This window comes from Hirundo rustica, chromosome Z, assembly GCF_015227805.2.
Source record: "Hirundo rustica isolate bHirRus1 chromosome Z, bHirRus1.pri.v3, whole genome shotgun sequence".
Classification (NCBI taxonomy): Eukaryota; Metazoa; Chordata; class Aves; order Passeriformes; family Hirundinidae; genus Hirundo; species Hirundo rustica.
Window position 1 is genome coordinate 44,372,497 of NC_053488.1, and position 144,179 is coordinate 44,516,675.

The 144,179-nt window shown below is 39.7% G+C and overlaps 2 protein-coding genes across 7 annotated transcripts; both read right to left on the bottom strand.

The window, feature by feature from the left end:
• Positions 1-3,424: 3,424 nt before the first annotated feature.
• On the bottom strand, positions 3,425-99,150 carry CDC42SE2 (CDC42 small effector 2). 5 transcript variants are annotated; one of them, XM_040091080.2, is made up of 8 exons: positions 99,011-99,150; positions 98,069-98,134; positions 83,727-83,791; positions 60,467-60,603; positions 48,588-48,911; positions 10,349-10,450; positions 5,764-5,882; positions 3,425-5,342 (listed from the first exon to the last, which is right to left on the bottom strand). In XM_040091080.2, exons 5-7 carry the CDS (start codon positions 48,639-48,641, stop codon positions 5,784-5,786), a joined length of 255 nt encoding a protein of 84 aa, XP_039947014.1. In that variant the 5' UTR covers positions 48,642-48,911; positions 60,467-60,603; positions 83,727-83,791; positions 98,069-98,134; positions 99,011-99,150; the 3' UTR covers positions 3,425-5,342; positions 5,764-5,783. The 5 variants fall into 5 exon arrangements, with proteins under 5 accessions (XP_039947014.1, XP_039947012.1, XP_039947013.1 ...); XM_040091078.2 differs by lacking the exon at positions 60,467-60,603; XM_040091079.2 differs by lacking the exons at positions 60,467-60,603; positions 99,011-99,150 and adding an exon at positions 98,664-98,754.
• A 35,213-nt stretch (positions 99,151-134,363) lies between these two features.
• Positions 134,364-142,922, bottom strand: LYRM7 (LYR motif containing 7). 2 transcript variants are annotated; one of them, XM_040090950.2, is made up of 5 exons: positions 142,865-142,922; positions 140,820-140,892; positions 139,954-140,024; positions 137,350-137,431; positions 134,364-134,896 (listed from the first exon to the last, which is right to left on the bottom strand). In XM_040090950.2, the coding sequence occupies exons 1-5, from the start codon at positions 142,880-142,882 to the stop codon at positions 134,820-134,822; spliced, it is 321 nt and encodes a 106-aa protein (XP_039946884.1). In that variant the 5' UTR covers positions 142,883-142,922; the 3' UTR covers positions 134,364-134,819. The 2 variants fall into 2 exon arrangements, with proteins under 2 accessions (XP_039946884.1, XP_058280166.1); XM_058424183.1 differs by lacking the exon at positions 142,865-142,922 and adding an exon at positions 142,040-142,729.
• Positions 142,923-144,179: the final 1,257 nt, after the last annotated feature.

Sequence of the window (144,179 nt, forward strand, 5' to 3'; positions counted from 1 at the left end):
GACTTCTGAGTAGGTTTTTAAAGAGATGTGAAGCTGCATGGCCATCCATTCACCGTCCCATGTATGTTCACAGTAAGAAAAATACTTTTAATACAGACTTTGAAAACTGTCAAAACGATTCCATTTCCCACCTCTGTTGCCCATGCAGCCCTGTTGCTCTGGGCTGCTCCTGTTGCCCGTTATGACAGATCCTGATTATGCCAGCTGGAAACCAAACATCCATTGCAAGTTATAGAAAGAGTAATCATCTTGGAACCTACTACCTAACAGTGAAAAATGAACAACCTTGTTGCACTGGGCTCATTTTTGCAGCTGAAGGAGCCAATAGCTCCTTCTTGAAAAGAATACCATGGGTCATCTATCAAAGTTTACCCTTCTCCCCCACTTATCTTTCTTTTCACTTACCCATCATTTATTATCTGCCCTCCCCTATGTCCTCTATCCCTCCAAAGCCAGTACTGCTTACTGAAATGGGATTTTTTTTTATTCCTTACTTCCACCTTTGGAATTGTTTTTCTCCATTATAAATGTGAAATGAAATGCTGCACAATGCATTACTCTACTGCTTTGTGCATATACCACACATGAGGTTATTTTTACTGTTCCAGAAGGTGGAATTTTGATAAGTGAAAGAATCTGTGGAGTGCCAAAATGTCCATTAGTATCAGCCAATTTGAAGCAGTACTCTTTTCCAAGGTGTATGGTTCTTTGAAAGTTTTATTGACAGTGTAAAGATTTCCTAAGGAAAACAGTTGCAGAATAGCTATTTCCCTAGAGCTCTCACATTTCAAGAAAGCTGAGGACTTCAAAATCAATTTCAAGTAGTACTCATCTTTCTCCTTGAGGTGATATTTTTAGAACTGGCCTTGCACAATGACAGCCAAACTCCCTGATGAGGGATCAAGATGAGTGACAATCAGGTGCAAAGGATAAACCCAGGCTCCTCTGTGGTGCATGAGGACTCCTCACACCACTACTCCATCAACAGGAGTCATTCACCTGGAGCTTCCCACCAGGAAAGGCACAAATTTGATATATGTTGATTTTGCCTGGCAGATTATTTCAAATCAGCTAAGACCTACAAAGACTGATGTAATAGCGAGAGATTTAAAAAACTGAAAGCCAACAACCCATTCCTGGAACTGAAGGCATAGTATGGGTGAAATAAGGCATATTCCTGGGCAACAGGGATATGCCCAGGGCTCTGACATGCAGAGCACTGGTAGAAGACTAGTACTCCTGGAATGCTGTGATCTATATATAAGGCTTTCTTACTCTTTAGCACTTGGGGGAAATGTGACAAGTATCGATAGTGGGTGTCACTATTCCCAGCTGAAACAGCTCTGACCCTGAATCACTTGCAGGACTAAAAAAGCTTACTATGATCCTTACAAATACCAACACCTTCTTGACCTGTTGGAAATCAGAGTAAGCTACTTTCATTATTACCTACCAGACCTCCAGCCCTGCGCTTTATGCCAGTCAAGGCAAGTTATTTAGCAAGCGAAGTCCGAAAGTGATGTTCACTTTACTTGAAAGAAATGATAAAGCAAAGGTAAAACTCTACTTTTATTTTCTGCTGATAGGCTCTATTACTATCTTGTATATAAAAACACATCATCAAATTTTTTGAAAAACGCCCCCAACAAACCATATTTTTTTCTCTAGATAATGAATACTATAAGCTCTCACAAATGCTTAAATAGCTGCAAAAGAATGCACCTTTTGCATGAAAATTTAGTTATTAATAAATGGGGTTATATCATTCTGCATCATATTTAAGGAAGCAAGTTTGGTGTTCAGCAATTTACTGCCAGCTCAACCAGCACTTAAAGTTTTCCACGCTTAATAGATAACTTGCTTGAAATCTGAACTTCTCATTTCTCTTGGCTTGTATGAAGGTAGAAAGTTATTTCTTATGCATTGCTGATAGATGGAATTACCACTGGTAACAGAAATTAATCACACTGCATGAGGATAGCTGACTCTTGGTGATGATGTGGTTATTCTTTTGGTAACACGTTCAACATTCTCCGTGTCCCCAAACCAAACTATCCTTTGTCCAGAACAGTCTGGATAAAGCTGGTGAGCACAGTACATGGAAAAAGAGCTTCCAAAATCTGGAATTAGTCTTTTCAGTAGATGTATCCACAGCTGCAAAGGCGGAATGTTCTGTTTTGGGTTGGTTTTCATTTTAATTTTGTTTGGTTTTTTTGTTTGTTTGTTGCTTTGTTTGAGATGTTTGGTTGTTGGTGTTTTTTTTGTTTTTGGTTTTTTTTTTGTGGTTTTTTTTTTTCCTCCTTGTTTGTTTGCTGTTGTTTTTTGTGTTTGTTGTTTTGGGTGGGATTTTTTAAATTCATTAAAAGTTTGATGTTTTTCCATAGCCAGGTAAAGCTATCAGTGTTCCCTGTCACAGATTATCTCTGATCCCATGACACTCACTCCCATGCTTACTCTGAATAAGCACTAAGAAACTGATCCAGGTTGAAACTAACCAACTTGGTCATACGACCCTGACCTTTACTATAGGTCAGTATCCAACAGTTAGCTGCTGAATCAATGTCAGGGCTAGCATGAACTGTCAGGGTAAGTAGATGGGGCCAGTCCAAATCAGTTTCACTGATATGCCTCTGAAGTAATCCTACTAATCACCGGCAGAACCAGCACAGAATTTTTAGTATGCTTTAATGTCAGTCACTGAATATACACTTATAGTGGAACATCTGGTCTTGAAGATACACCTTTCTAGACAGTTTTAACTGTCTATAACCTCAGCATTAAAAAACCCCCAAACCCTTTATTTGACTGGTATCTCCTGGATTTATCTCCATCTTTATTTTCCTTTAGAAACTTATTTCCCTCTAGCTGCCCTTTTTTTCCTCAACTGGCAATTTAATGGACTTGGCAGGACTAAAGAATTTATTATCAGTCTTTAGAAGAATTTGGCATGAAATTTAAAATAGTAAGTTAGTGCTTAAGGAATAAACTTTGAGAGTGTAAAATATAAAAATTAATTGACCCAAATAGAGAGTAGGCAATATTATGCGTTGCAGGTGCTTTTAATGCAGATGAGCATATTACGGTGACAAGTCTTTTTCTGATCACCATACTAATCTGCAGTACAATCAGTAAAGTAACATACATATGAGTTGCAGTCAAAAGGACAGATTTCCAAAGTGTTTTTAAGGCACTCTCCCTTCCTTGCAGAAGCCCCTGGGATATGTGTTAAATCAATGCAACAATAATACTGATAAAATGACGGCTTAATCCATTCGGCAACAAAAGGGTCAAGTGATATGAAAAAAACTCAAGCCTGCAAAATTATTTATTGATACTGATAGGTTACTCTTTTCATCACAAATCTGTCTTTAAGATGCAAGCGTTTTTCTAAGGCAAATACAACTTATGGAAAGGAAAAAGGGTAGGCCACAAACTGAAAGAAAACATTTATTGAATCAAAGTCAATACTTTCCTTTTAATATCTACAAGCCAACAGTGAACTGACTTTATTCAAGAATGAACACAATGTACAAAAAAAGTATGTCTGTTATAAAAATATGTCAATTTTTTTCCTGGCTATTGAGCTGAAAACATTTTGGCAAGTGCAAGATAGGTTTGGCAAGCAAATTTAAGCTTCTATTACCAAAACCAAAGATCAAATAATTTTGTAATAGTTTTGTAGTATATTTAAGAGTTATTGTTAAAATGGCATTGAAATGCTAACCCCTAAAAAAAAATACATGTATTACTGCACCGCCATGTGTTTATGCATCCAGACAACTGAACATCTCATCAGGAATCAGTATCTTTATCACTGAATACTAACCAACCTAATTTGAACTATTCAACCAGATAAGTGACATCTACCACTGAAATACAACCTAAGGAAGGCAAACCACCTCCATGGCTGTGTATTTTATGTGTTGTTTACAAACAGAGAGAGAAGATTAGGTAGGTTCCTACATATTTAAATCAAGCTGTTGCAATGTGAAATAGGGAAAGGAAAGAAATAGAATAAAGAATCATTTACAACAGTCTACATGCATATTTGCATATAAAAATGGATTTGATTAGGCTCGGTTATGCCTTATTTGTTTGGATGGTTTGGGTTTTTTTCCCCAGATAAAAATTTAATGTAACCAGGCCGCACATAATTGACTTCTCTAAAACCACCAGTAAGAAAAAAGGGACCATTTATAGAGATCATCTGAAAACAGTGCAATATTAAAATGCAGTTTCACAGCATGTGAAAGAAACATGCTTTGGAACCTGAGCAAAAGGCATTTTACTGACTTAGTAAAAAGTCACCCTGTATGTCGTTTTCATTGGCACCGGTTCTGCCAGATTAATATGTCGCTCTTAGCAACTTCTATGGCCCCCAAATATTTAGTACAGAGAAAACTGCCAACTACTTAGAAAGGTTTACTAAACTTTTCAGCCAATATTGCAGACAGTCTGACATGCTGCTACTGGAAATGACTGTACAGGTGTAAATTAAGAAAAATTGTAGAAAGAAAAAGAAGCAGCCTAACACGTTGCTCTTCTGTTCAAATAGGCTAAAGCGATTCCACAACACTTAGATACGGTACTACACTGATTTCAGTCTCAAGATCAGCTCTCAGAATAAATATACTGAACATTTACAACAAATGCTTCATGAATACAAGCTCTCTCTTTATTATTTCAAGACCAACTGGATAAAAACCAAAATAAAGACATAACTCTGAAGCAGCTAAGTTACAAGTCCTTTTTCAGAAACAGGCCTTGGTGCCACAGCAAAATTTTTCACATCTGCAGTAAGCAATTCTATTTTTTCTTTTAGCACCAAGCAGGCCACCATAAAAAGCAACCTCACAAAGCATGCGGTCATCTACTCTGTTGATTTTGTATGAAATAATTTTTTGTGCTTACAGGTCTCAGACCTTTCAAAAATTGGGTGAACATTAGGCGACTGAAGACATTAGTGGAAACTCATTCATTTCTAAACTACTTGAGAAAAGATTAAAAGACTAAAAAGCAACAGAATGTTGTGCATTAGTATTTTTGAGGAATGAGGAAAGCTAAGGTTGGTGCTTTAATTTGCCTTAAAACAACTAAAAAGAAACAACCAATCCTAAACTCTACGGCCATGATACCGGCAGAGGCCAATGCATGCATGCCACTGAAAGGCACAGTTGGACCAATCTGATAAATGGCATCATCAGTGCAGAACAGCAACTTTTCACCAGACTAATCGTAAAGGATGAACAATGAGCCATCACTTCTCTTGTCATGAGCACAGAAAGCAGTCACCAAGGCAAAAGGGAGGACACAGGAAAGAAGATACAGGAACTCACATAAACCTAAAAGACAGGAAACAAGCATTAAACCAAGTTTTGAGCATTCTGAGTGACCATTTTCCAGCTGTACTACTGCTATACACTGGCTTTAACACCATAAATCTTAGGAACCACTGCAAAAATGGTACCATAATCATGTCACAAACTTTTTATGAGATTTGTTTTGCAACTTCACCTGTGAAGACTGGCCTACAACATCACCTTTGGTCAAAACATGCTTAAGGTCAGACTAATTCAGTCAGAACAATCTGTTGTCCATTCTATGAAAAAATTGCATTCTTATAGCTATATTTTTACTCAGAAATGGATTTTACAATTTGTCATCATAAACACAAAGGATTTTATAGGGAGATAATTATGAAGCCGTATGATTTTTTTTTCATACTGCTCTAATAGTGCCTAAAACAGAGAACGAAATACTTACAGGAAAGGTTATCCCCAAAGTTATCCTGCCTTTGTATCTACGAGCTGCATTTGCACATTTGCAGATATGCCACCTCCATAACCGCCCTTGGATTGCATCTGATTCTGAATTGAGCTGACCTGGGGACAGAAGGGAAAAGAGAGGTAGAGGAAAGAAGAAAAGACAGTGACATGTAGCATCTTTTTGCTTCTAATTTTATTTTTTCTCTAGATTTAGTTTCCAAATGTTCCCTCATTATCAGTATAGCTACATTACTTTTGCACATGGACATGTGCGTCCAAGACTTGCTGAAATTTTAACTTCAGCATGCAGCTCAGCAGAAGAGATGAAAGAAATGGTGCTGACGCAAGTTTTTCCTTTCTCCCAAAGAAAACTGGCTGATTCATGGTTTCACTGACCCACTTGATTAATCAAAAAATAAAAGAAAAATTTCTTACTGACATCAGCTCCCTCTGACAAACTAAAATCTATCTTGTTACATGGAAGAAGTTCTCCAGCAAGTGTGATGAACCCAAAGTTCATCATTAAATTAACATTGTTATGTTAAAAGTTTAATAGCCAACTTGTAAATATCTGTATGGCTAATTCAGATCATTAAATTTTCATTTCATTTCAGATAATTTGATCTTCTAAATCAAAAAGGACCTTTTGGTTTCTGGAACATTTTTGATTTATCTACTTTTGTGATGACGTACAATGCTTCCCTTAACTGATACTGTTCCTTTAAATGCAAGGCATTTATTTCTTAAATCACAGTCAACGTCAACTTCCCTAAACATCATTAATTTGAAGGTATTTTTAGCCTGATGCTTATAAGTTCACAGGGACACACCCTTCGTGACCCCTGTTTCATGCCTCATGTTTCAAGACATCACCCTACTGTGATTTTCACTGCCTCTAGCATTGAACAGAAAAGGAACCCATCGTTTTTTCCTGCTTGTGTTGCATGAGTCAAAATAATCATGTCCAAGTACCCGCAGGAAGACAACTTGACTCTTAAAGGTTTGGCCGTTTTTTCTCTGCATCCCAGAGCATATGTAACAACTACACAAAGAGTGAAAAATAACATTCACTCAAGGCTATGCCTGCAGGGCACCACTTGCCATTATTTCATCTATGCTTCTCCTTTACAGAGATCTAAAAACATCACCGAAAAGCTGTATTAAAACAGCACAAAAGAAATATTTCCAAGCAGCTTGCATGATATTCCCTGTCTACAAATACAAAGGAAATAATTTATTTTTTCCACAGCAAGCAAAACACAAGCACATGTCCAGACTGCATGAGCAAACTCATTCTTCAATGCAGTTTTTCAAACCTATGCAACAAAAGAGCCTGTTTTTTTTTTTTTTTATCTCCAACAATACAACATATTGCAAGGCTATGCAAAAGATTTAAGCCATGCAAAGTAACACCATTTCATACGTTGGCCTTTTGCTAAAATAAGTGATACAGCCACAGCAAAGCGGTATTATCATCTTATTTTTCTTCTGGGAAAAGTGTTCAGAGCCAATTTTCTAGTGCATCTGACATCAAAGACTACATTCAGTAAAAAGAGTGTTCCAAAGTGCATTGGGATGCATTTATGAACTTTCACATTTTACCAAACTGCTCATCTTCTTCACCAAACATCTTTTGCTGCTAGTGCGAAAAAAACGAAAGCTTGAATTTAGTTTTTTTCCCTCAGAAAATAATTAATCTACATGTAAATGTATTCACAAGAGTGAATATAGGATGCTGTTAATTTTAACTGAATGAATTCTGACTCCAGCAAAAAAGAACTACAAAAATCTCCAGGCCACATCACCTTTCAACCTAACAATTTGCTTAAAAGACTCAAAAATTTTGGAGAGCAGCAAATCAACACAAATTTCAAGGCTAAAGTGTGAGATTTTATGAGTACTTCTAAAAGTTAAGACTGATTTCTCTGGTTCACGGGTCACATAGGTTACTGGATAAGGAAGTATCAGTCTTAAATGGAGACTGCTGCCCTTAAAACAGAGAATGCAACAAATGAAACTAGTCTGCATTAACAGTTCGGTAGCTATTTTGTAAATGAAAACTTTTGTAGCAAATAAACAATGCTTAAATTGCTGAGCAAAAAAGCAATTGCTGAGCAAACATTTGTGGGCTTATAAGGTGGCATTCTTTCTGAAGCACCCTTCTTTTGAGGCTCTTTAAGCAACAAGAACAAGCACTGTGAAATGCAATTTTTGTTTTCTTTTCTTTCCCAAAGATGCCATTGCCTTTCTTTGATGATATATAAGAGCAAGGCTCTTCTTTCTTAAGTCTAATTTAGATGGGACTTAAGGATTTTAAAGATTTTGGAAAGAGAATTGTTCCTATTAAGGATCATGCAAACTACTGTGCTTATATATCTCATTAGATTTCCTTTTCTTTCCCTCCCTTTCAGAATTAGGAAACAGCACCAACAGACCTTGAGAACGACAATAATAGAAAACTATATGAAATACATGAAATCAAAGACTGAACTGAAGAACATGAGGCAGCAGAAGAAAGAAATTTCACCATGGACTACGAAAGCAAAATAGGGAAAAAAGGGATGGGAATGAACAAGAAACAGTGCACAGAGGGCTCCTGCTGTTTAAATACACCTCTGACAAAGGAGCAAGGCACTCTACAGAGAAGGCAAACAAAAAACCAAAATATTTCAGAAATATTCTGAATAGTCAGAATACAGTTCAGTCAGAATCATAAAGATGTATAACAAAGAATAATGCTGATGAAAAAAGACACAGGGCAGACAGAAAGTGAATAAAGAACCAAATTTAAACGGGAAAATGGTAATTAAATTGCAGGTATTCTCCTAAGCAATTTAGAAAAAGGCGGCACAAAGGGCTTCCTGAAGGAATATAATGTCCATACTATAAAGGAAAATATGCAGGAGAAGAACATGTGAAAATTAACACTGTAATCTTGGAATTTACACTGTGAAGAATGAATGTGGAGACCACCACAGAAGAGGCAGAAAATACGCAGTGTGAGAAAGCAGAGATTTGGCTTCTGAAGAAGGGGAAGTGGGTATGATTATTTTTTACACACAGATATTTTCCATCTAGGGTCAGAAGAATCTCTCTGGTCACTGATGCAGCATACTATCCAAATTAAAAAAAGAAGAAAAAAAAAAAGCTACTTAGAAGCATTCAAAATGAAAAAGTTTATGTGGAGAGACAATAATGATTACCTTCTGCCTGGAGATAAAATGGGTATTTTGCAAGACATGGGTGAGAGCAAACAGGCAGAAAGTGAGAAAAATAAAGCTTCAGGCCATCTACACAAACCTCAAATAAGGCACCTCAGCTGTGAATGAGGAAGATTTCCTCAGGAGAAACAACAAATATTGAAAAAACAAAAGCCATGCTTAGAAAAAGTAGTCAAACAAGCTGCTCACATTATTATCAGTTTATTACTTCAATTTATACAGGCTTTAAATATTAATGTAATATATGGCATTAAATAAGGAAGTGGCTTCAACTAAATTTTATCAAGTGGAATCTGTGTTTGGCCATTTAACTTGCTTACAGAGGTTTTACTAGAAATCATTTCCAGTCCATTGTGTTGTTTCCAGGAAAATAAAGTGCATTTTTTGATGTTGAATTTTCTAGCTTTGGCCTTCCTCATTACATGCTGAGTTACAAAAATTTTTGTCTGGTCTCAATAAGACTAACTTAAACTAGTTGAAAATACAACTGCCCTCCCTTGCCTACATTAAAACTGTCTTTTTTAGCTCTGCTTTCTATTCTGACACCTCTGACAGGGATTTTTCCTCTATACCAACAAGTGTTTGTCATCTCCAAGTATGTTTTCCTTTAAAGGTGATTAATAAAGTCAAGAAGTATTTTTCATCTACTTACCACAATTTTCTATACTTTATATTATTGACCCAAGAATGTTATTTCACAGAAATTTGAAACTATACAAGTTACATCTATTTACATAAGCTCATTTTCATTATCCAACTTAGCTTCCGTTTTCTCACTTTCAGAGTGCTAAAAATATTTATTGTGCCTATCTTCTACAGGAAGCCACAAAATCTTACTTGTGACACCTGCTTGTTCTGGAAATAATTCACACTGCAAACAGGGCTACAGAATATAGAAGAAGTTCAGCAAGAACGCCCAAACATAAATTTGTGTGCACCATAAACTGAGATAAGAGTTTTACATGAACTATATTTAAAACAGCTTGAGGTATTTAGAGACCTAGTCAACTCTTAGACACTTGGATTTTTCTTTTTTATATAATACCTGAGTATATTTTCAAGTATACATTTATTTTGGTTCATATATATAATCAGAGTGAATTTTTGCTTTAGAAAGTATTCTGTATCATTTATATAGCATCTAAAATGCATTATCAATAAACACAGTAATTTTAAAAATCATATTCAATGTTCTTGAATGCAAGTTTTAGGACTTGGAATTAAAATGCTATCATGACATATTTCAGTTTCATACAGACTTTTTCTTATAGTAGAAAGACTCAATGCTTCAGCTACAACATAAAAATACAGTGTTTCTGGATTCTTTCTAATATGAAATGCTGTTCATCCACTCATGCTTACTGAATTCATTCCACTGAATAGGTCTCCAGATCCTACATGAGCTGTGTGAACGAAGTTTGTTGGCTCCCCAATCATGCTTCGATCAATCCGCCGTCGTCTTTTCTGAAAGGAATGTAAAGAAAAATCTGAGATTCACTGCAAAGGCAAAATCAGTATGTGTCATAATTGTAGAAGTTAACCGACTATAGGAAGGATATTGCATACGCTCTAAGATATTTCAAGAGAGTCAGGAAACAGAGACCAAATTCTGAGGTTAGCCAAAACACTAGTATTACTGTCCTTTTTACTTGGAGGATGTGTACTAGACAAGCATGGATACCACTCCTAATATTTAGGCCAACAAAACATTGGTAAATAACCTTACTAAATTCCACATTTATTAAACACTATTTGCAATGTTTCACACACTGACTTCTGCCTAAATTCAAATCATCAGATCAAATTTGAGTAATTCAAAACAAGAATTAAAGCATGTTAGAACAGTCTGTGAAGCCACTAACTTACAGAATTTCTTAACTGCATGCCCTGATGTCACTATTTGTAATATACTTCATGGCAATGTCCAGAACAGTGCCTTGAGTTTGATCAGGGTTAGTCACAGGCATATTTTTACTGAACTCTGAACCCATACACTCAAGAGAACTTCCAGCCTGCATTATTCTCAATTGTGAGCTGAAAGAGTGCAGTGCAGTAGTAAGGCAAAAAGCCAGCTCACAGACTCTTCTAATTCCTAAACTGTGTGACAGAAGGCAAGAATTGCTTAACCTCTGCTTCTCAATTTTCAGAGTCACAGCTTTATTTTTTAGTAATCTAATAACACGCAAATAAAAAAATTAGAGGCAGTGAAGAATTTTCCTAATTAAAGCTGCTTTGTTTGCCTGCCTCCAGCTAAGCATTGCATCTAAAGGAGAAAAATAAGAAAACCATATCCTCATTCCTTAGGCCAGAGCCAGGAGCTTACACAGAGCAATTCATGCAATGTGTAGTCACCATATGCCCATACTCTGAAAAATGCCTGCATCTGGGGGAAAAAAAAAAAAAAAAAAAAGCGGGGGCGGAGGGGGGAAGGGCATGAAAAACAGTTCTAATATCTCAGTTTAAGGTGTATTGTACAAAGTAGAGTTTAACAGCTAAAAATTACTTGAGCTCAAATGAAACCTTACCATTACTTTAAAGTTCACTCAATCTTGTTTTTAATGATCTCTAACTGGCTATGAGATTGTAAGACCACACAGACTCAAGGCACAAAGGTACATGTCTTGACTGGACTAGCTACTATTTCAATAGCTATAGATGAAACTTTTATTAATCAGAGCCCATAGCTATGGGAATACATCATATGGTTTAGCCAAAACACATTTAATCCTGTCCTGCACCTTTCCCCTTAAAAAAACCAAACAGATTTCAGTAGGTTTCAGTACCTTCTTGCTTGCTGTGAATAGCTGGGATGAGAAGGAACACATAAAATTCTGTAAAAACAGCTTAATACAATGATCTGATCTATGCTAAAAACTACTACTGAATTCTCTAATTCCAAAGAATTTTACAAAATCAATCAATTGATCAAATGAAGTATTCCACCTGTAAAAACAGTTGTATTTACACATCCCGTACTGTAATATGCTACGATGTTGACACAGAAAGAAGATCTAGACAGATGCATAAAAATACACTGCTCTAATTAAAATGCTTAAAATTGTTTTATGTCTGCAGCAGTTCCCCCTCTCCCTCTTTTAAAATATAGCGGCCATATTTATGTAGCTAAACAATACACATGTAATTTCTTCATTTTAAAAGAGTTTTGATGCAGAGAAGATGTAGACACACCCAAACATTTTGGATTTTTCTTACCTTGTTTATGAGTTTTTAGATCAATTTAACGTTTTTTTTTTTGTGCTAAATAACTTGTTGCTAAGATCACTGGAATGCAAATAACAAAGTTCTGGACCTTGTGAATGACTGTAAATGATTCTTCACTAATCATCAGCCAGTCAATCAGTAACCACCAGTTAAACTACAATGCCATCAAACCATGTTTCTTATGTTAAGTGAGTTCCTTATCAGAGGCCATCAGCCTGTTAGCCCCTGACATATGTCCACCGACGTGAGCTCCATGAAGCTATGGAACAGTATTTAAATGCAGTGCCACAAAATCGTTCACTGTGAAAGCAAATAAAAAAAGTATTTTCTTTTTTTTTTTCCCCTGCAGGAGTACCCAGCTTGCATTTACATTACTGTTTTAGCTTGGATACTGAGAATGCTTTTGAAGCAATTTCACCAGTTCTCATTTATCATGATTCAATTTTATTTTCAGACTAGCCTTGGAGTACACAAATTAGGTTTTTTTTAGAAGAAGCTGAACTGGAAGACTAACTGATGCTTTCCCATTGCTAACAGACATTGAGGCCAATAAACCAGCTGAGCCAGGCTGGAGCAGATCACAAGACATCTGTGATATATGTCCTAAAGTTAATTCGTGTTAAATGTTATAATATGTAATTCATTCTCTGTAAACTGCAAGTTTTATTTCTAATCGAGTATACAACGGGTTAACTGGGACTGGAACAGCACGGAGAAGGGCAAAATTGCACGGGAGGGACATGAGAAAACTATGCCAAGAATTACACGAAAAGGGACACGAGGAATTCTGCCGGGAATCGTTAGAGAACACAAAAGGACGGAAAAGGGAGATGGAGAACCTGGAGGACCGAATGATTACATCAGATCGATATCTTATCCGTCCCTGCCCGACATTAACATCTCTACACTGTCCCCAGATGCAGCAATCAAGACATTGTTCTCCAGTGCAAATCCATTCAACTCACCAGAACCCAAACATGAATATCTAATGAAGCTGCCTCCGAAGAGGGAGCCTTAGGATCTCGATTTTCTCTCCGCGAACCAGTGTATAAAAATCAACAGCCCCAGACCAAAATGTGACATACTGGGGGGTGACATACTGACATACTGACAGAGGGTGTTACCGTGTTCACCCAGTGCCGAAACCCCGGGGTTCGACGCTGTCCTTTTAATTGTGGGTATTGGAGACTGTTATTTTGTCTCAAAATAAAATTCTAAATTTTGATTTATTGAATTTGGTCTATCGTATTTATTACAACATCTAATGCACATCATGACTCCCCAACGGCAACTATTCTGCTGTCCTATGAAGCTGAACCCACTAGAATGTGCTGTTCCTGTAGACATGGTCTCAGCCACTGGTAAAATGACCAGTTAGAATGTATAAAGAGACATGGGGAGCATTGTAAAAAATTGCCTCTTTACATGGAATGTAACATAAGAGAAAGCAGTAGGGGAACATGCCTGGAAAGGTTACAAAGCTTTTACAAAAGATACCATAAATATTAGCTTTGCTAGGATTTTGTTTAGAAGTTGTATTTTCTGAAGTCTTGTATCTGTAAGAATATACACAAAACAATGTTTTATACACAGTAAGAATTAACACAAGATTGATTTTTTTCAGTAAATCGAATTTGAATGAAGCTGAAAAACAGTACATTCCCCTCCCACTTAGGAAGAAATTAAATGCAATTATGCTCATTTCCCTCTGCCATTTATGGCTTTCCATGCTCTCTCCTTGTGCAGCTCACAAGCGTTCTTGCATGACTGACTTGTGGTGAATGACTGATTCTGTGTTCTGGGAGTTAAAAGTATTGTGCTTGGGAAATGGCCCCTATCCTCTCTAGGGCCACAGAAGCTGTGGCCGATCAGCTGAGTTAATCACCATGACTTCCAGGAGGGGAAGACTATATAATATACTTTGTGTTAAAAGGAAATAAAAAATGCTGACAGGGCTCAGCAAAATTTAATCCCACTAGACTTCACCCATACCTCAAACGGCTTGATATCATACCATAATTACCCTTAGAATACATTTGCACACCACTAATCTAGTAATAAGTAGTAATGTGAGTAAAGGTCATCCATAAAACAAATTAACGTTTATGATGCTAGTGCAAAGAACTACACACATATACACCCCCGAGCAACATCTAAAGCTTTCTTTTCAAAGATGTTTCTGACAAAACAAATAAATGCCCCAACCATGTCAGTCTAAATACGAGTCCTGTGTCCTCTGTTTGAGTACCTTGTGGATTTTATTCCTAGCAGGAGGGAAACAGAAGTAGGTTTATATTGTGATTAGATAACTTGACTGTTATCTTTCTTGGCAGTTTAGGTCAAGTTACTAAAACATTCAGTAACAATAGACAAAAAAAGTTTAAAATCTAATAAAGTATTTTTTCCTCTTTGCCTTGTGCCAAAACACTTCCCCTTTTACTAGGAGGGCAAGGGGTGACATGGAGCACAATTATGAGATGAGAGGAAAAGACCTGTAAAATGATCCTGGAAGTGAAATATAAAGTGCCATCATTTAATGGCTTCCTTCAGTTTGTTCCCTTGACAAAAAGCTGAAGAATTTAGATTGTGAAGTACATAACAGGCAATCTTTACACCATGAAAAGAAAAACTGATCTTGAAACTGAAGCAGAAGAAGGCTTGTGTGTTAAATGTCTTGAGAGGAAGTAGTCTGAAGACCCACCCAAGAAGCCTTGCTTTGAATGTGCACTAGATGCAGTCTAGTGGAGACTGGATCACATTTCAGTTACCATAGAAATGAAGTAAAAATTGATCTTTTTCTATTCTTAACCTGCAAGTGGCGCTTTGCACCCACACGGTAGTATTTCCTTTGAAATACCAGATCAGAAATCAGAAAGCCTCCAACAGTTGCATCACGCAAAATATTTTAACCCTGCAAGTTTCTTGAAACTTTAACAATTTAAAATTTTTGCCTGAAAAGTTAAACTAATTATACCATATATTTAACCCGCCCTTCAGCAAAGCCACAAACATTTCACTGAAATGCTGTTTTCCATAGTTCCAAAGACTACTTGTTGCAAGAAATTTAAAACTGTAATTCGTTTCTTTAAACACACAGTTGCCACTGATGGGTCTGATGGTTTACTGAATGGTAAAATTTCCTTTTCATTTCCCTGTATTTTTGGCTTTCAGGGAAGAAGTGATCTCTTTTCACTATCCAGAGATTTTGTCCAGAGGTCAGGCTCAAGGTCTTTCATAAGTTATGGCAACACTTCTGAATTAGGCAAGATCTCTTCCTGTATGAAAAAGACAAGTTATGGATTCTTTTCTCCTTTCCACAGTACCCCTCTCTGCTCTTCATGAGAGGTCCTTGCTCAAAAAAAAAAAAACACAAATGAGACATGGAGAGTAACACCAAGGTCTCAAATATATTAAAAAAATTAAGTGATATCACTTAGACCTTGGGAGGCTGACAATTACTTTTCTGCTAAAAGTTAAAGTTGCAAACGAAGTCAACCTTTGTATGAAGTCCCATACAAAGATACACCAAAGGCAAGTGCCAGCCTGCATTTTCTGGGTATCAAAAGCAAAAGGATCCATTAAGCTCCAGAAGAGCATGTTCTGCAAATTCTGCACCAGATATTTTGAGATGGCCACTACAAACTTATTAGAAATCCAAGCCTAAGTGAAACGTGACACACAGCATTGCAAAGGACCCTAAACCACAAAAGTCTGCATGGATTTTACCTGCAGCAGGCCACCCTCAAATGAAAGTGGTATTGCAGGTGCAGATGAGGAATGTGCACTAAAGCATAGAGCAATACATGGTGGAAACTGAAGAAATTCAGGTGGGATGATATATTATTTCCATATTATGAATTCAAAATCTCTGAAAACAATGCTTCTTTATTAAAATTCACACATATGGCACCCTTCTCCTACTGCTTACCCATTTAATTTATCCCACTTTACAAAACAAGTAAAAGTGACAACTCTTTTTCCACACAGAAATGTTCTTTATCCATCTGTACGATGTCCTGGCTTTTTATATCCCTGGATCTCAGTAAAGTAACCTGTAAGAAAACAGGCAACAGAATATCTACTGTCCTCAATGTCTACACAAACAACAGATCAGCGGCAGGGACAGGCTGCATCTTTGCACCTTACACTCAGAATAACAAAATTTGGTACTTAATTCACAAGTAGTAAACTCTGGTTTTAATAATTCTTCTCTAACACAGACACAGTTATGCTTTGATTGAGGAGAACTTTTTCTTTATTAATACTTGTTAATATCATCAAGTTATCACAAGGGAAGGATAACTTTCCTACTGCCAACTTTTTAGCATTTACCCAAATGTCATGAGTGTAATTTTTAATAACTGTTTTATACACATAGTTTTATCTTATTTCATATGCAGTAAAAATACATTGCACATACCGTATTTATGTATTACTTAAGTCATATTAATATATCATGCATCTAAAGATCTCTTTTCTGTCATTCCATATTTACCTGTCTCTCAAAAGCGTAGGGCATAGTACAATACATTAGAAACGAAATAACATGCTGATCTGATGTATCTAGTCTGATCTTCTGCAATGAGTTTCCAACCGGATCCAAATCACTACGAAGTGTTCCATATATAAAATGCTAAGTGATGCACCTTTCTTTTTTTTTGACCAAGATTGTTTTGTCTTTCATTTTAACTATCTGTAGAAAAGGAACTTTCATTCCATTTGTCACCATTTCTCCTTATTCTTTATGACACAACTATTTTTCATGACATATTATTTTGGCTTGATACATAATGAGGGAAAAAACCCCCAGAAAACTATGTACCATGCTTTAGCATATCAACTGATAGAGAGTAAAAGTATCAGCTTCCAAGATTAATTTCCCAGTCTTGTATCAATTTCTTCTCTAACTTCAGACTATTAAAAAAATAAAAGGAGTTCAGACTGTGTAGATCAAGGTATTAATAACACTCCACATTTGAGTGGGTTATGGCAGGAACATCTGTGGCTTCAGTGGGCCCCATTCACCTGCCAGGCTTGCCTTCATGGAGTCAGCAATGCCTACTGTTGGCTGGCAGGCTCAGCAACCTTGCCAAGCCAAAAAAATAGTTCCACCCTTTCCTTAAATTAATACTGTCATAAAACAGGCTTCTCTCTCTCGGCAAATGCTATCTAAAGAATATTTAATTCCTCTCCAAAGCCTTATACAAGACTTAATAAATTTACTTGCTAACTCCCTAAACGGAAACTCTCCCTGGTGAGCAGAGAACTGAATGATCCATCTATGCACTATAAAGAGTTGGTTTGCAGAAATGGGTTTGAGTGGTCAGAGAATAATCACTTAACATTTATTGCCTCCAAAAAGTTTTCTTTTTTAAAAGCAAAAAGATGACCGTGCATTCATGAAAACTAGAAAGTTACACAGCTTAAAATACTTGTCTCTACAACACAAGAGTCAATTCTGACTGCTTGTTCAGTCATTTACAATGGCATCAAATACAACAGGAAACAATTCACTCTCTGATACTTCCTCAGAAGCCTGACTTTTAAGTATCAGTATGATATTTAGAACATAATGAAATATAACTTTTAGACACATCATTTAACCCCCTTTAACACTAGGAGATCTAGTGCTAATACATCTTTCCATACTAAACCAATCCAAATCCCAAACTCTACTAAAGCAAAATAAATCCCAGTAGAGCCACCACAACTGCTGTTCTATGCTATTCTATGAAAGACAGGGCAAATGCAAAGAAGGAATATGCTCCTAGTTTTACTCTGTACCTACCTGATATATTTGTTTTCACTGTATTTTGTTTTCACTCTATATGGGTGCACTATTGAGACACTGATAATAAGGACTTTTTTTTGTTAAATTAAATAGGCACTGTCAGACTGTAGAGTCTCACATCTATTGTGTTTGATGTTCAGAAATAAACCTCAAACAACAAGCATTTTTTTGAGAACTTCTGTTACCACTTATTCTAGTGCTAATTCCAGGATTAACCAATGCAAAAAGCAAACTCCTAATTTGCAAATTCACTTTGGGTTCTTCTTACCAATCAAGACAGGTGTTTCCTATTTTTTCCCTGAGGACAAAGTGACATTTCAATGATAGAACTGCTGAAACAGAGTCATTTGCTAGCTTTGTAGTCAAAAACTCAGCTGAAACTTCAAAAACCGTGCAGGCCAAACATTATATAAATAAATAAATTCCAAGACAAAAACCTAAGGTAAGGATTTAATCAAAGTCAAGACGGTGAACCATTTCAGGATGGAAGATTTGGATAGGTCGAGGAGAAACTGGAATCCTTCAATTTATTTTCATTCTTTGACCTTTCATACCTTTTATATGTGTTCTAAAAAAATACCAGCAGCAAGATTCCCTCTGCTGTGGCACCCATCTGATTCTCCAGATAACAATACACATGAAGGGCTAGGTACTTACTCAGAATAGGAAGTATCAGATCACCCTGCAGAGGTAGTTTTCTGTCCTCCTATACACATGCTGTTCTACTTCCAAAACAGTCTCTTGCACAGAACATGTGAATGTGTCTCATGACAAGCTGTGGTCCAAGTGATGTGTCTGTCTTCCCAATACTGACCCATCAAAATTGCCTAAAAACTTTTAGTGTCTTGCATCAAATTCTACATAAGGCAGCTGTAGGGGCAAGGATAACCCTTGTAATTGCTTTTGTGCATTGCGTGTTTAAGATACATTTCTTCACACTTCTCACTCTAATTAGGAACCTATAGATTCATGTTAAAAACAACAAAAAGCATGCAAAGCTGAAAACCTAACCCATCTCTAACAACTAGATCATTCAGTAGCAAACTAACACTATGAAACCAATGGCCGGATATACAGGATCACCATAAAATCAGTGTGATTTTTTAAGAAGGTAGGTTGCAAAATCCCTACACATTTCTGTGAGGGGTTAAGTTTTCCTATAGAATTTCCCCGCCCCATAAGTTCCTAAGAGACTAAATACTGATGCTTAAAGGGTACTTAACCCACACAAAAGAAGTAGATCACTTAGTTTTGGGGGGAGGGAAAGGCTCGGGGGCTCCAGGAGCTGAGGGTGCCTTTTTCTGCTCCCGGTTTAGGAGTGGACGGTCAGGCGACTGCTGGCTGCATGAGGAGTCCACTGTTAACAGACGGTGCGGTCCTGGGAATTCTATCATCTGCTGGAGCGCCCAGGAATTCGGAGTTTTTCGCCTGCCCTGCTGGAGCTGGGTCAGCCCCAGTCCAGCCATCGTGGCCTCTTCAGCACTGCTCACTTTGCCTGCTGGGACACCCCCTTGCCTGCTGGGGACAACCCACTGTTTCCAGTCATCAGCCCCGGAGTTTTCCACCTTTTCGGCTTGTGCTCTCGGGGTCCCAAGAGATCAGACTGCCCGGGACTTGTGAGACAAAGCCCCTCAAGGTTCCTGGTTCTGTTTATTATTAATGCTGTAGTTGTTGTTTGTTTGCCTTGTTATATTTACTAGTAAAGGGCTGTTATTCCTTTCCCCATAGCTCTGACTGAAAGGCCTTTTTAATCTTCTAAATTATAACAACTTGGAGGGAAGGGATGGGAATTCCCCATTCCTAGTGAGGCCCGCCTCTCCCTAGCAGATACCTGTCTTTTCAAACCAAGACAATTTCCCTGAATATTGTGGTATTCTCATTTTTTTTTTCCCCTGCTGTTTTAAATCCGAGAGATTACACTTCAGAGTCCATCATTTATACAATCTCCAAGTACTATATGAAAATTCATGAAAGAGACACCATACAGAGTAATATTAAAATTCCAGTCAGCATGAGCATATATTTAACATTTCAGTGTTTTATGCAGTTTTTGAACCATAAAGTGACAACAATCATTTGAACTGTAGCAGCCCTGTAGTAGACTGTAGCAGACAGTAGTATACTGTCTGAATAAGCAAGAATAGACCAATGAGTTTCTAATGCCTCATGTCAAAACATCTCCCACACAGAAGAAACACAGAGATGCACAACTAAGGTAATGTGCAAGTTAAATTGAAATGCTAGACACTGCATCCAAACCACTGCATTTCAGTGACAGATTTATTCTAAAGCAGTAAGATCCAATATCTAAGCCCAGAATAATGATGTTCTGACCAATGCTGTGATCTCCATCAACTAACAAAGCTGCTGCCCACACTAGAACACATTTTCCCCAAGTCTACTACTTCAGCAGTTTTTATCAGATTGTTTAAAGACTCCTGACAGATTAAGGGTCTTGCAAACTATGGCTTCATCAGAACAGAAGCAGGAGAAAACTGGCACAGGCTTTCATGCCAGCTCTCAAACAACAGAGGTAAGTAGCAGGTCTCCAGCACACTCAGGTTTCATTAAGTTTCCAAAAGCTCAGGATGCCTCATGATTTCTCTACCTAAAGAAGTTAAGAAATTGAAACTAAGGACTGAAAAGAGTGAAGTTTTTTAATAATGTGAGCTGTTACAACTAGCATTTAATAAGCCGATTATCAAGTTTACACTGCATTTAGCTTTTACGGCAACATCATTGGCATGTACTGACTGACTCAAGTAGAAAAAAAAAGATGATATCTGATTGGCCAAGCTCCTCAGCAAAACAATTAACAGTTCCATTCATATACAGATAAAAGCAAAATTGAGGGAAAAATAAACCAATCTAAAATGTCGGCAAAGCTGACATCATCAAATCTTCTAGACTGATTTTAAGTTTCAACTTCTCATCAAATTAATCTATTTTATAACTTTATACATCAAACTGGATTGTATATTATGTCAAACAGCTCCTTTTTTTTTTAGGAAATTCGCCTTCTTCCGTCTTTTGAAGTATAAGCTTTTTGATTTTTTTACACAATATTCCATTATATTATGATCATGTTAGTCATCATATAACAAAACTGGCAATTGTAGCCTATGCTTTCTAAATAAACAGGAAAAAATTGTCAGATGAGGTCAAATGACTCTGAAAGACAATAGGTCTTTCAAGAAATGTGTTTAGCTCACACATGAAAGGAGACTTGTTCTATTCCAGATGCTGAAACCACCTTTAAATTACATAGTAAACCCAAATATATTCCTTGGCATTAGCTAGAAAGCACTGTCCTTTTCAAAATAGACATTAGTAAAATTTCAAGATTACATTTGCAACTTTCAACTTGACTGTCACTTTATCCACAAATTTATTTATCCTTTTAGTAATTTTATTTTTATTACTTTGGGTGGTTTAATGTCTCTTTAACATAATTTTATAAAAAGGTATTAACCCCCCCCCAGTAATCTGAATGAACCATACTGGTTTTCTACTACAGTAACGATACTGCTAACTGTGAAGTCTGACTGTAGATAACCAGGTAATTAATTAAATGACAGTAGAGCATGATGAAAACAACAAATCATAGACTCAAGAGAATGATCTGGATTGGAAAAGACCTTAAAAACCATCCTCTGCCTCCCAAAGTTCCAACTCCCCTCCCAACACCTTCTACCAGACTAAAAGTCCAAGGGCTCCGAGCCCCTGCCAAGGATGTGGGAGCAATAACTTCCCTGTGCAACTTGTTTGTGTGCCTCACTATCCCCAAAAGTAAATAATTTCTTCCTAATATCCAATCTAATTCTACCTTCTCAGTTAAAAGCTATTCCCCCTTGTTCTACCACTTTTTGCCCCTGCAAAAAGTCCCTTTCCAGCCTTTTTAGGCACCCTTTGTCTGTGATACCAGCTTAAGTTTCTCAGCAAAAATCAGAATATTAACATATTAAGTCTATCCTTGCAGCTGCCCAGCTGAGTAACTTCCAATAGTTTAGCTCTTGCTTGGATCAAGTGCTTATTATCAGCCTGCACAGATGAAAATAAAGTTAATCACTGAAACTTCTGAGTCAATCCAGATCTAGGATAAGGGACAGAAACTGCTGTACAGGACATAAGGAGAGAGACTGAAATAGTGGGTTTGTTCAACCGTAAGAAAAGAGACATCTCCTTGTGGCCTTAACAGTCTTCTACTACCTATACAGGAGAGAAGAGAAGACAGCCCTGAAGGTGCACAGTGGCAGGCTGAGAAGCTACAGCCCGAAGTTACAATACAGAAAACACCAATTAAACATATAAATACAATAAACAGTTATGTAGGTGGTCAAACACTGGGCCAAAACCCCAGTGAATTTGAATGCCCATCCTTTGAGATGCCCAGAACACAACTGGTCCTGACCCTGCAAAACTCTAGCTGGTTCTGCTTTGAGCAGCCACATTGCACCAGATGGCATCCAGAGGTGTCTTGTCATCTAGACTACTTTACAAGCCTGTAGCTTCAGATAGTGATGAAGAGCAGGCTGCAACTCACTTTCCTGTATATTCTCCCCCGTAACCAAAAATGATAATGTAAAACAGAGGTTAAACAAATGATATAAGGACTAAACACCGTACAAACTTTCTGGAAACTTCTAATAGCTTCTTACAAAAATCAAACCCTAAAGTTTTGGTAAGAACATGTCATGAACAGTATCATGTTGAGCATTCTTTCCGTTCACTTACTGATCCTTCCCAACAAGAAGACAGGAAATACTTGAAGGATCATCTGGCATGATGAGATCTCTAGTTCGCTAGAGGACATTGGCAGCCCCTCCTGCTCAGCCAAATGAATGAATCTTTACCTCCAGATACAACACAAACAAAAGCTCTGGATGTGCTTAAGAACACCGAGTATTGAAACAGTTATGTTAAAAAATTATCTTCCATGCTGTAATAAGACTGCCTAGAGCTAGCTGACTAATATAAAGAGGTTTGTTTTGTCCCAGTGTGCAGGCCTCTGAACATCCATCTTGATGAAGACACACGTTTCACAAGGTACATTATATGCAAGCCTTCTGTACTCCTTTGTACACTCTGCATAATCTTATACATGAGAATGATGTGCACATACCAAATTCCAGCACAGAAAAGTAAAAGAACAAAAAATTACCTGAAATATTACCTCCAAACAGGTAAGAGCCACTGTCAGACTCAGGATCCTCATACTCACCATTCAAAATCAATCCCATAGTAAGTCTGACACTTTCTCTGGACCAGCTAAAGCGTACAATGCACTGAAGATAATAACCCTAAAGGCACTGTTCTCACAAGCATGCACATTGGGATTCACCTTTAACTATGACAATAAATCAGTGCCCATGTGATATTTTCAGAAAATTTCTTTAAGTAACTCATTGTAATTCCCTTACTGGGAGGCAATGGATTTCTGTGAGTTATGGCACTGTTTATTTTTTAGCAGTAGGATTAATGAGTGGAAGATCTAGTACTCCTGCTGCGGGCAAAAAAAAAGCCACAATATTTAATAGCAATATCCTCAGGAATCAACAAACACAAACACAGTGAATTAATGAGTTTTTAAACACCTCTGTGAGTATCATCTTAGAAACACGGCATTACTTTGCCCAAATAGCAGCAGCTTCTTGTTGGTGTGTGTGTGTGTATATATATATATATATATATATATATATGCGCAACAGAATACCAAAATGTTTTCTAATGATGTACTGTATTACTTCTCAGTTAAGTTTTATCAACATGAACTTGCTCTAAATGTAGATACTTTTTTTTTTTTTTTTTTTTTTTTTTTTTAAATAAATCCCTTTTTAAGGGAAGTAGTCCCACTACAGCTGTATGTGTGTCTCAATGTGAGACACACTTCTGATGGCTGACCTTTCTGGAGATCTTCCCATTCACATTTCCTTGCTAAGTTACTTGTCACCCGAGTGACCTCAGCATTGTCTTGGGGGTATCCCTGCTGCTCCAAAGGCATAGACATCAGTTACATCCTCAGCATGAGTGTTGTCACATGGCCTTGGATACCCTGATTTGCAGTAGGGGAGAAGAATTCGCAAGCATGGAAACACAAATTTCCTTCAGTGGCCATTTATTTCTTCCTGTGAAGACTTCTGAAAAGGTCCCAAATTTGACTGTCAGTCTGTTCATCCAGTTCATTTCAGGCAAATCATTTTGTACAAAACACATCCCAAAATACATTATAATGTGACAGCCTGCCTTTGCTTGTGCTTGAGGCATCAAAGAAAAAAGGAGATAGAACCTACACAAGGAAAGCAGGAAGAGCCTCCCATGCTCTTCCCATATTATGAGCAATAGTTACGTATTTTTTGAAAGGTCATCGGACTAGAGTACATAGAAATGGTGACACTATACACAAGATTATAAAAAGAGAATACAACAAGCAGCCAAGACAATTTAGCAAGGGATGGCCTAGTAGATATTTTACAGATGCTTAAACATCAAGCCCACACAGCATGGCTAGAAGCAACTGTGGAAAAGTAGTCTAGCAGTAAGTCTTAAGGAATGCTCAAATCAGCAGCTGTGCTTAGACTTAAATTAGCTTTCTGCTCAGCTTTTGACATATTCAGAATACTAACTGAGACAGAGCAGCAACACGAAAGCCTATGCCTGACTTGTGGCAAATATCCCAAATAGCAGAAGGGAAGCTGTTCAGGAACTAATTAACAAGTTCCAGCAGAAGTATGGCAGCCAATGGTGTGCCATTTAAAATCTGTAGGTTCAAAAGACAGACAATAAAGACAAAAGGCCATTGTAAAGGAAAACTAGTCAAGCACTGTAAGCCTAAATATTTTATTACAACAAACGTAAAAAATAAGCCTTTTCAAGAAGTGTCCTGCTTTCCTTGGAAAAACAAAGGAATCTCTACTGCTTTGTCCAGACTCCCATTAAAAGGAAAACACCAGTTCCAAACATGTACAGACCCTTTTGTGTAGTCTTGCTGAGGCATGCCACAATTCCACAGGTCTTGAATGTAAACTATCATTACTCTTTCTATTTCATCAAGTAAGAAAGTACCCCATATTCCTAACTTATATTTCCCATTCTACTCCTCTAAATTCCGTGTTATTGAAAATATATATTCAGGAGCAGTAGTAAAAATAGCTTCTTGCTTTTCCACTAGGCTGCACTACAGAAATTTTGTAAAGTCAGGTACATTCACTAGTCATAATTTACTGCTAGACTGACAAATAGTACCATCAGCATCACGCCATCACTTCTAGAGGTAGTGTTGGCCTACAGGAAAACATTCCTACTTACTAATCCATTTCTGTGGCAAGCCTATCCTTCCTTATCTTGCAGGTCTTCTGCACCGAGTTATCCATGATAAATTTATTCCTGCAAAAGCAGATTTTCTACTAATGTCTATGTCTCCTACTTGCATAATTTTTGGTACCATTACATATAATTCCTTCAGCCTGTACTGGCAATTCTGAATCTGGATTCACTGTAGAAATCCAGGAAATATACAGTGATCTTGCCAGAATAAAATCAAATATTGGAGCTTCTTATGACAGAAAGAATAGGAAAGCATGGGTCTTTGACAGCTGAACAGAAAACCTGGGCATTGCAAGACTGAGCAGCATGAAGATATTTAAGATTCCTCCAGGTTCATGTACTATTGGCAACTTCAGGCAACTGCTTCCCAGTTCCACAAGTGTAGTCAGCCTCTACCAAAACCAAGATACATACAACATTAGCTTTTGGCTACAGATTTACAGTGATGGGCAGTTAAAGTCAGAATGAAAAGTAGAAAGAACAATAAATACACAGAGCAAAATCACATTTTCTGAAGAGCTGCAGGCTAGGAATTTCTAAACTGGCTGCATAATGATAAGTTTAGATTATTTATAATAGATGTTTTTCATTTTACTCATCAGCAAATGGAACCATGTGATATCCAAAAAGGACATAACTCCATCTTCCTAAAAACTACAGAATGAATGAATGAATACAGAAGTGAAAATCAGTTTTTGGTAGGAAGATACACACTGTTCCTAAATTAAAGAAAACCACCAACAACTAAGCTAAAATATTACCACACCACTCCATGTTTCATAACCTGAAACAGGTCAGGTACTAACAGGTTTTCAGTGGACTATGGCACCTATGCCAATTTAAAAACTAAAGTTTCAAACCACTGTCTTGGCAGCATGGCAACTGCCAAACCTCAATCATATCCAGTTATTTTAGGAGTTCCCTATGCCACACTGTCTTCAAGCTGTACCACCCAGAAACACGCTTCCATGATCACGACACAGAAATTGCAAGAATTTTATTTTCTTTCCAGATTTCCTGCACAGTTTCTATGATTGCTTCACTATCTCACCAGGTTTCCTTGAAGGTCTGTCAATACTCTTAAACAGAGGCATTAGAACAGCCAACTGCTGTCATGTACAGACATTGACACATGATTTTAGGTTATGGAGAGGTGCATACTACATCAAAATAATTTAGGACAAGAAGTGACTCTGGTTTTCTCTATAATATCATTACAGACTGTGGGAGATTAGGGACAGGCGGTCAGAAGATATCGCGCTGTACAGGCAGACAGAACCCCTCCCTCAACTCTTAGTTGGTTAGTGTCCTTGATAAGATAAGCAATACCTAACCTGTAACGTAAGCAGACGGATGTGATGTAGCAAACAGAGGTTTTATAACTCCATGTAACCAGTTAATAAACGCCATTAGCCGTCCACCACACTGGTGTCTGTGAGCTGATGGACCGAGCAGCCTGGGTATGGCTGCCGTGTCGTTCCTGAACCAGGTCGCTACGCCTCAGTGGAGGTAACAAGTGGTGCTGAAACCCGGGAGTCGCCCTGGACATCGGGAGTCGCCCTGGAGTTCGAGAGTCGCCTGGACGGGTGAACGACGGCCGAGCGGCTGGTCCAGCTCAGCGGGAGGGACGCCTCCGGACCCACGCAGAGGATGGAAGCTCTCGTGAAGGTCGTATCTCAGATTCATAAGCAGTGGGGAATTGATTGTAAAGCAAAAGATTTTACCCTCGCAGTGACGAGGCTTTTGCAACTTAGTATTATTGATAGACCGGTGGATATCCTCCACCCAGATGTTTGGGATCAATGTACTAAAGCTCTTGCCGAAGACACAATGTCTTCCAGCTCGGGGAAAAATCTTAAAGCATGGGGAAGGGTCGTAAAATCTTTACAGAAGGCGTTGCAGGAACAGGACACCTGGAGAGCTGCGCGAAATTGTTTAAAGGTTTCCCGCAATTAGGTATCGCAGCAGCAACGCAAACTTTCTCAGAGGGAACTGTTGTTGAGAATTTTCAGACTGTAAAAGAATGTACTCTGAATGTTAGTGATAATGCTCAGAGTGTTGATGAAGTCGGTTTGGCTGAATGTTATGGGCTCGGGCTCAGAAGGTCAGGAGCTTGCTTCGAGGCCTCCGGGCTCAAGGTCGCTCACTGAAGAGATAAAACAGATGCAGTCATTTTACAACGGTCTAGCTGAAGAAGCTAGGAATGCTGAAAAAGCAGGGGAGGGACCTCCACCTTATGTGCCTCAAGATAGCGCTGAAAACAAAGAGAGCTCGTTTGCTAATGCGGGGGTGCGCGAGCAGAAAAAGGGAGGAGAGCGCAAAGATAGAGCTGAAGCCAATCTTTGCCAAAAAGCGCGTTTTTCTAAGGCAAGAAGCTCCCACAGCAGGAGGCGGGGGGACCGCAGGTGCAGGAGGCCCAGGGGGAAGGAGTGGCTCAGCCCTGAGGGAAAGGGGCCGGGTCGGAGCCCGACCAAAAGGCTCCAGAGCCCGGAAGCAGCCAGTCAGTCGACTTCCGGCTCTGAACCGGACTCTAGCTGGGACTGGGACAGCCGGTCCTCTGCTGCCAGCTCTGACTCCAGCTCTGACAAAGAAGAAGTAACAGTATATAAAATCAGTAACAGCAATGTTTCTACTTGGGCTGAGGGGAAGTCAGAACAAACTCCCCTCACAGACTGGAAGAAGATAAAAATGGCATGCTTTAAATGCAGCCAGGCATTTAAATTGGGCAAACGTGCAAATTATCAGACTCCCACCTTCAGTGCCCCAGTCATTCAAACCCTATCAGAATCTCGCAGCACGCAGACAAAAGAGGGAAGCCACATCTGGCACCTCCTCCTCATCCCATCCTTTAGCTATCTACCAAAAACCTAAGTCAGATCCTTACAATTTGTTTCTTAGTGTGTTAAATGCTACCTTTTTGTCATTGAACCAATCCAATCTGAACTTTACAAAATCATGCTGGTTATGTTATAATGCAGAACCTCCTTTTTATGAGGGTGTCGCCCTTGATGCTCCTTTTGAATACTCTGCAGCAAACAATCCACACAACTTGTAAGTGGGACACACCCCGGAGAGAAATTACCCTGAGTCAAGTCACAGGCCGAGGCAAATGCTTTGGCAGTGTAACCGTAGCAAAGCAGATGGGAAATATCTGTACTGAGTTCATCCAACCTAGCCAAAAGACTGATAAGTGGGCAGTTCCGTTCCTATCAGGAATGTGGGTCTGTCAACAAATCGGAATAACTCCCTGTGTGTACCTTAGCAAATTCAATAACCTTGCCGACTTTTGTGTCCAATTTCTGATTGTTCCTAGAGTCCTGTATCACCAAGAAGAAGAAATGTATCGCTTTTTAGAAGAAACCATCCCGCTCCGCAAAAGAGAAGTAATGACAGGTGTAACCATTGCAATGCTCCTTGGCCTAGGAGCCACTGGCACAGCCACAGGTGTTTCAGCTCTCATGACCCAACATCAAAGACTTTCTCAGCTGCAAATGACAATTGACAAAGACTTACTGAGAATTGAAAAATCCATCTCCTTTCTGGAAAGATCTATCTCCTCGCTTTCGGAAGTCGTCCTGCAGAACAGGCGAGGACTGGACCTCTTGCTCATGCAGCAAGGAGGCCTGTGTGCCACCTTGAGAGAAGAATGCTGTTTTTATGCAGACCATACCGGAGTCATGCGAGACTCCATGGCCGAACTGAGAGGAAGACTGGCCCAGAGAAAGAGAGAGAGAGAGGCCCAACAAGGATGGTTCGAGTCATGGTTCAATCAGTCCCCATGGCTAGCCACCCTTGTTCCCACATTAATAGGCCCTCTCACCATGATACTCCTGACATTGATTTTTGGGCCTTGCATTTTGAACAAGTTAGTGTCGTTTGTTAGAAGACGTTTAGAGAAAGTCGACATCCTATTTGTCGAACGCATGCAATTATCGTGAAGTGCGCTTGTTACTAACATTTTATATCATTTTTGTATCCTATTATACTAACTTTAACAGCTTTTGTATTTTTATGACATTTATACTTTTATAACATTTATACTTTTATACTTTTTTATTTAGTCATGGGAGGGGGGGAAATGTGGGAGATTAGGGACAGGCGGTCAGAAGATATCGCGCTGTACGGGCAGACAGAACCCCTCCCTCAACTCTTAGTTGGTTAGTGTCCTTGATAAGATAAGCAATACCTAACCTGTAACGTAAGCAGACGGATGTGATGTAGCAAACAGAGGTTTTATAACTCCATGTAACCAGTTAATAAACGCCATTAGCCGTCCACCACACTGGTGTCTGTGAGCTGATGGACCGAGCAGCCTGGGTGTGGCTGCCGTGTCATTCCTGAACCAGGTCGCTACACCTCAGCGGAGGTAGCAACAGACAATTTTAAACAATTTCTTAAGCTTTGAAGTTCAGCTTAATGCATATTGAAAATGCAAATCCATTTTTTGAGTACTACTTATGAATCCAATATTTGTCAAAACACAAGAGAAAACATTCTCCATTAAGAACATCACAAAGGGGTTTATTTTCCAGCTGCAAAGCTAAAAAAAAAAAAAAAAAAAAAAAAAAAAAAAAAATCAGGATTCTGCATTATCATGACACTCAACACCTCCTCTTAGGGAGTACTACATAAAAATATTGAGAAATTCAAACCTTTCTTCCCTTCCCAATTGTTTCCCACCAAAGTTTCCTTTCAGACTTCTCTTCTGTGTTCAGAAACTGTATAGTTATAGTTCGTTTTCTTTTTAAGAAACTAAACTACATAAACTTGCATAAAACCATAACACAAAACTTAGATGTGGCTGTTTATCTGGGATAATACTAAAAGCACACACCATACCACAGTCAGTGCATCCTACATCATTTCTTGTCTTACACATTATAAAAATAAGTGTCTGCTATGATTGGTCATAAAAAATAATTTGTCAGTAATGCTCACCCCTGCAGTGCCTGCAGAGCCAACATTGCTAAGAATCTAAGCTGAATTCTATTCCTTCTTGGGCAAGACCAAACTATTTACTAAATTCCAGTGAGCTGAAGCAGACGGATTGTTCAGGGAAAGCTTACTGTACCAGTGTGGGAAAAGATTCAGCTTGACTCTCTAAACACAGAGTTTGTAGAGCTGGCAACTGGAAGTTCAAGAGTGATTTCTTGTAAGAGTGAACCATTTACGTACATTTTAATGATCAATAAACAACTCTACGGTAAAATAGGTTTTTGAGTGGCTTCAGAGCATCCTTGAAAGAAAAAGCTTTGCTGGTCATTTTAGACAGAAGTTACAAACACACCACCACCAAATAAAATCTCACTCCCTTTATAATTTTTCTTTCCTTTTTACTGGGGGCTGACTAATTCTGGAACACTAAATTATGTAAATTACTATGTAATGCAAGATACCGTAGGGTACCTGGTCACTTTTCCTATCATAAAGACAGATCAGACTGGTGTAAGCTCTTCTGTTTTCTCTGACTAAACAGAGTGAACGTTATTTACATTGGTGTCTAGTTTAGAGGCACTGAGAAACAGAAAAAGATATTGCAAAACATGATTTTGGTGATATGAAACATGCTACTAGATTTATTTCACTGTCTTCAGGGATGATTAAGACACCCTCACATTCGTAAGGCGTTACAACATGTTTTGCAGCACTTATGTCACGTGAATACTGGTCCCTTGAGAAACCCTGCTGGTTTTATAATCTCTTTGTATACAAAAAAGCTGTTTACAATGAACACCTAATAAGTAAAAAAACCCAAAACCAACAACCATGTAATCCAGAATTAGCATCCTCCATTTAAAATTCTACCTAGAACAAATATTTGCCTTAACACTCAAGATGATCTGCCTTCAAAGAAAATCATGACGCTTATACACATGCCCCATCATAGAAACTACAAATAAGCATCCAAGAGTATCTTCGCAGTCAGCAGGATCCCAAGGAAAATAGTCTAGCAGTTGGGTTTTGCTGTAATTTAGCAGATCATACCAAAACACACAAAAAAGAACCCAAAGCAAACAAAACCCCCCACCAACTAACCAACAAGAAGAAAACCCCAACTATAGAAAAGTCAAAAAACCACAACCACCAACAAAAAAAACCCAGCCAAAAATGCCCCTAAAAATAACAAAATACCCCAATCAACCAAAACAAACTTCTACTAAACACCAAAATCCAACCCATGATGCAACAAATATTTTCACAAATCAGGAAAAACATCTTTGCTATATAGAAGAACCTGAAGTTTACAGCCTGCAGAAATCCCCACAGCATTCAGCTCTTTAATCATTAAATCAGCTAACATCTATCTTCATGCCTCAGTCAATTTTTTGTCAGGTTTTAATCTAGGTGAGTATGTATGAAAAGGTGTAAACTTCCTCTTCACTGTCTTCTCTGGGTAGGAACATTAACCTCCTTTAGTAAGGGAAATGTTGGCATTTTATTTTATTTACAAGAGCAGCTGAATCTCAATAATGTGAGACACATGGCACATGTTTTGTTTCTTTAGGCCTAGGACCATGCAAAGAGGCCTCAATTGCATAGTTTCTAGTCTTCCAGCAGTTTAATCCATGCTTTCATCCCAACCACATCTTTTAAAGGTTTTGAAATAGTTTTTAAAAGCAATAATTAAGTAGCTCACATACAAATCTTGTTTCTTTATTCCCTGAAGTACACACATTGAAGCTTTTTTCCTTCCTCCATGAAATTTTCCTTTCTTTGCATTTATGAACCCAAAAGTCATTCCATTTTCAAAGTTTAACTCCAATGTTAAAAAGAGAAAACATGCATTTGATATTCTTCCATGGAGAGTAAAAGGCCTGTGAGCCCTTTTGCCTGCTACTCTGTGGATCAGCATGCCTATTCTTGTGTTGGCATTTTTCCACTCTTCACAAGCTCAGCAATGCCTAGCTGCTGCCACAAACACAAGCAATCGAGCACACTGCATACATGCTCGTGCACGTATGTGAGTGTGCCTTTACATACCCTATAAGATTCTTTGGAATTGTGCCTGGCAAGATTTATTCTCCCATTTTAACAGTGATCCATTATTTGACCATCATCCAAGAGCCTAGGAATTAATTGGGGTTTTAGTAACTGCAGTACAGCAAGCTGTATTTAAAGTAATCTTTTTTCTAAACAGAGTTAAATAGGATGTGTCCTGTATAGATTTTACTCTAGTCTTCCAAGAAATCAATCTACTTTAATTGGATTTTACCTTGTAAGCCACCTACATTTAGAATATATATCATAAGAGTAATTTTGTTCCATAAGTAATGCACTCTGTTGATAGAGATCTTCAATTCCCAGTTGAACATAGCCATGTGTGCTTTCTTTAGGCAATTTAATACCTGAAAACATCAACTTTTCAGTTTGCAAAATAAAAAAAAGCACCCTAACACATAAGTTTTATGCAAATATACATAATGATGTGAAGATTATTAACTATATTTTATGCAACTGTCTTTCTTAAAACTTCACCTCTAAAATTCTATCATTCTGGTGTAATCTCCAATTAACATCTGTTCATAAATCCTGTTGTAATTATTTTCCTGCAATTTATTCAAATTAGATTAATTTTTCACTATGTCATCCTGTACATCCCAGTTTTTCTGTTCTTTCCAAATTTAAGGTCACAGGTTCTGAAGCCACTGATGGAACACCATGCAGCTCTCCAAATAACCTGCCTAACATCTTCCATCTGTAAAACAAGAATTGCAATGTTGAACCTTCAAATGAGTCAAGCCTGAACTGCAAGAAAACAGAACTCAGCATCAATGACAGAACTGTAGAGTTTCAGCAAAGGTGATAAATGAAACTACTTGGAGCTGAGGCCAGAATAAAAGAATGCTAAATTTCCAGAGCATTTACCTACACTCAGCAGCCATGACACACTGCTCACGGGAAATGGTTTTACTTTTTAAGTAAGTATGATACTTTCAAAGATCGCAATTTCTTTAACAACCCTGAAGTACAAAACTCTTGTGTTACACCCTATCCTGCTGAGAGAAGTGGACATAAACCAGAGGGAAAGCAGACATTGATAAGCAACAAGCAGTAATTATTTCCTTCTATATACCATGATGAGATGAGCTCTGTACTTCTGGCCCAGAGATGGAAAACTCTAGCTGGCTGAACAGTAGAACACAAAATGCCAGCCTATGTCAGCAAAGAAAGGCAGGTCCACAAATCACAATTTGGTCTCAATTAATTTCTCAATCTCTGGAGATAAGGCAGCCACATACCAACTTGAAACTGTCTTGAGCAGATTAGAAACATAAATCCTAAATGCAGTCCTGCCAAAGATAAGACAAAATTAAAAGTCTTATTTGAGAGCATCCTAGTACCAAAACTTATGAAGTAGGGAGTTCTTTATGATATACTATCAAGCAGAACACCAAGGGTGGTTATGTTCACCCTGAAAAAGTTACACAAGCCAGAAAAAAGCAATTTCCAAGACCCTGTCCATGCTAAAGACAACATATTATAAACCCAGACTATTTTCTAAGCCTGAATGAGTTGAATTTACAATTGCAATAAGAAAGATAACATAATTTAAACTGTTTTAAAAAATTCCATGAGCCTCATCCCTTTTGATGTCAACTCACTTTCAGAGCATAAACAACAAAACATACTAACAAATTACTCAGTGTTACACATTTATTTGAGAGAGTAAACACAAAGAGAGATGGTATCTTTCCTTGGCTACATTCAACTACTGCTCTCTTGAGAATACATCCAAGCAACTAAATAAACTCTCTAAAATTATCTGACAAACAAAAAATACCCAATGGATTCATCACTTCCCCAAATCTGCATCCGAGTGCAGCTGACAGCTTCAGCTTTTCTGCCCTGCCTCCACTCTTCTGTTCTCCTCACTCTAGAGAATATCCTCCTTTGGCAAGATATTAACCCAAAATTACAGAAATCAACATTTTAGAGTGATCAGCTAAGGCACTTTGAAGACAAAGGCAAGAAAATAATTGCAAGTGATTACCTATCAAAGTCTGTGCCTTAATGGATACCTTATAAATTCTGTATCTTTGAGAACAGAGAATAATAGTATTACTGTAAGTAAATGGGAATTTTGGTATCGTGCGTATCTCACGTGTTAGTAAGTGTCATGACAGGAACTGCAGAACCAGAGGTCTGAGGAACAGTCTGAAAAAGGAAAACTTTCAGCATTGTGAAATGCTAATGCTGGCAATCGAAAATGTAAGTGCAGGCAAAGATCTTTAAAACAGTGATTTAAAAATATGTATTTTCTGAGTTGCATATTGGTCTTAAGAATTATCACCAACAGAATATCTGAGATCCAGTCCAGAAAAGTTACAATAAAATTACAGTAAGATATCAGCAGAGGAAGCTTCTAGTCTCAATACTCCCTTTCATATCAAAAGCAGTTAAAGCCAAAAGGCTGACACTTTGCTTCAGGGCAACGACTGACTTCTCTATTCACTAACACAAAGCATACTTCCAAACAGTGCCAGTGAAAGTGTACATCTTCCAGGCTATGTCCAGATTACTCCTGCTTCTAGCTGCTGGCAAGTAGAAATGCCCCTAAATTTTTATGCTTCCCCATATCTCCTGCTCCCACATGAAAAGCAGAACAGGATAAAACAGCTGAACTGACAAACATTAGAACTAAGGGACACCAAAAATAACAGGGCTTTATAGCTTCAAGTTCCATTAGAAAAACTACAAAAAATTGCATTGGAAATGCTTCGGCAGTCTCCACGGGTGTTTGCAAAACTATCAACTTTTGTTAGGCAGCATCAACTAGCTCTTGTGGAAGCTCCTTTTGTCAGTGACTCATACTGTCTTGCTCTTGAAAATGTTTTTTCACTCAAAATTTTAGAGATTTAAGAGAAACAAGAGAGAAGAAATTCAAGGCTCTAGCACTGGTGTCAACAAATCACACGATCTACTTCCTGCCCATGTTTAAGTGGAAAGCCTGAGCTCTGTGGAGCCTGCAGATATTAAAAGCATATTACATCCTTCTTCAAGTATGTTGGTAATGCCAAGACATATCCTCATCAACAGAAAGCTGGCATAATTCTTGTTTCCAGCCTCTTCCAAAGAGCTATTTTCCATGTCATCAACTAGTATTATATTAAGTAAATAGCATCAATGTAGCTTATTAAGGGCTAAAAATTTCACAGCCATAATAAAAGAACATAAAATATTCAGGTATTTTTCCTTCAGGTATTTACACATAAACAAAAAATGCTTCCTTTGTTTTCTTTGTAAACATTTTAATACTTGAATATAATAAAAAGTATTTTAAGATGTGTGGCAACTAATTTAAAGGTAAAAGAAAAACCTAGAGCAGCTCTATCAGGCGGAATGCCACACAAGCAGATCAGGTTTTATAAATAAGTCAAGCATCTTGCTGCTCACTTGATTCTGCCCTCTTTGATAAGGTGTTCCCTCAAGCTACTTCTAACAACAGCACTGAATAGGAGAAAGAAAGAATTTCAAGCATCTAAACTGGCAGCTCAAAATGTATCTCAGTAGGGTTACTGAAATCTGAGAGCTCTCTAAGGTTGTCATCTTTTACACGAGTCTTTCATAGGCTTTACTGAATGCGGTAGACCAATTAAATTTAATGAAAAAGAGAGCCCAAGTTTTAGGTATTTTAAGATGGAACCTTGCACAGAACTGTTATACTGAATATGGAGCCTGAACCAGTAGCTCCTCAAGAAGCAAGGTGGCACATATGCCTTCTGGGGGGAGGTGATCTATTTTGCAGCTGTAAGGCACAACAAATGTTTAATTCTTCTTTTTCAGAGTTGCACAAATTGCAGTGTTAGATGTAGCCTTAGCTGTATCTATAGTCCTTCTCCAGAAAGGAAGCTAGGGCTGATAATATCCACCCATGGATAATTTCCTTAAGTAACCAGGGTTAAGATCATTTATGTCTTCTGAAGCATCCAGCATTCTGTTACACAGCACAGGGTTTTTCCTGACTCTTTTAAGACTAGCCTCCCCACTCTAAATACCCACCTGTTAATCCTCTTTCATACATCTGAAGAGACACTAAACAAACCACTTTCCAAACTGCTTTAACATTTATGGCATAGTATGCAACAAAACTCTAATAGACCCTTGACAAAACACAAAATGGAAATCATCTAGAGACAAGCAACAAAACATCAACAAATTAACCAGGAAAGGAAGCCTGAAGCCAGAAGTAAGAGAGCAGAGTTTATTCTTTTGTAACAGAGCAGTAATTTTACTGCAAGGTCAAAGCAAACTGCTGTAAAAACTCTGCTGTATGTCCTGAGCTTTGGACCAAATCAGGTGGGAGTGCACCAGATCATAACCAAAGGCTTCGCAGACCAAAAATTAACTTTGCAAGTTAAAAATGGATAGACCAGGAAGAAAGCAGTATAGGAAAGTAACAGACTCCTAGTGTAGGTGACAAGCTTAGCCCAAGAACGAAACCACAGACACTTTGAAAATCTGCAAGATTTCTAAACTTCTGTTATCAAGCAATGCATCTGGTAGTGGTAATTTGGTAGTTTAATGAAGCAGCAGTGGTTGAGATGATAGCACAGAGGAAGCACGCGAAAAATGACTGACCCTGCTCTGGGAAATGCAAAATCTGCTTACAGAACCTATGAAGGATGCCAGTGGGAGGCGTAAGAAAACTGGTGCATTCAAAAGAAATGCTACTTTTCCCAAAACAAAGGTCAGCTCATAAGAAACTGAATTCAGGCTACTTAAACCACCAAGAAAATCTGGACATAGTTATTAACAGATTAGTATCTCCTCCTTGGTGTCATGAAAATAGATATGAAAGCAACTAGTTGTCTAAAGTCTTCATTGTAGTAAAATATATTATTAAAAAAAAAAAAAAAAAAAAAAAAAACCAAAACCAACAACAACAAAACCTAAAAAGCCCCCAACTTAGAGGGTGATACAAGAACACTCTCCCTTGACTTTTGTTCAGATTTTGCTGTGGTAACAACTTTAGGCTATTAAGAAGCCGCCATGAGGAACATGCATTCCTCAGCTGCATTCCTAATCAGTTCTGTTGCTTTGAATACCTGCTTTCCTCATTTTATCACTGTATTTCAGCGAAGTTTAGAGACCCAGCTTCCAACATGTGCCTTCGTAAGTAGTGCCATTTTGGATACACCAAGTGAAATATTTAGCAACCAAAGTAACATTTAGGAGAGAGGGTAGAATACTGCCCTCTAAGAGGGCTGTTTTATTTCATAGCAGCAGGGTGCATTCAGTCAGAAATGACAAAAGACTAAAAACTGTGCCAAGATACATTTCATTAAAAGATGATGGTAATACTGGAACACTGCCTTTGATTTAAGGAACCTCAAAGAATGCTAGTATATAACTGCAACATTGTTACTGTTCTGCTCTGGAGTATACTATTAGAGAAGTAATGACAGTGAAATTCACAAATGTGTTTTTATTGTTCTTCTGTAAAACTGACTGAAAGGACTCGTGCATGTTCAGTTCTCATGTTAAGTGCACTACAGCTGAAAAGAATAGAGATGCTGCATTTGACCATTTCAAATATAGTAAGCTAGAATTTTGCCAGCAGAAAGCAGAGACAATTGTGGTATCCTGGCTTTCAAGAGAGGAGGAAACTCCTTAGCTCAATGGATGCTAAAAATACCACAGAAAAATGCAACTTTCTTTTTTTTCTCCCTCTAGCAAAGATGGTTAACATTTATGCCACCATCCATGACATTAAAGGTACCTCAGATATCAGCATCTGCCAAAGATAATGAGAAAAAAATAATTTCAGAGAATGCCCCCTGGCAGAAGGAGGGGACCTAGGAGACACAGGGGAGAACGGAGGCAGGCTACTACTGCTTGCGGTGACAGGCAAGTTCCCTCCCAGGCTGCCTCACCTTCCCAAGTGCCCTTACACAACAGACATGAGGCCCTGGCACAGGATAGACAGACAACTGGTGATGTGGATAAGGTTTTCCTGCTCTGCTGATCCTCCTTTCTCTGCTGAACAGTGACAGGACCTGATGGAACACATGAAGATGTGTCAGGGAAAGGGTGGGCTGGATGTAGGAACTTCTCTCACCAGAGAAGAGTTGGGCACTGGAACAGGCTCCCCAGGGAAGTGGTCACAGCACCAGTCTGAAAGAGTTCAAGAAGCATTTGGACAATGCTCCTGAGCACACAGAGCTAATTTTGGGGCTGTCCTGCCCAGGATCAGGAGTCAGACTCTGCGATCGTGTTGGGTCACTTCCAAATCAGGATATTCTATAATAAATGTAAGTTTTAAAACAGAAGGAACATTTTAAACATTTTTCAGAACAAGTAGCAAATTAAATTCCTGCTTTCAAGGTCCATTTGAGAGGCGGGTGGTTGTTGGTGTTGCTATAGGACGATATTAGTCCTTCCAAAGAAGAAGACCACCCAACAGGTAACGGCTGAACATGAAATGGCTGGGACAGTTAGGCAAGCCATGAAAGAGTTGAGATGCAGGAGGTAAAATGAAAGAAGGCATATGAATGAGACTGGGCAGATTAAGCATTTCGCCTTAGAAACTGGACTCGACTGACAAGCTGAATGCACAGTAGGGAACAGACAAAACTTTTATCCAAGTCTGCATGTTTCACTTAGTTTATGATACAATGGGGAACAGCATTTTGGGACTAAAAACTAGTATGTTTTTCAGCATGTAAGTCTCTGAAACATGCAACCATACAACACCTACAGAGACAGGGAAAACTGCTTATCACTTGTCTCATTTATCAGTTTGCCTCAGACCTACAGTACATGCTTTGCTATTTGTCAGAAATGGAAAACATTCCTGTACTTACTCAGAGGTATAAGCGTCTGATAAAACACTCAGTGCAACCGAGCATGGCAGAACAACAGCTGCACAATGAAACGCAGCAAAATGAGATGAGTAACTGCAGGGAAAGGACAACTAAGTGCCTTTCATCAAGCATGCCAAGAAAGGCACACATCTCTTTTTTCTGAGACATATCCAGAAGAATTTTGGCACTTTGTAACAAGCAAGTCTCCTACAACATTTGGACGGCTCATTTCAGAAACTAGGTTAGTGCTCAACTCAATAATATTAGTATCTTAAACATAAGGATGGTTTTAATTGTCAATCCAATGCACACTACCGTATCAGCAGAAACATAATGGGGTGCTTCCCTTTCCTCCACTTTCCACGTACAATCTACACCTGCCTCATGAGTCCTTACCCACAGACCACTGTAATAACACATGGATTTCTTGGGCAGTAACTCAAACAGATAATAGAACTTGAGTCAAGATTTTTTTAAGGACGGAGCCTTGGGATTCTCAAGAACTAACCGAATATACCATTTTTCTATCTGAAATACTTTGAACTGTCACATCTTACTCAAATATATGTTCAAAAACTGAGAAAAATTACTTTGGCTCTATATGGGTACATGTGGTGGTGCGAGAGTTGTTTTGCTAAGTTCTTAAGTATTTTATGTAAGCAGTTTTGTATATTTATAAGAAGTTCTTTGTAATGGTCCATTCCATGTACCCCCCATTTTCCCCAGTGGTTTTTCCCCTATGCCTGTTAGCCGTCAATCACCCTACCCTACACCTGTTCCTGTAAACCCTCTCTCTCTCCCCTCGGGTGCCCTGTTTATCATTCCGGGGCCCTTCCATGGATTCTGGAAAGCTCCAGGGAGGGCATTGAGTGATAGGCTGGTGCCTGGGGAATCCCCTACTCCCCATCTGTGATTAGTTCCCCTGTTCCACGGTTCCACCCCAAGTTATTGTGATTGGCTGTTGTAATGTTAACACCCCTTAGTCCTCCCCCGTTTATAAGATTGCGCACAAGGTTTGTTTGGGGCTCTCCTGAGCAGCAGCGGTCAGGTGCAGAGCTCCCGCCTGGTATCCCCCATAATAAAGCCTTTTACCCTGCTCAGAGAGTCTTCCTTTTTGCCGTCGCCGTGGTTACCAAGAACATCTTGTCCTACGCTGGGCGTGGGGAACCAAGTGCCCACGGGGAGGAGGGGGCTAGTGCTACTAGCTGCCCCAAGCCAGAACATGAGCTACAGTGTGGACACTGAGCTAGCCCATGGGCCAGCACTTCCAAGCGCACGCAGGACACCATGACAGGTACAGCTAGCAGGACTGCATGGTTGTTGGGGGTTAAATTTTCCTATAGAATTTCCCCCCTCCTTAAGTTCCTAAGAGACTAAATACTGATGCTTAAAGGGTACTTGACCCACACAAAAGAAGTAGATCACTTAGTCTGGGGGGAGGGAAAGGCTTGGGGGCTCCGGCAGCTGGGGGTGTTTTTCTTCAGCTTTCGGTTTTGGGAGACGACGGTTGGGCAATGGCTAGCTCTGTGAGAAGTCCACTGTGAACGGAGGGTCCAGTCCTGGGAATCCATCATCTGCCGGAGTGCCCAGGAATTCAGAGCTCCTCACCTGCTCTGCTGGAGCTGGGCCAGGCCTGCCCAGCCGTCGCGGCTTCTTCAGCACTGCTCACTTTGCCGGGACAACCTGCCTTTGCCTGCCAGGACACCCCCCTGCCTGCTGGGGACCCTCACCATTCCATCCACCAGTCTGGGAGTTTTTCCACCATGCCAGCTTGGTACTCTCAGGGTCCCAAGAGATCAGACTGCCCAGGGCTTTTGTGAAACAAAGCCCCTCAAGGTTCCTGGTTCTGTTTATTATTAATGCCATAGTTGTTGTTGTTTGTTTGCCTTGTTATACTTACTAGTAAAGAACTCTTATACCATCCCCCATAGCACTGACTGAAAAGCCTTTTTAATCTTCTAAATTATAATAACTTGGAGGGAAGGGATTGGAATTCCCAATTCCTAGAGAGGCCCCACCTCTCCCTAGCAGATACCTGTCTTTTCAAACCAAGACAATGGTATTCAAGAAAGAGAGGAGGACCACAGCTTCCCATGCTGGTATCTCAGAGTTCACCTCCCACAGCTCTGCTTAACTAAGACTGAGAAAAAGCTGCCTCATGTGCTGGCTTGAAGGCAAAACCAGCGAGAGACCCCAAGTCAGAAAAACAATTTAATAGGAGAGAAAAAAAAAAAAAGGTAAAGTAAAATAAAATAAAACACATGCAATAGTACAAAAGATCACTGACAGAGTCAGAATACAACCTGAAATCGTGGTAGTAGCAGTCCAGATGAAGTGGTCTTGTTGAAGCAGTGTTCAAGCAGAAAGGTCTGGTAGCTCTTGTCCTCTGGGAATCCAGTGGGTAAGGCTGCCTGTGCTGTCCCAAATCCCAGACTACATCCCGGTGGAAATGCTTGGCTCCTCCCCCTGGGCAGAGCATCTCACAGTGCGCTGATATCATTTTATCAGTCTTGCAATGGGTCCTTGATTTGCCATTAAACAGAGATAGCTCCTGGAGGGAGTTATCTATGAGTCATGCAGCAGGGCATTGATGGGTCATTAACAGAAGATAGTCTGGAGGGAGGGGACAAGGGAAACACTGCCCAACCTAGTTTCAACATCTCATGTAGATGGTGATAGAATACATACTTTGGGCACATCTTACATTGTAACCTAGGACATAACCCACCCCTTATTCTACGACCACCGACATCATACCCAAATTAGTACATTCTTACAGCTAGTTAGATAAATATACACATGCTTATACATACACATACACAGAATGAAACCTTACAACCAGTTCTCACTTAAAATTTGGTCTCCCTGTGGTACACAACGGGTTTCCCCATCTTTCTGCATTACCCACCAAGAGGAAGCGGGTCCTTGAGCAAAAACAATCCCATTAATGGGTCTGCCTTTGCCTGTGGGATTAATCCAAACAGTATTTCCTAAGATGCCTTTCATGTGTACCACAGGGACTTTATCTCCATCCACTGTGTGCAACGGTTCAGACTGGGCAGGACCAGCTCGATTGATTGACCCTTGAGTGTTGACCATCCAGGTTGCCTTTGCTAAGTTCACTTCCGAATTTTTGAAAGTCCCCCCACCAAGCACCTTCAGGGTAGTCTTAAGTAACCCACTGCACGGTTCAACTTTCCCAGCAGCCGGTGCATGATAAGGGATGTGATATATCCATTCAATGCCATGTTCTCTAGCCCAGGTGTTTATAAGGCCATTCTTAAAATGGGTCCCATTGTCTGACTCGATTCTCTCAGGGGTACCATGTCTCCACAGGACCTGCTTTTCAAGGCCTAAGATAATATTTCGAGCATGAGGCACAGGGTAGGTATCCAACCATCCAGTGGTGGCTTCCACCATAGTCAGCACATAGCGCTTGCCTTGGCAGGTTTGGGGAAGGGTGATGTAGTCAATCTGCCAGGCTTCCCCATACCTGTGCTTCAACCATCGTCCACCGTACCACAGAGGCTTTACCCGCTTGGCCTGTTTGATTGCAGCGCAGGTCTCACAGTTGTGGATGACCTGTGAGATGTTGTTAATAGTAAGGTCCACACCGCAGTCACAGGCCCATTGGTATGTTGCATCTCTCCCCTGATGACCAGACGCATCATGGGCCCAACGGGCTAGGAATACTTCTCCTTTGTGCTGCCAGTCTAGATCCACCTGTGATACTTTCACTTTGGCAGCTTTGTCCACCTGCTCGTTGTTGTGATGCTCTTCATTAGCCCGACTCTTGGACACATGTGTGTCCACGTGTCGAACCTCTACGGTCAGCTTCTCTACTCGTGAGGCGATGTCCCGCCAAATCTCAGCAGCCCAGATGGGTTTCCCTCTGCGCTGCCAGTTGGCCTTTTTCCAGCGATTCAGCCATCCCCACAGAGCATTAGCGACCATCCACGAGTCAGTGTAGAGATAGAGTCTTGGCCACTTCTCCTGTTCGGCAATATCCAAAGACAGCTAGATGGCTTTAAGTTCTGCACTCTGACTTGATCCACCTTGTCCCTCGGTAGCTTGTGCAACTCATCATGTGGGGCTCCATACTGCAGCTTTCCATTTCTGGTAAGCGCTTACAATTCGGCAGGAACTATCAGTGAAAAGGGCATATTGTCATTCAGTCTCCGGTAGCTCGTTATATGGTGAGACTTCCTCGGCATGTGTCACTTGTTCCTCTTCTTCAGAAAATAATCCAAAAGTCTCACCTTCAGGCCAGTTAGTTATAATTTCCAGAATCCCAGGGCAATTCCAGTTTCCAATACGGGCGCGCTGTGTGATGAGGTCAAAAATCCATTTGCTCCATGTGGTGTCAATGGCGTGATGCGTGGAAGGAACCTTTCCCTTGAACATCCACCCCAGCACCGGTAGTCGGGGTGCCAAAAGCAGCTGCGTTTCAGTGCCAATTACTTCCGAGGCAGCTTGAAGTCCTTCATAGGCAGCTAAGATTTCCTTCTCTGTGGGAGTATAGTTGGCTTCGGATCCTCTGTAGCTTTGGCTCCAGAATCCCAGTGGTTGGCCCCGAGTCTCCCCAGGCACCTTCTGCCTAAGGCTCCAGAACAGGCCATTGTTCCCAGCTGCAGAGTAGAGCACATTCTTCACATCTGGTCCCATCCTGACTGGGCCAAGGGCTACCACATGAGCAATCTCCTGCTTGATCTGGGCAAAGGCTTGTTGCTGTTCAGGGACCCAGTGGAAATCATCCTTCTTGTGGGTAACCAGGCAGAGAGGGCTCACAATCTGGCTGTACTCAGGAATGTGCATTCTCCAAAAGCCTATGGCACCTAGGAAAGCTTGTGTCTCCTTCTTATTGGTAGGTGGAGACATTGCAGTGATCCTGTTGATTACTTCTGTGGGGATCTGGTGACGTCCATCTTGCCACTTGACTCCCAGGAACTGGATTTCTTGAGCCAGTCCCTTTACTTTACTTCGCTTAATGGCAAAACCAGCTTTCAGCAGAATCTGGATGATCTTCTCTCCTTTCTCGAAGACTTTCCCTGCTGTATTCTCCCATACAATGATGCCATCAATGTACTGTTGATGTTCAGGAGCCTCACCCTTTTCCAGTGCAGTCTGGATCAGTCCATGGCAGATGGTGGGGCTGTGTTTCCACCCCTGGGGCAGTCAGTTCCAGGTGTACTGCATGCCCCTCCAGGTGAAGGTAAACTGGGCCCTGCACTCTGCTGCCAAAGGAATGGAGAAAGCAAGGAATGGCAATATCAATGGTCACATACCACTTTGCTGCCTTGGACTCCAGTTCGTACTGAAGCTCCAACATGTCTCGCACAGCAGTGCTTGGTGGTGGGGTGACTTCATTCAGAGCATGGTAATCCACTGTTAGTCTCCATTCTCCACTGGACTTACGCACTGGCCATATAGGGCTGTTGAAAGGTGAACGAGCCTTGCTGACCACCCCTTGGCTCTCTAGTTTATGAATCATCTCATGGATAGGAATCACAGAGTCTCTGTCAGAGCGGTATTGCCAACGGTGTACTGTTGTTGTGGCGACTGGTACCTGTTGTTCTTCAACTCTTAGTAGTCCCACAGCAGAGGAGTCATCTGAGAGACCAGGCAAGGTATTCAGTTGTCTGATGTCTTCTGTCTCTACAGCAGCTATCCCAAAAGCCCAACAATATCCTTTTGGGTCTCTGAAATATCCATTTCTGAGACAGTCTATGCCGAGAATGCATGGGGCCTCTGGGCCAGTCACGATGGGGTGTTTTTGCCACCCACTCCCAGTTAAACCACTTCAGCCTCCAATACAGTCAGCTGCTGGGACCCTCCTGTCACTCCAGAAATAGAATCGATTCTGTTCCTACATACCTTGATGGCATCAGGGTACATTGGGCACCAGTGTCAACCAAAACCATATATTTTTGTGGGTCAGATGTGCCAGGCCATCGGATCCACACAGTCCAAGAGATCCAATTGTCCCTTTCCTCTACCTGGCTACAGGCAGGCCCCTCCTATTCCTGGTCATGGTACACATTGCTCTCTTCTTGTAAATATGTTCCTGAGGTCCCTTCAAGAGGATCAGTCATATCATCCTTCCTATACCGTCTGGAGTTCTGTGCCTGAGAGGCTGGAGCAGTGTTGACTCTAGATGAGCTCTCTGTCGTAGGTGTCTCCCTCTTCAGTTGATGTACCCGGGCTGCTAAGGAGGAGGTGGATTTTCCATCCCACTTCCTCATGTCTTCTCCATGCTCCTGAAGAAAAGCCCAGAGGTTACCCCATGGAGTGTATCCTCTCTCCCTGGTTGGCGGATACCTGCTCCTAATGGCAGAGACTCTTGTTGGTTCTGGCGAGATGTGGTAAATTTCTTCCTTAAGTTCCTTTTCCAGTTTCTGATGGCCCTCGTCAATCAAACTTCGGACTTGCTCAGCCAGCCTTGTTTCCACGGATGAGACATGGGTACGAAATGGGGCAGTGACAGTGTCCTCATAAATTCTTAGTTTATTGACTAAGATGCCCACCTTGTCTTCACTTTTCCTCTATTGCAGTGTTGCCAGGTAACGGGAGTACACCTCTGATCCAAGCCATGCAAATCTCAACCACATCTGCGATGTGCACTGGACATCATCTGGGCTTTTAGGAAATCTCTTGTCTTCTGAGAAAATGATCTCCAGCACAGCCAATTCCCTCAGGCATCGGATACCTTGTTCCATTGTGCTCCATTTTCCTTGGTGCACCTGGAGGTCTTCTTTACAAAGATATCTGTCCCTCAACACTTGTTAGCAGTCACCACCAGAGGCTGAGAGTTTGTTGGGTTCTCCTGATCCGCTGATCAATGACCACATCCCAAGACAGTGATCCCAGTTACCTGGCCTCACTTCCATCCAGGATGGTGTCATTGGCTGCGGCGTCCCAGATGCAGAGCAGCCAGGTCAGGATGGACTCGTTTGTCTGGCGGGTGAATTCCCTCCGCAGGTCACGCAGTTCACCCAGGGATAGAGAGCGGGTGATGACCTCTGGCTCTGTCTCTTCTGCTGGGTGCGAAGGTCCTGCCACATCCTCATCAGTCACTATGCGGACTGATTTGCTCTTTGATTTCTTCTTCTGAACAGGGACAACTGCTACTGGCTTAGGTTGTTCTGCTTCAGTGACAGTTTGTGTGGAGATGCTGATGGCACCTTTGATTTCTTTCTCCTCTGTGACAGTCTGAGTAGATGCGGATACTGTTTCCTCTGTGACAGTTTGTGTAGACACCAATGCCGTTGTTTTGCATTTGTTTCTTTTTCCCTCTTCCTCAAGGAGACGCTGCACCACCCCATGTAGTGTTTGATTTCTAAGCATGGTGAGCATGGTGCAGGCCATGCAGAGAAGACAAAGCAGAACTAACAACAATATTATGCTGCCCTTGGCACCTAGCTCAGTACTTTTGAAAACTGCTGTGTCAGGCCTAAAAGACTGGAAAAAATCGTTCTTTACCCCTCCCCACAGGGGCTGGGTGCGATTGGTGAGAGCCCAGATGTAGCATTCTGGACCAGGACAAGAAAACAAAATAGAGTATATATTCTGAATGATGTTCATTGACTCAGAGTTTATCATACAATAAACATAATAGACCAATAAAGCAATTTTGGTACCACACCCTGGTCTACACATGAGCATTAAGACCAGCAAATACTGCCCCATGTGTGGGAAAATGTAGAGAGCTAGGTATAAGATACATGAAAGCATGTTGAGCAGCATAGCGGACAGCTGTTTTTTTTTTCTGACTACAAAACTGTAATTCTGACTTTTCTCAGTACCTCCTGCCCCTCGTTGGGGACCAAAATATATGTGCTGGTTTGAAGTCAAAACCAGATGGAGACTCCAAGTCAGAAAAAAACAATTTAACAGGAGAGGAAAAAAAACGGTAAAATAAAATAAAATAAAACACATGCAATAGTACAAAGGATCACTGACAGAGTCAGAATACAACCTGAAATCGTGGTAGTAGCAGTCCAGATGAAGTGGTCTCGTTGAAGCAGTGTTCAAGCAGAAAGGTCTGGTAGCTCTTGTCCTCTGGGAATCCAGTGGGTAAGGCTGCCTGTGCTGTCCCAAATCCCAGATTATATCCAGGTGGAAATGCTTGGCTCTTCCCCCTGGGCGGAGCATCTCACAATGGGCTGATATCATTTTATCAATCTTGCAGTGGGTCCTTGATTGCCCATTAAACAGAGATAGCTCCTGGAGGGAGTTATCTATGAGTCATGCAGCAGGGCATTGATGGGCCATTAACAGAAGATAAGTCTGGAGGGAGGGGGCAAGGGAAACACTGCCCAACCTAGTTTCAACATCTCATGTAGATGGTGATAGAATACATACTTTGGGCACATCTTACATTGTAACCTAGGACAACTCATTAGTTCAAAATGTTAATGGTCACACTTTAATATTTGCATACCATCAGCCTGGCATTCAGACTTTGTGCAACGACAACACCTACTGTGAGGCCCTTTTTTCCAACCCTTCGGTTTCCCTAAAGCCAAATATTAGCAGATGAGCATATTAATGTGAGGTTTCTTTATTCACTCTGGGTTTCTCTTGGTTACTGTAATACTACCAGTAGTAACTGGTTTCAGTTTTTTTAACATATTTGTAAAACTACAGTATGACCACTGTTATTTCTGTATATTCATTTAGCTTGATCTGGATGTCACACTACACAATGATCTTTCTCACAGTCCTAACCACATTTCTGGTTAATTTCACCTTCATGCAGGCAGAATTTCTTCCAACAGCACCGCACTCAGAAACATACTCTAAAGGTACTTAAAAATATATGAAAACAAAGGATATTTCCGTATTTTCTGTTTTCAAAACATATGCTTTGAAATGTTCTTTTATCTGTTTGCTATGTAGTTTTTCACACAATAGCCATTTTAATAGCCATATTAAGAAAAAAAGTATAATATGAGTGCACCCCTTCACTCGTCTAAGATTTAATCTAAAAACTAACTGAACAGTTAAAGATTAAATCCTTTTTTAAATTAAGGTGGTGGAGGACTGGATTTCCCTTTGGACTTTTTAAGTAATCATTTCCTTCTACAATCATGTGGTCTAGCCACACCCAAAGACAGGCCTTAAGTCATACAGAAGTGAGGACATTTACACATCTCCACTAAAAAGTCATCTACTCTGGAATGACAGTTTACATTCTCATTACCCTTCTCTCTTCCCCTCCTTTTCAATTCCAACAAATATAGGCCCCTTCCAAAGACTTTGGCTAGATTTGATCTCAAGGACAGGAAAGTAACAGCAGCTTAGAACAAACTGGTTTTGATCTCCATCAAGGCAGGATATCACTTAATTGCTTACTTCTCACCAAGCTTGGCTGAAAAAAAAAGTAATGTAATAAAAATAAAAAATGTGAACAATTTTGTTAATTATATAAAAACAAAGAAGTGCCAATATTTATACTTACAGGCTGAGGCTGTTCTGCAATACAGCAGTTGAAACACAACCAAAACTCACTCATTGTTTACAGTCTGAAGTGGGAACACAGATGAAAAGCAGGACTCAACCTTTGTAAGCCTGTCTGCAGGTAGTAAGTTTTTTGAACAGGTTTATTTTTAATGGCGCCAATGTAATAATCTTCTTTCCTGTTGAGCTCTTCTCCAAAGACAAGTCAGTCCCAGGACAAAGAACTTGAAGGCAAAAAGTTATTTTAGAGTCTTCTTCCAGAAGGTTGATCCCAGCACCAGAGAAATATTACGTATGCTTCTTTGGTCCCTAGCGTTACGTGAACCTGAAAACAGAAGTACATCAATCAAAAAGAGAGAATATAAAGAATCTCAGGTTCCAAGCCAGCCACCCACACCACTGATTTCTTGATAATAGCCTGAATCACAGATTGAAGAGACATTAGAAAACAAGTCATGTGTTTTTTCCTATACTGACTACCAAAACCAGCATATACCACAAATCCACAAAAGACTTACATTCCAGCTTTGGCTAGATGAAGCAATATGAAGAACTGGTGCCCAATGTTTTGGCAGTCATCCCAGTTTGTTTCTAACTTTCAAATGCCATTTCGGAAAGTGGTAGTTGCCCATACTCCCCTTTATGCTTCTTAGGGAATCACGCCTGTTAACACATTATATTCCTTGATGGAAAAGCTATCCAGTCCAACCGCAGTGTGAGATTAAATGGTATTTAACCTCAACCCTGTTACACAATTGTCAGTCAAAGGTATGCTCCCCCTAAATGCTGAGGAAACAAATACATTTCTGTATAAGGAAAGTTTGCAAAATGGCTAGACCTGGTCAATACAATGTATTTTCCTTCCACCCTCTTCTACCCTATGCTTCATTTACAGTTGACTTGAAAGCAGGGTATTAGTTGTAGACCTTGAAATTGTTTCCTTAAACCTCTAAATCTCCTCAAGTGGAACAAATAGGGCTCCAGATTCCAATCATTCCTTTGCTCGAATAATGTTTGTTGGTAAACCTCCATACTGGTTTCTTTCAGTAGGAGTGCAAAAAAAGCTCCTGTGAGACGTCACTTATCTTGCAGCATATCATAAACTTTACTCGCAGAAAAAGTGCGATAATAAGTATTCAGAAGTTTTTACTTCTATGTATATGACTGCATCTTCACTCACACAGATGTTAGCACAATTATTATTTCTATGCAATTCCTAGCAGTATGAAGTGGGTTGGAGGCTCCATGCAATGTGTGAAACTATGCATATATATGCACACACATTCTGTGGCAGAGCAGCACCACTTTGCAATCACCTTCATTAGTTCTCTGTGTGCCAAGCACATGAGCAAAGATGTCCCTCATTTACTTCATCCAGGCCAAGTCACTGCACTATGTGGCCATGAGTAGCCAGGTACTTTCCAGGACTACCGTCTACAACATGCAAGAAAAGAATACAGCAGAACCTTTCCCATACTATATCCAAAGCCTTTGGGAAGCTCTCACACTTCTTAGCTTTTAAGATACTAACTGAAGCTCTTTGCAAAATAAAGGCACGCTGCAGTAAAAACATCTAAATAGCAAAACCCCAGCCAAAGTACTCGTGGCCTCCTAGCTTTGAAAAATCAACTGACAGTGTCAAAATTAGGTTTATCTGCCTGTTTCTGGCATTCCTTGCTTAAAGATCGGAACAGGAAGGGGGAATATGCTTTGCTAGGTTATCCTATTGTTAACACCATACAAAACAAAGCAATTTTACTTAACAGAATATCTTGAGGGCAAGAAAGAAAACTACACAAGCAAACAATTCCCACTCCAAAAAAACCCCACAAAACTTCTATACAACCTTTTGCTTGTCGAGTACTTAAAGAAAAGATCTTACAACAGTGCCAACATAACATGTTTTCACTACTTTAAAGACATTTTTCTTGCTTTAAAGATCACCATCTAAATCTCATGAATGAAGCAAGAAACTGCAATAAAACTCAGTATTCAAAAACCAGACGTGTGAAATCCAAGAATGAAAATAGAAGTCTCTAAGGAAGTTCTCACTCCATAATCAGTGAGATCATTGATTAATTGATTATTAATCACCTTTGCATCCCTTTTCTCAATTATTCTGGAGACTGAAATTTCATTAACTTTAAATAGCAAGAGTAGCAAAGAAAACCTTGATAGAAAAAATACTCTTGCTGTTCTCTGGAGGCTCAGAAACTGAATGCTACACAATTATTTTCTAAATTTGATTCTGTATGTTACAAAATCAGAAAAAAACCACACCTATTAAGCAGGTAACACTTGACAATTCTAATCCAGTGTCTCTACAGCTTATGTCTCCTTAAGACCTGGTTGATTTACTTCTAAGATAGGTAAAGTTATTCTGAAATGCAGTACTGCACCCCCACGTGCCGGCTGTTCAGATTATGGGAAACTGAGAAATCAATTATTCAGAGTTAGCATTTTGAAGATTGATATACTGTAAGCTGCTAGAAGAAGAAATGGGTATCGTGCAGTGGGCTTTTCTTACTCTGCAAGTGCCCCAATACTCTGATTTGTGACTCCTAAAATTATGATACTTGTTGCTTCCTTACAATCTCTTTTTGACAAAGTCCAGAACTGACATATCGAATTCTTTTTCTCATGGAGGGTTAACTTTGATCAGCCTTTTACATTGAAGTACAGAAGACATACACTGAAGGGCAGGGACATTACTGTTGTTGGTCTGTCTCTGTGTTTGTTCACTGATAGCTGGCACACTCCTCCAGCTCACTGCAAGCGCTGTGCTGAGATGAAGCCCTGGGAACCAACCTGAAGAGCTTGCAAGGGCACCTATGACCCTGGAAAGCTCTTCCTGGTTACAGAATACCCAAGGGTGCAGAAGTCCTGCTCTACTCAGCCAATCTCAACATGAAGGACTTGTGATTTCCAGGACAGTCAAAACTGACTCCCTGCCCAAGATCTAAAGCTTTTGAATGACAAAGCCAAGCAAAAGTTTATAAATAATAATCTCTGATGACATGTTTATTCTTAAAAAGGCATTTTTTAGTTCTATAGCCTGTAAAGTGCTACATTTGCCTTTAGTTTGGTAGTTCTGCAATCACTAGCACTTTTTCAATCTGTTGACTTTTAATTAAAACACACAGTTGACGTATCAGTATGTCTGGAGAAATAGGTCAGGAGAAAACTGACATTAACTGCACCTCTTAAAAGGCAAACAAATGCTTATCAGTATTTGTTAGAGCTCTGGAATTTCATATGCCTTCCCAGTCTGCTAAACAAATGATTTTTACAGGAATCAAGTTAATATAAACATCAGGTATAAATCTGTTGCACCAATATGGAAAGAAAAAGCAATTAAGCTGAAAGCACAAAGGTGTATTGGTGCTGTGATGTTGATGACAACACACTAGACTTCTCTTACACTGCCAGTTGCTTGTTTAAAGAACAAGTTGAAACAGGAAAATTCTGCTGTTCTTTCCCAAATTATTGGTTATAAAGAAAGAAGGAAAGAAAATAACATCATAGTGGTGCACAGCTCCTAGTCAGGTAATTATGTAATAACAGCACACTAGCAACCTCATGGGAAATTGTTCTTGCAAAGCATCAACTGCACCCAAACCTAGCTGCAATTAATTAGGTCTCGAAATACATGCAATTATTTCACATCTAGTTCTCCGTTTTTTCACAGGATGAAGATTTGAATCACGGAATAGCCTGGGTTGAAATGGACTTTAGAGATCATATTGTTCCAGCCTCCCTTCCACAGGAACACATTCCACCAGCCCAGGTTTCTCAGGGCCCCATCCAGCCTGGCCTTGGACTCTGTCAGAGATGGGGCATTCACAACTTGTCTAGGCAACCTGTGCCAGTGTCTCACCACCCTAACATGGCATTGTTTGCAGCCTCGCTGCCTTTGTCTGCACAGACCTGCCAGATGAAGAGCACAACAGAGGCTGAAGAACACACTTCATGGTAACAGCTCTGCCACCCTTCGGTTTTGCTCTTTGCCCAGTTTATGGTGCTCAAAGTGGGAGCACACCGTAGAGTTCATATTGAAAAGACAAGACAATTATTCTGTCTGAACCAGAAATTTATCAGAACGATGAGCAGTGAAACACTGATTTGCTTTTCCCATGTAAACTTTCTGAACTCTGAACGCAATTTATTCTAGGGTGGACAATTCACACTACAAACAGGATTATCATGCTGAACAACTTTGCTACATTTTAAGGCTTTTATACCTTAGTTATGATATCAATTTCATCACATTCTAAGTATGAAGAAATCAAGATTTTAAAAATAATACATTGTTTAAAATTTAAAGTGGAACACCAATAAAGTAATTTTCATTACTCTAAGATTTATTCCACAGTGGCTGGTCTAATGCAAAAAACCAAAACTATTGCCAACTGTTAAATACCAGTCACAAAAGCAGTAAGTGCAAGCACTGCATTAATGAATAGCGGGCAAAGCACATTTTCTTACAGTATCATAAATTTTTCTTACTAAAGCAGTATTAACTTTTCTGTGAGAAATATACAGAGCAGGAAAGGAGGAAAGGTAAACTGAGACATCAATTTTTACTCTGAGCTTTTCACATTTATTGATATAGAGGAGGTTAGACAGCATTTGCCTTAACTGATCCAAACAGGAATATGCACTATGCTGTGGAGAGTCAGAATAAAACTTATTAATTGTACAGCTTGAGAACAGTCTGCTCTTTCTAAAAAGGAATCTATATAGTTCCTTCTAAGGGTGAACTTTCTATATCCTTTGACTGAATACTGTTCACTGTGGCTTTAAACAGGAAATATGGTAACAACGCTCTTTGACAATCACTTGAAGCAAATAAAACCACAGGAAGAGAAAAAACCAAAAAAATTAGACGTTAGCATCTGAATTTAACTAGGCTTGCTCCAAAGCTCAGAGTACTATTTAAGGAGAATGGAGGAAAAAAAGGGCAAGAAAAAAACCAACCCAAAACAGGAACAAAAATCATGCCAAGTCATGGTATGTCACGACACAACATGATGTGCCATAATGAGCACATGTAGGTACAAAGTCACAACCAAGCCCACTACCAGTATTTTAGTCTCAGGTACCTCATACAAAAAAACTTTACAGTTATTCTTACTATAGGAGATTCATCCCATGAAATACATGGGTATTTTGATTTGGGTTTTTTACCTTAAAGACTTTGAAAAGCTATCATTTCTTTCAACCCTGCAAGCAGTAAGTAGAAAATTATAATTTCTGAGTGTATTTTTAAGACTTCTTTCACATTTTGCACTTTAAATTTCTATTATAGCCACACTATTTCCTCTTTATTATGATCAAATAAAGTCATGTAGCAACCAGAAGTGAGGGGAGGAGGGGACTAAGGTATGTCCAAACCAAGAGAGAGGTTGTGCCCATGTACACTTACGTACACTTACAGCTGTGGGAACTGGGAGACTGGCTCCAGTTCTCAAAGGAAGTGAGAGGTGTTTATTCATTTGCCAGCCTCAATTTTCGAAACAAAACAATCTACAAGAAACAACATGTTTTAAACAAAGACAGCCTACAGAGAAAGCTGCCTCCACTCATGAATTTTGTATCAAAAACTTTATCTCATCAGGGCACTGAACTTACAGAAGCACTCTTCCTCCATTCCCCACTACAAGAACAGATACTTCTGGGCACTTTGATACTGATTTTAATGCAGCAATTATGTTTCCCACTTTCAAATCCTGAGAAACTTGAGCTGCAAGTAACTCTTGCCACACAAAAGACAACACTCCCCATCAACATAGCCTGATTAAGGCTGAAATCCTTTTTTCATTTCCTCATAATCTTCCCATATTGATTCTGCCTTAGTGCCTCCCAAGTAACTTAGGGCTCAGTTTCAAGACATCTAACAATCTTCTCCAAAGTCTAAGTTAGACTTTCTTGTACACTTTTAAACCCTGAATACATACATCCTGACTTTGTAAAAAGGTTATTTTATTCATGTCTTTGTGATACAGTTTTGCACATTATTACTAAAGTCTAAGACTCTAAGGTTTTATTTTGGGATTATTGGTCATTTGGAGTCAGCTCTTATTTTTTGCCCTCATTGATACTGAAATGGTTTTCATTAGTGTATTTCCTTAAGCAACTTAGAAATAGGTTGTACTTCAAATCAAGCTCAACGCAAACTAATAGCCATAAATAATTACTATTATAAAAGCAATTTGCTTCTGAGTTAAGGGTCTGAAAGACTGATGAAAACAGGAGAATAGGATGCGGGTACTATTCATAGCTTACTTATAGGAGACCGGGTGACTTTATTTAATTGTTATTGCTGCTAATAGTACAGAGTCTAGCGTTAGGAACAACCACATCTTTCACTGGAACACCTCCAGTTTTTGTGCTTTCAGTTTGCAGGAAGCCATCACAAGATCCCCTGCAACAAGTGCACCCACCTGGAATCATACATGGGAGGGCAGCAAAAGATACAGGAAGGAAACCATAGCAAGTTTCTAAGGAGAAATACTAGGTTTTCCTTATCAGGTTGCTGATGGCATGAGGGGGAGCTGTAAAGAAGGGGACAGCAGGAAAGCACACAACTCTGTCAAGGAAAGAACAGCTCCCCAAAGAAAGAACACATGTGCAAGTGCCAGTTATGACTTTAAAGCAGAAAGCCTTTGAACATTTTTACTTTTTTCTTTTTACACTCCCACTGGCAACTGCCTGAGTTTTACTCTGTAGCCCTAATAAAACATTTATTTATTTCATCTGAGGGATCCAGCCCTTAAAAGGTCCTTACTATCTTGTGCACAGAACCAACAAACAAGACAGTATCACCTAGTTACATTAAAATTCTTCATGTCCAGTTCCATTTCAGGCTTCCTCCTGTCTTTAATTAATGACTAGTTTTGATACATATGGGTTCAATGCATCTTTCTGAAACAACCAATTCATAGTGCATACTATTTCCCACACTTACATGCCCATGGCAACCTACTTCTCTTGAAACCACAGCACTGAACATCTAGTAGTTCTGCACTATGAAAATACAGGAAGACTAATGGAAAACTAACCATCCAAAATTTTTACTAAAGAATAGGAAGGCAAACCAAAGACTTAATAAATATGTTCTGTCCTACCTAAGATATAGTCTAGGCATATTCTGCCCTACCTGCAAGAACAGTCACCCAAGAACAAGTGAGAAGCCTCTGAGAATTCACTCCTATGTTTTAGAAAATCTGATTTCATACTGACTTCCTATTTGCATTAAAAAAAAAAAAAAATGCTGTTAGACAAAGTTTTAGTTGGTCAATAACGTTTCCTTCTTAAGTGGCAAGTCCTACAGAAGGAAAAGCAATGCTTTTCTCAGCTGGCCTCCTTGTTACTTCTAACAGGTAATACCAGCCAGGGAGGAAAAAACACAAACAGGGCAAAGTAATGGTTCAAGGCAAACCATCAACAACATACCATTTTGGTAAAGGATGGAAAGAAAGAAACCCCCCAAACAAACCTTCCTGAAGAATGCCTAGTTATTACTCCTCCTGTAATGATGGGGAATCCACAAGATTGGCATCCAGGGAGACCATAATTTTAAAAACAGTGTAGCATTAGAAAGAATGGAACAATCTATGCTCATGACATACTACAGGGCAGACAAGATACTGAAGGGCCCCTCATCTGCATTCAGTATGACAATAGATAAAAAGATAAAAAACATCACTGACAGCATTTATATTGGTTGTTTTTCCACAGGAAAATAACACATCAAAGCAATTTCCAAGGAAAGTTTGGGACAAGGAGTTAAGTGCGAACAAGAGAAGAAAAGGGTCATTAAAAGTGGAAGAGTTCACAGAGGCAAACTCCTAACAGTACAGTAAGTGTTTCATGTAGAAAAATGTATCACTATAGCACACCATATCACTACTACACATTTTAACCAGCCATTGTAAAACAGCACCACAACTCAAGCCTGATGTTGTATCAAAAGACTTCTTAATGCACTTCTCCAAATTATTGCTGCCGCTTCTGTTGTCCCAAATGCCTGGTGAGCAGTGCCAATCTACACACTGAGACATGGGATCTCTATTTTTTTATTCTATTTTGCGCAAAGTATGAGCTAAGTGGTAGCTCACAAAAGGCTGGCTCCCTAATCATCAAAACTTTACACCATTTATACATTTCAGCACACAAAGAAATCACAGCTCACTGGCTACAAGTTACACAGTTCTCTTTAATTAGTACTACCTTCTACTGGTTAAATGATTCTCATGCTAAGTAGTCCATATGGTCAGACTTTCTCCTGAGTAAGTAGGTTTCTTTAGTTGGTGGGCTCCCCATATCCCTCTGCCTGAATTACTTTTTACCCAGTTTGCGCTAGACTCAGCACAGCTGCTGTGTTTGCTTTATTAGTTTCTTCCTTATCATAGGAGTTGTGCCAAAAGTCCTTGTGGCACATAAATTCTGCTTTGTTTTTCTCCACTATCAGCAGTACATTCCTCTTTCCAAGCTTTGTCAACTCCCCCTGGGTCTGAGATCACAGAAGAATGTCAAAGCCTAAATCTTAACACGGCAATTCTACTTAAAAGTAATTTATCTAACACCTGGACATCACTTTCCAACCTCCCATTCAAGTACAAAACAACTACGAGACCAAATGCAGTAAGCAAAAGCAGTCTCAAATTTTGTGGGACTGGATAAGTCAATTTCACTCTGTTACCCGGGGAAACTACCCAGGATTCACACGTGGTCATCTGAAAAGCCAAATGAATCACCCCTCTTCAATTCCTCCTTGGCATGTGACAATGCATGTTTCAAATGGGAAGAAGAGGGCATCAGCAGGATGTCTCTGCTTTAACTGTCAGTTCCACAGCTTGCAAACAACAAAACAGAAGTAGGTTTTTCTTCAAAAAACAGCATATTTTTAATCTATTACAATTTAAGGCTTTACCAGTTATTAATATTTGCTCTCTAGCTCTTTTATAATTTCTCTATTATTAGTTTGCTTAGATGACTTGAACTCTGTGTATGCGTCCACAGATAGGCACACGGAAGATGGCTTAAAGAAACTTCAAAGTTACATTTTCAAAGGTACTTTGGGATACTCTAGAGTAGAAGTGCAATTCAGGACACAGAAGTTGTAGGCAGAGGCCTGTGAGTTCATGCAGTCCAGTTTTTCAAGTGTACCGATTCCCAAGAAGCAGTAGTCTCTTGTCAGAACTCACTTGAATGACTACATCTTAATACAGGTGACATCTCTCTTGGCTTCAACTTCTACCACTGTTACTTTGCTCCTTGGAAGAGCACTCACACAAGACACACGTATACAAGCCTAAATTAAGCTCCGACTGGTCCAAAGTGGTATAAATTTTTCCTGACTAGACACTTGAGAACGGTGTATTAAACACTCAGTTTATTTTACATGCAGTCCATCTTCAGACAGAAAGTGGTGCAGAAATACCACCCAAGTTCAGCAGTAGAAGCAGGATATAACTGGGGCATATGGCAGAGCCAGAAAGCAAAGAAATTTTAGAACTTGTTAGCGGTGGCAAGTGCTAACTGGGCCTGTTTATATTTTGCTCTGGGAAGCAGCGCCAGTAGATTCACAAACCAAGTCTCATAAAGAATGTTCTAGTCAGAAACCTGCATTCATGTAAAAATCCTTACCATACAGGATTTTTTGTAAGGATTTTTGCATCATGTGTAGTTTCAGACCAGACCATGTGGAGAAGAGGAAAATGGGTAACATGCTTGGCTTTTTCCTCTTCTCCATCAATAGCGAGTACATTAATGTGTAACACACAGCACAAAGCAATGCCTAGACAGGAAGGTCAGGTTTCATCTTTTTCTAGCAGTGTACAGCAATAAATGTGTTTTTTTTTTTCCTGTCTCCAGACATTTCTTAAAAGAAAGGAAAATCCAGACATATCTATAGCAACAAAGAAATCTGGTCCAAGTACCATAATTTAAGTATACCATAATGCGTGTAGGAGTATTCTAATTCTGTAACACTTAAACAAGTGCAAAGAAAATGATGAACTGAAATACAGCTCCTGAGAAGCACACACAGAGAACTGCTATGCTTCCAGAGCACAGAAAACCCCTTTCAGACACTTCTACACACAAAGAACCTGCTAAATACTATGACTGCATGTGTGTGCACATGCCCATACAAAGCCACACACACAACCTAGAATAGGTAACTGCAGCAATCATAAAGTATTTTATTCCTATGGCTAAGGTTCTCATGCTATATATCCAGCAAGCATGAAAAATATCAATCAAAAAGTTAACAAGCTTTTACCTCTACAAACTTCAGCCAGCCAGCCTGGACTAAGGAGAACAATTACAAACTAAAAAGTTTCTAGGGACACCTGGTAAAAAAAAGTCATATATAAGAGTTGCAGTCAGTATGAAATAACATTTTTCAGGTCAATACCATTATTTTGGTTTTTTGCTGGCAGGACCACTCCTTTTTCAAAAGGGAATGAAATTTATAAAAGAGAGAAAAATAAGAAACTCCTCAGATCTTTTTATACACACAGTTGCTCTCACTAAGACATTGCACATGCTGAGAGCTATACCTCATTACTGGCAACAACACTAGTACCTATACAGGGCTTTTTATCATGGAAGAAATACTGTAATTCCCCAAATATCTTCTTTTGTGACTGTCTTCAAATTTCAGCTTGATTCATATAATGTACATGAATAATGCATATTAATTAAAAGGAATTACTGCTCTTTGATTCTCTTTTTCCCCAACAAATTCACTGGAAATTATCTTCAATATGGAGTTGAATTTGAGTATTTACTTTACTCTTTAAAATAAGTTCTTGACCACAGAGACGTCTTGCTGCTGACACTGATAAAAATGTTTACCTCCACAGAGTATGAAAAAGATGTAACTACAAGCAAAATCTTGAAAATCTTCACTGACTTTCGTTTTGTGATAGATACACAGACAGGTGCTTACTAATTTTTTGGTTGGAGGTCAAGTTTGTTGTTCAGCAAGACCCCGATGGATGAACCCATTCTGAGTGAAGAGTGCTTTGATTCAGACATCATCAATAAGAAGGTCTGACTGAAGTCAGCCCGGCTGTACAGAACTCTGCTAGGCCTTATCTTCACAGGAAGTAAGGAATCTAGGCCATGTCTTACCACGAGCCAACAGAACCAGTCACTCCCTCAGCCTTATCTTTTCCAAGCTGAACAAACCAAGTCACCTTAGCCAATCTTCAGAAGTCTTGTCGTTGAGACCTACCACCATCTTGGTCCCCCTTCCCTCTCTAATAGCTTTATGTCCTTAAATTGTGACACTCAAACAGCCCCCAGCACTCAAGGTGAGGCTGCCCCAGTGCAGAGCAGAGCAAGACAATCCCGTCCCTTGCCCGGCTGGAAATGCTGTGCCTGATGCACCTCAGAACAGGGCTGGCCCTCCTCCACTGACTCATGTTCATGTTCAACTTGTCATAAAACTAAGCCCCAGATCTCTTTCCAATTCTGTTTCTGGATGGCTGCTTTTCAGACTCTTGCACCCCAATTTGTGCATTCAAGTAGCATTACTTTGGATCAGATGCAGAATCTGGTATTTGCTCAGTTTACATTTCATATGGCTGGTGATAGTCCAGCTCTCTAGTCTATCCTGATCTCTCTGCAGGGCCTCTGCACCCTCAAGGGAGTCCACCGCCTCTCTTAATTTAGTATAAAAAGTAAAGCTACTTAATATAATACAACTTACTCAATACCTGCATTCAGACCATTTTTTAAAACATTAAAGAGCACTGTCCCTAAGATGGAGCCCCACAGAACCCCACAAGTGGCAGGTCACCAGTCTGATGTCACCCCCCTATTCACTGTAACCCTTTGTGCCCAACCCACGAGCCAGCTGCTCACCCATCACATGATGTGTTTATCCAGCTGTGCGCTGAACATTTTGTCCAGAAGGATACTGTGAGACAGTGTCAAAAGGTTTACAGAAATCCAAAAAGATTACATCAACTGGCTTTGCTTGGTCAACTGGGTAGGTTACCCTGTAAAAGAAAATTAAGTTTAGCAAACAGGTCTTTCCCCTCATGAACTCATGCTGGTTGTGACCAACGATTGCGTTGTCCGTAAGATGTTTTTCAGTAATTCCCACACCAGGTTTTGAAGTGAGACTGACAGGCCTGTAGTTACCAGTCCTTCTCACCTTGAAAACTGTGTTAAATCACTGCTTAGTTTGCATTCCGTTACTGCTTAATCGATTACCATTTAATTTCCATTCATCCTTGATGAATAGTAATTTGATCACCATGTAATCACTAATAAAAGCCTATTAGTTCACCTGCCACATGGCATTTTATACATTAGAAAATATGAACAACTTTACCAAATTAAGTTCAATTATAAGTTATTAAAATATAGAAAAATAAAACAGGAAACCAGGTAGAGATGTCCAGTTTTACGCCCAAAAGACACTATACCATCTTTTCTACATATGCAGAAAAATAACTAAGTACATAGAGTTTGCTTAAAATAAAAACACATGGTGCACAAATTTTCAATACTTCGATGCAATTTCATTAAAGGTATCAGAATTACTGACCTAGTTAAGAAACAAAGTGCTATACAAAAAAGGGAGTTTAAAAATGTTCCAGAAACATTTTAACAAAGCACATATTCTCAGCAGAACAGTTACTGCTGTTCTGCAATCTGAACCCAAAGGAAACTAGATGGTCTCCTCAGAAAAGAGCTGCCTATCTTGCCAAAGAACACTGACTTGTGTTCCATGTATCCACAAAAAGGCCATTACTGTTAAAAATGTCCATTTGAGAAACATCCTGTGGGTAACACCTCAGTGGCAGAGTAAAACCCACCTGGAACTCTACAGCCACTGTAGTAAAACCAGTGCAACCCCTGCAAACCTCAAACAGTTTGATTTTCTCAGGAAACACCCACATATACAGTGGTGTATGGCTTACCTGCATTGACAGGTATCCAGGGAAAGGAAAAACTAGAACAAACGTACCAAGACTACAAGTAATTTTTGCTATGAGCTTTAAATTAGCTTGTTCATACCAGTAAATCTTAAACAGATTCATTTCAGCTCCTGAAACTGAAAGCTGCTGACAAAGCCATAAACAACTTGCAGTACTTTTTCACTAAATATGGAAGAAACCTTATGTATCTCCATTCTTAGCTTCTCACTGTAAGGAAGTAAGTAAGTAATGTGAAAAGCACACTCTGGCAGCAAATAACCACAGGGTGACATTATTTGAAGTCCGCAGTGAACTGCTAGTTATATTAACAACTTCAAAAATGCACTGTTATACAGTAGACAGAAACTACAAGCAACATCCTCTTAAAGAACAGGCATATTCACAGATAGGATATAATCTAACAGACATAAATTCATTCTGTCAACTATATACTAATAAATTGCAGATCATCCCATGTCACAAACTGTCATATCTTTTCCAAGAGCCTACTAACTGCATTTATTTAAATATGCTTAAAACATGCTTCATAGCATTAAAAATTGCTCTTTTACATTCTGAGCTTTGGTTTTGTTGGTTTTTTTTCATACAAAACAAAAAATCAACCAAATCTCAATTTCTTTAACTGCCAAAACCACATTCCTATGAAATAAATTGTAAAAAATAAAGTTTATCAACTGAATAACCCTCTGTTCTCTGTGATAAAAAGTATTTTCTCTAAGTTACATTAATACACATGAGAGGATATTATACCTGGACACTTCCTGTTTTGTTCCTCAGAACACAGCCAGAGAAACTTTCCAGGATACATCTGGATTCAGCATGTGGTCCCTTGCCTGCCCTCAAGATAATAACTTTCTTGGTGGTGTCTATTTCAGCATCAGCTTGAAAGTTTTCTGTGAAACAGAAGCATTTGGTTTGCTTAAGATCTGTGCTGTGTGACAGCAGGGGACAATACCCGGATTAACAGGTATGCTGCCAAGATCTGGAGCATGTTCTTGGCCAAGGGTGCAGCCACTGGGAATCCAGCTGGCTCCAGACTTCACCCCAGGAGGCAAGCCCTGGCTCAGGGAGCTCACATAGCATTCCAACCTGCGTGTACAGCCTCATGGATGTTATGTACCTCTGCAAGCACCCTCGATGCAGGCAGCAGACATTTTTAAAAGCTGAAGGAGAAAATGGATGGATACCTAGATTACTAAGGTTTTCTTTTTCTCCCACAAACAAAATCTGATTCACTCATTCATTCTGACTGCAGAAGTAACTTCAGCCAGCTGGCTTTGATGTACTCACGCACCTGCTGTTAGTTCCTTTCCTTAAAAATTATTTTTGTATGCTCTTAAGCATATTTTGCCACAGAAACACTCTTTCTATTATTATTTACCCAATACATTCCAGATTAAGTTCGTGTCACACAAGAAAAATTATATTCCCTGAAGACAAAACACGACATTTGCAAAGCTGAGTCATGCCAGCTACTAAATACAACCTCTTTTGAAGAGGAGTTAAATTACATTTTTTTTTTTTTTTCTCAATTAATCCAGGGAACGTGAAGGCAAACTGTTAACCTTACGGTTGGTAGAAGATGTTTTCTGTATGCTAAAACTCAATTCACAACAAAGTTACCTGTTTCTCAATTAGGCGCAGTTAGAAAAACTCTGTATCTGTTCAGAAAAAGATATTGTGAGTGCAGAGTCAAACACAGAGCTTGTGCTATCTGGAGTCTTAATTAAACCCCAATTTCAGTGAACAAAAATTAACAAGGCACCCAGCTCTTCTTATCAGGTTAATTTTCTTGGACTGATCAGAGAGTTCTATTCTGAATTAGTAAGTAACTATCACAGCAACATAAGATGTTCCCAAAAAATCTTAACCACACAAAAAAGCACACAAAGAACCACATCACAATCCTCCCAGCCCCCAAATATGGGTATTTAATTATTTAGCTCAAGGCCAGACAGCATTTGCTGCTTAATTCCCTTTAGCTTTCAGTTAGTCACATTCCTACACAACAACTTCTGCCTTTGAATGTGTTCTTAACATAATTCACAGATTAGAAGCCAATTTATTAACTAAGAAATCAGAAAACATATTCTGGAAAGGGGGAAAAAAAGAAGACAATGAAGAACACAGTGGATATGAGACTAGATGTGCCTCTGGTTACATACACTATACCTAAAGAAGAGGCAGGTGTTTAGTTGTCTGAGATGTGATTTCATGCATAATCATTGCACTATACTTCATCCACATTCCATGATGGCATGCACCTCAGCCAAGTGCGGCTACATGTGAGGGAGCTGACCTGCACAAGCAGAGCTGCGTTAGCTACAACAGACAAAATTCTGGAGCATACTACAGAAAGTGAGTCTGGACCAGCTGCTACAACTGCCACAGACAGCTATGACCCAGACTGGCCAAGCCTCAGAGCATGGCCCTTCCCAAAATGCCTCCCTGCCCCTCATTCGTTCTCGTACCTCAACCTTCCATAGCCATCAGGGTAGTGTTGACAGTTGGGCATCCAGAGCTAAATCTAACTGGTTTTAAGATGTGATAATTGAAAAGCAGATACGGCCTAGCTACGAATTGGTCAAACAAGTGTTTTTTCTCCTGAAAAATGCAGTATACTGCTATCCAGCACAAAGAAATCAGAGCTGCATCATGTCAAAACTAAAATAACTATTGCTATATAAATGTAACAACAACAAAAAAAACAGGGACTTAAGAGATTTTGTGTTTGGCCTAAGTAAATTCTTTAGAACAGCACTGTGCTCATAAATGGCTTCTATTCTAAAATACTGAGTAACTTGTCAGCTACAACATAGCACAAACAAGCCCAGAGAATGTCATTAAGTGAGATACCTTGTATGACACCTGTCTGTCAATATCACAGAAAGACACTGTTGCTCTGAAAGGAAACAGAGGTGCCTAAGCTGAGCATAGATGTGGATTTCTCATTTAGTTGATGAGAGCTAGAAAACCCTCTGTTAAGGGAGTATTTATAATCACTGTGAACAATTAAGAGACCAGTACAGTGTCTTCACCAATAAATTAAAAAACCAAAGTTAAATTATGAAGGATAAACATGAGATCAAGTTATCTAGCTTATTTATCAAACATAAAAGGTTTTTATTTGAACTTTATGCTTTCAGATGAAAGCATAAAACACAACTTGAATTAGAAAAATAATTATTATGTCCAAAATACAAAGGACATTGTTGATATAACTGTGTTATTACTTTCTACAGCAGGTTTGCAAAACAGCACTTTTGTACTCTAACACCTAGACTCCAGACTCCCCTTACTACTCCAATAAGACTTAATCAATTAATTCATTAAATCAAGTTAAATGGTACAGGGGAAAAAACAGAAGGCTATTACCAAAAAAAACATTTCTATTCTATTTTTCTAAACTGTACAACAGTCTCAACAGGCAAGCAATGGAAGTTTTAGCACATTATTCAGTGGGGGAAGAAATGAAAAGGCTCTTGATGTATGCTAAAAAGCCACATTACCAAAAACAAAAAACAAAAAACAAAAAAAAAGGAAATTGATTCAGTAACACTTCAAAGACTTGGCCAAAACTTTGAGAAATAGTACCAAGCAGTTAAGCAGCCTATAGCTTTTTCCCTGAACTTTATATATTCCCAGCATTCTAAACACGCATGATTCATCATCTTAGATCCGGTGACATCTTTGATATAATTTGTGATGTCAATTTTGAGACAGGATTGTCACAGCAAGGGCTGGTAGTTACCGTAAAAAACCCATAATTTCTAGTATTTAACAGGAATTAGTTTAATTGTTGAAACCAAATAAATAAACATGAGGCTCATGGCAGGTATAGACTTTAAGGAAGTCTCCTGACCTCTTTCTCTTTATATGCATGGGAAACTAAGGCATGCAACAACTGTATTTTAAGACAGCCAAGGGTATGCAGAGTCAAGTTTGCTCTAAGCACACACATTTCCACCATTTTAAGGATTTAAGTGTGTATTTTCTCACAGAGGTGGGGCATTGGAACTACTCAGAGAAGCTAAAGGCAGAGACCCTTTCAAAAGGCTAACAAACCAGTTTTTGAAATCCTGTAAGTTAATCTTTTACAATTTTATGAACAGACATAACAAAAGTAAAATATGTTACCTTTTCTTATAAAGCAACAGATATAAGCCTCAGCGAAAGTTTTTCTGAACTCTGCTCACAGAACTCTGCAGTACATTGAATAGTATGTCTTGAAAAAAAACCCACATTGAATATGCACTGCTGATTACTTTTACTTGTGATGGATTTAACAAGAACTCTACACATCTGCCTTGGTATCAGCTTTCATTGCATTCTAGCAATACAATAATATGCAGATAATTTCATGACATAACCACATTATTTTTAAAGGGAATTTTTTCAACTATACAGTTTTATTGCTCAGAACAAACATAACAAGTGTATGTCCAGCAGTAACACATGCTGCTCCTCAATTAACATAATTTTAAGAGAAGAGCAGGTTTAATCGTCCTTTAAGTGGACTGACTGACTGAAGTAAGGATATATAATACGAATATACAGCAGTGGCTGCAGTTTCCACGGAAACTACTTGTTACGCTGGTTTTTCTGAGTTTCTTTATTAGCCTTTTGATTTTCATAAATGGAGCCAGATCTTTTAGTTACTGTACAATATTAGAGAAGTTTTCTACCTTTCCCACAGATGTAATATAAACAAATCCTTTGTTTTTCATTCTCTGTCCTTTGTTTGCATATTTCTAACCTGAAAACAGTTGTAACTGACAATTGGTCTGGCCACTGAGGCTGAGGGGTGGAAACCCCAAAAAGCCAATCTTCTGCTAGACCCACAAACATATAAAAAGTAAAAATAAACAAAGGGGCTCTTCTGCTTCTCTTGGCTCTCTCAGCTGGGAGCTGGGATCGGAAGGACCTCTGCGAAAATCTCTTGTCTGCGTGTGACTGCTTTGTGTGTCTCGGTGACAACTACTTCTCTACTAGAAAGGCAAAATTACAGTATCCACATGGAGAGATAAGAGTATATATTTACCAGGTTTTATGTCCTCTTAGTAGTGTCATTCCACTTGTATCTGTCTTGCATATTCATAAAAGCTCTGCAGTATCCTCAGCAGCTCTTTGACAAAACTCCCTGTACCATCTAACAAACCCCTAATGGATACAGTCAGTCTGTTCTTTAGTTAACACTAATAAAACATACACACAGTTGTTAAGAATTATCAATGCTTACTTGCCAGGTACACACCAAGCTAAACGTGAAAGCAGATTTGTAATCTTCACTACAAAAAGGCAACAATACAGGACTAGAAGTGTGCCAGTTAACACTTCATTTCTCACTGTTTATTATGACACAACAGGATTTTAAAATGCCTCATTTTTTTCCTCAAGATACAGACTTTATACTTACAGCTTGAGATCACAAATAGAGTCAAAAGCCTTGTAAATGAGACAATCTGCACAAGAAAAACAGGTTAAAAAACCAAAACACAGTTTGGAAAGAAACCTGTTATTAATGCTACTAATGACCTACCAAAGTTAGTATTAAAAAAAAACCAAACTAATAACTTCTTGTTTTCTGATGGATATATATTCTAGAACTGCATTTCTTTGCATAATTGCTCTTTCCCAAGCATTATTAAGTTGAAAGTATATATTTTTAAACAACAAATAAATATATAGTTAAGTCACTGGTTGATTTGTGGCCACTAATATGCTTGTACTGCTTTGTATTTACCCTGACTGAATGTTCAGTCTACTTTTGTTTGTTCGGGGTCTTGTTTTATTTTGTAAAGTAAGAAGCAGGAAAAACCTCCCTGAAGTTTGAAACTTCACTATGTAGATAAATGCCAGATTAATTAAAGATAGCCTACTTTGGAATTTCTAGTTACAAACAGAAACAGTGATAAATGGACAGGTGTGCTTCCCATCTGAAAAGGCCTCCGCAACACCATTAACGAATACTCCACACAAAGAGACATTAAAGTAATGACCAAAGATCTTCAACCTCTAGTCTGTTTGCAATTTTTTTATGCCATTTGAAGAAAACAAATGACACAGTATCCATTAGTGTCCTTATAAAGTTATTCTGATGATTAATCCATCTATGTCTGAAAAATATGCCCCTTCACTTCCATACAGTTCACAAGCACTTTCTCATCTGGCCCCCTCACCTAAATTTCCCACCCCCCTCTTTCTCAAAGAACATTTTCCCTACCTCCTCACATTTAAAAAGGTAAGATACAGGAAGAAGTACAAATAAGCATCTGGAAAGTGTGCATGTAGGGGAACTAGTGTATCACTAACTTTTTACTATTAATTTTATTATGAATGACATTCCAAGTAAAGACATATAACACACTGTTTTCCTTTAAATTAAATTAACTAAGGATTTGTAGCAATTTTCCCTATTTCTCAATTTACCTTGACATTTTTGCCATGGATGCATTCCATATGTTTTGAGTTTTTTAAAATTAGTAACTATTCTGTTGTTCTTGTCTATGTATCCAGCTTCTGTAGGAGGACTGATCTGGTACAGCTCAAATCTCAAAGAAATAAAGATACTAGAGTGACAGAGGATGCAGAACTTGGAAAAAATGACCCCCAAACTACTAGGTACATTCCTCAAGATACTTGCACTAGTATGCTGCTGTTACGGCTGAAACTAACATTAGAATTGTGTGCAACTTTTATCTTTCAGCTGCTATTTCAAACAAACAAAACAATTGCCCTCAAGGTGTGTCAAGCTACACAATTCTCAGTCTCTAGTGCTTTTCCTTTTATGCTGTCTCTGTTCTTCCTGTTCTGCACTATGAAGCAGGCATGTAAAATCCTTGGGACAGCAGGGGTAGGAGCAAAACATTGGAAAACAAAATAGAAAGAACAAGCCAAGCAGCCCTTTCATGCTGTGTTCACTTCTTTATGCAGTGATGGCGAAAAACAGCCACTGAAAGAGAACTAGGTACTTCTTGCTATGGACTCCTTTCATGTTCCTACAATTTTTGTTAATAGAGGAACCCGTGCTTTTGCTTTCTGCTTCTGCTCCATGTTGTCCAGGTCCCCACACTAGCCCAAGCAGAGTCTTCAGATGTTTCTTACCTACTTCTTTCTTTATTTCTCCTCTTTCTCAAGATTATCTGTACTTCTCTCCTCCACTGAACACATGTGGCAAGAAAAAATGATCCACTAAATATTAAATTCTGTACTGGTCAAAACAGTATCTACTTACAGCAGGTTTCATCAGCAAGATACAAAATCTTACTGCTGTAAGACGGCACAGTGATGAAGTTACATTCTTTCTCCCACTGTGGGCCCTACAATTTGGCCATCACATTACCTGCCAATATTTGCTTATCCATGCCGAATGGACTCTTTCAAGTACAAAGACCTAGCGCAGGAGAATTTGTTTGGTAGGGAAGAAAGGGAAGAAAGGAGATTATTTAAGAAAACATATGTGAAAACAGTATCAGCAACTGTGATACATACAGGCATACTGTATCTGAGCAATCTCTCTTGCATTATTTTAGTTATTTACCCGCTTGCCAGCAGGTAAGGAAGGCAAATGAAATACACACAAAACACACCTCCCTCTAGTTCCCCACCTTCTGACCTAGGCAGAAACCCTAAGTGAAGCCTAAAAAATAAACAACGTTTTGACCATAGTATTTCTCATGCCACAGCAATCACAAGGCATGGAGCACCTCTGCTGATAACTCGAAAAGTCCTGAATAACAAATGTGAAGTGTAATACTTGCGCTGCCTCACTATGAAAAGAATGCTGCATCCATACAGAGTAAGAATCCAAATAAATATAAGCATGAAGACTCAAGTGTTTCTCACATAATTCAAAACCATTTACCACTTGAAACAGGGAAATACAAGTTCCTTTACCGAAGATTAATTACAGATTTTTCAGACAGCCAACACAACAGGCAGTTTTCTGTAACATAGATTACAAAGTCATATGGAAAATTGCAGTGATGACTATTGCAGCTTTCTGTATCAGGAAGGATTACCAGCTTTCTTCAGGGCCCAAAGCAGCCACAGACAGCACAGTAAATTACAAGGCTTTGCACCTGATGGACTACAGATCAGATGGTTTTAAGTTTAAGCCTGGGAAATAAATGCTTTTCCAGAACCTTCTACACTACTCTCACCATCTGGTGTCTTATTCTACTCTTCTGACAGGTAAACTTAGTTAATTTTTCTTGGTGACTACTTAGTTCCTTAGACCACAAGGTAAGTATATATTCAGAAGCAACATCCTGCCTCCAACTCTTACAGAGAACAAGTCATACTGTAAGGATTCACTAATACACAAATCCACTACTTTTACTGGCACTGCCATGGTCAGCACATGCTCCCCTTTCAAAACACAGATGGAGTCTCATTCAACACAGCAGAACTTGTCCCATGCCCTCATTGCAACAATGTAGAGATAGAAACCACTGACCAGTACAAGAAGTTCATTTTCTCTCAAGAACTACTGTGGTGAATGACCACAAAACAGGCATTACACCAGTTCTGAAAAGACAAAACCAGCCCAAATTAGCATACTGCCTTTTACAAAAGAGGTACAATTAAAGGTTTTTTTTTACTTGGAGAGAAGATACACTATTTTCTTTAGTTCTATGGAGACACTTTCCCCTATCTCCAGTTACCCTAAACGCCTAAGAAGCTTTGCAGACACTTCACTCTGTCTGCACACTACAGAACTGCTGTGAAACTCCATTATCACAATAAATTAAGCTGTAAAATTCAGTGGAAACCCCTCCACCACAGAAAAAAACAAAGCGTGACTTCACACCTGTCTTAATTCTGTCTGGTTTTGTTTGTTTGGAGTTATTTACTAACATAATAGTATTTCATTTGTATAATCTTTCCCAGTGAAACATCTGTTGCTGAGTCATTAGAGTTTTGCTGGAGGGTACAATCTAATCTGCATGTGTAATTGACTTAAGTAAATAAACTCAAATCAAAGAAGCAACTACTTTGACTAAAAGCTGCATGGTGACAATTCAATTTACCATGAAAAGTTTCTCTGTTTTGAACAAGGCCCTATCTCCCTCAATGTCACACAACTGTTCATTTTTCCTTCTCTGTGTGTGGGTGGGGTGGGACAAATTTTCCTTATATCTGCTGACAAAGATTTGCTCTGTATATTTGGAAATAAAAACCCAAACACCACTTTTATGCCATCCTTTGCCTAGTGATAACAGGTCATTTTTAATCTGAAAGCTAGGATTAAGGTGTAAGAAATATTCACTTAGATAAAAGCTACTCTTGAACATGTTTTTCCTTCTCAAATAAAGGAAAAGGACTGTTAAAGATACTGTCAAACTTTAAATCTGTAGCTCTGATTTCACTAGCAACTTCTGAAAAGAGCACAAGATATAATTACTAAATTAAGTATTCAAGTACAGCCTCAAATTCTCTCCCAACCCAAAACGTTTCATCATTTTCCTTACCCCTCACAAAGAAATACAGAGAATTCTACAATTTGAGTATCAAGGTGTCCTCAAATATTCCAACACTTGACCTTTCCCTCTGCACTTTACAGCAAGTCAATAAATATACCTAGTAAAAAGAACATGTTCTCCTTAGCTTTCACCTTCAGTGCTAAGGCTGAGAGGCAGCAAAAAAGGGAAGCCAAGAAATCAGAAACTCATTCATTCTTCCATCTTCATTAAGTCTTGCTTGAACAGTTTAACATGATGACAGCTTTTCACCCAGCTCCTGTGCAGGACAATAGTGCCTGTGCAGCACAGTCAGTGGAAGTGAACATGGTCCTGGACTTGCAATTACATCGGGTCAGCATTTTGGCCCTAGCAGAAAACATCCAGGAATGACCAGGTTTGCGGCTCCATTTGCTCTGGGCTATGACTTACAATCAGCTTGTAAGACAAATATTACAAACTCCATTGAGGAGGTGTGAAAGTGCAAGGGAGAACAAAGATCTCTACATAACTTGCTATAAAATGTCTACCGCATTTATCAAAAGACTGGAAAACAGAACTAAAATGGCCAAAATTTCCTCATTACAGTAACTAGGTGAACATCCTGCAGTCAGTGACAGCACCTTCACTGGCAAGGTGTGCTTGCCTCCTAAGCAGATTTGATTTCCCCTTTTTCTCTGGAGAAATAAGGAGTGATGGCTCACATATGAGATTCAGCATGCAGGCCAGATATGGTTGTGGTCCTTTCACCTGGATTAATCAGTCACTGGCCCAAAGCCTTCTTTGTCTGCCACTCAGACACAGATCATTTGGTTTAAGGTATTCATTATTCAGTCTCTCCCTCGAACAAACGCCCTCTCTCTCCCAGACATGAAGCCCAAACAGTGGCTTATGAATCCCTATCCACAGCCAGGTGATTACTGAAGCCTACTGTATTCTCACTGGTAGATTTATCCTCAACTCATTCATGAACTTCCCATAGAAATAGATCAGATTGCTGTACCTTAAAAATGAAATATTTAACATCAGTTTTTCTAAAAAACATCTGTCACAATAAGCATAATCACTTTAGAGGCACCAATGCAAATAACCCTTAAAATTAGTACACTTTTAAAAATAAATTCCTTTCTTAAACCATTCTATCTTTGAGGATTTTGTGCATCTATATTACAAAAATCAGCTCAAACTGACTTCTTTAATGCTCTTTAGCTGGTGGCAATGAACTGTTTGCACTGTACCAAGCAACACTGTGAATTCTCCAGAAAATGCACTATCAACACTTAAATACAACAAAGAGACTGGCAAGTCTTTCATCATTGATTTATCTACATACTAAAAGACACGTGAATATATTTCAGTCTAAGGGTAAAAACTGGAAAAAAAAAATTCCTTAGGAAGAATAACAGGCACACAGGTTCATCTAAATACTATGCTACCCATTCAATTTGCTCATCCTTAAGCCTTCGTCCATCCTGTGCTGGGAAGCTGCCCTCATTCTTTTCTCCAGGCCCGTGTTCTAGGGTTGCACAGCTCGCTGTTGCTGAAGCACGTCTCTAGAGGAGGACACAAAGGGTTTCATTATCTGCTCCTCCCAGCCGCCAGATAAGAGCACTCCCCGCTCTCCCCCCACCAGAAAGCAAGCCTTTGCCAGACGTGATCACTGACATGAAGAGCTGCAGAAGGTACAGTGCCCTGGCTCAGCGACCTGTCACCACCAGCTTGCTCCCTTCCAGCAACACACTGCAGAAGCTGCTCATTTGTGATCCAGTCTTGAGTCATGACTTGATGGGGAGCTCACACAGCAGTTCAACTTAAGAATTACTGAGATGAGACCTGTCCTTTTAAAACAAGTGACAACAGTCTAGTAACCCCAGTCTTCCAGAAAGAGCTCTGTTTAAGAGATGTGGCCTTCTCTGGGGCATACAGATTGAAGACAGAAAACAGAAAAGGACTCAATGACCAAATCAGCATAGTGTGCTGTGGTCTAAAGCACGGTTCACTGTTCATTCATACTGAACAACCTTCCCATGGTTTAATTTAAATCTTTATTGGCATTAAGAGCTAGATTCATTCTATACACTTGTGAAGGAGAGGGCTATAGGCAATGTTTCCATTCAGAAAACGTAACTAAATAAATAAAATCAGAAATATTTAAGAATCAATTATTTCTTGGACAGGTTTTGGTATCTTCTTGCTTGTAAATGACAGAATATTGTTGGCAATTTCCTGAAAATAAGTTGTTTAGCATTTCTGGTGTCAGAAGAAAGAAAACAATTGAAATTAATTGTTTTCATTTTGGATTTCTCTTTCTCAGGACAAAAATTCACTGCTGAAGAGCAAAAAATTATTAGAGAAGACATTAACTCTTCACGAGAGCCCTGAGTATCAACACAGTAATTAATAAAATATGTTTTTGTGGCTATTTACAGGTAAAAAGTTTACAATGGAAAAAAAAATATTTATTTCATGTACACCTTACACATACACTTTAATTAAATGAGTATCAGTTCTACATTAATAGCAGATGCAGAGATTAAATAAACTATAGAAGCGTTCCCACATAGAGTCTCAGACAATCATACAGCAAAAGGTGGAAATGAAATCACAGTTTATCTTCACTAAAGGCCAGATCAGTTTTTCACTTAATGTCATCAAATCAGCACTCCTGTAACTGAAGGTCTGTCTCTTTACAACAGCGGACAGTGAACAAAACATCTAGGATCTGCACCAGCTCTGAGGACACCAAGTCTCCATAGAAGGCAATATGAATTCCATTGTTTCCCTCCCATACAATTACCAGAGCATGCTGGCAAGGCTATGCACTTACTGCACTCCTGAAAAGTCAGGGGATGATGACTTCCAGATACAGTCTGAAACTGAAAGGCTGGTACTTGTCCCATGATCTGACAACACAGACCTAGGACTGGAAGGGCCGTAGACAGAAGCATGCTGTTTTAACTCTGTAGTAACAAAGGACAGTCCAGTATAGTTCACGGTAACTTTCTGAGAAACAGGTTAGATCTTCTCTCCCGTGTTTCCCCTCGGTAGTCCTACCAAGGCCTCATGATTATTTCCGAAGGGCACAAGGAAAGCAGAGTTTAATAAACCTAACTTCTTTCAACAAAATAAAAGTTCACATTTTCAAAAAAGCAGCACATTTACAATTAACTGTCTCAGTTCCGTTTAAAGCCCAAAGAATAAAACTGATATTATTCAAGGACCCTGAGTGAAATACTTCTAGTACAATAAAAGGTTTCTTTTTTTTCCCTTAATTCTGGGCTTTCTTCCATCATGTGAATATATCATAAATATTTAAAGTAGGAACAAAATAAGATCAAGAAATGGTATAGGTACCATTGTTTACTTGTAATACTATGTACTATGATTCCACCTGTTTAATCTAGCCTTATCTCACCTCTCTCTCTTCCCCTCCTGTGCATAGCTCTGTAACTGGGATAATAAAACAACCAGCCGAAAGAACTTCAATTTCCATGTTAAAAGACATACATCAGCTCAAGTCCAAGAAAAAAAAAAACCAAAACCACCACAGACAACACACGTATTTTACATTAGGCAGCCCACAAGGCAGAATTAACCAGAAAAATAAATAGGGATAAGAGAGGAGCAGTAGAATAACACAGTGATGATGAAATAACTGCAGTTCTTGAATATGCAATGTAGTGAATAATCCTGACACCTGTCAAAAGAGAGTGCATCTTTTTGTGTCAGTACTATATCCATTACTAAACATCTGAAGACAACTAGCAGGTGTGCATATTTTTATAATCTTAGATAGATATCTCAAGCATTTCAAGTGAGATGTGCACAAACCTATCACTCTCAAAAAAAAAAAAAAAAAAAAAAAAAAAAAAAAAAAAAAAGGTGATTTAACTTGCTTTTTAATATTTTTAATATACTGATATCCCAGAGAGTTGCGAAACTTAGACGGCGCTGGTGACACCAGTAATAACAGCCAGTGCATAGTGGTTGTCAACTTTAACTAATGCAGTACTGGTATTTTGATGGAAAAAGGCATAGTGCTTTTAGGAGTTTTGCAAAAATTCTGAAAATAGTCTAAAATACATTTTTTCACTTCTTGATGTATATCCTATTTTACTGTAATATTTCCAATGCAGTTTACCAAAAATTAAGTATACTTCAAGTGTACCAATACTAATAGCACAACAAGATAGTGAAGTATTTTAGATGCTCTTCTGAGAAGTTATTGCTCTAAATTAGTCAAGTGGTGGACTTTGTAGCTTTGTGTTACTAGTAACTGTGTTATTAAACACACTCCCAGAATATCCTAAGTTTCTGAAAAAAAAGCTATTATTTCTGGACATATTCGAATCTTGCTTCTAGAAAATTCTCAGCTATATGAAAGAAAGGAGAAAAGAAAGAAAAAAACAAAAAAAGAAAGGTGGTGAAACAAATAAAAAACCACTTCCACACTTCAGCTCAACTTGAACTACCAAATTAGCAATAGCTGCAGTGCCACTCTATTGTAAAGCTTCCGGTGAGTAAATGCTACGTGACTTCTTTAAACACATGTGGAAATGAAAGCACATCAACCTCTAGAGACTAGAACAAGCACATGCTTTTTTAACAGTTTTGTTTTGGGACAGAGGTTTTTCTGCAACAGAGATTTTTCTGCTACAAAACTTCACACTGGAGAATTAGATGTCTATTTACAAGGGGTTACTAGTCACAGCAAACCAATAATAGGACCAATATATAGGTTAACAAAGAGTATCCATGAGTCTCCAACACTACCTTAAAGATCTCTTTTAGCCCAAACCATTCTGTAATTTGTAACACATATCAACTCTCTTCCCCGCATATGGCACTACAGTTAGTACTTGCAGAGCTATCAACTCTTTCCCAGGCTTTAAAAACAGAAATAGTTACAGTCTTTCTCCTGTACCACCCACCAAAAAGGACTTCATAACGTAACGCTATCCATCAGCCTTCAAATTCTGGATCAAACTAAAAATGTCACCACAGCGGTACCAATCACTACAGCAATTCTGAGACACAAGCGGCAGAAAGGAAGAAGCAGAAAGCTAACAGGAAGGGTTAATGCTATATTGGAGGCAACAGGAAAGGCTGGTGTTCTAATGTGAGAAAAAGATGAAGAGGAGAAGCAAGGCAGAGCATAGCAGAGAAACTGTACTTATGAAATAGGTCTGAAGTTTACATATGATATAAGTTTATATATGATATGGAGATTTGTTTGGTTTTAAACAAAAAAGTCTAAGAATGGAAAGTAAAACAGATAACCTACTACACTAAAAAGCTTTGCTGAAATGTATCTAAATAGTCACAAGCAAAGATAGTTGCAGGAGATATGGAGGAGCTAGATGGAAAGCAAAAGAAACAGGATACAGAAACAAAGGAACCATTGCATTTATGAGAGAGCACTTGTAGGAAAAAACATTCTCTAGATGGGGTTATCTGAAGGTAAATAAAATTTTGACAGTAAGTCGTGTTTTTCTTCCACAGCAATTCTGTTAACAATGAGAAATTTCAGCAAACTTCCATGGGTTTGTTTTCATCACAACAAATAAATCAAGTAGTAACATCTATATACAAACTAATCTGGGGATCCGCACTTTAAAATCAGCAGGGACCAGAGATTCATATCACTGTGTGGTTTTTCATTTACTACAAGGCAGAAAATGTTCAATACAGCAGTCCCTTGTGGCTTCTCAACTTAGAGCCCTTATGTTAGAAGCATCTCAAAACTCAGATGGAAAGTCAGGTTGCTAGACTGTCAGAAGTGCCAAGCACCCAGCAGTTTCCACTCAACGCCCGACAGATTTTTTGAGATGCAGGTGCTACTCAACTACATATTCAGCTTGCTACTTTACAAACCAAACAATTCCTCTGGCGCTCCCGCCTCCCAGTAATTAAATACAATGCTTCTCTGTGCCTCCCATTCCTCTTCTGCTTAAGGTTTTTTATATATGTGTGTGTGTATATATATATATATATATATATATATATGTACACACACACATATATATGCTACAGCAAGTATCTATCACCCATGAAGTCCTCTTTAAGAATACTAGCAGAATACTAGCACTAACTTGAATAAACTACTCTTAAAGAGGGAGCTAGGGTAGCCTTACTATTCTCATTTTTTACTTCACCCATACTAACTAAAAAGCAAATAAAAACCCACTGAAGCTACTGAAACTCCTCATTATTTTCCTGCCTGAGACAATTCAAAAGCAGCATTCCTCTTCCGCCTACCAATGGGATTTAAAGAAGTTACAACTTGAGGCCATCCACTCTTAGAGGTCTTCCAACTTTGCACTAACAAGTGAATGTGCCCAGGATGTACAAATGCAGTTCAGCCTCTGAAGTGGCTCATACCTAAGGCCCAGAATGACTGACAAAGTAACTGTTGACAAATCCTGAAGTCTAATAAACCAGCCCCAAACAAAAGGTCAATCATGCATAATACAGTCAGAGAGAGGCAGATCTATTATGCAGCAGGAAAAATGGAAATACTGGCCTACTTACCCTTCCTCCCCAATTTACCCAGTAACAGAAAACATTCTTGGTAGGATTAATAACTGGGAATGAAGAAAGACTAGAAGGATTAAAGACTGATATACATTTCAATGCAGAGAAAGACTTAAAGACAAGACATGTTTCTTTTGAATTGCACTGGTCAAAAGAAGAAATCGGATTCTTGAAAAATCTACAGCTACTACTTTATGCTTAAAAGGGCAGGAGCCGCAAGATATTGCTTCACTCACTGTATTTAAAAAAAAAAAAAAATTACACAGGTAAGTGGTGTCTCATGGTAAGCCTACTGTGATTTGAATGAAGCATATTCCAAGAAACAGAAGCAGCATCTCCTGGACATAAGGCAGCAGCCAAAAAGCCCAGTCACACAATTCTGGACATCAGAAGACATGCAAACTAGGTCTCTGTGAAATGACAGAAAGGAAGCAGAACTCTGTAAAATCAGCATGTCCAAAGCAAAGTGTTACTAAAATTTCCAAGGCAGTATTCTGAATCTATGTGCCGAAACTCTGAACAAGTGCATGCTGGTCCTTCAAGGGACAGAGGTTTAAGTGCTTTTCCTAATAAGGAAGTACACAGTAAACTGCACATAATGTTAAGAACAAAGTTAGAATATAATCCATCCTGTGTCCTTCATCATGCTGTACAAACTGTTGGCCTGAAAGACAGACTGCAAGACTATTTTACGTGGCAAAGATGAACTTTAAAATTAAATTCTGCCATTAGTGCAAGACAGTTAATTACTTGCTCTTCCCTTCTTTGTACTAGATCACTCATATAGGACAGAATAGGATCCTTTTCTTTCCTTTCAAGAAAATGGACAGCTGCATGATTAGAAGCTCCACCCACAATTCAAGAATATTTACCAACGTTAATGGAACAAACAGATCTCCCCTGCTTGTGTTCACTTTCAGCCAGCTCTCAGATTTCACAGGAGCTTTCTCTGCCTCTGAGCTACCTAACTTACTAGGTTTTAAGTATTTCAAGTAACTTCATGCTGCAGAATAGGAGTCCTTAATTATTTCATTCCCATATCAGTCTCATCTGACTGTGTAACTCCAATGCATTGTCCAGCAGCTTTAGTGACTGGATAGCATTGCACATACAAATCTGACATACAGAAGACAAACAGTAAGCACTAACCATAGCAAGGACTATTAACACTCAGCCCAGACTCTCCCAGGAAATAGGATGCCAGTGTTCAAGTACACCCAGGACATTTGTCCTTAGCATTCTCTCTGCAGAGAGCACTTTGTCCCAAACATTAAGTATTGAATGGACTTCAGGGCATTTTCTGTGAGGATGTGATTATTCAAGGTGGAAGAAGCCAGAATTATACACTTATGCCTCTTGGGCTTTGTGTCATAGCTACAAAATGGCAGATTTTTTCCAGTATAAAATCACATATTTATTAAAAAAAAAAAAAAAAAAAAAAAGATTGCAAAATACAGTGTAAGAAGGCAGGAAGCATTATTACTTCCTACTGTATATAAAATTAACTAATTTAAGGAAAAGATTATAGCATACAACTTCCAGAAAGAAAAAAAAAGGTCTTATGCATGAGAACTACTTGATCTGTAATATAAAGTGGATTCTTTAGTGAATTAGAAGTCTAATCATAAAAATCCAAAAATGAAAGATCTCTCAGGTGTATATTCAGTACTTCAAATTACAGAAACTGGACATCATGCAGGTGTATTTCCTAGCATAATTATTTTGTGCCCCTTGTGTCTTCTTCATTATAGCACAGAGTTTAAACAACTCAGTTTAAGTATGTAATTTAGACAATATTCCCTACACACTTTTCTATCCTACTTTTGTTTACTATTCTCTTCATACAGACAGGTATAATGAAATTTGGTTTCCATGACTGCAATTCTCTTAATGACAGACTTTCATTCCTAACTTTCCTCTGTTTTATGGCTTCCAATGTCACAAAGCTTCACAGAATTTGTGCTTCATGTTCCACATACTGTGAAAAGTGAAAGCAAAAGGACTGTGAACTTTCACATTAATATAGTTCAGCTGGATCAGCTGTGTTCTACCTTGAAATGCAAATAAAATTTTTCAGAGAAATAAATTAAACTATTTCTGAACACTTATGTGAGAAGCTGGATCAATCACATATATCAGCTGCACCCCAATGATTTCACCCAATTTTAAAAAACAAGGAAGTGGAGGACAATCAGATGTTGTAATGCATTAATTGGGTTTATATTTCATCAGATTTGTAATGTTTTTTTCCATGTATCTGTCCTATGATCTGTCCTTGCCCATCACTGCCCATCCCCCACACTGAAATGCAACCCAACCCTGTTCCCCTCCCGCTTCTCCGTTATTGGGTGATGTCTTTTCCCAGCCTCTGGACCCTGCCCCCTGGGGAAAAAGGCCCGACAAGGGAGCAGCGAGCTCTCTCTGGCACCGGCAAGCAAGCAGGACGGCTCCAGCCAAGCAGAGCAGGACTTGAGAACAAAAGCTGTAATATCCCACCCGGTGAAAGAGAGCAGACTCTTTCACTTTTGCCATCGGCGGCCGTCTTGTCTTGTGGGGAAAAACTACAGTCAGATACAAATACAGATGGTACAAGAGTCAACAGTAATGAAGTATGTTGCACAAATGGGTATCTGAAATGAAGTAACAGAAGGGAAGTTTTCTACCTGTATTACTTTAGTTATTCTACAGGATTAATATTATGATACAAACTCAGAAATTAAAGGTAGTTAAGCTGCACTAAAAAAAAAAAAAAAGTCCTTCATGAAACAAAATGTTGAAATCCTGCATCTTAAGTGAGCTTTTTCTTTTGCCCTTAAAGTAAAAAGCATTGAATTAAATTTCAGTTACATAAATAAACTAGAATTTCTCTTTATGTCATTGCTCCAAATTAATGAATCAATTATTAAACTGAAAATTAGAATCATAGAGAATTAATCAAAGTGTGGTGGATGAAGTCTAAACATTTCGTTACACAGGAAACTAAAACTGTGCAGAAAAGACAGGCCATGAACCAAATTTGAAAATACTAGAAAAGGAAACATAAATGACCTAATTGAAACGTAGAAAATGTGTGGTTTTGCTATGGTGGCATCAAGATATGCACACAACATATGAACAGTCCAGCAACATCTTAGGGCAGGATTTTGAATGCAAACAATAATGCAGGAATGTTGCACCAGCTTTTAGTGCTAGACACGAATGGAACAAATTTAAATAATTTACAGTTTTGATACTAACTTAACAAGAGAGATGTTTTTTTCCATCTTTTCCCTCACCCCAGTACTTTAGAACTTTGGTGAATTAGCAATATGAGAATGGAAAAATTCTTTCCAATTTTTCTGAGTTTTCTCTAAACAGCTGGAATGTGTATGTTTAATGGTATCATGAGGCCAGATGAGGAATATACTAACTATAAAGAAGAGCCACAAGTCTAAATGCTTCTACTGCACATGACTGGAAGTACATCCACAAAGCACATGGTCAGAGTCAATGCAACAAAAACCCCTGGCATGCGAACAAAGATGCAAGTCCACCCACACAACTGCAGTGAGGCAGGGAAAGGAAAAGTTGCAGGGTTCTAGGCAAAGAGGCAGCAGGAAACGTTGCTAGAGCACCATCCATCTTACACTTCTTCAATTTCTGAACCTCAAAAACTTAAGATAAATGAAAAAACCTATTAGGATCTAAGGCCTTTTTTTTTTTTTTTCTTAAATCTGGAATAGTCCACATCATAAGGTGTTTATGGAGATATTACTGTCACCAACTTCACAGCTACCAGCAAGGCAAGTCAGGAAGGCTGTACTCCCTGATCTGTGATTGAAGCTTCCTGCAGGCACTCCTGGAACTCATACAGAAAGGCCAGCCAACAGGGTGGAAACACCCATTGCATTTCCCTTGTTTCTGGCACAAGAATGAAATACACATTTCTGCAGTGTGGAGTTCTCTTTGCTGCCTGTCTGCTCCTGCTCCAGTGGGGATCACCACTCATGGAACCACTGCTCCAGAAGTTCTGTTTTTTTCCCTCCTGTCTTCCTGCACCAATTGTCATACATCCCTGTGCTCTCCTGCTGCTGCTTACAGTACAGCCCTTACTTCCCTCTGGTTTTAAATATTGCTCTTGCTCTGAGTCTTAGACTCAGAGACTAAGACGACGTCTGTTTGAGACTCCCTCCTCAAGTAGACATCATCATCATCACCATCTTTTACCTACCCTTATCACCCCTACACATACTACCCAACCACCTGCCTTCTTTCTTCCCCCTTCCATCCACCCTCACAGGATGGAGTTTTCTGGTTGTGAATTTTTATGGGGTCAGCAATTTTTAAAAACAATTGAAAAATTACCTTAGGGTTGGGCTACTTACTACGATCGGGCTACTATTTCTTTCTCTCTCCCCTTTCCCGACAAGAGTCGGAAGGAAGAAGATTCCCCACCTACACAGCCCATTCTCATTCTGCAGTGCAACTTTTCTTCACATGGTGGACATATAAAACAACTGGGGATGGCCTGGAGTCGCAGCACCAAGCAGCAGGCCAGAAGAGGAGCAGCAAGGCCAGCAACAGACTGCAGCTCCTGCTCCCAGTGTGGGATGCCATTTACATCTCAGTTTCTTGTGCTAATAATACTATCGCCTTTCTGCCACGTGCTTCTTCAGGGTAAATTCCTGTGCAGATTTTCTTCCCCACACTCTCTGACAGAAACATTTTACAACTAATAGTGAAATCAGAGCTAAAAAGATCAGGTGATGATGGAGAGGAAGTGCACAACATGAAGGATAAGCCCAAACATGTCTGGTATCATGAGTCGTACTGAAAATACCTCAGAGCTGTCAAAGGAACAAGGGGGTAGGGAGACAGGAAGAATAAAACAGAAAATGTAACACTAACCAGTATTTTAAAATGTAATTTTGCCAGTTTTTAAACAAGATTCAACATACTTTGAGTATTTTTGGGGTAAAGTATCCATTTTTACTGCTACTTGAATTGCATGCTACATGAATGGTGATCCAAAGCAGCAAGTAAGGTAAAATAGAAAGATAGTTCTGAAAAAGAAATCAACAACAAAGGCTGCAAAAGACTATATGGAGAGTTTTTACAATGTGCTCAACAAGTTACACCTCTTTCTGAAGAAACAGCATGTGTAAGAGATTTTTATGTATATTTCCTAAGGAACTGATATCCAACAGAATCTTTTTCTACACAGTTAATTTGGATCTTCAGAAAGTAAAATATGAAAACAGTAAATAGAAATATTAAAGGAGAACTACAAGCTTCTAAAATCAAAACTGCTATATAGAATTGAGCTCATAAGAAATCAGCAATAGTTTCAGGGTTTAACTGTTCCATTGGCATTTGTGTAATCCACAGCAATTAATGCTACATAAATGTGCTACATTCATTACCAATGACTGAAGTCAAATAGGAATAGATCTATCTGAGAATTTTGGCGGAGGCAAACTCAGGTAATTAAAACCACTGGTCATTCCTACACATTATTTAACACCACACCAAAGCACATGTACTTGAAGGAAAAACTAGAAAGTAGTGAATTAAAGGTGGATGGATCCTTGAAATCAGAGCAAACCAGGATAAACATCATTGTATTACATGCAGTTGCAAATTTAATTACTAAAGACATGAAAGTTATTACACAAAGAACACCAAAATAATTTTGTCATCTTATGTAAGAATTAGGTATTGGAGCTCTATTTAGAGGCCTTAGTTGAAACAAAGGAAGTGAAATGTGAAATAGACGTAATTAGCAAATCCATCAAAATTTTTCATTGGTAAGAAAATTGGGAAAAGAAATTGAAGTGAATTTGGCTGCACACACCACAAATATCAGAGTCTGTTTGGGCAATAAGACAATGCTGTCAAAAATATTTTGTTAAATTTAGAGAGCATTGCAAAGTACCTGGACCTCCAATTACATTAGATATGAACATTAATGTATTTCAATATGAGCACAAAGAACAATTGAATATCATAAGTATTTTGGACTTCTTTTCAGGGGCTGCTTAAGAGTTTACAAGAGGTGCCCTGAAACCACATTCAACCTTAGTAAGGTTAAAATCTATATCATGCTTTGATGGTTTTGGTAGCACAATGAATATTTATAGATCTGTCATACATATTTGCATCAATATTTAAAGTGATAAATAAACTCTAAGTATTGCCTACCTGAATTTCCCAACTTCTGTTACTTTCTTTAAGCAGCAAGTTACTCAGTGAAGATATCCCCAAATCTAGAGAGTGAGGAAAACCAGAAAAAACAGCTTTAAATTACTGTTACAGCACCTAATCCAAACTATTCACAGAAGAGCAATGTAACTTCATGGTTCCAGGAAAAAAACCAGCAACCAAGAAGGAGAGTCAGGAGTTCCTCTGAGGCTTCTCCTTTGCAAAGCAGCACAGGTGTCAGTGACTGAGCTACTTACAGTTGCTCCTTGAATGATTTCAAGGATTACAGTCCACCTTGTTTACAGGAGTGCTGAAAGGAACTTTCACTAACTTGTGCACTCTCAGGCCCTGTTAATATCCCAATATGTTTACACACTGATTATATAAATAATTTAGATATATATATATACACATACACACACACACGTGTTTGACACTAATTACATGAACTAAATAAGGAATATGGGTACAAAAGCAGTACCTACTTGGTTTTTGGCTGCTTTCTTTCCTAGGGTCAGACTTTTATATTAGAAGTGGTGCGTGGGAATTGTATGTATATTCCAATATTATTTTGCAAGGTTAGCTAAGTAACCTTCCTTAGTGATCAGATTTAAAATTACTGGTAATACCAGGTAGCTCAAGGAACAACTGCTTTGTACTAGCTCTCAATAAGTGTAACTTGGCAGCTAAATACCATTAAGTGTGTGAGGTTTAGCAAACAAGTTTGTTACTGAATCATGTCCATTACATCTGTAACAGAGTTCAGCAGTTCTCAGTAAAAGGAAGGATGGATTACAAGTACTGCAGTCAGTAATAGAAACACATTCATAAGAGCTGGCTCTGAGTGACAAGAAGAATCACTGCTACTTAAAGCAGTGGCAGAATATTTAGTGTTGTTAAACCTCTCCTCAAAAAAACCCAACCCAAACCATTCACAGAGCATCCACCTGCAATGACAGTCATGACAACACTGATGTATCAGAAATGGGTTTCAAACCTGACAGAAGGCTTCAGGAAAGCTGAAAATACCAAACACTAGTTCACACTTCAAATGTGCAAAAAAAGATAAGATAAAAGGGGTAGTAAATGAAATTTTGTACATTTCCTCTGTTAAAGAGGACAATGTTTTGCAGATTTTATTAAAATAACCAAAACAGAGCAAAACAACCCCCCAAACACAAAGCGCCACCTCCCTACTACACTTGAGATGCCCAATGTTTTAACGTTCATGTTATATGGCAAGGCACTTACTTGCTTTTACTGGGGGCTTTTTCAATCATATCTGAGCCCTTCCTTGCTCACAAACTAGGAACCAAATCTTCTATTTCTTCTCAGAATGATATAAGACAGATTTAAAACATAAAATAAAGGGGTTTTTATCTTTACCCTAATCTCACAAAAGATTGTCAGAAAAATTATGGACTAGAAACAAAGAGCTGAGGCACACAAGAGCAGGTAAAACAGACTATAAATGCAGGAAAATGGTAAATGAAAAGAAAAATGTCGTGAAGAAAAAGGCATAAACTTGTCTGCACAGTATTACATGCCAAGAGCTATGAAAGTCCAATATGAAAGCAAATAAAATCTTTGAAGCCAGAAAGGTAAGCATGCCTTTTTAGAGTAGATGTCAATTTTGTAACAGAACTGTCATTGAAAGTTAAATAACTTCTAGTTAAAGACTCTGAGGACAATATCTGATACACAGATAGGAGAAACAACTAATTTAGCTACAGTTAAACACTGACCTCCTCACTCAAATGTAATGCAACTGAAAGCAAAGTGGAGAAAGAGACGTATTAATAAATTTCACTGAGAGAAAATGGCATTATGAGAAATTAGCAAAAAGAACACATTAATAGCACACATAAAATCCTAAGTATGTAGAGACCAATTCCGTATAAACAATTTAAATAAAACATTTATACAAATGAGGTAACAATAGATATAAGAATATCTATATTCACAATCTCTAAGCCAAATGTCTTCCTCTACCCCTCTCCTTAAAGAAAAACAGACTTCACGACTTTCCTAAACTTCAGTATTACAAGTCTATATGGCCATGCTGAAAGAGCAGCAGACAGAACAATGAAAGCCATTCTCATACAATAATCTTTAAAAGTCAGTCAGAAATTAGATGATCTGGACCAGTGGTTTTAAGTCACCATGTCACAGCTATTTAGAAACTCATATGTACGATGCCTGTAGACTAAACCTACATCCTAACGGAAATTTAATTAACAAAATAATTTCTATAAATGTTAGACTTCTGGCTTGAAAGGCTATTAAATTTAACAGCAGAGTGGAAAAAGTAGTTGTTTGCAGCCACTGCCAAGGCACACTACTGATCAAGCTGTGCCAACTTTCTATTAACTCTGGAAAGCTTACTGCAGACTTGTCCACATCACATTCATTAAAAAAGCCAGTTGTAACAAGCATTTGTCTAAGTGGTATCATCTGTGTGAGAATTTGAAGCTGTATGCTTGTCTGAGGCCTTGTTTTCAAGCCTGTATTTCTAAATAATAATTACATTACTCATTTAAATAGTTACAAGAAATCACTAATGTTGCCACATTAAGAGATGATTTCATTGTTATCCTGATATTATCTGCTCAGATGATTTCTTATTTTACTTAGTCCATCCCAGCTTGCAAGTCACATTAGCCTTCTATGAGAAATTCACTATAAAACCTGTGTATGAAAAAAAAGATGACAAAAAGCAAATCAATAGGATAAATGAGATATGGGTTCTCTCAAAAAAGTGAAACATATATATTAGTACAGTGCTTCTACTGAAGACAGACACGTTATTTTAGAGAACCTCAATGCCAAAGAAGTATATTATAGTGAAACAGCTATAAAAGCATCAATGGAATTGAGAAAATTAATATTGCTATTCCTAAGTATCAAATTCAGAGAGTAAAGTTGTTAGTGTAGCTCCATAACATTTTCAAAGTTGCTTTCTAATTAAACAAAACAGGTTGAAATTTGAGACAGAACTTGAAAACACTACCCACGTACAGTGTAAACTTTAAAAATGTATTTGTATGATAAAGAAAAATATTTTCTAAGCTAAAGGGCCCATGAATTTACAATACGTGAACAGTTAAATAGCCTGCAAATATTCAGTTCTGTCCACTGGAAGAAATAAAACAAGTGAACTTCAGCAATTTCACTGTTTTATCCCTTAGAATATAAAAATGTAAAGTTTGCATTGGGTTTCACTGTCTTCATTAGAATTTCTTCATATTTCTGAAAGCTCTTAAAAACAAAAACGGAAAAAATACCAACAATTAATCTCACAACTAAATAATTTTTATCTCTGTAGACATATACCACATCTACACAAAAATTTGCAATCATCTTTCTATTCTAGCCAAAGGCAAAATCACATACATACAGAAAAGCCCACAGAGCATATTTTATTATTTCACTATGAAGCTCGTAACTGACACAGCAATTAATTACACAGAACCGTAATGAATGGAGTCAGTGAAATGTCAGTGAGTTTAGAGCTGTGCCTATGTGGCACCAGAAGAGCCATAAGTTATATAACATTAAAGAGAAGTTGAAAAAATTGTGAAGGTTCATTCTGGTTTCTCCCACTCCTATCAGAGGGATATAAATTTAAAGTCCCTTAGAGGACAAACTAGAGATGGAGTTTACACTCAAGGTATGTCTTTAGCAGAAAGAAACTTCTATTCACCAACTCAGCCTACAAGAGGACTTGGGACAGTAGCCTACTTAAACTTACCTCTGAATGCCTTTTCCTCACTTCAAACACTGTTCTCAAAAGTTCCTTAGAAGACAGCGACATCAGGACATCTCAATACTTAAAATGTTTGCATTTACCTTGGCTGGCCTCCAGAAATCCCCTCAAGTGAGGGGGGCGGGGGGGGGGGGAAATTCTCCCGGAAACTAGAAGGAGTCAGCCACCCAGCACACTGGTGTCCAGGTCATATTTATCTGTACTGCCATCAGGCTTTCCTATTTCTTCTCTTTCTAATGAAATTCCTTGGCTCATCAGAGACACACATCTGCTTTAGAAGATGAACACAACACTGTATGAACACTCTAGAGAGAAGACTGAAAGGTACCTTGGGAGCAGAAGCAGAAATTCATCTACATAACGGGTGAAACATTGTATTTTAGTATAATTAGACACAATGAATTTTGAGTATGGAGAAACTCAGCATGTATTGCATAGTTTAAGAGGTTAAACTTTTCTAAAGTGAAAGAAAAAGTATCTGTGTACTAATATTTCTTTCTCAAATTATTTTACTACTATAAAGGCTTTTCTTTTTTTCTAAGGAATGGGAGGAAGGTGCATTTAGTAGTGTGCTTTTCAGGGCAGGTACTCTGTTTTCATGCCTGGCAATACAGATTTTAAAACACGACATGACGTGAGTAACTTCACTGATTCATCAGACAAAGGATGTAGTTTACATAATTTTTTCTTCAAAATCTAATATGAAGAATTCCTTAGCTGTCTGCTTTAAATCACACAGGTGACAATCAACCTGTGTGCTTCTAGAGATCTTGTATGTAACAGAAGTAGACAGGTCAAGGGAATGATGGAATGAAAAAAATCCCACCCAAAACTACCACAGTTCACTGTCTGAAGACCTACTTCCCCTCAAGTTTTGTCTTTTAAAGAACTAGAAAGATAGTCTAATGGACAGTATCTTCCTCCTCAAAAAGCAAAGAAAGGACCTAGCAAGTCACTAGATAAACAAATGACTACACTGCGTACACAGTGATGTTCAGCCCTTGCAAAAACAACCTTGAAAAAACAGCTTGCTTTCCTAAGGCAAAGACTGACAAAGTCATCACTTCCCACACTTGCACTCCAGAAAGGAGGCTGGGCATTTTGAAAGAAAAATATCAAAGTAATAAGCATCATTACTACCACAGATTGCATACAACAAGTGAATAGCATTGTAAAAACAAGATGCACCAAGTAATGTGAGTGCACACACAGATGACTCAGATCTCCAGATGACCTCCCAAGTTCAGGACAGTCTGAATGCTCATGTCACGCCAGGCTAATATCTGCTCTACTGGTGGCAAAGGCAGCTCTGGTGAACATCCTGACTCATCTGCACTCAGATGCAGCAAGAGTATCTCAACTCCCCATCCTTTGTGCTTGTTTTGCTGCAAGGTTTATCTATGCAATGAAAGAGTTAAGAAGCCCACTCTCTCAGGCCTTCTAACAAAAGTAATAATGACTTGGTCTGCATTTTGAACCCATATCAGTGCCTATAATTCTCAATAGCATGGGGGGTCAGTATTTTAAAACTACTAAGATATTGCAAGTAATTAAAATTTCATAGAATCATAAAATATGCTGAGCTGAAAGGGAACCACAAGGATCATCACCCCACTCCTGGCCCTGCACAGGACAGCCCTGAGAGTCAAACCATGTGCCCAAGAGCATTGTCCAAACACTTCTGGAATTTGTCAGGCTTGGTGCTGTGCCCACTTCCTAAGGGATCCCTTTCCAGAAACCAACCATACTGGGTAAAAAACTTTTCCTAATATCCAATATAAACCTCTCCTAGCACACCAGTTTCATACTGGCCACCACAGGAATCAATGCCTGCTGCTCCTCTTCCCCTCACAAGGAAGTTGCAGACTGCAGCAAGGTCTCTGTCTCTCCTCAGTCTCCTCCAGGCTCAGCAAACTGCGTGACCTCAGCCACTCCTTGTATGGCTTCCCCTCTACACACTTCACAGTCTTCATTGTTCTCCTGCTTTGAGATTTTAGACAATCAGTATAGTAATGGGGAAAATAAATCATTCTTCATCCAAGTCTCTAATTTTTCCAAGTTTATTTAGACTACAGCAACAAAGAGACAAGAAAAGTCAGCTTTAACTTTTCTCTTGTCCACTTTTCCTACAAACTCATAGGCATTTATGTTGATCTATCATCAGCACTGACTAAAGGCAATTAAGAAAAAGTTTCACAACAGAATACAGTTGTTCTTTATTAAAAATAAAACCCCTAAACTAACATTGATGATACTTCAGAACTAATTCTGTGTCTAAGAAAACAACTGCAAATATAAAAGACTCCAAATATGCTTACCCAAAATCAAGCACCTTAAACATTCTAAACATTTTGGCAGAAATCAACCAGGACATGCACTATCAGTAGTAAATGTTCTTGGCAGATATCTCTAGCTGTAACACAGTGACTTTTAAGTCTATCCATAAGTTCTCAGAAAGGGAACAAAGAAATAGAATAGAAGAATAGAAATTAGAAGATTATCATATGCCATTTTCTGAACAGAAAGAAGATGCCACAATTATCCACATCTGATTATTTTTGTAGATTGTTTCAGAAACACGCACACAAAAAATATTAAAAATCGGACAATAGGGGCTTTTAATTCCACCACATTACTTTGTTTTTAATTAAGCAAAGAACATACAGTCAAAGAACATGCATGTCAAAGAACAAGCAGTGCTAGTGCCTGAGCATATGTAATATTAACAGAATATGTTAATGCAGATTCCAACTAGCCTTCCTCCCACATGCACATTACCATGGTGATTTGCAAAATTTGCTGCCTGAGACTTCAGAAGAGAACAGCAATTGAAATGCACTCAGCATCTTTGAATAGATGTAAACACAAGTTACATTTTAAAAGACAGCAAGTCACAAATAGTATGATAAAAATGTCTGTACAGAAGAACACTGACAAATATATCTGAATGTGATCTCAACCAGTAGAAATAAAGCAACAAAGCTTTCAGATCACACTTTCTGTCCTTGAAAGAAAAAGAACGAAGTTTAAGAATCTGAAAAAAGAGGTAGCATATATACAGTATAAAAAGCATCATCTAGAATCCCCATTATCTCTGCCAATACTGGAGTATCTATCTGATCCGTGGAAGTGTCCCTTTCAGAACAATATATTTGCTATAATGGAATTCTTAATTTACATACTATTTCAGTAAAATGCCCACTTGTTTGGACTATCACACGTCTGCACCTGCTGTGAGTTTCTCCCAAGGAGGATCACTCTTGATGCAGTTTCATTTTATCTATTACAATTTTCATCTGAACTAAATAATAATAAAAAAACTAAAGAAAAAAGGATCATGTTACTGTGAATACATACATATCCTGACAACACAGAGGACAAAGGACTGGAAGCAAAGGTGACAATTGTGCCCCAACCAAATAATAAATAAATTAAAAAAACAAATCCACCACAAACTCCAGTATCTGTATTATTCTGTAAATAAACTGACAATGTTCACACTTTGGTTTGTAAGCACCTCTGAATACAACTATCTGCAATTCCACTGAACAAATACAAGGAATAAGACTCCACCATAAATGCTAACTGCTGGTTGATGGCCAGTATCACCCTCGAAGATGCATTCTTGCAGAGATGCAGCTAACTTGCTTTGCAGACTTTAAATTGTAATGAATTTAGGATCTCAGTGAAAGCTTCACCACTAATTTAACCACAGACAGGGCTTGACCTGCAATGTTTAGAGCTGAAAGGAGGTCACCACTCCAGCTGACTTCCCAGGAAAGCCTTGCTAAGTGAAAGCACCACTTAACAATCATTCATGGAAAGTAAAGGCAACCAGTGCAGGTTTCAGAGGCTCTTCTACAGAAGAAGCTTACAGGAAGCTTGGATACAGTAGACCCTACAGGATGGTTCACATGTTTTACAACAGAGGGAAACTGGCTGTACTTACATGCTGCCCCTTCAAATTCACCTCAATGCAGTCCCAAATTGAACTAAGATTTTTGAAGAGTATCACAAGGCTTTGCCATTTACAAGACAGCTTAGAAGAAAACAAGGTACAATTACAAGAAATAGCAGAGCGGAACACACCTGGATTTATCCTTCGTAAAATTCGCTATTTCAACACTGAAATAAAGACTTGATTACATAGCAAACCCTGGCTGTACCAGTGACATGCTCCTACTGTGTGTGTGTGAATTTTTGATAGGACAAAACCAATCAACCAAAAAGAAGTAAATTAACGGAATGCATCAAAGCTTAGTTCTCTACTATCTCTGCAAAGTACTCCTCGCATATACTCGAGGACAAAACAAACAAAAAAATCAGATGACCAAAGAGTGCATGAAATACCAAAAGTAACACAATTGGTAAAAAGTACTCCCTGCTCCCTTCTTCCTCCCCTTAAAAACAGATGTTACTTAAAATATGCATTTTAAGCCTTACTTCCAGTCCACTGTACACTGACTTCTTGACTACATCTACACCAAATAAAATTGGTAAACTCCTATTTCTGAAATACTTACACAGAATTTTGGCTGGAGGAAGCAGCTTCTACTGTATCTCAAAATCTGTTCATACAGTTCAAGTGAACAGGACTACTTAACTTCAAACTACATTCCTACCTAAACCCCTAAAATTCTAGGGTTTTTTAACTATATCAAGGCAGAACAAACTCTATAAAACTCAGCTTACTAGAAAAGAACTTCCATGCAAATATACCAGGGTAAGATACCATTCACTTTGAGAGGAATGAGATTTGTCTTTACAAACAATCCCTGGGTCTGCTAGTAGATAAAACTAGCACTGAGAGATAAGAGAAACAATGGGAAGGATTCTACTGATTGATGAATGGAAAAGAAGAGACTTGCCTTTACAAACAAACCATAGGTTTGTTTGTAAATGAAACTGAATATTAAAAGATGAAAGCAACAACGGGGAAAACCCATAAATCCCATAAAAATTAAGAATCGGGGCAGGAGGGTTATACATTAAAAGGGGAATCTTAGGTCTTAGGCATTTCGGGAAGTCTGTACCTCTCAAGTACCTCAGCCAATGCGGAAAGAGAGAGGGAAACGCGGCCGGGAAATTAGGATAAAAAAGAGGCTGCGTCCTCCAAAAAACTGAGAGGCCCCAGGGGAAATGTCCCATGGCCTCTCCCTTTATTCGAATAAAGTAAAAGGCCTCCTCTCTCTCCTTTTTGGACATGAACCTCCGGTGTTCATGGATTAATTTTCCTAACAGCTTGAGGGGTTAAGAGAAGAAATAGGTAGTTGAGCTCAAGAAAAAATTCTCAGGAAGATTTAAAGGAGTAGGTGGAATTCCTCTAGCAACTGGTGTTTGATGCTAATAGCTGCATCACATGGGGCCAATTAAAAGAGATGCTATCAGACAGCGCAAGATTTATTGAATATGAGCTGTAAGAGAAAAGCGACAAATAAATGTAACGACACTTTCTGCATATAATATTTCAGTACTAAGCAGTGTGACTGTTTTGACAAGGAAGCCAGCTGCAAATTAGAAAAGTCCTATTTTTGCATGAGATTTAAACAGTTGGTCTTCAAATTCACTGTGTGAGTACAAAAAATATGATTAAAGGTCCAATTCCAAAAATGAAGCATGGGGAAAATATATCACACCCATACAAAGATAAGCCAGAACTTTAAGACAGAAAACGTACTAAATTTCAGACAGAATTCACAAACCTCAGTCTAAAGGCACACATTTATTTTTTTAAGGACAGTTGGGATTTTAACTGGGGAGACTTTGGTGGCAACACACTTTCTATTCTGTGAAAACAAAGTTTTCCTAAGGAAACATTTTTGAACTCTTTGTAATAACTGATAAAGTTCAAGGCACATACAGTGAGAAAAACCAGGTTGAGTTGTACAGCGATTTGTAAAAAAGTACAAGATAGTAAAAGATCCAGCGAACCATGATGCAGTCTGTAAACAGTTACTTGGTACAGTTTTGCCCTTGTACTATTTATATATTGATAAAACAAATAGCTCTCTCTTTTAGCTTAAATGGCTGAAGATACTTAAAATATTTTATCCCTGCTTGCCTAAAGCACAACTCAAAGCACTCTAACTGCTTAGCGGTGGAAAATTATTAGATCAGCGAGGTCATCTCCATGCGCAATACTCTCCCAGCATTACAAGCACCCTACTGTTTAGATGAAAGTTTCTCCTTTTCTATAAAGATGAACTGCAATTTCTCCTCCAGCACCTCTTCCCCAACACAGAGGCACTGGTGTAAACAAACCTCATCACAGGCCAGCACACTTCTGTTACAACTTAAGTATGGTGGGGAAAGGATTCAAAGTCTGTCCAGTGAAGAACTGTGGTAACTCTTCTCTAATAACTGTGGTACCAGATGAAGAGCTCAGGTAACTGCAACTCAGTAGACCTCTGATGTTACTAGATGTCAGCCTATAATATGATCCCTGCTTTGAGCATGAGCCAAATAAGTAAACCATTGAATGCAACTCACAGAGACCCATCTTAGCTGTTCGTTGAATATAGTTTAGCCATAACACAGAAGCAAGCTGTATAGCAGTTCCTAGCTCTTCAGGCAGTGCTTTGATCAGCAGCTTGCTTTCTCCCATGCCCCACTTGTGCACTAACGCACATGCAAACAAAAGGGACCACAGAATCACAGAGTATGCTGAGTTGAAAGGGACCCTCAAGGATAATGAACTCCAACTCCTATCCCTGCACAGGACATCCCCAAAAGCCACACAAGCAGCTCTCCTTCTGCCTTCCAACAAATATTGGAAATCTGACTGGACAGAAAACTGAATAAACTAGAAGAAGAAATTAATACAATTTAGTTATGTTTCCGGGAAGAAGCCTGCAAAACCCACTGACAACTGCAATGACTCTTTACATCTTCCTCCTTACACTTCCTTCCTAAGCTGTTCCATTAATGTGATACTGACAAAGAATATGCAAGACTGCTTTGAAGTAGGTCTGCACTCCCTTAACTTGGCCTTCTACATGGACAAGAGAGCTCCTCTCTTCCCCTTGAAGCTGAAGTGAAGCAATCAACAGAAATTACTGTTTCTCTTATGACTACCCTTGATCAAGTAGTTTCATCTCATGCATCCACTTCGAAGCACACACAAAACATTCAAAATGAGAAAGACCAAAGGAGTCCTCAGGCAGAGTTTTCCATCTATGTAATGGGCATTGAGCCAAGACCCTCTCATAGGACACTCACCAGCCTAATTTTCCTACATTCACTTTGCTACTAATAGGCAGCTTTCTCACTGCTAAACTTCATCTTCAATCTGTCCTTTATGTGAAGCCCCCACTTAAACATGTTCACTTCAGCTCTTTGATTGCTCTTACCCACATTCAATTGCTTCAGGTTGCTTCTTCCTTGAATTTGTCATCGTTTCTTATCATTGCTAGTCATACAATAAAATGAGACATCATGCAAGACAGCCTTGCTTCATCAAAATAACACAAAACCTTTAAATGACTGTGAATACTCAAAATCAACTTCACATCAACTGATATTCTTTAAAGAAAAATTAATTCAATCCACCCATCCCAAGACCAGCATCCTTCAGAGCAGCATTCCTCCTTCCCATCTCTCCTTTATTTTCCTCCCAGGCTTGGTTACAGAATGGAACATGTGTGCCTGTTTTTTTTTAGATCTGTGATCTACATCTAGTCTATTCAAAAAAAGAAAATCATTTACTTGTGCAGTCATCATATACACTCTTTTTTTTTTTTTACGAAAGTAATACAGCAGCGATAGTATTAAAATAATTCCTTCATGTTAACCCTGCTAAGTATACTTTGAGCATTGATAAAATTGGACTGGGAGACAGGCATTCATGTTTCAGCAGTCAACTGTCTACAGCACTTGAGAATATGTAAGAAAGCAATTCTCTCAGTTTTAAAGTATGAGAACAGCGACTAACACTTTCACAACACCCTAAGCTCCTTTAAAATTCTTTTATTCACTATACAATACAAAGCCAATATTAAAACTAGGAGACACAAGCTGGCTAACATTAAACAGATATGGTAGCAACAAACACAATTTAATGAATATGGCATGAAGAACAAGGGCCACACTAGCCTTCATTCTCTACTCTATCTACACGCACACAGAGGCATAGAACGAAAAACACAAACCCGGGGTAAGGCAGTGACCAAAGGTAAGTGTTTACATATGTTTACGTAAGGCAACAGTCTATAATGCTTGCTAGAATCATATCTAGGAAAAATATATATTGTACTAATGAATTATATGGTAAACTGCTATTCACTACCTGGACTCAGGCTGTCAAGTGTAATCAAGAGCTGCAACTGAGTTGCTGAAAACTAATCTGAATAGGCAAAGTATATCACTCAAAAGTGAAAATCAGTCACATTGAATTCTATCCAAGCAGTCATTGACACTGACCAGAACCCAATGGATTTCTGACCAGAGCTAAAACAAAACATGTCAGAGTATGCAAAACAGAACGGCACAAGATTTTCCTTAGCAGTATGGTATGCTAAGTTTACATTTAATTTGTCAAGCTAAGTTTACTTAAAAATGAAAGTAACAACAACAAAAAATTCAACAGGAGCAATATCTCTGAGAAGTACTTCAACAATGGGTTTCTTTTTTTCTATTATTGAGTCATTTAATTTCACATTATGCTTTATGCCTAAAAGCTGGGTCTGTAAGTCACATTAAGCAAAGCAAGTATCTCAGTGTTCCTGTGTTAAGTGTATTCCTAATAGTTTGGAAAAAAAAAAAAAAATCACAATACACTGCCACCTTAAAGATATATCACAGAATGAAATACATTCTTCTTGTCAGTGATGTAAAGGAAAAAGTATTTTTCAAATAGTGCACTGTGATTCTAGTGTGGAAAAACTTAAGAGGCAAAAAAAGAAGCCCCTTCATGCCACACCTCAGGGTTAAAAGGTCTGGCACAAGTATCTTAATGGTTTGTGCAAGCTTGCTCAGGTTAATGGGTGTTACATGGATTCCTCCATAGTGGACAATCAATTACAGCAACAACTGTTGATTAGCACTATTTCACCAACAACAACAACCATTACTCCTAGACAAGCAACATCTTGCTGGGGAAAGAGATGAAATGTGACATTTGTTTACTCAAACAACTCCATGGCACACGATCTGATTTTTGAAACCATTTTAGGGTTAATAGTTTATTAATTACTTATTACGGGTTAAAAAAGGCACAGTAAAATATACCGCAAGAAATCTGGAACACACTGAATTTCTCATCTCCTTTTCCTTCTAAATCAAGTCAACCTTTTTTTTTTTCACATGATGGGATATCTGAAACATTTCTAACTGTCTTTTCCGTATCATGATCAGTCACCATGCAACTGATCGTGTCACCAAGAATTCCCACAGACCCCCACGCTGCACACCAAGCCACCACAAAACGTCCAAAACACTTATAGCACCAAAATTACTAGCAGGTTTCAAAAGAAATTTATTTTGTATAGATTTCACAATTTGAACTTGGTTATACAACAGCACAAGTAAATTAACAATTATTTTCTGGCAAAACAGCCTTTGAATAAAAGATAATTCAACTGCAATATTTCTGGGCAAGCTCTATAAAACAAGAGTTTCAGGGTTCTTTGTTCCTCTGGTGCACAAATGGACACTATTATAACACTATATGGACTATAACACTATATGGACTGTGTGATGTAGTTTGTAAGCTATACAACTCTGGCCTAGATATAGAGAAACTTCACCACGAATTGTCTGGAACATTGAATAACTCATACTTGTTAGCAAAACCACTTTAGATGCCCTGACAGCTATATCCAGGTTCCAGCCTCTCACTCAAGCTAACGGGAGACCCCAAATTCAAAAGAGCAGTTATGTAGATATTGACATTCAATAAAGTTTATGTATATACTGAATTTGTACAGTGAATTATCTCATTGCTTATTTGATCTGCGACTTATCTCATTAGTGGTTGTAGTCATTTGCTTGATCACTTCCGGCAATTTCATCTGCAACAGTCCCTTCCGCTCTTCAAAAAACCCCATTATTACAGTAGAAATTTAATATTTAATTACACCTTTCAAAAATGCATCTATATTTTAACACTGTAAAAAACAACTCAGAAATATATCCATACCTTCAACGAGCTGCTTTTAATCAGATGACCTAAGCAAAATACTTGACTAAATATGCCTTATGAGTGAGGAAAAAGCAACATATAATCTCAGTTATTTCAGTCAAACACAGGGAAACACACTGGCATTACACTCACAAGTATTTCCTATACACTGATTTAAGTCTTAAAGGCTGACTGTCATCCCTGGAGGGTTAAGTTAGACCCATCACCACAGCCATACCTGAAGCAAGTGCTTAAGGCATCCCTTTTCTCCCAGATTTTCTTTCCTTTTCTTATTTTTTACCAGTTATTAAAGTCTAGGAGGGACATATATATGCAACGGGTATGGGAAAAGTCTTGCTAGGGTCTCATGTAAATTGCTCCTCAAGTTTTTGTCTCGAAGACATGAAATAATCACTCCATTCATCAATCCAAGTTCAGAAACAAAACTGGAAAACTTACAGTTTAATGCATATCCAGCTTCAGAGTTAAATGTCACAGGGCCTCACGTTCTCCTGGAACGTTCTCCTATGGAAGAGTTACAATTCTGGTAAGCGCACAGGATCACGAACACGGAGGAACTGCCTGAAAACCACACGCTCAGCCCAGCAGACAAGCACCACATTTCAAATAACGGCTGTTAAGCGATAATTTACCTCTCCAGATGAGCACGGAAGTCATTGCTGTTGCACCCCAGTGCCCTCCTTCCCCTCCCCGGAGGGCCTTACACCCTTCCCCCGGCCCCGCGGGGCTCCGCACGGCGCCCGGGGTCACGGGAGCGAGGGACGGAGGCGTCGCGGCATCCCCGCGGCGGCACCACGCCCTGTGCCGGGCACGGCCCGGACCCGGGCCCCGCTGCCCGCCGCTCCCGCGGCACCTGCCCTCCCGCCGCACGCTCGGACGATGGGGCGGGGGCGCACGGCACTAGAAAAGAACTAAAAAAGAAGCCCCAACCCAACCCCAAAAGCCTCACACCGCCCCCCCTCCGCAAACAAACAAACAAACAAACAAACCCAGGAAACCCAAACTTTTGTTGTTGTTGTTTTTAATCGCCTACCACAAAATTTGTTGCTCGCTCCTCTTTGTCCGAGCGTCAAGCGCGATTACGGCAGATCGCCGCGCCTGCGGCACTGCCCGCTCCCGAGGCGGCGTGGCCGGAGTCTCCCCCACATCGCCCCGCCGCCTCGGGCACCTCGCTCGGCCCTCGGTCGCCGCTGCCCGGCGGTGGTGCTGGCGGTGTGGGAAACACCGGCAGTCCCAGGCGGCGCAACAGAACCATCCCCCCCCCACCCCATCGCTCCCAGCGGGCCCCCAGCAAAGGCAGTGGCCGCAGTCCAGCCCACCGGCAGGTACAGGGAAGGGTGGCGAGAGCGGGGACCCGCGCAGCGCTGCCCCGCCACTCACCGCTGCCCACGGCGGCGCCCGCTCCTTTGTGTGCCCGCCGCGCCCCGGCACCTCCGTCTCCCGTTATCGGGCGCCCCGCGCCCCCTCGCCGCCGCGCCGGGGGCGGTGGAGGACGCAGCCGAGATCCGCGGACGAGGCCGCTACCGCCCGCCGGTCACATGCAGCGGGCAGGCACGGCTTCGGCTCCCGGCGGCTCCCCAGGAGCCCAGCCGGCAGCGTCCGAGGCGAGCTCGGGGGTGAAGATGGCGACCTCTGCGGCGCGGGGAGGGAATCCCCAGGCCGGCACGCTCCGCTCCGCGCTGCCGGCTGGGCTGGGCGCGCCGGGGAGGGGAGGGGACAAAGAGCGGCTGCCGTTGCCCGTCAGCGCTATCACTGTGCCGGCCGCTCCTCCGCGCCGCCTCCGCGCGGTCCAACCTCCGCCAGTTCCGCAGTGCTCCGTGCCTGGCCCGCTCTGCTCCCACCGCCCGGGGCTCGCTGCCTACCGCTGGGACCCCAGAGCTGACCGTTCCCTAGCCAAAATGTGCTGGCATCGCCACGGTCTTAAGGAGTAGTGGAAAGCAGGTCAGGAAAGCTGATGTGCTTGTGGTCGGATAAGGAAATGAGGAGGGGATTTGTCTTCTGACCCCCAGCTGTTGACAGCAGCAAGCCCGCTCTGCGTGTCGGTAAGATTTCCGCGTCCACATCCCCCGTTCCCCCGGCCGTCACTTCAGTTGCTGAAGAGAGGTGGTGAGTCATCATGGGTGCTCCACACCTGTAGCTGGTTTACCGAGTCAAAATAGGTATGGTGCCACTGCGACTCTCGAAGAGAGCAATCTCCACTCCATTCCAACAGATCATACGTTGTCTTTTAAAAGTAAAAAATAAGGGGAAAATGCCGAAGGTGGCAAGCATGACTCAAATATGAAACACGATGAACATGCAGTAATGGGGTATTCCTTGCTGAGTGCAGAAGTATGGCTGGAAGCTATATCCACTGACGCCGTGTTGCTGTCAAGCCATGGTTCTTTACAGAGAGGCTTAGGTTGCCATCTCTCCTCTGCACGACTTTTGCTGGTTTTGCATGGTTCAGTGGCATGAGTGAAAGTGAAAAATGTGGCAATATACTTTTTTTATTATTATTATTATTGTCAACATGTTTATGGTTTATTATTTCTCCAGACTGTATTTTTACAATTCGGATATTTTTCTAAGAGGGCTTTTTGCCCACCGATATACTTATGTCTAATTCGTCTCCAGAAGGACTTAGTGTGAGAAGTGCCTCCCTCCATCAGGTATGCCCTGACACTGATCTTCTCTTCAAGAGCCAGTCACTGAAAACCAGATTTAGCTCAGTGCCTTGCAGATCGTGTTTCTGCTGTGTGTTTAGATGATGAACACCCTTATTTAGAACGCTAGAATCATCAAGGCTGGAAGAGACCTCTAAGATTGCCAAGCCCAACCATCAACCAGCACTACTGCTGTAACCCCTAAACCACTAGCCCACATGATCCACTGAATCCAGATGCCTCTTAATCACCTTCAGAGATGGTGACTCCACTACCTTGCAGGGCAACCTATTCCAATGCCTGACATGCCCTAACAGTGAAAAAAAAAAAAGTTTCTAATATGATTCTCCTGTCTCAGCTGAAGGCCATTTCCTCTGGTTCTATCACTGCAGGCACAGTAGAAGAGACCAACCCTCACCTCATGGCAACCTCCTTTCAGGGAGATGCAGAGAGTGATGGGGTTCCCTCTGAGCCTCCTTGTCTTGTGACTAAACAAACCCAGCTACCTCAGCAACTCCTCATAAGGCGTGTTTTCTAGTCCTTTCATGAGCTTTGTTGCCCTTTCTTCCAACACCTTTGTGTTGTTGTAAAAGTTGAGTGGTCCAGAACCAGACTCAAGGTGCAGCCTCAGCAATGCCAGGTACAGGGAAATGATCACTGCCCTTGTTCTGCTGGCCACACTACTCATAGTTCAGGCCAAGATGCCATTGGTCTTCTTGGCCACCTGGGCACATGTTGGCTCACATGGAGCTGGCTCTCAATGAGTACCCCCAAGAACTTTTTTCCAAGCACCTCTCTCTCCTAGCCTGTACTGTATGGGTTTTCTGAGACCCAAGTGCAGGACGTGGCACTTGGCCTTATTTTATACCTGCAAAGAACAGCTGCAATTGTTATTTCCATTCTGCTGAAGATTATCATTACACTTTATGGATTTTACTTCAGAAGAATTCTGTTACATAGAGAAACTATTATTATCCCTGCTTTCAAGATGAGAAATTGAAGCATAAAGAGACAGTATACCTTGCCTCAGGTCATACATACATACATACATACATACATACATACATACATACATATATAGTATGTGGTAAAACCAGAAACTTATTCTAGGATTTTCGTGCAGATCCAGTTGGTTTAAAACCACAAGGTCATTTTCTTTCTCAAGCTCTCTTTCTCAGGACTCCACTCATGAAAAACTATTGTGAGAAGTAACAAAGCAATGTTGATAAAGACATGCTAAAAGAAATTTTGTTGAATTTGCGCAGAAAATAATGGGTACTTACATGGGAATGTCAAGAGTAAGAATATTTATGCATAAAACATCAGCAAAAATATCTGGTTTCATAAGCATGTGAACCAATAAGGGGAACACAATGCAATATGTTGTTTCAATATTGTATATTTAAGGTATGTGATGCAAGAACTTCCAGGTTTTATTGGTTACATTTCATGCAGGATCAGATGAATTTCAGAAACATTAAAATCTTTGGCCAAAACTGCTATCACAGTAATAGTATCCTGAAGGACTGTCCACATTAGTAGTACCAATATATTCTAAAGAGTTGTCACATTTTCATCAAGCACTGTGATAACACACAGTTTCAACTGTTCCCCAAGCAATTCCTCTCAAGGAACAAAAGATACATCAAATGCATCCACAGTTATCTGTGTTAGACGCTGGTACCACTTCACAGTTTCAGGCCTCTCCACTATCATGTGTCTCAACAGACACTGGTTCACCCAAAGTGACATTGTGTAGCCAGCAGCATGAACCTGTAAAATGTCAAGGCCTTCAGACCAGGTCTAGCAGAAGATTCATCTGCATTGTGAAAGCATATGCCAAATGCTTGTTAGAGGACAGTCTTGTGCCAGGCTTCTTCTGGCAGCAATGGTACATATTCAACTGCCATCATTACTGACAAAGTACTGATCATGTCGTGTGTGAGAGCAGACTTTGTGTAGAGCCAGTCATGCTTGCAAGTGAACTCAAGGTTTCAGAAGATTGAACTTTGTTGGTCAAACATGCTCTGACCAACATTTTAATTCTGCTTTATTGTGGTTAGTTCCTCTAAAGTGCAGTTGTGGTGCCTTTACCACTTTCCAAGTATCTCTCTCATGTCCTGATTAAATGCTGACAATTCTGATTTCTTTCTTTTGTGACAGTCTTGCCCGTATTACTACTGACTACTTTTACTAATTACTTCTCCCATATCCAAAGATAGGCAAGAACTTTATCTTTCTGAGACCTCTTCCTCTCCTGCTGTCCTCAGGGCCTCATGCCAAAGCCTGAAAGAAATGGTCAGGCAGAAATAACAACATTTATATAAACCTTTCATGGTAAATGACATTCTTTCCACTCTGTGGTCCAGAATGTTTGCTAGTTAACATACCAAACAAAACAGAAAAATCTATCATTACTGGGATTGATGGTGTCTGTGAAAAAAGAAAAGATTGATTTTAAAACGGAAATTTAGCTTATAATTATAAATTTAAAAATACGTTGTCTGCTTTTTTGAATGAGCAATAAAATGCACATGCTAACTAAATAGTAGCAGTAGTGACTAAAGTGTGACTAAATAGTAGTGTGTGGGTATGACACTCATGAACACAACAGGATTCCTCCATTTCTGGTGTAGCTATATATATGTCAGTGAAGGTATGTGCCAGCAATTAAAAGTGGTGAAGACAGCTACTCACTGAGTTGCATTAGCTGACCATACCTGCATTTCTCACCTGTGGCAACTGTCTACCCTCATACCTTCATAAGGAATTTTTTCATGGAAAGGGTTGTTAAACATAGGAATGTACTGCTCAGGGAGGTAGTAGAGCCACTGTCCCTGGAGATGTTCAGGAAGCAGCTGGGAGTGGCATGTTGCACCGTGATCTAGTTGACGAGGTGGTGATCAATCAAAGGTTGGGCTCCACGATGTGGCAGGTCTTTTCCAAACCAAGTGATTGGTGATTCTATGATTCATGATGACAGCCTAGGCAAACTTTTATTGTTTTGCAGCTGCCAGAGACAAGGAACCAGAGATACGGTCTGTTAATGTGGGTCAGCTAACAGGAGGCAATGTGTTATGCTCTGATTGCTCAGTCAGTTGCAAGGGTCTGTTCGTGGCCAGTGCAGAAGGAGACTCCAATCACAGCTGCCAGTTTTAATGGGAGCTCAGCCCAGTGAATGGGCTTCATTTATGAATGAAGACATTTTCTTTTGTTGCACTTGCTGCAAAGCAGTCATCTATGTCCCACAGCTTGCTGTATCTAAGTTTTTAAAAATCTGATCTCTGAATGATTTGTCTTTTGCATTCCATTTTGATGTTTTTGTAATTCACTCTTTACACGGGCCAAAGTGAGTGGCTTGTGTCTGAGACAGAAAATGAGAAATTCTAGGCCTCTCCTGGGTTTCTGGCAGCTGAGAAAATCTGGATCTCTTTAGCTGGACATAGGACTTGAGTACAGTTAATTGACTTTCATGTATTAAAACAAAGTATTTACAGGCTTCCTGCTCCCAAACCAGGGAGCAATTTGGTTCAAGGCATACTCACTCCACTCCTTCATCTCTTCTGAGATGAAGGGTTGGATTAAGTCTTTGAGCATTGCAAAGGCAGTAAGCCAGTTATCTCTTAGATGCTCTCTCTTTATTAGGACAGTCTTGGCTCTTGAAGATGTTAGCTTCTTTCCAGTAGCACAGAGCTTCAAACCCGCTTCCTCTGCTCATTTAAAAAGTCATCTAAGTTTCTCCAGTTTGGCAAAAGCATAGGAAAAAAGACCAGTGAGGGGGATTCACCAAATACACAACAATTATATTTGAAGAAGTGTCACCGAGACACACAAAGCAGCCACACGCAGACAAGAGGTTTTGCAGAGCAGAGGTTTCTCCGTCCACCTTGAAGCTGAGACAGGGCGGAGAGAGAGCCTCCTTGTTTATTTCTTACTTTATATACATTTGTGGGTCTAGAAGAAGATTGGCTTTTAGAGTTTTCACCTCTCAAGCCAACTGGCCAGACCAGCCATCAGTTACAATGGTTTTCAGGTTAGAAATATGCAAACAAAGGACAGAGAATGAAAAACAAAGGATTTGTTTATGTTACATCTGTGAGAAAAGGTAGAAAACTGCTCTTAATATTGTACAATAACTAAAAAGATCTGACTCCATTTAAGAAAATCAAAAGGCTCAGAAAAACCAGGGTAACAAAGAAGGGTACTAAGGAAGGCTTTGAGTATTTAGCAGTTCACTGTAGATCTTGCAAACAAAGATCAGTTGATAAGGGACACCTTACTTGGACCTCCGCTGCACATTTACCACCAGGGAGTTGTTGAACTTGGAGAAAAACCTGGCTGATAAGATGCTGTATGAGAAGAACTGGCAAAACTGGACAATAGCTAATTTTCACTGTATGAAATGAGAAAGGACACTCAGTCATACTGAGGAAAATTACAAAAAGCACATACACTTGTTTCAAGCTCTATAAAAATTCATAGGTAGTTGCAGAGAGTGATCAGTAGTCATGGCGATACTAAAAGTAGCAATTCTGCTCTATATGTGGCAATATGCATCAAATATTAGCCATGCAGTTGGTGTATGTTAAGAATTCTGAGTCTTTTGTTCAACCTCTGTTTAAATGTGCTGTAAAGTCCCAACAAACTCTTAATCTGTATATGGCTTGATAACTACCCGTCTGGAAACTGGTGTGCCATGCGTGCTCCCTTAAGGCTTTATAGGTAGTGTATGTCTTTTTCTGAATTAGATCCAGAGATCTGAAACACAAGCCAAGGTGCTTTTTCACCAAGTAGTGTACGGCAGATTTACCACCCACCAAAAAATTGTGGGGAGAATGGGAAAGGATCTGTGTCCTCTTGACTCAGTAACTTCTCACTCAACGTGTAAAGACCCGAACTTGGCAAAGTGGCTCAGAGGCTTTCTGCATAATAAAACTAAGATCCTTAAACAAAAGAAACTCACCAAATGGAAATCCAATGGGATTTTCTCAGATAATGGTACTATTTCTATCAGAAAGGAACTTTGCTAAGTTGCTGCAGTGATATAGTTGCTTCGTTGTGAGCCTGAAATTAAGTATCTCCATACCTTCATTCATTGTCCTTTTTTTCTGACAGAAATGAAACTCCACAAACAATAGCATTTTTTACACTTGCAAGTACCCTGATGGTAATTAGGTTTCTAATGTATTTTCTGCAACTTCCTTTGGTTTCTAATGTATTTTCTGCAACTTCCTTTGGTTTCTATTCTTTGGAGGTTTTTAATTATTTAGCATGCATCTTTGTTTCCTCCCTCACCCTCTGGCTATCTGGTCTGTTTAGGCTGCATATTTTTGTGATGTTTGTGCTATGTTTGCACATTGCACATTTTGTTTGGCTTCTCTACTTGCTATTGTGATACAAATGATAAATAAGTCCTCACTTTTAAATTTTATTTTTATTTCTGAAGCTCTAGGGATTAACTTTGGCTTCCTGTTTATGAAAATATAGTTTTCAAACTATATAGTTTTCAAACCAGAGTTCGGGGGCATTCCATTAGGCACAGTAAAAAGCAGGCTTTGCATTTTACAGGCTTTGCAGCATACTACTATGAAAACAGGTAGGATGGTCTGAGAATGGGAGGAAACACTCTGGAATCCTTTGTGACCTCTTATTTTTCTTACTGTTGCTGTTAATATTCCTAGGGCCTTGCTAATGGCACAGAAAGCTGTACAGTCTTATCTCATTAGTGCTGCTAGCTAGGTTCAAGTATTTTCCAAGGAAACTTTTATTTGACTGGGAAAAAGTCCTCTGACTTTTTAGCACCCAGACAGCACTTTTTGAAAGCTGATGTGGGTTTGGTTCTTTCATGCTACTTTTTTTTTTCTTTTTAATTGCCATTACCACTAAAGGTTTATACTCATTAGTTTTGGGGTGGGTTTTTTTGTTTGTTTGTTTTATTTTTTGTAATAAATACTATTGACCAAATTCGATAAATCAAAATTTTAGAATTTTATTGAGAGACAAAATGACAATCTCGGATAGCCACAATTAAAAGGACAGCATCGAGCCCGGGATCGGCGCTGGGTGAACGCGGTAACACACTCAGTTAGTATGCCACCCCCCAAGTTCACACTTCTGGCTTGGAGCAGTCTCTTTTTATACACTGGATCGCTGAGAGAAACTCAGGACTCCGAGGTTCCCTCTTCCGAGGCAGCCTCATTAGATATTCATGTTCCAGTTCTGGTGTTCTGAATGGAGTTGCCCGTGAAGACAATGTCTTTAATCGTTGTGTCCAGGTGCTGTGTGGAGATGTTAATTTCGGGAGGAGACGGATGAGATATTGATCTGATGTTATCATCGGGTTCTCCGGGCTTCCATCTCCCTTTTCCATTGTCTTTGTTCTCCCCTTAAAGATTCCCGGCAGGGGTATCCTCGTGTCCCTTTTCTTGTAACTCCTAGCATAGTTTCTTGTGTCCCTCCTGTGTCATTTCTGGCAAAAGAAATTCTTTGCACCCCTCTCTGTGCAGCTTTTACTCTTGGTATACTGGATTAGAAACAAAACATATTTATAGGGGTTGAATTACATCTTACATCTTTTAACACGAATTAACTTTAGGACATATATCACACTTTTGGGGTTTTTTTTCAATGCAACTGCATCAACCCTGTTCTGAACTGGAAACCAGGTGTACTCACATCCTAACCGCTATTAAGCTACCTGTCTTTGCAATAAACCAGCTCAATGTAATTGAGGATTAATGACAAGTTGGTAAGCCTTCTAATAACAATATAAACCTCCATTTGCTTTTTCTTACTTCAAGCTGTTTAAACCCATTCTTCCCCATCACCAAAATGAAAGGAACATCAAAGGAAAACCAGCAATCCCTGTACATTCAGAATAATTCTAAAAAAATAAAATAGGATGGTGTATCCGGTGTCAGGGGCATTTTATGCTTGTAAGGTGAATTCTGTCATATCCATTAAATGTTCCCTGGTTCTTAAACACAGGGAAGTACCTCAGTCTGATCCTGACCTTAAAACTTGAATGACTTAGTGGAAGACATACCACTATCTTCAGTGAGACCTGCTTTTTTCACCTTGTGAAAAATTTCAGGTCTTAACAAGAGGGCTGTGTGTGTTTGGGTAATTTTTCTTTGTACCAAGGGCTGTCACATTCATTTCCACCTTATAAAATACATCTTTTCCTTTGCTTTTTTTTTTCCTCTCCTACACTGTTTATTGTAGCTAGATAAATTTAATTATTTAATGTTAGGCAAGTGAATAGAATCTTACTCAGCTAATGGAAAAGTAACCTAATATGATGGGTTTAATCTAAAAGCCTCTGTGCAATCAGATCACTCCATTAAGATGCCTTCCTGGTTTATGTAACTGGAAGTAAGTTGCATCAGCTCATGCATCGTTAGTATTTTTCATCTCTTGAAAACCTGCTAGATTAATTTGGAATTGTTTTCAGTCCTAGCCACCACAGATTGCCAATATTTATTTTGAACAGGATATTCATATTCATGAGAAGAAAGCAACTACCCTCAGCATCTGAACAGTGACTGTAAGCCTGAAGCATATGCTTTGAACTTGCAGCTGGGATGTCAGACAGTGATGAGTACAGGTGTTTATTTCATGTCCACAGTACTGGTCAAAAGAGGTGGGACTCATAGCAGAACTAGCTGATGTGCTTGGAAAACCATACTGAATTTTTCTTGTAACAAGAATCCCACTAACTGCTAGCAGAGTTGGGAGTCTTTCAGAAAACCCTCAGGTCAAGCCGGAATACACAAGAAGTCACCTCAAAAATTAAATTCAGCTGTTATTCACAACCCCTAAAACATGTGTGTGAGGTTACAGAGGTTTTTTATCATCTTGCCATCAGCCTCAGTGATTTATTCTTGGGGAAGGTGCAGTTTTGCACATCCAGCTGCACTGCCAGACAGACAGAATTTGCCAAACAGGGCATGGATGTCTGTATAGGCCTGCACCCAAACACCTGCCTTTTCATTCCTGAACCAAACAAGCCCACTGATAGCAAATAACATTGACAATGGTGTAGAAGAATATTTTCCTGAAGTTGAAATAGATGTTAGTATCCATTTCTGAATGCTAGTCTCAGATTTGCAAAAGGGAAGAGGTATCTCAGTCTGTGCCAAAACTACAGAAGAAGATAAAAGTATGTATACAGGTTGAAATATGACTAAGATGGACTATCAATAAGAGAACAGTATGAAGTTCCATGAATTCTGTAACCCATATATTCTAGTTTCTTCGACTTTCTGTCCTGGGACTGATTCCCCAGTGTGTGGTAAAAAGTCAGATGACTGAAGTATTTAGTGTAGAGGAGACACTCAGGAAGTCCCTACTGTGTAATTTCTCCACAGTCTAATAAAAGGAAACAAGATTCTGTTGGATTCCCTCTCCTGAACAGTATTTCTCTTATCTTTTGTGCTACCTCTTTTGCTCAAACTTGTAGAGTCTACAAATCTGTGACTTTACCTTGTTATGATAAACACACAGATAGGTACAACATATACAATTTGAACTAAGGTAAGAAGAGCCTAACATACGCACACACACAAAACAAACAACAACAACACAACAACTCCCCCCCAAAACAAACAAACAACCAACCAAACAAACCAAACAAACAAACACACACTCTAACACAAAACTGAGAAAGAGAGCAAATAGAGTAAGAAGAAAATAGCTGTAGAGAAAGCTTTTATTTTCACATTTATGTGTTTGGGAGAATTGGCCTAGAAAATGGGTCTACCCAATTACCCAACTGACATGATAAAAATCACACCTACCGCAAGCAACCAGAATACATTTTTTCCACCTTTATGCCTTTAGCAATTTATTAGCAATATATAAATTTATAAATTTATATATTGCAAATATATAAAATTTATTAGCAATATATAGTGGCAATAAAATCTACCATCTAATCACAGTGTAATCCAAATATTCTGTTAAACTCTATTTCCTCTGTGTGTTGAGTCATTGCCTTTTCTCCCCTATGGTACAAAGCTGAGAATGCATAATTTAATCAGTGTTTTCTTTTCCTTTACTATATAGTTAATTTATTTCTTTTTGTCAGGAAACCGTGCTAAACGTGGGAAGCTTTCCTCAGATGTAACTGCTCAGCTCTCAGTAGCAACATTTCTTTCGAACATCAGAGCATCATCATATTGAACCTGAATTAAGTACAGTCCTACTATTTTGAAAAACTAAAGAAAATGCAAACATATTTCTAAACTAAGGGGATTTAGTGCTTTGGGAAAAGTTCAGCTGTTTAAATTAATAGGTACATTGCAAACTAAAAGATAGTCAGTTATGCCCTCCTGAGAAGTGTCAGAAGAAGTGGGTTTCAGAAGTCTGAGCACTCAGTGGAAGCAGTTTGCTGCTGTGCCTTCAGGGTTCTATCTGGCAGCCAGCACCAGGTGCAATACAGTAGATTGGTACTGGTGTAATGAAAATTAAATGACCAAAGCTTCCTTCCTACTGCAGTGGTATTTGTATCATGTGGTGTTATTCAGTAAGACATTACTTTAAATAGGTTTTATTATGATAACAAACACTTTAAATGGCACAAAAGTTGTTTTAACTGACAAAACAAGTGCTTTAATTGCTCTCTGTTGTATTGCACGTATTCCTGGAACCTGCTTTTTTTGTGGGACATCAACAGTAGCATAGCAGGAGGTGATTGCAGTGCTCTGAGAAACATCTTCCATTCACTCAGAGAAGGCTTGGAACATTCAGAACTTTGAACTTCACAATTTGTCCCACGGAAGTCTTACCTCCATCTTGTTCTGAAACTGTTTAAAGAAAATATTTGAGGTGAAAGTAATGTAACAACCACACTAACACATGAAATTAAGTTTCTGGGGGGGGGGGGGGGGGGGGGGAAAGTGAAGGAATGCACACCGGATTTCCCCCTTTAAATAGAAGCATTCAGCTCCTGCTGATTAGCAATTTGAGTACAGCTTGGTGGACTCTGAGTAATTGCAAAGGAAAAATAGGCACTGCATGATAAAACTGGGTGAGCGAAGCTAAAAACAATCTATGTTTTAAATGGACAGTAAATGTAATTCATGTTCCAAATTAGATCTGGGTGGTGTTCCACTGAACTCCCATTGACATTTACAACTTCAGGAAAAATTGCTTAAAAAGCAATAGAATTTTCATGGTGTCTGAGTAGACTTCAGTTATTCAATCCTGTATGGTTCATTTTTTAAACATAGCACTGGTGTATGAATACCGGTTAGGTATTCTACCAGACCAGGTTCAGCAGTTTAATAGGCTATGCTTTGCTAAATAGTACAAATTATATGTTTTTTTAACCTCCCAAAAACAGTCTGAGCAAAATCTTGATGAATTGTGTTTCCAGTTTAAAAATCCCTGACAAAGAGACTAATTATAGTGCACATAAGAAACCAAAACCAAACAAAAATAAAGTTAAAGAAGAAGAGTTATAATGAAAATGTGGAGGACAGCAGCAGGGAACAATTATATAAAATATCCCACTCATTTATAAATTTAGGAGAACATTCCAAGGATTTCTGTGCTGAACACCTGACTGAAACTGTGAAAGGCCTTTTCCTCAAACAGCCCACAGCTGAGCTGTACATGGCAATGATATCTAAATAGGACTGTATCCTGGAGGATATAAGGATGTGTAATTTTGGAAAGCTGGTGTGTACTCTGGTGCTGTGTCTCCACCACGTGATTCCTTCTGTTTTGGTTTTCTGTTTCTCCAGCCCTGCCAAGTCCAAATACAAACTTGGAAACAAGTTAACCACCACTTGCTTCGCCAAGGGTATTGCCTCCTGCCTGTGGGGCAAAACCAGAACCAGCTGTGACATCCTTGTTGTAAACACATTGCATTGCCCTGTCCAGCAGTGAGGAATTCAAAACATTAAAGAGTATCACACTGGCTGTTATGGCCTATTTTGGGTAGAAGAGGATGTGTAAGACACCAAAAGTATGAGAGTTGTGAGAGTAAGACTGGGAATGATATTCTGCTTCATAACTTCCACCCTCAGTGTTCTGGTTATATATTGTGGTTTGATTTTGAGGCCCTGTTCCCATGGCACTTCAGGTGTTGATAGCCAGATCTCTGTTTAAACCACAATCTTGCTGGAAAAGAGCCAAATTTACCCATGCAAAGTGGGAACATGCTTAAAAACTATTTAAATCCTCTCAGGCACTAAGCTTTTGTTTAAGCATGGTTTTTTAACCTGAATGCTGCCAGTGCTGGAGCAACTTCAGTAATGCGGAAAACAAGTGGCAACAACAGCAAAGACATGTTGCTGGCACCCAATGCTGCTCAAACCTGTTCCACATAGTTGCCAGAGCTTTCCGTGTAATGTTGCACCAGCAAATTCACACCACTCAGAAAGGGTTGGGATTTTTTGACCAAAAAAAAAAAAAAATCTAACCTCTAGCAAAAGTTTAAAGATTGGTATTGCAAGATACTGTATAAGATATTTGCAGGGGCAAATCAAGTTTAATATCTAGGCATATGTTAATGGGTATTTAAACAAAAACAATATACTAACTAATTTAGGTTGCAGGAGAGATTTGGAGGGCTCCTCCAAGTTTTTCCCCCAGTTCCTTTTAAATTTGGAAAATAATGTGAACTTTCATGAGAAATTAAATTCTTTATCTCTTTATGCCACTTCCTCAAGAATGCAGATATACTTATGATGACATAATGTGATGAAATTTAAAAAAAAAAAAAAAAAAAAAAAAAGAGTAATGGAAGTATGTATTCTAAAGGCCTTTTTCTGTTCCCAGTGAAATCAATTTAACAATTCCCATTTACTTCAGTGGGAACTGGCTTAAGCTTTGGTAGCTTTAAAGGAACTTTAATAGCAGAATAGTTGTCTACCTTGGGCAAAAAAAAAGAATGAGGGACTTTCAAAGTATCAAATTAGAGACATGGGGTTGTATTCAATTTATTATGCCCAGATAATCTGATGCAGGAACAGAATATCTAAATATGCTTCAGTCTTCCTTTACAAATTTCCTACCACCACTTCTTTCAAATGAGACTTAAAAAGAATACAGACACATACACTCACACACACACAACCCCAAACCCTCCTCTTGAAGCTATAAAATTCCTCCCTCCCTCCCTTCCCAGAACTACCTCTGCATCAATCATGCAAATTTATAACCCAGGAACAGGACAGATTCAGTTTCAGAAAATGTTTTTAAAAGACAGCTAGTGCTGGATCCTCATTTGCCAGTACAAAAAGAAAACCTCTTTTATGTATACTTGTTTAAGTTTCAGATAAACCTATTATCACACAGACATCTCAAAATAGAGTGCTCTAAAAACTCAGTTAGGCCACCTGAATTCACTGATGTACAATAATATATGTAAATTGAACAGCTATGCATAGAATATTTCATTTCAATATTACTGAGAAATGTTAGACTGCCAGACCCTAGCCATACAAGGACTGTTTGATTGTTGTATTTATATTCTCTACAGAGAATTAATAAATATTTAGATCAAATCTACGTGCATGCATGTATGGTTGACAGAGAAAAAGAACTATTTCCATGAGGCTTCAACAACTCCATACTCCTGGGAGGATATAAAAAATAGAGAAGTGCCTTTCAAACTGAGTGACTGGTATGTACTCTCAGGAGCGCATTTGCAAATAACAGTATATAAATACAAAGTAATCATAAAAATAATCTTTTAAAACTGCCTGTAACAGACCAAGTAGTTGATTAAAAAATCCCTATTTTTCTTGTTTATTCCCTTTTGTGTCAGTGGTTCTGCTGCAATTCATATTGTATTTTTGAGTCATTGCCAATGCTGCTATCTGGAGAGAAACAACTGAAGCAATTTCAGTGATTGCTGTCTCTATATAGTCACAATACGTCAATACTGCAAGGCTGCTAATTCTGTAAGATGACTTTTTCTCATTTTGTGCTTCTATTTTCCCAGATAAAGTAACTGCTGCAGAAAATGTTGTGAATAGCTTTGTAATGTCTCCTCAGGCTGGCAGCAGGGTGCTATAGAAAGCTATGTTCTTAGCTGCTGCTTCTCCTACACATCTTTCCTGGTTGTCACTTCACTCCGCTGTCTTTGGTGAAGCGGGTTTGTAATTGCCAACAGTTATAAACCTCTTGCAGCAATGCAGAAATGAAAGAAAGCGACCTACAGGCAGGAAGGAATTGAAAGTACCCGTGGAAGAAGGGCCCTTCCCTCAGTATCCTCTTCAGCAAGGGAATAATCTCCTTGGCTTGTGTTTTTGACTGGCTTAAACTGAATGAACATCCATTCTTTGATGATGCAAAAGGTCCCCATATCTGTTAACCAGAGAACAGGAATAAAAACCAAATTCTCTCTTGCTTGAATGTTATGGTAAACAGACAAAATGCAATGCAAGCAATCCTCTGTGATTCAGGCCTGCAAACAAACTCAGAAATATGGTATAGTACGTTGCTTATGTTTGGGTCTCAGGGATATTTGTAGGACTTAGCTTTCCCTCTTAGTTTTTCCCTGAAAATATAATTGCAATAACAATTACGTTGCTAAGGCCTTGGCCCTTCACACATCCATGTCAAATTTCATACAGACAGGTTGTCTCATTCATTTAACAAGTCTGAAAGTGCTAAGCCACTTGTGTCTGACACTGCCGGTTGCTGTGCTATAGCTTTGTGGTGCTTGCACTCAACATGCCTATTCTGAAGTGGGTGCAGGTAGCCCAGCAGTTAAATGCTGCCTACATGACCTGATAGTCCACCTCTGGAAGCTGCAATTTTGCCTAACAGATTGCCTGTGGATAAGTCTAGGGTGGCAATCTGCCTCACAAGCTAAAAAGGCATACTTTTCTTTTTTATCCCCTAGTATGGGAATACTTAGATTGCCTTCTGTAAGACTGTTCACAAATATGAATGCAGATTGATGTCCTGCTGGGTATGGAGAAGAAAATGCAAAATACTGCTCTATGTTGTTTCACTTCTCTGTCTAACAGAACTCTTAATTCAGATTAAGAATTTAGTGTTTTATTGTTATTTTAAACTCCATTTGAGGAGAAAATTAATTGTGGAGAGAAGAATGATTTACTCCATTCAGAGCTGAACTGCTGAACATGAGAGGAGGCTCAGGATGTTGCAAATGTTTTAAATCTTAAAATGTCTTGTTACTAGCAAGAAGCTTTTATTATGCAAAGAAATACTTTTCCTGCCTCACGTAATCTGACGTACTTTATTAAAAGCCTAAGTTTAACAAAGCTGTTTTTATTTTCAGGAAGTCATAGTTTATATTATTTGAAACATGAATACATGGAGAACAGCCCTGGGGAAACTAAGCCCATATCTGGAAATACAGCAAAAGATCACTTGTCCCAGTTTTTAATTTAACAAATTCTGTTTGCAGAAGCCAGAACTAGTATTCATTCACCCAGTTTATTCAACATAGCTGTCTCTCAACACTAAATGTCCTATGTTTTATTATTTTAGCCTTGTTCTCATAATTTACCATTTCTTATAGTTCTTCTTTCCTGTAATTAATTATCTCTGTTATTTAAAAAAGCAGGTGTGAATAATGAGATGCCTTCCAAAAAGTGTCACTTAGATTAAGGTCATGAGACTTGGTCTTCTTGAAATACTCTCAGTTCTGCCACCAACTTTATCTGAGACCTTCAATAAACTCCTTAACCTCTCCACATCTGTTACTCCACCTGTCAAATCAGAATGACAATACTTTCCAAGCTTGCCAGGTACATTTTTACTATGAAAGTACTTTTGTAAGTCATAAGTACAGAACGTGTCTCAAGAGCCAGGTATTACTGCCCAGGCCTTGATGACTTGGCATGGCACGAGGGATGGACATTTTCCTGATCTGAGCTGGGGGTTTGTGCAGCTGGCTGACCACGGCTACTTTGCAAGTTGATGCTATAGTGGAGGCCTATAATCACTTCATTGCAGAATTTACTCCACAGGTTTGTAGGTCTGGGGGGTTTTTTACAGATAAATTTGTTGACAGATGTCCTATACTAATCTGGCAGAGAATAGTTTGGAAACCCCAAAGTGAAAATATAAGCAGTTTAATTTTATTTCCTAAGTGTTTTAACCTATTAAAATTGTCTGGCACATTTTCTTTGCTGTATCTTGAAAATGAACAAAATTTTTAGGATATATACAATTTGACTCTCAATTTGAAGTTTTTCTGAAATTGAGAAACATGGAGCATTTGGGAAAAGTGGAAAATTATCCTGAGAAGAGGTGCTTGTCACTCCTCCTCCCTCCCCTCCCCTCCCCTCCCCTCCCCTCCCCTCCCCTCCCCTCCCCTCCCCTCCCCTCCCCTCCCCTCCCCTCCCCTCCCCTCCCCTCCCCTCCCCTCCCCTCCCCTCCCCTCCCCTCCCCTCCCCTCCCCTCCCCTCCCCTCCCCTCCCCTCCCCTCCCTCCCCTCCCCTCCCAGCACAATCCCCCTTTTCAGTGGCAATTCCATCATGGAGAAGTTTAACCCAACAATGATAGGCTAAGTAAGCATCTTGGACACATTTTGCACCACCGGAACCAATCAGTTTTATGTCTTCAGTGTTTCCTTATGTAACTTCCTTTAACATTATGGGTATTGAAGTGTAGTTTTGTCAAACACAGCCTGCCAGCGTCAGCATCTGGTTAAGTCAACTTCAAACACAACCATTACAGCTGCATGAGAAACCTGCAAGTTGCAGCAGGAAGGGTTTGGGTCTGTCCTTGTGCCACTGCAAGAGCATCAACCTTTACTTAGGCTATGTCCAGTCTGTGCTGTGGAGCAAGAAACCCACAAGACATAGTTCAGACCTTGAGCTGAGCTCAGCACTGACAAGGGCAGCTACCCAGTGGTAGAGCCTTGTGATCTCAGTCTCACCTGATGGCTCAAGACATTCAAGAATTACCTATATATAAACAGGCACACGCACAAGATCATGAACCATAATCTAGCCATTTTATTAACCACACAATCATACTTTTCAGAGCTTTTTCTAGGACAAGCTGAAGGCAATCAGGCTGCATTTTTTCTTTATGTCATAGGAGTGTATAACATCGAACACAAGCACACACAATTACTACAGTGGTTTATAAATGTCCAGCAATTTTCTATAATCTTTCCTATCTTGTTGTGGGCAAATTCTCCCCAATTTTATTCTGGATAGTGCATATCTGACAGATAATTATTGCTCAGAAAATACATTCCATGTGAAGTATTTTGTAGCACAGTGATGCTGTATGCAGTTCATCAGAGAATTGTAGCACTGGGATTGACTTTAAAGAGTGACTTCTAACAAAAATTCCTGCTGTGAGAAGCAGAAAAATTGGAGCAGTATTAGTCCCTGCAGCTGTATTCTTCAGATCCCGTATTTCCTATTCCAGATGCAAAGCCCTAAAAAGTACTACTGTTTCACTGTAAAAACCAGTAGAAAGGAACCCTTTCAACCTTATCAAGCCTGACCTATGACAAGATGACAACAGGGCTAACAAGACTTTTCATGTGTGTGTTCATGGGTGCACACACAAACATGCAAATCACATGCGTAGGTATCAGTCTCCTCATATAAGGGAGGAGGGCACTACAAGATGAATAAGACAAGATACAGTTATGTGTACAAGAAGCAGATTAAAATAACAAAGACATGATCTATATGAGCAGGACCTTTCTTGCGCAACAGTATTATTACATCCATCTCAGACACACACTGAAAGAGAGGACTTGACCTCCACAATGTAACCCAAGCCCCAGACCTTTGCCTTTCCTCCAGGCCTTTATATGCTGGTTTTAGGTCTGCTGATATGTCATGGAAAATGAGGTTAAATAGGAAAAGGCAGGTATTTTCTTCTTACCAAACTAGTGAAACTCCCCCATGTTATTTCACACAGCTTCCTCTTTGGGGGCAAATTAACTTATAGATGAGAAATAAGAACTGCTTCTGCTGATATGTCTTCATAAAGCTGTGCAGAGAAAGCCACTCAGGTGCTTGAGCAGGTCCTGGAATGCATAATGGAAAACAGCACTTTTAAGCAGATAGCCTTATTCCTGTGCCCTGGAGGACCAAGCCCTAAGTTCCATTAATATGGAGGAGACATTTCCCCCTAAGGAAACTCTACAATGCCACTATGGCCTTTCACTTTTTCCTAGCCCCCTTTCCCAGGTCTGCTTGTGGCCAGCTGCAAGGTGGTGCTGTCCTGCTCCTTTGGCTATTCATGTTGCACATTCTGTTCCACTTTAAGAGGTGTTCTCTTTGTTGTGATTGTGTGCATAGATTCTGATCACCCATACTCACTTTTCCCTGGACTGTCTCTCACCCCATCCCACCTGTGTGCCCTGACATTGTACAGGGTATTTGGGTGAAAACCAGAGCAATCTCTTGAAGGTGATTTTTGAAAAAAAAGCAAAACAAAATGAAAACAAAAACATGGGGAACAACCAGAGTCAAACACCTTCTTCACAGAAGTAGTGGTGAATGCTCCATTTATTGAGGGTACACAGGGTTCTTTTATGCATATATCATTCTTGTGCACGAGCTGTTCACATGGCATTTTACTACTCGCTACTGGCTAGTGTTATCTGCATAAGCATTCCTTTGCAGTTATCTGTTTACACTTTGTTGAGGGAAAAAGCTGGTTCTCAGGCTCAGTGTCCTGGTTCTCAGGCTCATCGTCCTTGACAGTGCTAAAACAACAGAACTTTCCCAACATTGTCAGGCCTCTCTGTGTCTGTCTCCAAAAATCCTGCTACAATCTCTGGTTATTCTGTACAGTCACTGTAGTGCACACTCACCACCCTGTTGCTTCTGTGCTGTGGAAGCAAATACACATGCAACACTGCTGAATTTTGCAGTGGTCCTGTTCCTGCAGCTAAATGCAGAAGACGAAAGAGAGACATGCATTCTGAAAAGCAACTGTGGTGTCATGCAGACAGCACAACCTGACCATGGCTCTCTGGATAGCTTTCTCTGCCTTTCGGGACTATAACCTGCTCTAGTCCTTTTTGCTGACAGCATCTATTTTTTCACCCTCAGCTGCCTCTAATGCACGGGCCATTAATGCACTGCGGATAGATACACAGCCAGACATCTGGAGCTCAGTGGCATTTGACCTCTTCTTCACTCTGGATCAGGCAGCCTGGGCAGGTTTCATTACACTCCCTGGTGCCTTTATGTTGCCACACAGATGGACACTCCAGACTCTGACATGTATACTTCACTCCTGACTTGGGTCCAGATGTTTTCTTCAGACAGTATATGTAAGTAAAGGAATCAACAGCTAATTTCATGAAGGGAGGAAAGGAGGGGAGTTATTACTATGAAAACAATATTGTGGTTGCAGGGAAAATACTTTGGACATGGGAACTTCAAAGAAGGACAAGAGTGGTAAGAAACAGATCTCAATCAGGGCTTAATTTCCTGTTTTCTATTCAAAACAGTCCCATGTCACAACCAGTGCAATATTTCTATCCTAGCTAGATCAGGGAGATTTTATCCTAAACACTACCAACTGCTATGATCAGAATGTGAAGAAATAACAGCACACAAAATATTTTTTCTACAAAAGACTTTGAACTGCTCTCTTTCTTATGTTCTAGTAACCCAGCTGTGAGTATGGATTCTGACAACCTACTACTAAGTGATTACTAAAACTTCTTTCTCTTTGGCTCCCCACTGTCATTTAATCTATAAAGCAGATCTTAGAACTGTTCTTCTTGTTTATAAACCTCGCCGTGTCAAACCTCTTCATTACCTTTAGCTCAAAGCTGCTGTACTGATCTCCCAGTTAAGTGAAAGCCAACTCCCCTCTAGAATTCAACCTCTAATGCAACTCACCCTCTACACTACCAGGCTTCTATCCTCACATCATGGTTCTCTCTGTCTGGAGGTTCTCTCAGTCTCTTTCTGGCCATCTCTGGGTTCTTTTCTTCATGAAAATCATGGAATCACACAGAATCACAGAATATGTGGAGTTGGAAGGCGCCCACAAGGATTATCGTGTCCAACTGCTTGTCTTGCATGGGATGTTCCCAAGAATCACACCCTGTGGCCAAGACCATTGTTCAAATGCTTCTTGAACTCTGTCAGGCTTGGTGCTGCAACCACTTCCCTGGGGAGCCTATTCCAGTGCCAAGCCACCCTCTGAGTTAAGAACTTTTTTCTAATACCTAACCTAAACCTCCCCTGACACAGCTTTAGGCCATTCCCTTGGGTCCTGTCCCTGGGTACCAGAGAGATCAGTCTCTGCCCACCCTCTTCCTCTCAACAAGGAAGTTGTAACTGCAGTGAGGTCTGTCCTCAGTCTTCTCCAGGCTGAAAGATCAAATTACCTCAGCTACTCTTCTTACAGCTTCTCCTTTAGGCCCTTCACCATGTTGTGGTTCTCCTTGGGATACTCTAATCTTTCTTACATTGTTGTGACCAAAACTGCACACAATGTTCAAGTTGTAGCTACACCAGTGCAGAGCAGAGCAGGACAATTCCCTTCATTGGCTGGCTGGTGTTGCTTTCTCTCCTTAGTTTCCATTTCCATTAAGAGTTTATGCATCTCTGTTCATGGAGTGCGCATATATGCTCTAAAATAAAACTTTGTAGTGTTCAGCTGGGTAGATAGGTCAAGTTTTTGTGGTGCCCAGCTCCATTTCTACCTTTGTTGCTTTTTAAAAAACTTACTCATTGTCTCTTCTTTGCATTTTAAAGCCTTGTCCTCCTAGCACTTCCTTTTACTACTGTTTAAAAATGCAATAATTGTAGTTGTTGTTTATTTATAGAAAAGCTTTTGGCTCTGCAAAGTTCGGTCTGAACCACAAAGTGATCTTTTGGAGACTACAAAGAAGCAGTCAAAATTACCAAGTAATGAAATTCAACAGACTATAATTTTTGAGATCTTACTCGCAGTTTCTTGTTACTTTCTTTGTTCATTTAATAACTATCGGTCTACTGTCAACACTTGGCCTACCCAACTGACATTTGGATAAAAAAGTCCTCCTTTGAAGCACCAAATCTAACTAGTTTTGTGACACGTATAAGGACTTACGGACACACACTTTCTCTAGTTTTATTTACTGGTATTGACATTTGAATATCACACAGTCAACTCCTTTGACAGTTTGCATCCAGCACAAAAATCCTGGAATAAAAGGCAAGGCCAAGGGCATGGGCAAGGCCAAGGGCATAGGCAAGGGCAAGGGCAAGGGCAAGGGCAAGGGCAAGACAAGGCAGGGCAAGGCAAGGCAAGTGTTGGAGGTTAGGTTTGGTTTTGGCTTTTTCCCTGTAGAATTTTTCCCCCATAAGTTGCTAAGAGACTAAATACTGATGCTTAGAGGGTGCTTGACCCACACAAAAGAAGTGGCCAAGGGAAGAGGAAGATCCCATAAGTTTGGGGGAGGGAAAAGGACAGGGCTGGGGGAGCTGAGCATTCTCTTCCTGCTCTCAGGGAGAGGATGGTCAGGCTGCTGCTTGCTGCAGGAGGAATCCACTGTGAACAGAAAGTCCAGTCCTGGGAATTCTACCATCATCCATCATCTGCTTGTGTGCCCAGGAATTCAGAGCCCCCTTCGCCTGCCCTGCTGGAGCTGGGCCAGCCTTGTCTGGCCGTCGTGGCTTCTTCAGTACTACTCACTTTGCTGGGACACCCCCTTTCCTTCCAGGACATTCTCCGTTTGCCTGCTGAGGACACCAGCTCTTCCAGCCACCAGCCGGGGGGAGCTTTCCACTGTTCCAGCTTGGTGTTTTTGGAGTCCCGAGGGATCAGACTGCCCCGGGCTTTGTGAAACAAGGCCCCTCGAGGTTCCTGGTTCTGTTTATTATTAATGCTGTAGTTGTTGTTTTTTGTTTGCCTTGTTATACTTACTAGTAAAGAACTGTTTTTCCTTTCCCCATCCCTCTGCCTGAAAAGCCTCTTTAATCTTTTAAATTATAACTACTTGGAGGGAGGGGACTGGAATTCCCCACTCCAAGAGAAGCCCCACCCCTCCCTAGCAAATACCTGTCTTTCAAACCAAGACGGCAAGGCAAGGCAGGGCAGGAAAGGGAAGGGAAAGTGCGGTAAGGGAAGGTGCGGGAAGGTGTGGGAAGGGAAGGTGCAGGAAGGGAAGGTGTGGGAAGGTGCAGGAAGGTGCGGGAAAGTGCGGGAAGGTGCGGGAAGGTGCGGGAAGGTGTGGGAAGGGAAGGTGTGGGAAGGTGTGGGAAGGTGTGGGAAGGTGTGGGAAGGTGTGGGAAGGGAAGGTGTGGGAAGGTGTGGGAAGGTGTGGGAAGGTGTGGGAAGGTGTGGGAAGGTGTGGGAAGGTGTGGGAAGGTGTGGGAAGGGAAGGTGTGGGAAGGGAAGGTGTGGGAAGGTGTGGGAAGGTGTGGGAAGGGAAGGGAAGGGAAGGGAAGGGAAGGGAAGGGAAGGGAAGGAAGGGAAGGGAAGGGAAGGGAAGGGAAGGGAAGGGAAGGGAAGGGAAGGGAAGGGAAGGGAAGGGAAGGAAGGGAAGGGAAGGGAAGGGAAGGGAAGGGAAGGGAAGGGAAGGGAAGGGAAAGGAAGGTGTGGGAAGGTGTGGGAAGGTGTGGGAAGGTGTGGGAAGGTGTGGGAAGGGAAGGGAAGGGAAGGGAAGGGAAGGGAAGGGAAGGGAAGGGAAGGGAAGGGAAGGGAAGGGAAGCTGTTGAGGAACATTATGATCTTTCCAGAAATCCTCTGCTATGTTGTCTTACCCAGCTCTTCATATTGGGGCGATGTCCATGTCCCACAAAACACCAGTCGCCTCTCATGCCTTCCTCAGTGCTTGCTCCCTCTGCTCGTGCTCAGACACTGGGAATGGCCAATGACCCTGAGGCTGGTCACTGCTAACCACTCTGTCTAACAGAGCTAAGGGCCAGCTACTGATCAAGGTGCAAGATGATGCTGGGAGGATCCAGCCCTGCCTGTTACATTATGGGAGAGGCTATCATGGCTGCAGCATTGTTTGGGATATTGAAAGTCTGGGGATGTCTGTGCAAGGAGGTTAGGACCCTGAAAATTGCAGCACTCCCAAGTCTTGCACAGCCCACTCCCAAGTGCCAGTAACAGCAGCTGTGGCTGAGTGTGGGTACAACTATCCCTCCCTGCTCCCATGCCATGCATTTCTCTGAGCAGTGCCCTAGGGACTGCCTCAACTGTCCCTCAGCTTGGTTTCATTCATTGGGCTCCTTAGCGTAAGCTGGAAACAGGCCAGAGTACTGTCTGCCCTTTGGAGGTCTGAGAAGGCATTTGCATGGAATCAGGCTTTTACTTAGAATGCCAAGGATCAATTCTCCAATCATATCTCTAGCTTTCCTGGTTTTCCTGCAAGGACATGTTATTATGACATATAATAAAGAGCAAAGAGCACAGGTGAAAACCATAAGACAGCTGTGTGTAAGTCTTTGTGTTTGATATATTTGTGTCCATCTAAAGTTATCTAAGGGTGTTCAGGTACACAGATGGGAATTTATTGTGTCAAAATGTATGGTTCATAAAATCAAACACATTGTTTAAACTACTCTTTAAGTCAGGTGATATCTGTTAAAGCATTCATATGTCATATGTAAAGGCATAAAGATGAGCATAACAAATGAGAGAAGTTAGAACACTAGACACAGTGTCTAACTTGGCTTTGAAGCAGCATGTCCACAGCTGCACAAGCATTCTGTAGTGTTAAGCTTTGTTGAGTTTCGTGGACAATTTTGTTTCTCAATACTGAAATGCTATATGCAAGCACAGGTTAGAAGGTCTGAAAAAGGCTTTGTTGGTGCTCTCTGCAGTTGGTTCTATGACTGTCTTTTTGGACTGATACATTACACACACATACCTATATATTTAACTGTACTAGATATAATTCTTAGGTAACAGCCACATTGTCAGTAGAGATAAAACACACAAGACATGAAGAACTACTTTCTTTGAAAGTAAATCAATCACCGTGTTGAAGATCTATATAGATATTTACCAGGGTAAAATTATATTGACTCCAGAAATAAAATGAGTGGTTATGTATTCTTTCTATTGATTTCTGTATTGCTTTTAGGCCACTGCATACCCAAAGGCACACAGTGCACAGGAGCCTGGCATGCTTTGAAGATTATGCCAAATTTTGCTTGCCTTATGCAAGGTGAATTCAATGAAATTGCTCCTGTACATAAGACAGAAAAAAAAAATTAGTCCCAAGTTCCTAATTTCCTTGGCAAACTGTCCTTTATAAGGTATGCTGCCAGTTCTGCAAGCTTTTAAGCAGTGGATTTAATTAGGCTGTTTATATAAGCAGAAGCATGTTCAAATGCTGCCCAGTTCAAATTCTATGTCACAGCTGAAATTTTCGTATGAAGTCATGCTTTGAGGAAGTAAGACAGTCCTTACTGAAAGCCCTCTCCCACTGCTGTGGCAGTAATGGTGTGGGTGAGGGCCATACAACCAGGGGCTTTAAAACGGTATTTCTATTGTTGTGGTTTCAGGCAGATTTTGGGAGAAACCTTCCCACAGGGCCCCCCTCCCCTCCCCCACCCAGTTCGGGGAAAGACTTCCTCAGAGAGAAGTGGAAAAAACCTGTTTATTAAACAGGCAAAGCACTCCAGCACAATACCCGATGACAAGAACTTTGTGCCGCTTACGGAGGGATAACAAACTTAAAAAGAGAAAGTCTCCTCTTGAAGATAGTCACTGTGCTCCGCCGCTCCATCTCTGCTGGCGCTGGGAGAGAAGGAGATGTGCAGGGCTGGTCTTGGTGGGGTGGGTCCCCTGTGGAGGCCCCCCGGTGCTTCCCCCAGGTCCTTAGTCCGGGGAGGTTGGAACAGTTCCGAGGAGAGGGCAAAAAAAGAAAAAAAGGAAGAAAAAAAAAGGGGAAAAAAAATCTTCAGCTATTCTACAGTGTCTAACTATGCTAGCACTAAACTAACTAATTAACTCCCAGGGGAAAAAAACAACAGAGCTTTTTTCATCTTGCAGTGTTCCAACTCCCCTGCTTCAAGATCACTCCGAGGAGCAGAGTTTTCCTGGGGAAAAACAAACCACGCTTCCCCTCCCCTTTGCACCCAATAGACAATTGGGGGATACACAGTCACCCTAGGACACTATACAGCACGTTTCATCTTCCTTGTTGAGACACTGATGAGCAAAGATAAGGCAACAAGAAGCACCTGCCTTTCTGGTTTTAATGGACTTGGGATATCCAGTGATTTACATGTTGCACATACAGCTCTCTGGCATGTAGTAGACTGCTGTTCACTCTTCTCATAATTCAGCAGGGGTAGCAGAAACCATCAAAAAGGATAATCTGAGATATTTGGTACATGGTTAGCATTGGTCCCCACATATTGAAAAAAAAGGAGAATTTTGGTTCTCAGCAAGAAAATGGTAAAAATCTTGACAGAAGAAAGACGAAATAGTGACCATCAGACAGAAAATTTAGAGAAAAAAGACTATTTTCTGTACATAGTCTAAGTCTGTTCTGACTATTGTACCCAAATTGGAGTTTGCTATGGGCCAACATTACATAGGTAAGCAGAACTAGCACTTCATACTAACAATAAACCCTCTCACATTCCTGAACAGCTTTTGAATGAACCTGAAATGTGGAATCCCACTGATTCATGTGGAATTGCTTTTTCTCGTGTTTAACTTCATGTAAATACCACAAAACTCCCTGCAAATAATTTTTGGTGTTACCATTTCAGGAGTAGTATACTCAGAATCCATCTGCTGGGTGAGGATTAATTAACCCATGCTAATACAGCCTTAACAGCTAGTAACTTTACAACATCTGTGAAACTGGCTCTGCATGGACTTCATGAATAGTATGGTGCACTGGTTTAGCATAGCAAGGTTTTGGTGGCTGTGGGGTTTCTGTGAAAAGAAGATCCATTGCCAGCTGGCTCCAAGATGACTGGCCAAGGTCAAGCCCATCAGTGATGGTGGCAGTGCCTCTGGAATAATGTCCTTAAGAAGGGGGGAAAAAACCTGTGCAGCAGTAATCACAGCCAGAGAATGGAGGACGGAGTACACATGACAGCAAGAGCCCTGCAAACACCAAGGTCAGTAAGAAGGAGGGGCAGGAAGTGCTCCAGATGCTGGAGCAGACATTTCCCTGCAGCCCCTGATGCAGACCATGGTGAAGCAGCTGTGCTCCTGCAGCCTGTTTGGTTCCAGAGCAGAGCAGAGACCCACCTGCAGCCCATGGAGAACACCACTCTGGAGAAGGTAAATGTACCTGAAGGACACCGTGACCCTGTGGGAAATCTGTGCTGGGGCTAGCTCCTGGCAGGACCCGTGGAGAGAGGAGCCCAGGCTGGAGCAGGTTTGCTGGCAGGATTTGTGACCCCACAGGAGACCTACTACAGAGCAGCCTGTTTCTGAAGGAAGGGATTCACACTGTGGAAGGGATTCATGCTGGAGCAATTTGTGAAGTCTGTGAGAAGAACTCATGTTGGAGAAGTTTGTGGAGGGTTGTCTCCCATTGAAGGGACCCCACACTGGAGCAAGGGAAGAGTGTGAGGAGTAAAGCATAAACAGAACCCCTCTGTGCCAGGAGTAAGAGGCAGAGAAAACCAAGAGACAAGTCTGGAAGGAACAGAAGGGTGAGGGGAAGGTATTTTAAGATTTGGTTTTATTTTCTTATTATCTTAATCTGATCTTACATATTATAAATTCAACTACTTTCCACACATGGATCCTGTTTTACCCATGATGGTTAGAGATGAGTCATCCCTCCCTTCCTTTTAGGTCCTTATCCTACAAGCCTTTTGTTATATTTTCTCTCCCCTGGCCAGCTGAGGATGGGACGGATAGAGCAGGTTTGGTGGGTACCTGGCTGGCATCTAGTGTCAACCCAGCACACACAGGTAGAAGTTCGATGTGCAGTTCTCATATAAAAACTATTAAGGGGGAAAAACAAACAAACAAACAAACAACAAAAAAAACCCCCTAGCATCTCACTGGATTTTCATCTTGTGTCATTTGGCAGGAGCACTTCCTACTACAGAGATCATGAACTCCCATGAAGTGCAGCACATCTTTTTTTGTTCTATCTCTCTTGTCATCTCCTAATTTTCGTGTAAGCAATGGTGGAGATGTAGGAATCTCCTTCCCTTTCAGCTTTGGCTGCCTTCAGTATGGTTGAGAACATTGCCTCTAAATTACTTTGACAAATATATAATATAGCTGGTACAACACATTATTTTCCAGGCCTCCAGCTGAATCTTCATGTATACTCATTCTAAGGTTTCTACTGAACATGCTCTGATACTGCGGGTGTTAAGATTTCAAACATCCTAATAAAAAGGGTGTCTGCTTTACAGGAGACAATACTTCGCTAGGAGAAGTCACTGATCACAGTCAAATTGACATCAGTGAGAACTGTACTTTAAGCTCTTCTCAATATTCTGTCTGTATTTTCCTCTTAGCCCTGCTTATATCTGTTAAATTGTCCCAGCACTACCTTACCTTCTGAGGGCATATATTTGCAGAATAATCATATCACAAAAATGTGCTATTTTACACCAACCAGCACTACAGCTCATTCTTCTTCATTTCCTTATGTATATGGATAGTGCCTTGGAGATTTATTTAAAAACTGTTTCGCTTATCTTAATTTATTCCTAAATTCAGATTGGAATGAATACAAATCATTATTTCTTCACTTGTGTAATAACTTTTAAGGTAGCTTTTGCACCTCTATTTAGCAGCCCTTAGCAATTTCCACATATGATACAGTGCTATAAATAAAATAAAAATAAATACAAAAATTCTTAATTTTTTTTTCTTGTTGCTAAAATTTGCAGAACCCCATTATTTCCAGAAAGGTGGGGTTTTTAGGATTCAATGAGTTTTTAGTTTCAAATCTGTTCCAGATATTACATCTGGTCCAAAGCCATGTAGATCAAATGCTATTGTGGGGGCTCTTTTGTTTGATTTTTCTTTAAAATTTTGTCTTTCCCTAATTATTTTCTTTCATTGACATGGAGTAGAGGAAATAGCACTTAGGATAAATCCTTGAGAGACCATCTGACTTAATTTTTGTGGTTTGAGTTGCTGTATATTTGATAAATTACTTCACCTGATAGAAAAGTGCATTTTAAATGAATGGAATTGTACAAGAACAAAATTTTGAAATTTGCAGCAAGTTTTACTGGATGTCTTGGTCACAGACACAGTGTTTACTCTTTTCCCAGGTTTTGGGGACTTTTTTTGCACTGCTTTTCTCTCACATATTTGAGTTGTTCTGCCCTGAAATGGAGAAAAAAAAAATATGCCGACATTTGCATGTTTCTTCTCTATTTTAAATGTTTGTAGTTTCAAATACTCATTGCAATGTGGTTTAGAAAATAGTGAAAGAAATTGCAACATGCATCTTAAAACAGAATTTCAAACAAATCTCTCTTAAGGCAATGGAAAGTACACCAAACAGCATGCTTTAAAGTATGATTCATCATTTGATATAGCTGGTGCATCATAACATGTTTCCCATCTGACAAAGGCAGGTAATGCACCCTTTACAACTGTGTGACGATTGTTTTGTCACTGGACCCACAAATTCCCTCAATTTTGCCTTTTGCCCGGCAGCTAAAGCAAAGCCATACTGAGAAGGATACCTGTCACGGTTCTGCCCACCTGAGACCTTTCTACATGGCTTTTTCTCTGAACACATATTAAAGGCATTGCAAAAGGAACCTCACAATTTCTAGAGTTCTTTCTTCTTTTTTTTTTTTTTTTGCTTGTATTGTTAGTCTGACATAAGTTGACATTTCATTTTCTCATAGCTAACAAACTTATAATGATTTAATTATGTATTTTGATGAAATTGTGAGAAGCTAAGAGCTTCCTACCTAATGTGTACGCATCTACAATATTAGAAAGTAATATAGGTAAAGTTCTGATATGATCTTCCCCTGTATAACATAGAAGAGATTTATAGTCCTCTTATAGGGGAAATTTTCTTCCTTTGTTCTCTGTAAGGATAAAACATACAGCTAGAAATCTCCACAAGTTGTTGAAACTGAGTAGTTGTTTATCTAAGTCCCACCAAATGCACCTGAAATTAAGCAGAAACAGGCAAAATTACACAGAAAAATTACTGCAAAACATGTAATTGACCCTAAGTCTTTCTGCTCAAAGAAATTATTTCTGAACATGCTGTAATTCTGACTACAATGAAGCGAGAGCAAGCACAAATTAATACACTCTTTGCCTTTATTATTTCTATACTCAGTCCTCTCTTCCTCTTTAGTCCAAACATAATCTTCTTTTCACCTCCAGTCTGCACTGCAGACTATAATTAAACAATGAAAATCTGACATTTATCTATAGAGGAAAATTGTTTAAAGAACCATTTAGTACATGGAAATTTTTGTTTCACTCACACAGAATTAGTCCGTAATATTCCTTTGTTTCATTTACTCTTCTATGCATTTCAATGCTCTTGCTCTCATTTGTATGCTTATTCATTTTGGATTTCATGTATTGGTTTGAGAGAAGCCAGACTTACCTCCGTTGCTATTGGACAATACTGCAGGGTCCATTGAGACCACTTGTCTGCTTGTATTTCCACAAAGCATGTTTGGAGGAAAATTACAGAGGAAACCACATCCATAATTAAATAACAATGACAAAAAAAAATCAAAAATCTGGCATATTCTTAGTATTAAAGGGAAATTACTTCAGGGGTTATTTTCAGCTAGATAAGAATTCCTTCTTTGTCCCTTCTCAATACTATATCGAGATCTCTTATGCTGATACAGTGTGATATGTTACAGAATAACAAGGCAAACTGCTACAAGGTACTATGTATATTATGTAGCCTTTGAAATATTATCCAGGGGCATTACAGCCTAAAAGCCACGCTCTTCCCTGTGTGACACTGATGGACACAGCAATGTGTGAAAAATGCAGGCTTGTTCCTCCCTTGTCCTTAAAAGCACTTTTTTTTTTTTTTCTTTTTTTTTTTTTTTTTCCCCCATGGGTAGTTTGTGCTGAGTCTCCAGAAACCCTCCAAGAAACTGACTTCAGACTGTACGTCTAAACATCAAGAGAAAATCTGAAGTAAAAGATAGTGGCCTTCCCAAGGACAAAACGCACAAAATTGACGGATAAAAGATCCACACAGCAACAACAGTGCTGGCTCATGTGCAGGTGGACAGCAAAAGACCACTTAATAAATGCACACTTGGAACACTAAGGAAGCATTGTAATGACCTTTTTGTTCTTCCCTTTCAAACTGACAGGGAAAAGTGCAGAGCATTGTACAGGTCACTGCCTGCTTGTTTCGACTACCACAGCTCTGGTGCACAGTGAGCAGAGTGACAAAGTTCCCACGCTCAGTTATGGAGACGTCTTTCAGCTGGAAAGGGTGATTAAGGGCAGCTGAGTCAACCTTCACCCACAGCCACTGACCTCAGAGAACAAGGTTGCCACTGCTGCAGCAGCAGGTGTAACAGCAGAACTCTTCCTGCTTTTATGGCCTAACACAAAGCATTCCATCCTCTCTCTCCCAGGTCCAAGAGGCCATTGTTTCACCAGCTGTTTGTTTAATCCTGACTAATCCTGGATTCAAGCCTTTTGTGTAGATGAGATGAAAAGCTGAAGGATGTACCTCAAGAAAAATGAAAGCATAATTTGAAATGTAAGTGCTTCTACTCTTCCACCTTGAGGCACACCAGATTACTGAAGCTCTAACTAAATGGAAATATTTGTTTATAAAAAGAGCAAGTTATTTTAACTAATTGCTATTTTTCAAAGGCTGAAGACATGATCTTCCTCTCTTTTCCTCTCCCCAGACTTATTCTTGGTGGCAAAAAAAAAAAAAAAAAAAAGTCATGGCATACAAGCTTCACTAGTTGATGTCTTTCAACAGAATTAGGTATTCAGATATCTATGCCACAGATTTACCCTCATAGAAGCTACAAATACTTTACCCTCAAAGATGACTGGATTTCAACTATCAAAGTATCAAAACTTTGTAACTGTAAAATCATAGAAACATCAAGGCTGGAAGAGACATCTAAGATTGCCAAGTCCAATCATCAACCAGCACTACCACTGTAACCCCTAAACCACTAGCCCACATGATCCACTGATTCCAGATGCCTGTTAATCACCTTCAGGGATAACGACTCCACTACCTCCCAGGGCAACCTATTCCAATGCCTGACATGCCCTAACAGTGAAAAAAAAAATTTCCAAATACCTTATCTGATTCTTCTGTCTCAGCTGAAGGCCATTTCTTCTGGTTCTATCACTGCAGGCACAGTAGAAGAGACCAACCATCACCTCACTGCAACCTCCTTTCAGGGAGCTATAGAGAGCAAAATTGTGTCCCCCGGGCCTCCTCTTCTTGTGACTAAACAGAGATACCTCAGCAACTCCCCATAAGGCATGTTTCCTAGACCCTTCACAAGCCTTGTTGCCCAGCACTGGACATGCTCCAGCACCTCAATATCCTTAATACCAAATACCAGCCTTGATATTCAATTCGTGTTCCTATTTGTGCTTTAAGTAATTATTTTCCCATAAAACTAAAGACCAAAGATTTGACAGCCTACCAAACTTCAGGCATAAGGACTGAATTTTGCAAGTAGTTTGGAAAGACATATCTAAAGATGGTCTCAGTAGTATTAGGTCTCTGCTCGTCCTGTAAACTGGTCAGCCTTTATTTTTAGTTTTGAATTGTCAGTATTTCTTTTCCTTTTGGAAAGAAGTTTAAAGAACTGCCAGTATTTGAAGCTGCATTTACAAGTCCTGTGTGATACAAACAGGGCTGATAATTTTACGCAGCAGACTACTTCAGCTTCTTCAGCTGGAAGGAGCTCTAAGAAAAAGACTAAATGTTTATGTCACTGAAGTTGTCACAGGTTTGCTGATCTCACATTACCTGAAAAACTGAGAACTTAGTTCCTTAGGGAAGGTACAAGCCACCCTTCCATATTAAACTTTTAATGTTACCTCCAGATCAAGTCTTTGTTAAATCACTTTGTGGTCTAAAAGCACTCCCTGTAAAATCAGCAACTAAATGCTTCCTTTACCAAAGTGCACAGGAACAGAGAAGGGGATTAATTTTCCCCTGCTAAGTTAGAACAACCACCTTGTTTCACCTGAAACTATTAAGAGATCAACACAAATCCTATCCACACAAACAAAATCAATTTATAGATTAAATCTATCACCTGTGTTTTATGAACATCAGGCTATAGAAAACATAATAATACAGCGCTTCATCCCTATCCTGATCTTGAAGAAAAAAGCAACTGAAGAAACCTTTTATTTTGAAACTGTTAAATAAAGGAGAGGGAAAGGTGATTAGCACAAGACCAAAACTTTGAAAAGAGAGATTGCAACAATAGTTCCTGTCTTTTTATTATTATTTGTATTAATTAAAAAAAATAAGATATATATGAGCACAAACTCATCAATATCAAGAACAGATTCATACCCAGAGTGAAATTAAAAGGGGAAATGGAAACTGGGGTGATAGCTGGGTTCTGGAATGCAAACCAACAGGTAAGCATGAAAAAACAAAGTGAAGAGGAATAGCTACAACGAACTAGCATGAAAAAGCCTTTAAATACCTTAATAAGCAGCTGTTCATTAAGCAGGTTTGTGAGATTCTTTCAAGACTGAAAAGTTAAATTTGAAGAAAGCAAACACCTAAAGGGTCCAGACAGCAACCAAGTCTGAGGTACTTTTAGACTCTGTAACACATTTCAATTCCCATTTACCGTGGTCTAGATACCCCCTGGATTCCTATTTAAGAGAGCAAGGAATAGGCCTGTCAGCCTCTTACGTCAGTAGCCTTTCTTGTATCATTTTGATTTTCTTCTCAACACTGCAGAATTTGGTTTGTTTTGCTGCCCAGGAATGCACAAGGACACCAGGAACATGGAATATTAATGCACACACCATAAAGATAATGTAAGAATGTAGAAATTGCTTCTCTGCTGTAGACTTCAGGACGGTGTGGATGAATGTAGAAGAGAGATCTCTGAAGCTGGGTTTTAGAAGACGAGGTTTATTGTAAAGGATATGAGGCCTTGCTCTGAGCTGCCAGGCTGCAGCTCATAGCAAGGCCTAGGGAAGTGGGGGAAGGGAGAGGTAGGGAGAGGAAATTCCAAGAGAGAAAAGTCCTCGGGGAAGGGTGCCAGGCAAAGAGCAAAAGGGCAAAAGCCCCTTATCAAGGGGCTTCAAGGTGGGCTGGAACAGGACTTGGGCCAATGGGGTTACAGATACCTGATACTTCAGGGGAGGGTTACAGGTGTGGGATGAACCGTACATTGGGGTGAGACAGAACATTCCATTTGACCTCTGGGTCTGGCTGCAGGTGACCTTCAGCTGGTCACATTAACTTGTTTTCCCAGACATCCAGTAGCTAGGACATCTCAAACACCAAAACTTACTTTCAATTCTACCTCACTTACAGGTTTCACATTCTCAGAGTCTAAGCAATCATATTTACAGGGCTTTCTGCCTTCATCCTCCCCAACATAAGAACAATCATTCCAAAGACCAATAACCTGTATCAACTATTTTTACAATGTATTTTATTGTCACTACTTGTGTATGTTATTCAGGTAACTCATTCTGTATTTTTATTTTGAGTATTATTCAAGATATATTTAAGATGAAGGACACAAATGCCCACTGAATCGCAAGCCTGATCCTGTAAGTTGACACTTCCCTACTGTATTTCTACTGATGTATTCTTATTAAAAACAAAACCATGAAACACATGACAGCAGAACAATACCAAAGCAACACTCACATGAAAAATTTCTCCACTTGAGGAAACCTCCTCAAACAGTACACAGAAGACCACCATCTACCACTGACATCACTGAAGTCTTTCACTACATATTTTGCACAGTAACTATTTTAGACCAGGAGTGAAAACTTACCCTGCCTCAGCTCTATAAAATCAATCTGAAAGATAAAATCTCTAAGGCTACACCCACAGCCTAAAGCAGCGGCTAAGAGAGGTGAATTCCCCGCAATTCCAACATACCATGGGATATGCACCTTAATGGCTGTATAATTTCCCAGTCTTGTTAGACCCATGTTTAATTACTTCTGCTTTAAAGTTAGTAATTTCACCTGAGGCTATGCTCTGCTTTCTCTTTACAGCTGCCACTACCTTCTATTTTCTCTTTCTGGCATATGACTCTCTTATGCCCCTTATGGGAAAAAAAGTCAATGTAGGCAGACTGCAGGAGGATAGGAAACCAGACAGAATGTAGCTTGTCCTTAGGGAAGTAGACAATACTGGGGGCTTAGAACAGGACATCCCCTACAGACAGAGACATTTGTTTTGTAGTGGAGCCACTAGAATACAACAAATGGCAAGAACTGCAGCAATTTCATTCTATCTCACATCGTGTGCCTGCTGCCTTTTAGCTACAGTGCAGTATCTGCAATTCAAAGAGGGTTACTGACAGCTGTATTTTCTGCTGCCTGCCCTGGCCATCATAGCCAGAGGCAACAGTTTTAAAGAAAGGAGTACTTGACACACTGATACGCTTTGTGAGAAAGTAACTGGATGAAGGCACTGGTTTTGTGGTTTACTCAGCCAGTCAAGCCAAATCATATACATACACTGATCTGCAATTCTGACATCTTGGAGACTGAAAATAAACAGATACAGTGGGACTCATAAGGTGAGACATATTAGCAGACTACCTCACTCCCATGTGAGGTACTTAGATCCTAGGGAAGTGCCTGCTATCAATTTCATGAAGAAAAGATACTACATATCACTGAAGTTGTACCTCCTTCCAATTAAAATGCAAGTGAACAGACCCACTGCAATGAATTCCACGAGAATCAAGGAAGTTCCCTTAAAAAAAAATGCAAATGATTAGGGCTCACTAATCAAACTTCTCATATATTCACTCTAGGCAAGTTCACTTGCAACTAAACAGCAAGGCCTTTTTCTCTGGAAAATGTATCAGTCACTCAATGATTACAAGTTAAAATGCAAAGCATTAAATTCATAAACCATATGATCTAAACCAACATCCTTAGGTTATGTTGTGGCTGGGTTCTCTTGTGATGTTATGTGAGCACGCAAACCCTAACATTCCTGCTCATTCCAGAGTGTTCGGGAGAAGAAAACCACTAGACATGCTCTACCATCTGTAAAACACAAATAATTTATTCAGATAAACCTTTAAGAACTCTCTCAAACAGAGAGTATCACAGTATACTAGTGTACAATTAACGACAACTTCAGAAATCATGCTTGTGATACAAAGCATAAATTTAACATTAAATGCCATAAGATGATTTTTCATTACTTCAAAGAAGCCTATGATTGCCAATAAACTTAAAAATAAATATTATATGTATTAAGTACTCCATTTAATTTTTATATAGCTTTGAAAAACTCTGGCTTGGTGGGAAACAATCTCTGTCTGATAGCTGTCATAATCAGAAAAAATTCTGGCTGAAGTAACACAATTCAGCAGTGTACTTTTAAGTTCTGTGAAAGTATTACTATCTTCCACAGAACAAGTGCATGATGATATCCCAGCACTCAATAGAATCAGTGAGTTGATTTCAGTCGCTTTTTTCCTCTTAACAATACTTCCTCAGGATTCTTGCTTTTTTGTTGGTTTATCTAAGTAAGGAGTGTTGTCCTGTAGCAGATCTTTCCTGGGTATGAGTACTGAAATAGAAAAAAAAAAAAACCCAAAAAACAATAAGACTATAATCTTATGGAAAATACTATTTCAAATTCTAAAGGTGTTTTTGCATTTACAAGCAAAATTCACTACAAAATTCACTACTAAAATGAGGATCCGAACTTCTGGTAAGTGTACAAGTAGTATCATGATATCTACCTAAAACAAAATCACACTAAGATTTGACTTTCAGCTGGTCACAATAATGTTCTCCCATCTCCTTTTATAAGCATTGAAAATTTTGATATTAAGAAGCCATAAAAATTTATAAAGTTTTGCAGTAACTTTTAGCAGGGGGGTGAATGACATTTTTTCCAAGCCTGAATATATTATGCTTACTTCAACAGCTTCACAAAGGAATACTCGCTTTGACTTAGCTCTCTCCCTCAAGTCTTGGAATCGAACCTGTAATATTTACCTTGTCATACCTATTTTAAAGGCCAACAGGAAAAGAAAGCACCTAGTGAAAGCTACTGCTACTATATTGTCACAAAACTGATTATTGTGTCCTTCATTACCAAGTCCCCTGTCCTGTTCAGCGGCAGTCCCACGTTTTCTCTTCCTCCTGTTGCTGATACACCTGGCAGTCCTAAACCCATCACAACACACTCGCACAGGATTAGAACACAAGCTAGTATCTCAACATGAATCCATGTGGCTTTTGCAAGGAAAGTTCTGCCTTACAGTCCCTGCTGGAGTTCTCTGAATGGCGCTTCAGAGGTTACCACAAGATGTTTGGATTCCTGAAAGCCCCTCAGTCAATGCTTTTATAAAACAACAGCCTTATTATGACAGGAATCTTGCACGGATAAATCACTGGATAAACTGTAAGATGTGAACAATAAATTATCAGGTCGTCCACTGAAGTGATGTCAAATGTGGAGTTCTACAGATATTTTTGTTGGCATTTCACTGTTCAACATATTTGTAAGTAACCTGTGAAAAAAAGGTTTTTAATTATACCATCCTAAACAATTTCATTAAAAATGTCTTACTGTGAAAAATAGCAAGACATGGTTAAGACTTGACTGAATAAATTGATGGACAAAATTACACCTAGAAATATGCAGTGCACACAGGTCAAGAAAAATACTAACTTTACAAAGTAAGTGATAAATTCAAAACTGAATATGACCGCTCTGATGAGTTTAATGAGTAATGAGTATATTTGTAAGTGAGTAATTTTGTAAAAATAAATACATAACACGTATTTTGGCTTGGCAGCCAAAAATTAAATTTAGAATTAGCGGTGACTATTAGCAGGAATCTAGTTGAAAATAAAAGAGAAAACATTATTGTGCCATATTGTGCCATATTGTGTATATAAATGCCTCCTTGCCCATAGTGTGCAGTGAATAGCAAGAATAATCACCTGTTGTTCCTGAGAGCTGTTTCAAGGGGGAAGTAAACAAAAAGGAGGTAATAAAGGACTTAAAAAATCATGAACAGCTTGGTGAAAATGAAAAGTAATTGAAGAGAAGATAATTTGAAGGTAATTAAACCAGAAAACATCCCTGACTCAGGAAGTGCTGCCAGTGTGAACAGCTGAAAGAGGTGCAAATTCACTGTCTATTCCTATTCTTCAACTGTTACCTGTCTGGAATCACTGTGAAAGACTTGACACCGGTCCAGACTTATCTTTGGCCTGGATCATAACTGCTGTTTTAAAGTTAAATGTTTTACCAAACCTAAAATTGAAAATTGGTACAAAACTTTACATACAACACTAACGGAAGTAGAAGGAAACAGCATACACAGCTGAAGATTTCCTGTATTCTCTACCACACAGCTGTATGCTGAGCCTAACTACTGCTTCTCTTTTGGACTGCAAGATAAAAGAACTTCTAAACCAGGAATCAGGATTTCAGAATTTTAATAGACTTTGCATCGAGGCAATCATTGTGTCACAAATCTCACACAGCATAACCTGAAACTGAAATTGCTGGAAAAAAACTTTGGAAATGAACACTCAATCCTCAAAGAAAAAGTTATTCTATGGTCAGTGTACATACTGCACTTGCTAATGCTCCTCAGGCAGCTGCTCCCTATTGGCAGAGGAAGCACCTACAGAGAGGTGCTGTGGCTACTGACTTTAGACATATGCTGACTGACTACCCTGTACATGCATGCTGACTAGCTAATTGCTGACCTTCCTAATAGTTATAGCTAGTAAAAGCTAGTTAGGGCTTTAAAAGTAATCACTGCCTCTTTTCTACCAGCATCCATACCTCAAAACATCTGTATGGAAACTCTGTACCTTTGAAACCTCCACCTGTCCTAGGTAGTGACATTAATGAATAGCTTACATTAAGAATTTCGGCAGAGAATAACAGGCAGCCTATTTGCCTCACTATTCCTTCCCTTATTTTGAAATTCTGTATATATTTACTAAACTATAACATATTTAAGTATCTTTTTAGCATGTAGTCTTACTCACCTATTTTGTCAGAATCTGTGTGAACCGCCTGAATAACAGAAGTTCTGAGAATCACTTCAACATCTGAAGCTATTTTCAGGAGCTAGTATAAGGAATAAGAAGAGAGGAACAACAGAGTAATTTAAATGACACGTGACTGTTTCTGAAGATACTTTCCATACTAGACAACTATTCAAATAATAGTCATTAGGTTGTACTACTCAGTCACTCATGTACTATGTACCCATTGCTTTTGCCTTGGGGATCCCAGAATAACTTACAGATTGTTATGTAAGTGACCTTCACATGGAGCACGTAGTGAGGGACACTGGCTCAGTAACATACAGCAGTACGTACATCTACGTACCCCATTAAAACTGCAAAAGAATAAGGTTAAATGCAACTACAAAACCAATTAACTAGTTTCCAATGACCAAAGACACTCACTCACAGCCCATTAACATTTGACTTCCCTTAGTGAAAGAGCAATCTCACTCTTTCAACACTACTACTGAATAAAGTACTACTACTTTCAACACCACTGAAATAAGGAGACAAACACAAGGGCAAAACATGACAAGAATTAAGAATGCTGAGGTTTCATAGAAGACTGTGAAGAAACAATACACTACCTAAAGACTACCTGAGGTACCAGTACTTGGCAAAAGGCTTAGAATTCCTTCTCTAAGAGGATAAGCTGAAGCACCCTTGCTAGCTTTGCTGAGCCATTAAGAGAACTCTAATACTTGTTTGCATGATAGCTGTGTCAGAGATAAATGAAATAGCTCAAGTGAGACATTTCAGGAGACATGCTCACACTAGGAAGAGGCATGTACCAACAGAAGTAGATCTTCACAAAGGCTAGAGCTCAATACTTGACATCTACACTGCACTTCTTCTCATGCTCTTCCAGTTTAAGGGCTTGGAGAACGTATCCCCCAGTTCCCCCAGCTGAAAGCCCATTAGCAGTCAGGCTGCATGCTCCTGAAGCATAGCTTCTTCTTCAGATTGACCTTAAGGGAATTCTGCTAGTTGCTCTGACACTTTACAAAACAAGACAAATCACAGGTAGTGGAAATAACCAAGGTAACTTCATAAGTGCACTCCTGATCTGAACTAAAACTGGTGCATTATATTCAGCTACCACATTTCCCATTCTCACTGTAGACAGTTACCTTGATCTCCTTATGTCACTGCAAGCTTGACATGTACAAGTACATATAGATAAAAATACTTCTTGTTATACTAGAATACACTGTAGCTTTCTATTCTGGCTGGTCAATATTCCATTTTTCAGTTGCTGTCCAAAGCAGAACACTAACAGGACCACATTAATGCAAGCAAGTGCCCAAACTTTCTCAAGTCCTGTATAAAACTTGATTCAGTTCCCCTGCAACCAAGTCTATTCAGTGTTTACATATAATAAATATGACAGCTTCTGTGATGTTCCAGGAGTGTGTAGCTGGGATGGAGGTCTCCTATTTCTTTCACTGACACAGTCAATCAAGTATCAACTAACCCGCATTAAAAAGTCACATATGTGTATTTTGTACATTGCCTACAAAACAAATACAGATTTCAGTATTGCAGCAAATTTTTTTTTTGTTTTGTACATCTATTAAAAAAACCCAAAAAACCCCCCAAAAACCCTGAACACATAATATAGCTGATCAGACAGTGGTAATACAAACACTGAGTATTATTACAGGAGGCTGATAATAAGCTGAAATTGAAGAACTAAATGGTCAGAACTATTTATGTTAGTGTTCAGTGGCTGGTATGAGGAAAAGGTTTACATTTTATTTCTTCAAGGGACAGATGTAGTCACTTTCTTCCAACCAGCGCCCAGTGACAGTGTACAGTCTGATGAAAGGCTAAATGACAAGGACTAAGTTAATTTATTCTGTATGGACGTTAATAACTAAAATAAATAAGTTTCATTTCAGTTCACAGTAACTTTCAGAAAAAAATAATTCAGTAAAAAGTGTTAAGCTGACAATTGAGCAAAGGTAAGTAACAGTGAGTTAACAGAATGGTCTACTTTTAATACATGATGAGGAAAGAAGCAAAAAAAATCCCTATAGTATAATTAATATAGACTATAACTATACTACACAACAATCAATCATAATAATTTTGCTGGGTTTTGCCTTCCACAAAGATGCTGACTCATTTGTGATCTGCTAGTAACTGAACAGATTGCTTAATTTCTCTGTTTGTTTCTGTTTGCCTACACAACAATGATCAGGTACATTTAAGTGACCACAAAACAGAAAGATATTATGAGCAAAGCATAAAATATTTATATGAAAATTGCAACTTTAAACATTTCCCCTATTTTTATTACAAACTTCAAAATAATCACATTGAAGTATCAGAATACACTCTCTACTTAAGTATTTTTGTATGTACAAAATTCAGTAACACAATATTAATACCACTGGATGCATCTATATAGTTATAAAAAAGATCCATGTAGAAGCCTTTCTAAACCAAACTGTCTTTCATGATGTCTCAATCACTGTGTTTACAGTGGTTCAGAGATCCTTTAAATAACAAATCCATTTCTAAATACTCTTACGTAAAGTGGAAAAACACTCCAAACAACAGAAAGCAAGAAAATACCTCACTAATCTTCTCTTCAGATGTCTCATCTCGGTTATTTCTGAATTCTTCATTTATCTTTTGTCTTGCAGCTAAATAAAGTAAACAAGAAACTAAAGTGTGAACAAAAATTGTATTTTGAATTCGTTGCTGCCCCGAAGTTAAGAACCTTAAGTCCTTTATGGCACCTTTGTGGGGCACTCTGATCAAAGTATTTCAGTGTAAGATTTCCATGTAATTCACGATGTCACATTTTAAACTGACTAGTATACAAATAAAATAAGATTCCCAATTTAGCATTCTGAATTGCATACATAAGGTAAAAAAGCAGGATTAATCCCTTGAGGAAAAACCATACATAGAGAATTAATCAGTACAGCTAACCATGCTCTGGCTGGACTGAAGAGAAGTTAAAAAATGAAAGAAAATACAGAAAAATATCTCCCAGGAAGATAAAGAACATTTTAAAAATAGAGATGGTTCCTGTCCAAAATATGTGTCTATGTGTTGGGTGCTTGAATCTAAGGACTTTTTTTTTTAAAAAAAAAAAACCAAACCCACACCAAAAAAACAAAACAAAAAAACAAAACAAAAACACACACAGACACACACACACACACACACAAAAAAAAAACCCCACCAACCAACCAACCAACCAACCAACCAAAACCCAACACCCACACCACAAAACAAGCAAAAAAAACCCCCAAACAACAAATTAAAGGCTATCTGGTTATGGACACAATAGTTTTCCCAATTATTACCTGAATGTATGGGTGTAATTTGAAGAAAGATTATGTTAAGAATTCTCTTTCTCTGTATTCTGAGAACAAACTTCCACGAAATACAGGTAAGCAAGCACACACCACACAAAACAAGTATCTCACCTTCAAGGGCTTTGGTATCATTTTTAAAAACTACTTGCCGTGTTCTGTGTAACAACTTAAAAAGCTTCAAAACCTGCCAAAACAACATCAATAGAATTAACTTATTTGCTAGCAGGAATGTTAGTTAAAATGAACATGTTACAAATGAAAATGTTTTGGCTGAAATTTCATGTTCTTTCCATTTAGTACAGAATTTGATGTGGAATTAGTATCTAAGAGGCTTTACCTAAATTCCTGATTCCACTTGCCACCAAAGCAGATGTGACATCATCAGAATCTTAGGTCTGGGTATTTCAAATTACCCTAACATGCTGGCACCACAATCCTAAGTAATTATTTGGCATGATGGGAATATAATCCTGAAAATACATGGACATAAGCAATATTTATTGTGCCAATGTCAAACAGACCCAACAGAAGTGCAATAACTCTAGAAGTCAAGTTACTTGAAGGCATTATCAAGGTTACACCAGTGAATATTCTCCAGCTATTGAAAAAGATAGAAAAAGAAATGGCTGAAGTACTCTCGCATAAAAATCTTCCACACACGGTGTGGCAAAACGAATGCAAATACTTCCCTTAAATACAACTGCCAGGTCAGCAAATGAAAACTTCAGTAAAAGAAAACACTCAGAAAGTTAGGATTTACAATGCAGAGAAGACAAACCTGAATATGTATGAAAAGCAAACCCCCTGAGAATCACAGCTCACAGTCATGTGGGTTTGATTCATCATTCATACAGTCTGTAATGAATTAGAGAAATCCTCAAGTCCTTATGAGACTTTTTTGGTGTTTGCCACAGACTGAAAAGAATCTCTGACAAGTATCAGAAAAACATTTTCTTGATAACAATATGCCTTTCGAAGCTTCTTCTAGTATTCCAAATATTTTTTAGAAGGGTATAGAAGATACACAGGATTATAAGTCAGAAAAAACTCAGCAAATGAACAGAGCCATTTTGCCTTTAATTGCACCATTCCCTAGATGGGTGAATCTGTGGAAAGTAAACTCACAGAATCAAAACACAACAAATAAACTTCTTCTTTTGGAGATATTTCAATCACCTAAAATTTTCTATGCCATAATATATATGACATCTCTGGAAATGGCAAGTTAATATTACAAGCGGTTTTATGTTGAACATATATATGGTAAAACCTGAGGGTTTTTTATGGTTATTTTGAACAATTTGATGAGCCATTTTCAGGCATATTCCTACCCTTACAGCAGTGTACAGCTTCCTCACGAGGAGAGAAGAGGAAGGGCAGACACTGATATCTTCTCTCTGGTATCCACTGACAGGACCCAAGGGCATGGCCTGAAGCTGTGTCAGAGGATACTTAGGCTGGGTATCAGGAGAAAGTTCTTCACCCAGAGGGCTGGGTGAAGTTGGGCACTGGAGCACACTCTTCAGGGAAGTGGTCACAGCACCAGCCTGACAGAGTTCAGGAGGGTTTTGCAAAACTCTCAGGTTCAAGGTATGACTCCTGGAGAGGGTCCCGTGCAAGACCAGGAGCCGGACTCCATCACTCTTGTGGTTCCCTTCGAACACAGGATATTCTCTCATTCAATTTCTGCAACCCCCTCCTGGAAACTTTTCACCACACCAGTCACAAGTAGCTGTATTAGATGGTCTTGATCAAGATACATTAATGCAAACACCTCTGACCACTACAGTCACCTGCTTTAACAGAGAGCTCCGCGAATACTTGTCGACTGTACTCCCCAAACTAGGCTTCAAGACACTCCTCAAAGAGGTACCGACAAGACATTACACCGTAGTAATGGAAGGGTTTATTAATTTCTAGGTCCTTTTTTTCCCCTATCTTACTCTCACGAGACGCGCTTTTGACCTATTTTAACCTCTGTTTATCGCATCTCGCTTCCTTTTCCCACAATGGCCTTTGCCTGCAAGCCGCTATTTTATTTTACCTAGTTTTTTGTCCTTGTCCTGAAACTCTATTTCTTTTGGCTCTACAAAAGCTACAAAGCTCCCTTCTCCCAGCACGGATAGAATATGCGTGCGTGTCTGCGTGTCACTCGCCTGGCCGCGACTCCCCATGGCGCCCGCCGCCCGCACCGTCCCACCGGCGGAAGTGCCGCGACGGAAGTGACGACCAGGAACGAGCCACGCCCCCCGCGCCGCCAATAATGTCGCCCGTGCGCTGCCCCCAGCCGCCGCTGTTCCGAGCGGCCTTTGTGTCCCCCCCCCTCCCGCTGCCACGGCCGGCGGGGCTGCTGCGGCCTTCACAGACTCGCAGAAAGGGAGACTCACAGCTCAGCATGGAACGGCCCACAGTGGATCATCTGGTCTAACGTCCCTTCTCGGGCAGTGATATCCCCGTGCGCATGGCACAGGATTGTGTCCAGACAGTTCTACCCCCATTGGGTAAGACGCCACAATCTCTCTGGACAATCTGCTGCAGTGCCCGCTCACCCGGCACAGTAAAGAAATTTTTCCTCGTCTTCACAGAAACTTCCTGTGCATCGGTTTCTTCCCATTGCCTCTTGGCCTGTTGCTAGGCTCCACTGAGAAGAGTCTGACTCCATCCTCTGATAACCTCCCTTCAGATACTGACAGACATTGATGGGGTCCCCTCTCAGTTGTTTCTAAGCTGATCAGGCCCAGCTCCCTCAGCCTTTCCTCGAAAGAGGGATGCTCCAATCGTATCTTCACTGTCCTCTGGTAGACCCGCTCCAGGAGCTCCGTATCTTGGGAGTTCAGAGGAGCCCAGAACTGGACACAGCACTCAAGGTGTGCCTCACCACGGCTGAGTAGAGGAGCAGGATCACCTCCCTCGACCTGCAGGCAATGCTCCTCCTAATGCACCCCAGGATCCCACTGGCCTTCTTGGCTATCCAAACACTGCCAATCCTTGGTACGCCAGGGCTGGCAGGAGGAGCTAGCTGAAGAGGGCCCATAGCAGGCAGGCAGTGCTGCCCACAGGCTCCTTGGTCCACTGAAGCTGTCAGTGGCCCCGAGATCCCTGCCCTCCAAGGGAAGCTGCAGTGGGGATGAGAGTCTGGTCCCTGTCCAGCACCCTGCCAGAGTCTGCAGATCACTGCCCAGGGCAGCACAAAGACCAGGGTGTTCTACTCTTTCTTGTGAACAAAAATATAATTGTTTCAAATGGGTAAATGGACAGCCATTAGTTTCTGTGCAACACCTAGAACAGCCAGTAAATGATGATGTTTGCTGCTGCTTCAAATCAAGTTTCCTTGCTCTTGCAGTTAGAACAGGCAACAGCAGTTCAGAAGCCTTCCTTATCAGGGGTGCTGCCTTTTTTCCCAGTCCATTTTTTCACCACTTCAGAAGAAAAGCTGCAGTTACAGTTCCTTGTTTCTGTGCTTATCAGTAG

Excerpts from the sequence above, each read along its gene's own strand:
- CDC42SE2 (XM_040091081.2), bottom strand. The coding sequence starts at position 48,641 with ATGAGTGAGTTTTGGTTGTGTTTCAACTGCTGTATTGCAGAACAGCCT. Across the intron at positions 10,451-48,587 it reads TTGCAGAACAGCCTCAGCCT|AAAAGACGACGGCGGATTGA; the intron begins GTAAGTATAAAT and ends CATTCCTTTCAG. Across the intron at positions 5,883-10,348 it reads TATTCAGTGGAATGAATTCA|GTCAGCTCAATTCAGAATCA; the intron begins GTAAGCATGAGT and ends TTCTGTCCCCAG.
- LYRM7 (XM_058424183.1), bottom strand. The coding sequence starts at position 142,387 with ATGAGAGAATATCCTGTGTTCGAAGGGAACCACAAGAGTGATGGAGTC. Across the intron at positions 140,025-140,819 it reads TGATACCAAAGCCCTTGAAG|CTGCAAGACAAAAGATAAAT; the intron begins GTGAGATACTTG and ends TACTTTATTTAG. Across the intron at positions 137,432-139,953 it reads CTGAAGAGAAGATTAGTGAG|CTCCTGAAAATAGCTTCAGA; the intron begins GTATTTTCTTGC and ends TCCTTATACTAG.